The 144,179-nt window shown below is 41.8% G+C and overlaps 4 protein-coding genes across 9 annotated transcripts in view; all 4 read right to left on the bottom strand.

The window, feature by feature from the left end:
- Positions 1-14,508, bottom strand: part of crocc2 (ciliary rootlet coiled-coil, rootletin family member 2) — a 115,386-nt gene extending 100,878 nt beyond the window's left edge. The window contains exons 1-3 of the mRNA XM_060919775.1: positions 14,441-14,508; positions 12,515-12,662; positions 12,287-12,402 (exon numbers count right to left, since the gene is read on the bottom strand). Of these exons, the coding sequence (XP_060775758.1) occupies positions 12,287-12,402; positions 12,515-12,662; positions 14,441-14,497 (321 nt within the window). The 5' untranslated portion in view covers positions 14,498-14,508. The remainder of the gene's footprint in view (positions 1-12,286; positions 12,403-12,514; positions 12,663-14,440) is intronic.
- Positions 14,509-29,787: 15,279 nt separating this feature from the next.
- On the bottom strand, positions 29,788-43,968 carry klhl30 (kelch-like family member 30). 3 transcript variants are annotated; one of them, XM_060919783.1, is made up of 10 exons: positions 43,853-43,968; positions 41,960-42,242; positions 41,705-41,830; positions 39,449-40,305; positions 37,094-37,283; positions 36,889-36,975; positions 36,209-36,364; positions 35,815-36,003; positions 32,822-32,967; positions 29,788-30,171 (listed from the first exon to the last, which is right to left on the bottom strand). In XM_060919783.1, exons 4-10 carry the CDS (start codon positions 40,220-40,222, stop codon positions 29,926-29,928), a joined length of 1,788 nt encoding a protein of 595 aa, XP_060775766.1. In that variant the 5' UTR covers positions 40,223-40,305; positions 41,705-41,830; positions 41,960-42,242; positions 43,853-43,968; the 3' UTR covers positions 29,788-29,925. The 3 variants fall into 3 exon arrangements, with proteins under 3 accessions (XP_060775766.1, XP_060775767.1, XP_060775765.1); XM_060919784.1 differs by lacking the exon at positions 41,705-41,830; XM_060919782.1 differs by lacking the exons at positions 41,705-41,830; positions 41,960-42,242.
- An 11,654-nt stretch (positions 43,969-55,622) lies between these two features.
- espnla (espin like a) lies at positions 55,623-102,588 on the bottom strand. Its single transcript, XM_060919781.1, has 10 exons — positions 102,295-102,588; positions 96,429-96,619; positions 87,319-87,505; positions 85,865-86,047; positions 85,611-85,742; positions 62,318-62,461; positions 61,494-61,638; positions 61,150-61,283; positions 57,683-57,847; positions 55,623-57,186 (listed from the first exon to the last, which is right to left on the bottom strand). Exons 1-10 carry the CDS (start codon positions 102,586-102,588, stop codon positions 55,714-55,716), a joined length of 3,048 nt encoding a protein of 1,015 aa, XP_060775764.1. The 3' UTR covers positions 55,623-55,713.
- Positions 102,589-103,065: 477 nt separating this feature from the next.
- Positions 103,066-133,431, bottom strand: scly (selenocysteine lyase). Of its 4 annotated transcripts, none has more exons than XM_060919786.1 (13): positions 133,342-133,431; positions 132,927-133,036; positions 118,592-118,701; positions 118,409-118,509; positions 114,586-114,772; positions 110,344-110,471; positions 109,838-109,993; positions 109,435-109,541; positions 109,262-109,298; positions 106,814-106,897; positions 106,586-106,688; positions 106,101-106,176; positions 103,066-103,769 (listed from the first exon to the last, which is right to left on the bottom strand). In XM_060919786.1, exons 2-13 carry the CDS (start codon positions 133,031-133,033, stop codon positions 103,616-103,618), a joined length of 1,350 nt encoding a protein of 449 aa, XP_060775769.1. In that variant the 5' UTR covers positions 133,034-133,036; positions 133,342-133,431; the 3' UTR covers positions 103,066-103,615. The 4 variants fall into 4 exon arrangements, with proteins under 4 accessions (XP_060775769.1, XP_060775768.1, XP_060775771.1 ...); XM_060919785.1 differs by lacking the exons at positions 132,927-133,036; positions 133,342-133,431 and adding exons at positions 121,900-122,126; positions 126,188-126,406; XM_060919788.1 differs by lacking the exons at positions 132,927-133,036; positions 133,342-133,431 and adding an exon at positions 126,188-126,406.
- Positions 133,432-144,179: the final 10,748 nt, after the last annotated feature.

The raw sequence follows: 144,179 nt of genomic DNA, 5'->3' as shown, positions 1-144,179 counted from the left end.
CGAACCCGGACCTTCTTGCTGTGAGGCGACAGCGCTAACCACTACACCACCATGCCGCCCTTCAGGGTTTCATCATGTTAATTTTGTTTTTGAACTCCTTGAAGGGTGAGGCAGGAGAGGCTGAGGAGGAAAATGAGCATCAGGCAAGTTCAAGTCAGAGAGAGGAAGTGAATCCAGATTCAGAGGAGGTCGAGCAAATAGATCTTGTTTGAGAAACATTTATATTTGTCTGTATTGCCAGATTTCACTAGGATTTCGACCTAAGCTAGTTGTAACTACACTAATTAAATAAAGCACCACACCATTATGTTGTCTCCTGTTCAGTGCATCATACTGAAATAAACAGCTTTATTTGGAATATAACCTAATTAATTGATGGAGATATTTGCAAACATCTTTCTTCATAAACATAGCCCCAGCCTTTAATGAACTGATTTAGACTTATTTTGTTAATATAAATAAGATATCCTGAAGACTTAGGAGAGAAATAGCAGGGTAGAAAAAGAAAGTGATCCAGATAACAGATTCTGATAAATGTTCTTCAAATAATGAATAATTGACAAAGCCTATGTAGGAGCAATAAAAAAAAATTTCGGCACGCGCGCACTACTGAACACACTCCTGGGGCTAAGCCCCCCCATCTCTTAATCCTAGTGACGTCCATGAGTGTGAATAAAGCCATGATCTTGAAAATGAGTTGCTGGATTTCAGTCTTGATCTTGAATTTGTACTGAACTTGAACATGACTTGGTTTCTACCCCCTTAAGACTCAGTTTCTAAGACTCAGTTTTGACTTGATCTCAAAGTTCTGGTCTTGCACTCGAAAGTGTTGGTCTTGATTACAGACCTCCCAATGCACACACATCAGTCAAAGATAGATGTTTTCACTAAGATGAGTCTATGACAGACTGCAGAGATTTATAAAGGGACAATCCCTGAAGGAAACTCCCTCTTGCCTCCTTGCTGTATCTGGCCTCACACACAACATATGAGTTCCTGTGACGAGAGAAAAAAGAGCCCCATGTACACCAGGAGAGGCACAATTTCTCAGTGATTTGGCCTCTTTCATTTCAGTGCATTTCCATGGGAGCTTTTCACGTCTTCCCTGAATTAGTTAAATACCATTAAAATTTTCCAAAGTGTGACATTTTAAACAATATAATAAACACTTAATTCCAGAATGAGATTAAAAAAATGGGTGACTCCGAAACCAGGAATGAAAATATAAGGTTGTAGTTCCTAGTGGTACATTCTAGCTGTATTATGCTGCTCTACAGACACACAGAACATCACAAATGAAGTTTCCCCGGGAGACAATGTCCATGAAAATGGCAGTCCCAGGAGCTTCATGTAAGGGGAAAGCATGTAAGAGTCTAAGCTTAGATGACCTACCACATACTGAAACGTTAGCATCAGTCATGCTACTAAAAGACGGCATTCACCTTAGTATGTTTCTCTAGGGCTTTGTTTGCTGAAGTGTGTTAACATAAGTGCATGCGTGCACTGCCAAGATGCCATAAGTTGATGTGAAAATGCTGTTAAACAGGGTGGAAGCATGGTCAAGACACACATTTTTGTCAAAGCCTGCATTGTTGCAATTCAGCCACGTGACTCTAAACATCCATAATGCCACAATGTAGGGTCTCCTGTGTAAGTATAAAGTCTGTACTCAACGTCCCTACAATGGATAAAGTTGAAGAAGAAAAACATGTCTGCATACTCAAAGTCAGTGACACAGTAAAAAAAAAAATTATATACCAATAAATAAATAAAATAAACAGTCTATTTATACCAGCCAAACTATTTAAATTTTATTTATAGCACAGACCCTAAAATAAACTCCAGTAGCAATGTGCAGCATTACCATTCATTAAAAGCTTAGGCAGCAAAAAGCAGCCACTGTTATCACAAATGGCAGCTTTGTGGCCTGTGAAAAATGAGCTGTTTCTTCCACAGTCTCAAGAGAGGTGACTGATGACCTTCTCTCACTCGCCTCCAGAATGACATCCCGAGTGTGAGGGAAGCAAAAGGGAGCCAGGCAGATGCAAGATTCCCAAAGAATGAGTGTGTATGAGAGAGTGAAAGGCTGTTAAGAGAGTCTTTATGAATGTCAAAAATAAGGATTCACTAAGGCACATGTAACTTGTGTCCAACATTCATATGCAATATTCATGTTGTGTCAGTCAACATCATACACATTCACAGGATATCATTAAAGGAATGTTAAAGTATAAAACATTATAACTAAAAAATAAGCTACTGTTATAAATGCTGTTTACATGCTACTGAATATACTGTACCGTATGTGGACGACTTTACAGCAAAATATTTGAAAAATTCAAGCTGAAATGTTGAATCTGTTTTGACTTTAATGAGGACCAACATTTTAAAATACAGTGGCGAACTGTTACTATTAGAGCTAGGACGTCAGCTCAGCCAAAACTTAGCCAGACACACCAAAAAAGCAACAGGGCAAAGAATTTTGCAAGGGATTAGTGGCAAGCTGCCAGGTAGCTCCGTTATGTATAGTTGACAATGTTGATTTTAAAAATAACTAAGTAAATTACATAGGGAAATGAATACTTAAGTATGAGTGAAAAATACTGTGGCGAACGTGTGTGCATGGAAGAAGAGTCTGGAGACAGAAATCCTAGTTTCTTGGTTGTTAGCCTGTGCTACTTGCTCTCGATAGCACTGGGTTGACTGCTTTATTAGAATTCGCTAACACTATTGATGAACGCAACACCGGCTGGGAGGTTACTTCACTGCTGCGCTAATGGCGCCAGCTCACGGTGCCAGCTCACGGTGCCAGCTCATGGTTAAGCTAGCATTGGCCTTCGAGAAGGCCTAGGGTGGTAAATATTTGGTCCCTCCCACTATAAATCAAAATCTGATTGGTTAATTCATCTGTCACTTCCTACATAAACATACACTACCATGGCCTTTTGTCCTGGCAATGAAGTCCTAACCCTGCAATAACCTGACGACTTGTCCAGGGTGTACCCCGCCTCTCACCCATAGCCAGCTGGGATAGGCTCCAGCTTGCCTGCGACCCTATAGAACAGAATAAGTGGCTACAGATAATGGATGGATGGATGAAGTCCTAACCAATGAGTGAGCCAGCTCTATAACTCTTTTCAGCCTAGAGACAACAAACAAATAAATCTCACTGGATAACTCAATTTTAGTCTTTTCAGGACAGTAACCCTTTCATTTCTGAAGCAAATTTGATAGAAAATGAGGCCAAATTATAATTAGAAGAGAATAATTGTAATGAAATTTTGAAAGAATGAAAGCAATTGAAGAATTAAAGAAATTAAATATAACATTTGAAATGCTGATATGTTTGGGCCTTCTCTGAACACCTAGAAGGCCCTGACAGGTCCCCTCTGTTAAAACATGATTTTAAAATCACAGCGGTCTGAACATATTAAACGTAAATGAAATGTAAAGGTCCTGCTGAATTTGTTTTCACCTTTGCCATATCGAAGCCAAATGTGTTCAAACAGAAGTAAACACATTTTGTTGAGTGTGACCCAGTTTTATTTTTTCACAGGGCCATTTACTGCTCATTTTGTTTATAAAAACCTCCAAATGGGCTTCCCCACTTTGGAAAGAGTGAAATGTTTGCTGTGCACATATTCCATTTCAAAGCCACGAGGCTCTCCATCACTCCCTCATTCTGACAGAGAAGCTCTGTAACTGGTTTCCTTGATCACTGCTTCATGCACATGGCACACACATCACCAGCACTTAATAGTGAAAAAGCAAAGGACAGTAAAGACAAAATCCATGTGGCCTCTTTTTCTTTTCATATTATTAATGAGAGGGTTTCTCCATTCTCATACCCATAACTGAACAGGGAGTCAGAAAGCTTGATTATATTTAATCATTACAGGCCTGAGATCATCCCAGAGATTGCAGCAGATGAGTGGCAGAATGAAGCCACTGTTTTCACAGGGTCAACCTCGTAAAAGACATAAACAAGAGATAAACATTCTCAACGGAATTAACCTAAATAACGAGAGAATAAACGGGCCTTTTAGATGACACTGCTAGCACTGTGTATCACATCTATGATTTACCTACAGCAAACTGACACGCATGTGTAATATAATGCAAGTACTGTTTTAACACATGTTTAACATATTTGTATAAAGTGTTGCAGTCATCATGTATATTAAAGCTGGACATTCAAATATTGTTTATTGCTCAGAATGCCCAAAAGGATCCAGATCAGGCACACAGGGCCATACCGGTACAGTGGTGTTTGAAAGTTTGTGAACCCTTTAAAATTTTCTATATTTCTGCATAAATATGACCTAAAACATCATCAGATTTTCACACAAGTCCTAAAAGTAGATAAAGAGAACCCAGTTAAACAAATGAGACAAAAATATTATGCTTGGTCATTTATTTATTGAGGAAAATGATCCAATATTATGTATCTTTGAGTGGCAAAAGTATGTAAACCTTTGCTTTCAGTATCTGGTGTGACCCCCTTGTGCAGCAATAACTGCCATTAAACGTTTCCGGTAACTGTTGATCAGTCCTGCACACCGGCTTGGAGGAAGTTTAGCCTGTTCCTCCATACAGAACATCTTCAACTCTGGGATGTTGGTGGGTTTCCTCACATGAACTGCTCGCTTCAGGTCCTTCCACAACAATTCGATTGGATTAAGGTCAGGACTTTGACTTGGCCATTCCAAAACATTAACTTTGTTCTTTTTTAACCATTCTTTGGTAGAATGACTTGTGTGCTTAGGGTCATTGTCTTGCTGCATGACCCACCTTCTCTTGAGATTCAGTTCATGGACAGATGTCCTGACATTTTCCTTTAGAATTCGCTGGTATAATTCACAATTCATTGTTCCATCAATGATGGCAAGGCATCCTGGCCCAGATGCAGCAAAAAAGGCCCAAACCATAATACTATCACAACCATGTTTCACAGATGGGATAAGGTTCTTATGCTGGAATGCAATGTTTTCCTTTCTCCAAACATAACACTTCTCATTTAAACCAAATAGTTCTATTTTGGTCTCATCCGTCCACAAAACATTTTTCCAATAGCCTTCTGGCTTGTCCACATGATCTTTAGCAAACTGCAGATGAGCAGCAATGTTCTTTTTGGAGAGCAGTGGCTTTCTCCTTGTAACCCTGCCAAGTACACCATTGTTGTTCAGTGTTTTCCTGATGGTGGACTCATGAACATTAACATTAGCCAATGTGAGAGAGGCCTTCAGTTGCTTAGAAGTTACCCTGGGATCCTTTGTGACCTTACCGACTATTACACGCCTTGTTCTTGGAGTGATCTTTGTTGGTCGACCACTCCTGGGGAGGGTAACAATGGTCTTGAATTTCCTCCACTTGTACACAATCTGTCTGACTGAGGATTGGTGGAGTCCAAATTCTTTAGAGATGGTTCTGTAACCTTTTCCAGCCTGATGAGCATCAACAACGCTTTTTCTGAGGTCCTCAGAAATCTCCTTTGTTTGTGCCATGATACACTTCCACAAACATGTGTTGTGAAGATCAGACTTTGATAGATCCCTGTTCTTTAAGTAAAACAGGGTGCCCACTCACACCTGACTGTCATCCCACTGATTGAAAACAACTGACTAATTTCACCTTCAAATTAACTGCTAATCCTAGAGGTTCACATACTTTTGCCACTCACAGATATGTAATATTGGATCATTTTCCTCAATAAATAAATGACCAAGTATAATATTTTTTGTATCATTTGTTTAACTGGGTTCTCTTTGTCTACTTTTAGGACTTGTGTAAAAATCTGATGATGTTTTAGGTCATATTTATGCAGAAATATCAAAAATTCTAAAGGGTTCACAAACTTTCAAGCATCACCGTATATAATCACACTCAAAGTTTAAGGAAATACTTCATACTAAAATATTTTTGCAATTGCCAAATTTGTTGAATATTCCCAAAGTGTGATGACTCCTTGGGCCCCCTTCAGGCACCAGTCTGCCAGTGCACGGGTAGGTCTGGGCCTGACTGATTAGGCTAGATCATTAAGTACACCTGTGTAGGTGGTACGGCCTATAAGGTGGGGTCTCTCTCCCTCTCTGGTAGGCACTTTTATTCTTTGTGTGGGCACTCTTTGTTGTCCTCCTGTTTTCTGGCTTTTTGCTCTTTTTCTCCCCCTTCTCTTTTTCTTTGCCTCAACATTTACCATATACTGACACAAACATACATCCACTCAGGCACGACCATCACTACATTTATACCCTAGACACTTTTGAGTTGTTATATTTTGTATTGGTTAATAAATGTATTTTTGTTTCAACTCTAAACCCTTGTGTTGCGTCCCCCTTCTTATGTTGCGGTGTGTGAACAAGCCCATGCCGTAACAAAAGTCCCACACTGATCAATACCAAACTAAACAGGAAACTTGATATCTATTAATTTACAGTGCCCTCCATGATTATTGACTTCCTTTATAAAGATTAGTAAAAAAGGTTAGAAAAAATCTACCTTTTGGTGAAGTCGCTTCATCTCACACTGAAATGAGAAAAATCCAAATTTTATTTGAAATAAATTTATTCAGAGAAAAACAAATCTCTCATCAAGAAATTATTTTCAACAAAAACACGTGCCACTATCCCCCCCCCCCGAAAATTATACTGAACACAATGTTACTGAAACATGTTTCCCCATTTAAACTATACATTGTTGAGTTGACTGGAGTGTGTAGGAACTTTCAAGCTGTAATCCATGACTTCCTGATTAACTGGGGTACAAATATGAGGTGACACAGAGGCCAAACTCCCTTAGTCATCCATCAACATGGGAAAGATAAGAGAGAACACGCAAACCAAATGAGGGAGAAGTGTGTTGACCTTCATAAGTCAGGGAATGGTTATAAAAATAGCGACTCACCTGAAAATGTCCATTTCTACTGTTAGGGCAATTAAAAAAAAGTGGACACCAACTGGAACTGTTACAAACTTGCCTGGAAGAGGACCCAAGTTTATTTTGCCCCCACATACAGTGAGGAGGAGGGTAAGAGAGGAAAAAAAAACCAACCAATCACCAAGGATCACTGTTGGTGAATTTGAAGAAAACGTAAAATAGTAAAATTTTGGGGTTTCCAAGTCTCCAAAGCCACTATCAGATGCCATCTCCATGCCAATAGATTATTTGGAAGTTATGTCATAAAAAAGCCTGTTCTGTCAGTTAACCACAAACGTAGGCATCTGATGTTTGCAAAACGCTTCTATAACTTTGACTGGAACCGCGTTCTATGGTCTGATGTAACAAAAATGGAGCTTATTTGGCAATAAACACTCAAGGTGGGTTTGATGTAAAAAGATGGATGGCTATAATGAAAAGAACCTGATCCCAACTGTAAAATATGGTGGAAGTTCTGTGATGTCAGGCCTCTGCCAGGAATCTAAAACTGGGTCATCACTGTATCTTCCCGCAGGACAATGATCCAAAAAATGTCAAAATCAACACAAAAATGGTTAACTGACTACAGAATCAAACTCCGGCCATGGCCGTCCCAGTCCCCTGACCTGAACCCCATTGAAAACATGTGGGGCAAGCTGAAGAGGAGAGAGCACAAGAGAGGGCCGAGGACCCTGGATGATCTGGAGAAATTGTGTAAAGAGGAATGGTCTCAGATGTCCTGCTCTGTATCTCCAACCTTATAAAATGTTATAGGAGAGACTCAGTGCTGTTTTACTGGCAAAGGGAGAGTGTACAAAGTATTAAATGCTGGGGTGCCAATAATAGTGGCACATGTGTTTTTGTTGAAAATAATTATTTCTTGATGAGGGATTTGTTTTTCTCTGAATAAATTTATTTCAATTCAAGGTTGGGTTTTCTCATTTTTTTCAGTGTGAGATGAAGCGAGGGCGGCACGGTGGTGTAGTGGTTAGCGCTGTCGCCTCACAGCAAGAAGGTCCGGGTTCGAGCCCCGTGGCCGGTAAGGGCCTTTCTGTGTGGAGTTTGCATGTTCTCCCCGTGTCCGCGTGGGTTTCCTCCGGGTGCTCCGGTTTCCCCCACAGTCCAAAGACATGCAGGTTAGGTTAACTGGTGACTCTAAATTGACCGTAGGTGTGAATGTGAGTGTGAATGGTTGTCTGTGCCTATGTGTCAGCCCTGTGATGACCTGGCGACTTGTCCAGGGTGTACCCTGCCTTTCGCCCGTAGTCAGCTGGGATAGGCTCCAGCTTGCCTGCGACCCTGTAGAAGGATAAAGCGGCTAGAGATAATGAGATGAGATGAGATGAAGCGACTTCCCCAAAAGGTGGATTTTTCCCTCACCCTTTTTACTAATCTTTATAAAGGGTGCTAATAATCATGAAGGGCACTGTATGTATTTCTTTGAATTCTGTTGAATAGCTGATTCTGTTTGGTCAAACAGTGTTGATTAACTTTGTATAATCACAGGGTTACATTAAAACACTCATTCTAATACGTTATTGTTTCTATAGCAACAACTTATGTAGGGACTTGTATGACAGATTTTCCACATAAAAGGATTTAAATGTGTGTAATTGTTGATATTAATAGATGCTTATATAGTAGTCTTTTTATATAGTATTCTGTGAGGAGACATTTATAAAGCATCCAGAGTTCTAACTAGACCAAAATATCAGCGTAGTGGCACCAGTCATAACGGCTGGGGGTTTGGAGGCCGCCTAAGGCGGCCTCCAAAAGCTCACGGGTTCTACATGCTTGGAGATGCATTCTAGTGCATTTCCTGGCACTTGCAGGCCTCCATGAAAGTCACTCGTTTTTTGATAAAATTAATGAGATTTTTTTTTGCCAAAAATTGCTGTGATTGTTTTTGATTGAAGATTTATTATAATTCGTATTCAACTAAATTAGTGACATTTATGGAATAAGAATAGAATAAGAATAAAACAACCAGTTGATGTTGACCAAGTGTCAGCTTAATTTTCAGCTTCAGCCATTCAATTGCAATACATGTCTATCCAGATCTAACTCATATCATACTGTCCGTTACTCTGATGGTTTCAATGCACGATGTTGCGTCATAAAAAAAAAAAAATTGCCGGGGACCAGCACATATTATGTGCATGGCGTGTAAGCGCCTCTTAACACGGCTGGCACTTGACCGCGAACACAGCATAAGGAAGGAGGTAAACCGGACTAGCATGATCAGTGACAATCTCCACACAGAACTACTCGGGCAGCTATGTACTGGGCACTTACGTGGACGGGGAGTGGAGTATGTCCGAGTGTAGAACATTCGCATGGTGGCATGCTATCACCGCCGCGTGAGGATAACAAGAGAAAATTAAACAAAAGACCACATTTTCAAGATTGACAAGTATTTTTATTAGTGTAATGGCTACTTTTACATGCGTGTCAGCGATATTGTGGGTGTAGCGGTAGCAAAACATTGCGTATCGGCCCAATATGCTGAAAAGGCCTAGGTAGAACCCTGAGCATCTTTGGAAGTAGTCTCCAGTGTCAGTGCTTTGTAATGGTTAGAAGCTGAATAGTGAAGACATTCTACTAGGTTTTCTTTAAGGCTTCGGGATGGAGTGCCTGCGCTTTCTGGGCTTTCTCTGTCACATGGCAAGCTAGTTTTTTTTCTGTCTTATTCACTTCAAAAGAGGAAATAAACAGAGACTGGTGAGGGAAGAACTATTGTAGAAGGGAAAAACTATAATGTAAGTGAAAACAGGAAGTAAGTTGTCTCACGGACATTCTTCAACATTAAATGTAACTATAGACTGATAAAATTACTTAATTAATAAGTAAATACACTGTTAATAGGTGAAAAATTGGTGTGGTATAAGACATCACAGTGGCCTGTTTTTAATTATTTTCCTATAATAGCATCATCATATTTTATTACTTAAAAAGAGTTTAAAGGGGTGGCACGGTGGTGTAGTGGTTAGCGCTGTCGCCTCACAGCAAGAAGGTCCTGGGTTCGAGCCCAGCAGCCGGCGAGGGCCTTTCTGTGTGGAGTTTGCATGTTCTCCCCGTGTCCGCATGGGTTTCCTCCGGCTGCTCCGGTTTCCCCCACAGTCCAAAGACATGCAGGTTAGGTTAACTGGTGACTCTAAATTGACCGTAGGTGTGAATGTGAGTGTGAATGGTTGTCTGTGTCTATGTGTCAGCCCTGTGATGACCTGGCAACTTGTCCAGGGTGTACCCCGCCTTTCGCCCGTAGTCAGCTGGGATAGGCTCCAGCTCGCCTGCGACCCTGTAGAACAGGATAAAGCGGCTAGAGATAATGAGATGAGATGAATTAATGGATGGATGGATGGAGTTTAAAGGGATTCATTTAACTGAAAAGATGATTGACATAAGGAAAAAATTATTCAGATTCCATAAGAAAATCTTGTTTGATTCCAAAGTGGCTCTTCGGACAGGTACAAATAGCATTTGTTATGGATTAGTCTCATACAGAAAGCCATTTTCAGCCTGACAACATAGAAGAAGAGAACGTATACCTCTGGCACTGGTTTTCTTTATTACCTCTGCCAAGGAGGTTATGTTTTCGGTAGCGTTGGTTTGTTTGTTTGTTGGTTTGTCTGTTAGCAACATTATGGAAAAAGTAATGAATGGATTGCTCTGAAATTTTTTTTCCAGAGGTGTGACTGGACACAAGTAACAATCCATTAAATTTTGGCAGTGATCCGGATCACCTTCTGGATCCCGGATTTTTTTAAAGGATTCATTTTTTCCTCATTGAAATGAATGGGCGCGCGACGCAAAAAACAGATTTTTCCTTCTGTAGGCCAAACCGTAAGGTGTAAAGTCATGCAACTTGGTACACTGATAGAGGAGTGGATCCTGATTGATTTCATCAAGTTTCATGTTGGTACGTCTCACGCTGTAGCGCCACCAACTGATCACATTCTTACATGCGTTCATGCACATAACTTTTGATCCGTATGTCCGATTTTCATAAGTCTGGTGCCGTTGGAATCCTTGGAGCTAGACGATTCCAACGCACCCTATGACGTCATTCTCCGCCTAATTAGATTTTCTGCCATTTTGCATTTTGTCCAAAGTGAAGGTAGAGTGACCCTGGCCGCACGTTTTGTCTGATCATCATGAAACTTGGCACACATTATCTCCATTCCATGCCTAATGAATGATATTCGTTTCGCTCTCATACGTCAAAGCGTTCGCCCGTGGCAGCCAATCAAAATCGATGGCAAAGCCACCAAACAGGAAGTGAGCTCATATCACGGAAACACTATGACGTATCAAGACAATATTTATTAGTGGCATGACTGTGGACACCATCCAAACTACCCTCATCAAATATGGTGTCATTTGGTCACTAGGGAGCGTCACAATTAGCAAAAACGTATTTTGGCTCATATCTCAGAAACACTTTGACGTACCAAGACCATATTTGTTGAGATGACTTTGGGCACCAGTTCATGTACCCTCATCAAATTTGGTATCATTTGGCCACTAGGGGGCGCCACAATGAGCAAAAACGTGTTTTGGGTCATATCTCTTTACGGATTTAGAATTACAGTACATCTACATTTTCATGTTAGTGATGCTCTGGCATGTCCCTGCAAAGAACCTTGCCAGCCTGTCATCTCCGTATGAGAATCCACCTTGTGTCTTGGCCAAACTTTCGCATGTTGACACAAAACTTGTGTGGGCATGCGGCCGCCTCTCTTGCCGGGTCACCATGGCAGCGCACCTGAGCAAGCACACTTTCACATTTTCTCCGGAAATGCATTCTAGTTATTATTATTACCTTCGCCAAGGAGGCTATGTTTTTGGTAGCGTTAGTTTGTTTGTTGGTTGGTTGGTTGGTTTGTCTGTTAGCAACATTACGGAAAAAGTAATGAACGGATTGCTCTGAAATTTTTTCCAGAGGTGTGACTGGGCACAAGTAACAATCCATTAAATTTTGGCGGTGATCTGGATCACCTTCTGGATCCCGGATTTTTTTAAAGGATTCTTGGCGGAGGTCTGCGCTCTCCGAGTGCTTTTCTAGTTTGTTTGCTTGTTGGTTGTTTTGTCTGTTAGCAACATTACGGAAAAAGTAATGAACTGATTGCTCTGAAATTTTTTCCAGAGGTGTGACTGGGCACAAGTAACAATCCTTTAAATTTTGGCGGTGATCCGGATCACCTTCTGGATCCCGGATTTTTTTAAAGGATTCTTGGCGGAGGTCTGCGCTCTCTGAACACTTTTCTAGTTTATGTTGTAACATGCTTACAGTAGTTTAGCTTCTTCTAAGTCAGAGCAAGTGAATGCACTGATTGAACATGTACATGAGGATGTGTGTACATGTTCCTACCCTGCTGGTTAAAACAGCTTGCTTGCTGAGCAGCTGGTCTCTGTCCATACGAGTCTGTGAAAGCAGATCCTTTAGACGCCGGTTCTCTTCCAGTACACTGTTCTCACCACCAGCACCTGAAATTAGGAGTGGATCACAGGAAAGGTCAAGATATACTGTACATGCTTACTCCATACTGCTCTGTAATTTACTTTGCTGCTATGTAACAGGTAAGGTAATTGAGTGTACCTGAAGGCCCATCGGCCAGGTTTCGGGTAATGATCTGCCGTATGAGGGCAGGAACTGGTGTGGAAAAGGAATCCACATCATCGCTTTGTACAGTAAGGGCCTTCTCCTCAGTGCTGCTGTCTGGGTTGAGCAGGGATTCCTCTAGTTTCTGTAACAGCACCGTTAACAAGACAGACATACGCTGATATCAGCATTGAGGAGCAAACATCTTTCTAGACCAATAATAATCATAAAACATATGCATTTACATTATAGACACTGAGGTATTGGAATAGGTTGAGATGTATATATGTAGTAGATCTCCAGGAGGAACATAAGGCTTAGGTTAATATCGGTGTGATCAGTAATTAATCAGTAGTCATTTTAAAAATGCCATAGTTAACTAGTAGTTTGACACATTACTACTAAAGAAGAAGAACTTTATTTATCACACATACACTTAAGCACACAATCAAAGTCCTCTCTGCATTTAACCCAGTGAACACATGCCACACGCACACACACATGAGCAATGAGCACACAAACATACCCAGAGCAGTGGGCAGCCATGCTACAGTGCCCAGAGAACAGTCAGGGGTTAGGTGCCTCGCTCAAGGGCACTTCAGCCCAAGGCTGCCCCATGTTAGCCTAACCTGCATGTCTTTGGACTGTGGGGGAAACCAGAGCACCCGGAAGAAACCCACGCAGACACGGGGAGAACATGCAAACTCCACACAGAAAGGCCCTCATCAGCCACTGGGCTCGAACCCAGGACCTTCTTGCTGTGAGGTGACAGTGCTAACCACTACACCACCATCCTGCCCAAGACTCAATTAATAACTGCATAGATAATAGTGAACTCCTACTAACATACTGACTAATTAACTAGTAGTTTTTCATAGTTAATAGGAAAAATAGAAGTTTTAATAAAGAACTACTCATTTGTTATTGCTTAGTTCCTGCATAGTTACCTATAAATTGTTGGATAGTGTTGTAATGTTACCTACCTGAGATACCTCAGAAAAACTGTGGTTGATAATATTGCATGCAAAACATAGTTTCTTCATTTAAGATTTCTATTTACATGTATACCTTAAGGTTTCTGTTTCCACTTACAGAAGGAATCAAGCTCTGCCCCTTTTCCTTAAAAGGCAACTAGCAAGACAACTTACAAGACGGACATGGCGAGGTCAGTTGGAAGGAAGGGGAAGGTTCTCCGTGTTTTTCATGAAAGCACAATTCATCTCACTGGCACAGTACCAAACAGCTCTTGAGGTGCATGGGTGTGGCGCTGATCTACGTTTTTATAGCCCTCGGCCTCTTGTCTATTATATAGCTAGAGTTACGATGGGGGGGCGCTAGTCCTCTGGTAACCATGTGAGTTTGACTCCCTACTTGCAACTGTACTTAGTCTTTAAAAATTACAAACTGATTTTTAACTCACAAAGTGTTTCATTAACTACTAATCATAATCTAGCAATATATCCATCCATCATCTGTAGCCACTTTATCCTGTTCTACAGGGTTGCAGGAGCCTATCCCAGCTGATTATGGGTGAGAGGCAGGGTACACCCTGGACAAGTCACCAGGTCATCACAGGGCTGACACATAGACACAAACAACCATTTACACCTACAATCAATTTAGAGCCACCAATTAGCCTAACCTGTATGCCTTTGGGGGAAACCAGAGCAAATCCATGCAGACATGGGGAGAATATGCAAACTCCACACAGAAAGGCCCTCGTTGGCCACTGGGCTTGAACCCAGGACCTTCTTGCTGTAAGGCGACAGTGCTAACCACTATACCACCATGCCACTCTCTAACAATGTATATTTTTTATAATTAGCTTTTAGAATTTACATCCAGCACACATAGTTTCTTGCATTTCTAACATTTTCAAAATAAAAAGATTTAATGTACTACATTTGTAGTACAATTGCTTACCACTAGGCAGTACCATAAATGTAATGGATACAATTCTTCCAAAAGACATTCCCTCATTTGGTGCTTCGTTGATGGTGGTGGAGAATGTTGTTATGAAAGACATTGCTCAAAAATCTCTCATGAGTGTTCTACTGAGCTGGGATCTGGTGATTGTGCAGCTCATAGCATATGATTTAAATCATTTTCAACTTTAACAAACTGTTCAGTGAGCCCTTTGTGGCCTGTGGATGGGGTGGGTTCATTCTGGAAGAGATCACGCCTATTGGGACAGAAATTTTTCATCATAGGATAAAGAAAATCATACAAAGCATCTATACAAAGAATACCTTTGTATTGATTTGCAGTAACTTTTCACTCTCAGGGGAGTATGGCAAAAAAAAAAAAATCCGCTTGACAACATAACAGACCACCAGTTTTCCTTTAATTTGCCATATGTGCGAATGGGAAGGTGAAAAATAAACCGATGTTAGATATACACACACTGACCACTTTATTAGGAACAACTGCACATTCATGCAGTTATCTAATCAGCCAATCATGTAGCAGCAGTGCAATGCAAAAAAAAAAAAAAATCATGTAGTTACAAGTCAGAGTTTCAGTTAATATTCACATCGAACATCAGAAAGAAGAAAAAGTGTGATCTCTGTGACTTTGATCATGGCATGGTTGTTGGTGCCAAATGGGCTGTTTTGAGTATTTCATAAACTGCTGACCTCCTGAGATTTTCACACACAACAGTCTCTAAATTTTCTCTAAAAGCAAGAATGGACAAAAATTCCAATTGCAAAACTGTAACAGTTGATATCTTTAAATCCCATATGATTAAAAAGTGCTATTAAAAGGAAAGGTGATATAATACAATGGAAATAATGGCTCTGTCCCAAATTTTTTTGAGTGATATTGCAGGCATCAAATGTTAACTTCATTTATATTTCATCTCATCTCATTATCTCAAGCCGCTTTATCCTTCTACAGGGTCGCAGGCAAGCTGGAGCCCATCCCAGCTGACTACGGGCGAAAGGCGGGGTACACCCTGGACAAGTCGCCAGGTCATCACAGGGCTGACACATAGACACAGACAACCATTCACACTCACATTCACACCTACGGTCAATTTAGAGTCACCAGTTAACCTAACCTGCATGTCTTTGGACTGTGGGGGAAACCGGAGCACCCGGAGGAAACCCACGCAGACACGGGGAGAACATGCAAACTCCACACAGAAAGGCCCTCGCCGGCCCCGGGGCTCGAACCCAGGACCTTCTTGCTGTGAGGCGACAGCGCTAACCACTACACCACCGTGCCGCCCTCATTTATATTTACAAAATGCAATTAATGTTGGTCAATAAAACTACTGAAAATCCTTTCTTTGTGCTTTTGTCAGTTAAATAAGCCCCTCATTTCACCAGGTATGATCTGGAAAAATCGCACGCGACCATGATCGCAGCTATGTTTTCCCGTAGTCGCAGGCAAAATCTGTGCGATCTAAACCCATTATTTTCTGTGTACACTCTATGTTCGATGTTATGTCGTTCGACCTTCGATGTGTACGCTCTACCTGCGTCCTATACGCTCTGTAGACGCTTTACATACGCTCTACTTGCGTCTATCCACTTGATCTGATATGATCTTAACACGACCAAGGCTAGTTCTGTTCGACCAATCTGCGACATAGCCTCGATCTCTCGGCGATCTATCCTCGCAAGTGCACGACCTTGGCCGACCAAGGCTCAATCTTGGCCGATCTAGCTACGTACGAGTTGCAACGTACCCTCGATCAATACAATTTAGCCTGCGATATAAACGTTCTAGCCTCGCTCTGTATGCTCAATTCTCGATCTTTTCTAGACAGATTCTCGCCTGAGCTACGCGCAAATTTGTCACGGTCGCCCGGATTTGCGAGCGACCCACTGTGACCGTATAAAAAGGCCCGGCGATCGGTGGCCGACCATCAGTTTTTGACCAGCCTCCGAAGGGACAACATAGACCCAATCGCTCTGCATCATGCTATTGCGCCCTATTTATATGACGTTCAGTAGGCATAGCTTAATCGGATTAGGCGAAGATAGGTCGCAACTTAAGTGATGGTCAAGCTTTATTGGTTGAAGCAGGTCGCACCTTAATCCTCTTTATGCGCCCTATTTATGCGCCCTATTTATATGACATTCAGTACGTGTAGCTTTAATAGGATTAGGCGAAGATAGGTCGCAACTTAAGCGATGGTCGATCTTTATTGGTTGAAGTAGGTCGCACCTTAATCCTCTTTAGAATCCAATCATGCCCATGGGAAGAATAGGGAGCGTACGGGTCTAGGGAAGGTCTGGGACAGGTTGCACAGAGCGAGGCTTGATCGCAAAAGAGTGAAGCTAGATCGCACGGATCGAGTGAGTGTCAAGGACGGGCCGAGCAGCACAACCATGTGCGCAATCAGTTCTCGCTCGAGAAGACTGAGCATCGCTCATCCCCGTTCTAGCCTCGATTGTCTCTCGACCAATGCCTCCTTTCCTCGACCTTGTTCGCTCTTTTGATGCTCTCTGTGCGAATTTTAGGTCGAGGCTCAGTTTTCTGACATGTCAAAAAACCGAGCTACGATCTCTTTGTCGGGGAGACCATTCCTCGACCACATGCAACCATGGAAGACCAAGACGTGACCAACCCTCGGTCAACCGTCGACTGCGTACGACCTGCGGTGACCAAGCCACGCTCTCAGATCGCAGCTCGGTCTTCCGGGAAGATTTCTCGGTGAAATGACCCCCTAAAGCTGCATCTGAATTAACAAATCAAAGATTTTGTTTTTATAGCATTTTGGAAAATATCCCAACTTTTCTGGAAATGAGGTTCACAGAAACTCAAATCATTCTTTACAACCAGAAAAGCATCCCAGCATGCACCTTGAGATAGCCAGGCTACAACAGCAGAAGGCTCAATCAGGTTATTAGTTCGCCAGCTATGGAGTCCACCGGGGGTGAGGTACTGTTTTCGGTTCAGTTTCTTTGTTTTTTTCTTCGCAACATTACGGGAGAGGCGGCACGTTGGTGTAGTGGTTAGCGCTGTCGCCTCACAGCAAGAAGGTCTGGGTTCGAGCCCTGTGGCCGGCGAGGGCCTTTCTGTGTGGAGTTTGCATGTTCTCCCCGTGTCCGCGTGGGTTTCCTCCGGGTGCTCCGGTTTCCCCCACAGTCCAATGACATGCAGGTTAGGTTAACTGGTGACTCTAAATTGACCGTAGGTGTGAATGTGAGTGTGAATGGTTGTCTGTGTCTAATGCCGCTTTTCCACTACCAACGCGGCTGAGTTGGGCTGAGCCGTGCCGTGCTGAGTTGGGCTGAGTGGGGCTGTTGGAGTTGCATTTCGACTACAACCGCGCTGAACCGTGCTGGCTGGAAGTGGGTGGACACATTGGGTGGAGTTAGCGAAAGTGGGTGGATGTCACGTGATGTCGTTAGGCGGTGCAAACAGTGACATCAGTGACCTTTTAAGCGGTAGTCTCACGATCCGGATAGTAAACAATAAACATGGAGGACATGGAGTCGTTAGTGTTGCTGGTCTTGGTGCTGTGGTTTGTTGTCACCGACAACGCCAACAGATACTGGCAAGAGCGTGTAGATGAGGCGAGGTGCATAAGGCTTCAGAAATTCTCGTAATTCATAATTCTTCTTCTTCTGGGTTTATGGTGTTTACAGATCCCAGCATGCTCGCGGGGCGTGTGTGGGCGTGTGAGGACACTCCTCCTCACCAATCAGTGCACAGGGGAGTGTCTCCTCACGCCCCTAGCCCCACTCGGCTCGGTTTGGCTCGCTTCAGCCCCACTCCAAAACCGTGCGAGTTTTGGGTGCTAAGCAGGGCTGAAGCGAGCTGAGTCGTGCTGTTCTGAGGTAGTCGAAACGCGAGCCGTGTCGGGCTGAAGTGAGCTGAAGCGAGCTGAAAAAGGGTAGTGGAAAAGGGCCATATGTGTCAGCCATGTGATGACCTGGCGACTTGTCCAGGGTGTACCCCGCCTTTCGCCCGTAGTCAGCTGGGATAGGCTCCAGCTTGCCTGCGACCCTGTAGAACAGGATAAAGCGGCTAGAGATAATGAGATGAGATGAGACATTACGGGAAAACTACTGGACCAATCTTCATGAAACTTTCAGGATAGATGGGCATTGGTCTCAAATAGAACCGACAACATTCTGAGGGTCATCCGGTCAAGGTCACGGTGATCAAAAAGGTTTAAAAAAAAAAGCTGTGAATTCAGACTGCAGGAGCGCTGCCTCGGAAAGACTCCTCCAACAAACACGTTGACTGGATCACTACCTGCCTCATTTACATATACTGTGCTGTCATTGGATGGTTTCTTGGTTTGTTTACATATGCAAAGAAAGGGGGTATGCCCATGCCCACTTTTAAACCCCATTGATAAAATCTTCCCCACTTTGTTGATTTATTATTATTACCTCGCCCGCTACAGACTAGACTAAAGAAATCGCTTTCAGACATGTTTGTGCTTATTACAGAGGGAAAGTGCGGTCCACTGAGCTCTAGCACCAGGCCATTTCCAGGAAATAAGAGTTTGGGTCATGGCAACAGCGTGTGTATGTCAGCCTCGGTTTGGAGGTTTCAGTTTCGAAAACTGTAAGAGTAGAATAATATAAAGTACAGACAGTTGGTATATTTTCCTTCTGTGATTTCTAAATTGTTCATTTTTGGATTACGCTTCATTTTTGTGGCTACTGCCTCATAAAGTATATATATATATATATATATATATATATATATATATATATATATATATATATATATATATATATACTGTATGGACATGGGATCAGAAAACAATTTTATTTATAAACAGTAGCCACATGTACCGGTACCCATGTGGTACCTATTTTTTTTCGCGATATCTTCCTTCATATTCATCATAAGTGCCACCAGGTGAGGTTTGTTTTGCCTGGCAACACTTGTTATGACTTTACTTTTGTTTTCAGAATAATAATAATAACTAGTTTAGCTCATGCTAATCTTACACTGGGCCTGGGACCAGCATTAATTATGCACTGCCTTGTACAAACCTAGTGGCTGGGTATTTTTACCTAGTCTGCATGTCTTTGAACAGTGGGGGTTCAAACCCATAGGGGACCCATGCAAACTGCACACAGAAAGGCCCCCATCGGCCATGGGGTTCAAACCCAGAACCTTCTTACTGTGAGGCAACAGTGTTAACTGCTACACCACCATATGTCCTTTCCTGTCAACCAAGAACAGGAATCATGATTGTTTCTGTAACTACATGAATGTGCAGGTGTACGGGTGTTCCTAGTAAAGTGACCATTGTATAGTGGACTACTGTTGTACCTTTAAATTGACATTTTATTTATTCATTTGGGGTAAAAGTGCTTCAGTTCAATAAGTTTCTATCTATCTATCTATCTATCTATCTATCTATCTATCTATCTATCTATCTATCTATCTATCTATCTACAGTTAAGGTCAAAATTATTAGCCCCCTTTGTGAAATCAGACATAACCCTTTGTTTATCCATGAAAATGACAATTTCCAAAAATGTGTATAGTTTATATGATTCCAAAAGAGAAAAGACAGAATGGCTACTAAGTTTGATGATGATATTTTATTCATGCTCTGACTTGTAACAAGAAAACAGAAAAATGACATGGTCAAAATTATTAGCCCCCTGACAATCAGTAGTCAATAGTGTACCCTTTCTGTGTCACAACTGACATCAACCTCTTTGGATAGTCCTTTACAAGGCTGGCACATGTCTCTGTAGGTATTTTGGCATATTCCTCCTTGGCAAAGAGCTCCAGCTGGTCCAAATTGCAAGGTTTTTAGGCATTGACTTTTGTTTTGAGCATGTGCCATAGATTCTCAATGGGATTGAGGTCTGGGCTCTGTGCAGGCCACTCCAGGACCTTGATTTTGGTGTCCTTTAGGAAGTTTTGGACCACTTTCGATGTGTGCTTTGGGTCATTATCATGCTGAAAGACCCAGCGGCAACCTAAGCCTAGACTAAGAGCAGATGTCTTGATGTTATCCCTCAAAATGTCAACATAATCTTCCTTTTTCATGATCCCATGCACCCAAACAAGGCTCCCTGTGCCTGAGGCAGCAAAACAGCCCCATAATATGATGCTCCCACCACCATGTTTCACTATGGGAACTGTATTTTTGGGGTTGTAGGCCTTGCCCTTCTTTCGCCAAACAAAGGCAACATCCATGTGCCCAAACAACTCCAGTTTAGTCTCATCAGACCAAAGAACAGACTTCCAAAACTCATCTTTAACTTTCAAATGTGCATGGGCAAAGTTCAGTCTGGCTTTGAGATGCTGCTTTTGGAGTAATGGGGTTTTTCTTGGGTGATGACCTCGGAGCCCTCCACGATGATAAGCCCTCGCTACTGTCTTCCTCGAGACCTCAACCCCAGAAGACACAAGGTCAGCAACAGTCATTTTGGTGGATGTGCGGGGATTCTTGCCAACATCCCTGATGATTTTTCTCTCTTGGGATTGAGATAATTTGCATTTTCGTCCACACCCAGGTTTGTTACGCACGAAATGGAACTCCTTGTACTTTGCAATGATGCATTGCACAGCTGTTCTAGAGACTGTGAAGTGTCTAGAAATGATAGTATAGCTTTCCCTCTTGGTATGGGCCTCAACTATTTTCTTTCTAAGGTCCAGAGTGATTTCTTTTGTCTTCAGCATGGCTTTAAATGCAGACCCCTCTCAGAAAGTCAAGTCAAGTCAAGTCAACTTTATTGTCAAATATGCTATACATGCTCAACATACAGCACAGATGAAATTTCAGTCCTCTCTGACCCACGGTGCAAACAGACAATGCAATAAATAAAAATAGAATACAACCCCGATTCCAAAAAAGTTGGGACAAAGTACAAATTGTAAATAAAAATGGAATGCAATAATTTACAAATCTCAAAAACTGATATTGTATTCACAATAGAACATAGACAACATATCAAATGTCGAAAGCGAGACATTTTGAAATTTCATGCCAAATATTGGCTCATTTGAAATTTCATGACAGCAACACATCTCAAAAAAGTTGGGACAGGGGCAATAAGAGGCTGGAAAAGTTAAAGGTACAAAAAAGGAACAGCTGGAGGACCAAATTGCAACTCATTAGGTCAATTGGCAATAGGTCATTAACATGACTGGCTATAAAAAGAGCATCTTGGAGTGGCAGCGGCTCTCAGAAGTAAAGATGGGAAGAGGATCACCAATCCCCCTAATTCTGCGCTGACAAATAGTGGAGCAATATCAGAAAGGAGTTCGACAGTGTAAAATTGCAAAGAGTTTGAACATATCATCATCTACAGTGCATAATATCATCAAAAGATTCAGAGAATCTGGAAGAATCTCTGTGCGTAAGGGTCAAGGCCAGAAAACCATACTGGGTGCCCGTGATCTTTGGGCCCTTAGACGGCACTGCATCACATACAGGCATGCTTCTGTATTGGAAATCACAAAATGGGCTCAGGAATATTTTCAGAGAGCATTATCTGTGAACACAATTCACCATGCCATCCGCCGTTGCCAGCTAAAACTCTATAGTTCAAAGAAGAAGCCGTATCTAAACATGATCCAGAAGTGCAGACGTCTTCTCTGGGCCAAGGCTCATTTAAAATGGACTGTGGCAAAGTGGAAAACTGTTCTGTGGTCAGACGAATCAAAATTTGAAGTTCTTTATGGGAATCAGGGACGCCGTGTCATTCGGACTAAAGAGGAGAAGGACGACCCAAGTTGTTATCGGCGCTCAGTTCAAAAGCCTGCATCTCTGATGGTATGGGGTTGCATTAGTGCATGTGGCATGGGCAGCTTATACATCCGGAAAGACACCATCAATGCTGAAAGGTATATCCAGGTTCTAGAGCAACATATGCTCCCATCCAGATGACGTCTCTTTCAGGAAAGACCTTGCATTTTCCAACATGACAATGCCAAACCACATACTGCATCAATTGCAGCATCATGGCTGCATAGAAGAAGGGTCCGGGTATTGAACTGGCCAGCCTGCAGTCCAGATCTTTCACCCATAGAAAACATTTGGCGCATCATAAAACGGAAGATACGACAAAAAAGACCTAAGACAGTTGAGGAACTAGAATCCTGCATTAGACAAGAATGGGTTAACATTCCTATCCCTAAACTTGAGCAACTTGCCTCCTCAGTCCCCAGACGTTTAGAGACTGTTGTAAAGAGAAAAGGGGATGTCTCACAGTGGTAAACATGGCCTTGTCCCAACTTTTTTGAGATGTGTTGTTGTCATGAAATTTAAAATCACCTAATTTTTCTCTTTAAATGATACATTTTCTCACTTTAAACATTTGATATGTCATCTATGTTCTATTCTGAATAAAATAGGGAATTTTGAAACTTCCACATCATTGCATTCCGTTTTTATTTACAATTTGTACTTTGTCCCAACTTTTTTGGAATTGGGGTTGTAATTGAAATAAACAATATAAACAGTATAAACACTAGATAAGAAATAGACATAGACTAAACACTAATATGTATACACACACACACACACACACACACACACACACGCATATATACACACACATACACACATACTGTATAAATTGGAGCAAAAGGACATAAAATAAACAGTCAAGGGCACTTGAGGTATAGCAGGTAAACATGGAATAAGCAGTATAAACAATAAACTAATAGCTGTTAAGGTGAGGTAGTGAGGAATAGTGCAAATGAGTGAGGTAAAGTGAAATGTGCAGTCCCTGAGTTCAGTGTGCGAATGAATGTTGAGAGTATGTGTGTGTGTGTGTGTGTGTGTGTGTGTGTGTGTGTGTGTGTGTGTGTGTGTGTGTGGTGTGTGTGTTGGGGGGGGGGGAACTGTGAGGGTGACATGATGTCAAATGCTGAAGGGGGGGCAGGGCGGTGTACGGGCAGAATCTGTGGCAGGGGGCAGAGGGGGGAGGAGGGGCAGAACAGGGAGGGAGTTGAGCCTCCTGACCGCCTGGTGAAATAAACTGTCCTTGAGCCTGCTGGTTTTGGCCCGGAGACTCCGCAGTCTCCTCCCCGACGGCAGCAGGCTGAAGAAGCTGTGAGATGGGTGGGTGGGGTCACCTGCAATCCTGATGGCGTTGCGGGTGAGGTGGGAGTTATAGATATTCATAAGAGAAGGGAGAGAGACACCAATGATCCTCTCAGCTGCTCTCATGATGCGCTGCAGAATCTTGCAGCAGGACACGGTGCAGGCACCGTACCACACGGTGATGCAGCTGGTCAATATGTTCTCGATGGTGCCTCTGTAGAATGTGTGCATGATGGGGGCCGGGGCTCTTGCTCTCCTCAGTTTGCGGAGGAAGTACAGACGCTGTTAGGCTTTTTTGGCCAGTGATGTGGTGTTGTTGCTCCAGGACAGGTCTTCAGAGATGTGCACACCCAGAAACTTGGTGCTGCTCACCCTCTCCACTGCAGCACCGTCGGTAGTTAGTGGAGCATGCTGGGTGTGCGCTCTCCTGAAGTCCACAACAATCTTCTTCATCTTCTCCACGTTCAGGCGGAGATTGTTGTCCTTGCACCACATAGCCAAGCGGCTCACCTCACTCCTGTAGATCGTCTCATCGCCATTGTTGATGAGACCCACCACAGTCGTGTCGTCCACAAACTTAATGAAAAGGTTGGAGCTGGATGTTGGTGTGCAGTCATGGGTCAGCAGAGTGAAGAGAAGGGGGCTCAGCACACATCCTTGGGGGGCCCCCGTGTTCAATGTGATGGTGCTGGAGGAGTTGCTGCCGACCTGTACAGCCTGTGGTCTCCCCATCAGGGAGTCCAGCAGCCAGTTGCACAGGGAGGTGTTGAGTCCCAGCTGGTCCAGTTTATGAATGAGCTGCTGAGGAATGATTGTGTTGAATGCTGAGCTAAAGTCTATGAACAGCATTCTGACGTATGAGTCTTTTGTCTCCAGGTGGGTGAGGGCTGAGTGGAGGGCAGTGGAGATGGCGTCATCGGTCGAACGGTTGGACGGATATGCAAACTGGAAAGGGTCCAGGGCGGGGAGGAGGGCAGACTTGATATGGCGCATGACTAGCCACTGGAAGCACTTCATGAGGATGGGAGTGAGTGCGACCGGGCGGTAGTCATTGAAGCAGGAGGGAGACGGCTTCTTCGGGACCGGGATGATGGTGGTGGCTTTGAGGCACGTGGGGACAACAGCCTAGCTCAACGAGATGTTGAAGATGTCTGTAAAGACATCTGTGAGCTCCTCGGCACAGTCTCTCAGGACACGACCAGGAATGTTATCAGGACCCAGGGCTTTCCGTGCTTTTGTCATCCTGAGAGCTCTCCTCAGGCTGTCTGGGGACAGCATCAACACCTGGTCACCGGGAGGTGGAGGGGTCTTCTGTGCCGTGGTGCTGTTGTCTGCCTCAAAGCGAGCGAAGAAGTCATTCAACTGATTCAGCAGAGAATCAACTGTGTTCAACTGCCTCTAGGCCTGTTCCTTTGAGTCCCTTAAATGCTGATTGGATGTTCAGGTGTTGTCTGGGAGCTAACTGACTGCACAGGTGTGGCTTGAAGGCTGACAGGCTGGTTGTGTGTGTTTTAAAAGCAAGAAAATTGTATGGGGGCTACTAATTTTGACCACCCCATTTTTCACTATATTTGAGATTCAGGAAAAAGAAAGCACAACTTTATTCATCACACACTTGTGAAATTTCCTCTCTGCATTTAACCCATCTGAAGCAGTGAACACACACATGCACATACCCAGAGCAGTGGGCAGCCATGCTAACAGCGCCTGGGGAGCAGTTGGGAGTTAGGTGCCTCGCTCAAGGGCACCTCAGCCCAAGGCCGTCCCATATTAACCTAACTGCATGTCTTTGGATTGTGGGGGAAACCAGAGCACCCAGAGGAAACCCACGCAGACAACATGCAAACTCCACACAGAAAGGCCCTCGTCAGCCGCTGAGTTTGAACTCAGAATCTTCTTGCTGTGAGGCAACCGTGCTAACCACTTACACCACCGTGCTGCCCAACAAAGTAACAATCTTAATTGTGGGTGGCACGGTGGTGTAAGTGGTTAGCACGGTCGCCTCACAGCAAGAAAGTTCTGGGTTTGAACCCAGCGGCTGGCGAGGGCCTTTCTGCGTGGAGTTTGCATGTTCTCCCTGTGTCTGTGTGGGTTTGCTCCGGGTGCTCCGGTTTCCCCCACAGTTCAAAGACATGTGGTTCGGTTAATATGGGATGGCCTTGGGCTGAGGTGCCCTTGAGCAAGGCACTGAACTCCTGACTGCTCCCCGGGCGCTGTTAGCATGGCTGCCCACTGCTCTGGGTATGTGTGTGTGCTCATTGCTCACGTGTGTGTTCACTGCTTCAGATGGGTTAAATGCAGACAGGGAATTTCACAAGTGTGTGATGAATAAAGTTGTGCTTTCTTTCTTTAAGGATACTTAAATATCAATCTTACATTCCAAAATGGGGTGGCACGGTGGTGTAGTGGTTAGCGCTGTCGCCTCACAGCAAGAAGGTCTGGGTTCGAGCCCTGTGGCCGGCGAGGGCCTTTCTGTGCGGAGTTTGCATGTTCTTCCCGTGTCCGTGTGGGTTTCCTCCGGGTGCTCCGGTTTCCCCCACAGTCCAAAGACATGCAGGTTAGGTTAACTGGTGACTCTAAATTGACCGTAGGTGTGAATGTGAGTGTGAATGGTTGTCTGTGTCTATATGTCAGCCCTGTGATGACCTGGTGACTTGTCCAGGGTGTACCCCGCCTTTCGCCCGTAGTCAGCTGGGATAGGCTCCAGCTTGCCTGCGACCCTATAGAACAAGATAAAGCGGCTAGAGATAATGAGATGAGATGAGACATTCCAAAATGCACCAGGTACTACGGAATAACACTGTGAATGGTTGATATTTTAAAATTACATCAGTGTTACAAATTTTGGGGAGAATTTTATAGTAATGTTCCAAAATTTCATGGGGCCTAATAATTTTGACCTTAACTCTGTCTATCTATCTATCTATCTATCTATGGCTGTGTGTGAAGTGCATTGTAAACTTCAGCAGTACTGCTTCACTGTAGTTGACCTTTCATTCAGCTTCACTTTGGTTAAAAATCGCCAGCCTCGTTAATATTAGACCCAGCTCTCTTCTCTTGCAAGATCACAGCGTCACTCATTTAAAACAAGCACTGGTGCAAAAACCTACCTGCGATTATATGCTCAAGAATGCACTCAGGAAAAGCACGCACCTGAATAACAGCCGCCAGTCCGGCCGACTGCATCCCTTCACCATTCATGTGGAGAATCACCTTCGGACGGAGTTAAGCAAATGCACAAGAGTTTTATTATTATTATTATTATTATTATTGCAATCTGTCCATGCAGCGCCGCGCAGTCTTTAATGCACTAGCAGCTCTGGGAGAAAGTCGTTCTGTCCTTAAATGTGTCCAAACAAACTAGTACAGGTGCAAAATAAACATTAGCAATCAAATAAATATAAAAGTTGCCCACGATAAACGACCAAAGGCTTTAAAAACTTTTCGGAAGCAACTGCAATCACAGCCGAGCTCGAGGCGGAGCTCTCCGGTTGGCATGGAAACAGGACGCTCCCGGGCAGTTGCTAGGATACTCAGACTCTAGGTTTCGTTTTCCGTGGTTACAAAGACGCCATGCAGCGGGTTCACTCGTGTCCACGTCTGTATTCACTTCGATTCAGGTTAATAATCGTCAAAAGGTTTCAATGAACTGAAATTATTTCTGAGGAAGATTAAAAATAATAAAGACCAAGCCTCAACTGAACCTTAAATATATAATCATAGGTTTATGAAAGGAAAAAAAAAACCTTCTGCATTTATTTGCAGTACTATACATATATATTATGACTAACTACATAAAAGTACATGTAGTGCAACATATCTATTGTATATATAGTAAGTGCATTATATAGAGTTTCTGTAGAGCAAATAAAATAATGCAATAAAACATTTTCTACATCTATCACTTTCTATATATAAACGGTGGTGTAGTGGTTAGTACAGTCGCTTCATAGCAAGAAGGTTCTGGGTTCGAACCCAGTGGCCGGCGTGGGCCTTTCTGTGATGAGTTTGCATGTTGTGCCTGTGTGGGTTTCCCCCAAAGACATGCGGTTAGATTAATATGGGACGGCCTTGGGCTGAGGTGCCCTTGAGCGAGGCACCTAACTCCTAACTGCTCCCCGGGCGCTGTTAGCATGGCTGCCCACTGCTCTGGATATGTGTGTGTTCACTGCTTCAGATGGGTTAAATGCAGAGAGGAAATTTCACAAGTGTGTGATGAATAAAATTGTGCTTTCTTTCTTATATAGAGCAATAAACACCACTAAACCAAACAAGACAATATTTGAAATACATCAGGTGTCTTAAGAACTTTTTCGAAGTACAAGTTTTTCTAAGCAGATGGAAAATCTGGAGACTGTTACACTGGATTCTATTTTGCACGTAAGCCCTGACAGCCAGCGCTCACATTTTGTCTAAAAAAAAGTTTATGTTCTTTGTTTTATCTCTTGGGGTGGCATAGTGGTGTAGTGGTTAGCACTGTTGCCTCACAGCAAGAAGGTCCTGGGTTCAAGCCCTGTAGCCGATGGGGGCCTTTCTGTTTGGAGTTTGCATGTTCTCTCCGTGTCTGTGTGGGTTTCCTCCGGGTGCTCTGGTTTCCCCCACAGTCCAAAGACATGCAGGTTAGGCTAATTGGTGGCTTTAAATTGACTGTAGATGTGTATGCTTGTTTATCTCTATGTGTCAACCCTGAGATGACCTGGCGACTTGTCCAGAGTGTACCCTGCCTCTTGCCCATAGTCAGTTGGGATAGGCTCCAGCTTGCCTGTGACCCTGCACAGGATAAGCGGTTACGGATAATGGATGGATGGTTTAGCTCTCTGTTACACATAACAGTATTCTTGCTGAAAAATCCAGTAACTAGCTGATAAAACACTGGCCAGCTGGTCAAACTAGTAGATCATCTTTACCAGCTGGTAAGTGATTTTCCAGCATCCTTATTCAAAAACAGTTCCCTTTCTACTATCACTTACTAGCTGACAAATATGATCTAACAATTTTGTACAAGCATGGTGGTGCAGTGGTTAGCACTGTTGCCTCATTACATTACAGACATTTAGCAGACACTCTTATCCAGAGCAACATACAACATACCTAGAGCAGCCTGCGGGTTAGGTGCCTTGCTCAAGGGCATGCCAACCATTCCTGCTAGTCCAGGGAATCAAACCAGTAACCTTCTGGTCCCAAATCTGCATCTCTAATCATTAGGCCATGGCTTCCCCCATGGCTGGTGGTGGATGAAGTGTGCTCAAGCTATCTGCAGGCAGGCTTGTAACCCAGCAAGAAGGTTCATGAGGTTTGAACCTCATGGCCGATGGGGGGGTTTTCTGTGTGGAGTTTGCATGCGTTCCCCATGTCTGTGTGGGTTTTCTCCTGTGGATTTGGTTAACTGGCTACTCTAAATTGTCCATAGGTGTTAACGGTTTGTCTGGTGAAGCTGTGACAGGCCTAGCAAGCTGGTGGTAGATGAAGTGTGCTCAAGCTAGCTGCTGCCAGCCTGTTACAAGGCCTACAGGCATCGAAGTGAATGAATTTGACCAGCTTAGCTTGTGTTTTGGCAGATCAAGCAGAATTTTACAGCAATTTTCAGATTGGACTGCAATAAGTCCAAGAATAACCAATAAGGTATACTTTTATAACTCAGGGACTTCTATGCTGCTAGTGGTGGTAATGCCTTATGACACACCACACACAAGGACATGTATTTAATAGCCTGTGTTGTATTTATTACATTGTCTGTACTGTTTGTATTTACCGTTTTGTCCTCATTTTTGTATTTACTGTATTGTCTATTGTGCACTACCACTCTGCCTCCCTCAGTTTCTGCACTACATGTTGCTGGTTGGATATATTGCTGTCTTTAATTTCTGTAATGTTGCACCAAAGTCTTGGGGAACATGATTTCCTCCTACTGTATTCTTGTATATGGCTAGAATGACAAACTATCTAATCTCTCTAAGAGCAAACGCTTACATAGTTTATATTTCGGATAACTGCAACAAGAATTTTCCCAAACGTACAATAAGATCAGGCCATTAAACATCCTCAATGAACTGTGACTTCTGTTTGTATAGTGCCTCAGAGACATTTTTGCCTTTGAATACTATTAAATGATATTGCTGTAGGTTCTAGTCTCTGAGCCTATTTTGTGAAATCATGGAGATTAAGCTGTATATTTTCCAACTTTCCCAATGGTCAGTGTTGTAACAATGCCACAAACAAACACTTACAACATGACTTTTCTACTTTATTTCCTTGAAGGTGAACTCTTCTACTGAAATATGTTTTAATAATGAAAAAAAAAAACTGAGTAAAAATGTCCACTTCATATATCTGAGATTCTAGTCCTAGTCAGCTTAGCTGAGCTTAGCTCATTAGTTGAGCTTATAACTGAACAGCTTCATGTCACTGCCTTGCATTATGTCTCTTCAGGAAAGAGCTCGGGCCATTGGGACGTGTCTATGAAGATAGAACAGCAGCCACTGTAGTACCACAGCCTGGGAAGGAAACACTCTACCCTCCAGGAGTTGGACGCTCGGTTGTACACCTCCACTTCTACACCATAATCTCCCTCCATTCCTTTCCAGTGCCCCCCAGTTACGTAGAGCTGCTGTCCCAAAACCACCATGCCTCCGTTCTCATGGAGTTTGTGCAGGAACTGAACCTGAGGAAGACCAAGACATTACATTGAGATTTTAGATAAGGATTCTCAGCTGTTTATTAAATCATTTGGAACAAGCTGGGGAAGAAACATTTTTGAATGTTCAGAATAATGTTGAACAGAATAACTTTTGGGTAAATTAATTTAATCATTTGATAGATTTTTTTTTAAAAGTCATTTTCATTGGGACAGAAAACAGTCAGCAGTCTTCTTGGAAAAGAACTACAGTACCTGGTGTGGAAGGAAAGTTAGATCATAACCACACAAGTATGGCTTGATGCCTTGTGTCCAGTGTTCAGAAGCTTTTTTTGAACAGGGGGCTCCCGATTGAGATAGAAACATCTCCCACCCTTCCTGCCCCACTGAGGATGTTGCTCTACCTCTTTGCTTCACAGAAGTCGTCGCTGAGGATGTCCTGCTTTCCCTCTGCCCCATGGAGGATGTCACTCCATCCCCCTGTTCTGCCTTGGACAACACTATGCCTCACAGCTCCAATTCAGACACTGCTCCACCTTCCTAATCTGCTGAGGATGGTTCTCCACCTCCTTGCTCTGCTGAGGACGTCATTCCTCCCCCTGCTTCACATTGTATGTCGCTCCCCCCTCTTGCTACACAGAGTACGTCACTAACCTCCCAGCTTCACAGAGAATGTTGCTCCCCCCTCTGGCTTCACAGAGGACGTTGCTCCCCCTCTGGCTCAGCAATGGACTTCTATGGTTTTAAATTAGTTTCACACGCATGCATAAGATCCGGAAGTTGAAAACCACTCATAAGGGACATTTCTGGTCCGCATACACAAATGTCTGCATACATGTGGTCTTGCAAGCACAGGACTATGACGAGCACTCATTTGACCCTCCCTACACACTTGCAACTTTTGAACGCTCATTCACTCATCAAGACCTTGGAGGTGGGGAGAGTGGGTGAAGGCTCTGCTCCTTTGTTTGGTCACTTTTAATGTCATACATAGCAAAGTCATATGGAACAGCACGTAATTGTCTCAAAATTCAACTTGATGAGTGAGCAAATGTTGAGCAAATGCAAGTGTATAGGGAGGGTCGAGGGAGTGCTCATCACGGCCCCATGCATGCGAGACTGCATTTGTGCATGTGGGGTAGAAATGTGCCCTCACCAGGATGGTTTTCCATTCGCAGGTATTGTTCTGAGTGCTTGCATCACGTGCACACGTATGCACGGCTTTTGAGACTAATTTAACACCATACACTTCACTCCTCCCTCAGGCTCTACCTTGGACTTCTCTCCTCCTGCTGGCTTTTTCATGGCCATCATTCCATTTCACAGTGGTGTAGTGGTTACAAACTGGCATCAATGTCTGCTGCAGTGGCTGACCAGGAGATAGGTTTGTTTAACCCCGCTCTTAAGTGATACCACGGGTCACCTTGCATGATGGCCATTGGCTCCCAAAGAGCTCATCCACCCTTTGACACATCTTGTTTTTAGTCCTACTGGGTGACATCCCACCCTCCTCACCAGTATACGCTGGTGGGGGAGCCAGTTTAGACGCCGACCACCCGTCCATGTGGCAGGTTGTACTGGGTTACAATGTTACCAGTAGCAAGGTCCACCAGGGCCCTGACCTGACATTATGGTTGGCACTGTTGCCTCACAGCAAGAAGGTTCTGGGTTTGAGCCCAGCAGCCAACAGAGGCCTTTCTTTGTGGAGTTTGCATGTTCTCCCCGTGTTTGCATGGGTTTCCTCCAGGTGCTCCGGTTTCCCCCACAGTTCAAAGACGTGGTTAGGTTAACATGGGGCAGTGTTGGGCTGAAGTGCCCTTAAGCAAGGCACCTAACCCTCAACTGCTCCCTGGGTGCTGTAGCATAGCTGCCTACTGCTCTGGGTAAGTGCTCATTGTGCACTTGTGTGTGTGTGCATGTGTATGTTCACGGCTTCAGATGGGTTAAATGCAGAGGATGAATTTCACTGTGCTTGAGTGTGCATGTGACAAACTACTTCTTCTAAAGAACTCTGTCCTGAATGTCACACCACCCCTCAACTGTGCAGAAGAGGTTGTTCTGCCACCCTGCCTCACTGGTGACATCACTCACTCTCACTCCTCAGATGGGAATGTTGCTCTGCATACTGGCATCACTATGTTTGTCATTACCCCAGTCAACCTTGCCATGGTGTTTGCACTAACTAGTGGTCCAGGACCCATCAAAACAACAGTAAGCACGTCAGGAGCCATGCCTCAAAGGAGGGGTTCTGTCAGGACTACGTTACCCATCATCCCCTTCACTTAGTCACATGCCTCACCTCACCAATGAGACCCACCCTCACCTGTGTCTCATTGTTTCTGGCATACTATTTATGTTCTGTGAGCTCTGTGTGTCTTTGGTTAGCTTTTGTCTATTGTTTGTCATGTGTCATCCATGCTAAAGTTGATTTTGAATTCAAGTTCATTCTTGTGGTTTTGTTTTGGTTAAGTGTTTGTGTTTCAGTTTATTTCATTAAAAATATGCACCTGCATCTGTTTTCAACTACATTCATGACATCCTTTCATTCAGTAGTACAGAATTGTAAAAGCTAACGTACCATAAGCCAATGTCCATTTGTAGTGATACTGTTGTTAAAATGGAATATTCCATTGCGCATTGCCAATGTTTTAGAAATTGTTCACATATAAAAACTCACCTTCTGCCACATGTTAGCATCTGGGTCATACAGATACACCTTTTTGGTGTTGTCTGCTATTAGATAGATAACCCCATCCATAGAAACAGAACAGGGAGAGGATAAGTACTTTGGGATAAATGGAGAGCAGATGATACTCCAACCATCTGAAAAAAAAAGAAATACCAAAATAAAATCACATTAAAGCCAGTTTTAGACTGTGTGATTACAGAGGTTTTTTTTTTAAATAAATTATTACATCATACTGTTAGAGGTGAGAATAACTGCCTGTTGATTAGCATGTTTTAATTATGTTTCACCATTGCCATTATCTTATTTGAAGCTGCCCAATGAGTTTTGCATAATCATAGTCTATCTTCCTTGATGGCTTTTAGATGAGTCTTGTACCAGCAGTAAGGCTCTGACATAATTAGATATAATTAGAATTTTGTCATTAGCTGATTTTGGTTGCAATGGAACTAAATCAGCCACAAGTGAGCACATCACTTTATCTAATCTAAGACCACAAATTGCAATTCATCACCAAAGAATTCTCTTAAAATGTGCAATTTCAATTGGGTGACAACCATACAGTGTAAACCCAGCATAGTCATAGTAGTGTATATATGTTGATTGTAAGGTTGTAAGGAAATCTAGGTGATGGGATGCAGGAGATAAGAACATACTGTGACTTACAAAGAGTAGCAAAGGGCTATATAGGATTTTTACAAACCCAATTCCAAAAAAGTTGGGACGCTGTGTAAACTGTAAATAAAAACAGAATGCGATGATTTGCAAATCATGGAAACCCTATACAGTATTTCATTGAAAACAGTACAAAGACAATATATCTAATGTTGAAACTGATTTTTTTAAAAACATATGCTCATTTTGATGTCAGCAACATCTTTCAGAAAAATTGGGACGGGGCATGTTTACCACTGTGTTGCATCACCTCTACTTTTAACAACACTCTCTAAACATTTGAGAACTGAGGAGACCAATTGCTGTAGCTTTGAAAAGTCTCCTTTGTTGTATTTTGCGCTTCAAAATGTACCAAATGTTTTAAATGGGAGGCAGGTCTGGACTGCAGGCAGGCCAGTTTAGCACCCGGACTCTTACTACAGAGCCATGCACTATTAATATGTGCAGAAAACAGTTCGGCATTGTCTTGCTGAAAGAAGGAAGGCCTTCCCTGAAAAAGATTTTGTGGATGGCACCATATTGCTCTGAAATATGTATATTTCATTCAGCATTAATGATGCCTTCCCAGATGTACAAGCTACCCATGTCATGTGCACTAATGCACCTTCATACCATCACAGATGCTTGCTTTTGAACTGCGCACTGATAACAAGCCGGATGGTCCCTCTCCGCTTTAGCCTGGAGGATGGGATGTCCATGATTTCTCAAAAAGAATTTCTACTTTTGATTTGTCAGACGGGTGGCACGGTGGTGTAGTGGTTAGTGCTGTCACCTCACAGCAAGAAGGTCCGGGTTCGAGCCCCGTGGCTGACAAGGACCTTTCTGTGCTGAGTTTGCATGTTCTCCCCGTGGCCGCGTGGGTTTCCTCCGGGTGCTCTGGTTTCCCCCACAGTCCACAGACATGCAGGTTAGGCTAATTGGTGGCTCTAAATTGACTGTAGGTGTGAGTGTGAATGGTTGTCTGTGTCTACGTGTCAGCCCTGTGATGACCTGGCGACTTGTCCAGGGTGTACCCCGCCTTTCGCCTGTAGTCAGCTGGGATAGGCTCCAGCTTGCCTGTGACCCTGCAGGATTAGTGGCTACAGATAATGAGATGAGATTTGTCAGACCTCGGGACAATTTTCCACTTCACCTCAGTCCATCATAAAAGAGCTCAAGCCCAGAGAAGGTGGGGGTGTTTCTGGATATGGTTTCTCTCTGTTTTTAACTTGCATTTATGGATGCAGTAATTAACTATTTTCAAAGACAATGGTTTTCTGAAGTGTTCCTGAGCCCATACAGTGATTTCCACTACAGACACATGTCTGCTTTTAATGCAGTATCTCCTGAGGGCCTGAAGATCACAGGCATTCAATGTCAGTGTTCAGCCTTGTCTCTTGCATACAGAGATTTCTCCAGATTCTCTGAATCTTTTAATGATATTATGTACCATAGATAATGTGATCCCGAAATTCTTTGCAATTTTACATTGAGGAATGTTATTCTTAAATTGTTGCACTGTTTGCCCACACAGTCTTTCACAGAGCAGTGAACCCCTCCCCATCTTTACTTCTGAGAGACTCAGCCTCTCTGGAATTGTCTTTTTATACCCAGTCATATTACTGACCTGTTGCCAATTAACCAAATTAGTTTTTTTTTTCACATTACACAACTTTTTCAGTCTTTTGTTGCCCCTGTCCCAACTTTTCTGAAAAGTGTTGCTGATATCAAATTCAAAATGAACATATATATTTTTCAAAAAACAGTAAAATTTCTCAGTTTCAACATTTGATATGTTGTCTTTGTACTATTTCCAATGGATGATTGGCATCATCGCTAGTGATGGACAGCCACAGACGACTATTTCCAATGAAATATAGGGTTTTCATGATTTGCAAATCTTCACATTCTGTTTTTATTTATGTTTTACACAGTGTCCCAACTTTTTTGGAATTGGGGTTGTAATACGAATGTACTGGTACTGATATTATCAGTATCAGGCCAATACTAACCTTAACTGTTATATTTGTCTTGAATGAATTGATGATTTGATATATTGTATTTTGACATGATTTGACAATTTGACATATTTTTGACTTGATTCACTGATGTATTTTATACCATTAACACATGTAATGTTGACTAACACAACACAGATCATATGGTACTGATCCAGTATTGGTATCAGGCAATACTCAGAGCTCTGGTATTGACTTATTAGATATCTATTTATTGTATTGTCCATTACTTATGACATGCTGATTCTTGTGCTAGTCTGTTTCTGTGGTTGTTGAAACTATAAACAGTTTATGTTCCTTGGTGACTCCTACCTATGACAGGGTTGTAGCACTGCAGAGTCAGGGCATTATATTTGACAGCGCAAGAACCAATGACATACAGCTTCCCCACACATGCAGTGGCTGTGAAGTTGGTCACATATTTCAGTGCAGGAGCTGTCAGAGCCCAGCTGTCACTATATGGGTCATAGTGTTCTACTTCTACAATGTCCATCATAGTGCCTATAAACAAAACAAAACACTATTAAAACACTCTGTGATAATCAAATAGATAGAAACTATTGCTCTGTGCCATAAGTAAGTCAATTATAAAAAACAATATTACTTCTGTGCCCCTAAGGAAGAAAAAAAGGTGCAGATTTTTGACAAAAGTTAGCTTTCCCATGCAGTCTGCAACTGATACTCATTATTTCCATTATTTTCTTACCTCCAATGACATAAATCTCTCCATTTAGTGCTGCAGAGGAGTGGTTAGTCCTGGGCCTCAACATTGGCGCTACTGTAACCCACCTCCCTTCACGAGTGATATACTTCCAGGTCTCTGTGGTTGACCAGGTATTGGACTGGGAACCTCTCGAACCTCCTGGGAAAGAGAAAACCTATAAGTCATGAAGAGACTATAATTTTTTTTCCAAGTGTACTGGATACCTCTTGGGAAATAATGCTGGCTTTGTATTGGCAGTTTATTAAAATTCCAAAGAGTTAAAACAAAGACTGCTATAAAAAAAAGGAGGAACATGAGTAGTATAGGCTATTTGCAGGTGGAAGAGACTTTAAAATATCTTGCTAAGTCTTCGAAAAGTTAGGTGTTCCATTAGCAAGCGTGTTTAGTAACCCTCATAATTCTTAAGTGGTTCCAGTTCTTATGAGAGTCTCAGAGAGATTTTCTTTATAGTCACAGGATATTCTTCTTTATCCTCTTCAAATCCTTCATGGAGATGATGTTCCATTCATATAATGCAGCACTCAAATATGAGCAGGGAAACTATACCTTTGCTTGATCTTTTTTCCAAAAGGTCCAGTTTCCCTCTCAATGCTATTCCGTTCCCCTTTCTTTCACAATACAGCAGAAAATAAATTGTAATTTTATTGTTAATTGCTGTTTACCTGTAACATACACATCATTGTTTAAAGAGACAGTGGAATAACCCCACTTGTTGTAGTTGGGAAAATCAGGTAGCTGATGCCATTGCTCTATGAAAAGAACAGACAATATATAGAATTTTTTTAATTACTGATGACATGCAGTAATTAGTAAGATGTTTCTTGACATCAAGAAGTGTAAGCGAGTCAGAGGTAAGACGGTCCTTACGAAGCTTTGTATTGTAGAAAGCACAGTTCCTGGGATGAATCCTGATCTCTTGCTCACCATCTTCCTCCTCGTCTTCTACATCAGAGTCATCAAGCGAGCGACCACCCATCACAAACAACACTTCTTGCAGGTTGTGAGGGGCATTTCGGAAAGGACTCTGCACTGCCTCACTTGGTTTTATATTAATTTTCTGAAACACAGGACTCCACACTTTTAGCTTTAACAAAACACACAGAAACTGCCCATGCAGTATTTTATGGCCCTTTTCCACTGCATAGTACTGCATCAACTTGACTCGACTCGCCTTTTTTATTTTTCTGTTGGGTCAAAGTTGCGGCTAGTACCCAGTAATCAGTACATTTTTTTGTATCACCTCCATCAAGGTTCCAAGAGAGCTGAGGCAATACCAAAAGGTGACGTGAAAACATTGTGGACTACTGATTGGTCAAAAAGAATCATGTCACTGCATCATCATTGTGTGAGACGGGACGTTCTGAACAAACCCTACATTTTTAAATGGTGTTATATTTAATTATTATACTTCACTGATTATATGTGTCTTTTCACTTTTAGGGAAAGCCATGGCCAAATGGTTAGAGAAACAGCTTTGGGACCAAGTCACTGGTTCGATTCCCTGAACCAGCAGAACTGGCTCAAGTGCCCTTGAGCAAGGCACCTAACCCCCAACTGCTTTGGCAAGAGTGGTGCTATACCTTGTGTCTGATTAGCCAGAGAAAAATGTGTGATTATCAGTTTGGGCAAGAACCTGGCCATAACTAAATTTTCACTACTCATGCACACATTTGTGTGTGTGCAGGCAAAATGGTGCTATGGCAAGCTGAAGTTGCCACAATTCGTGCCCTTTCTAATGTGTCTTGTTAAACACAAACAAAAAACATGGCGTAAAAAAGGTGCATCCAAACTGTCAAGATGTAATGGTAACAGCATAAAACATGCCATCAGGTTACAAGCAGCAAGCAAGCAAAAACAAATAAGTAAATAATTTGAAAAAGAAAAGAAAAAAAGCAGCTGTGCTATATATGGAGTAATGGTTAAAGCATTGGACTATCACTTGGAGAACCTGGGTTTGCATCCCTGCTTGGCATGCTTTATTTGGGAAATGTTTTGCTACACGTCTCATCTCATCTCATTATCTCTAGCCGCTTTATTCTGTTCTACAGGGTCGCAGGCAAGCTGGAGCCTATCCCAGCTGACTACGGGCGAAAGGCGGGGTACACCCTGGACAAGTCACCAGGTCATCACAGGGCTGACACATAGACACAGACAACCATTCACACTCACATTCACACCTACGGTCAATTTAGAGTCACCAGTTAGCCTAACCTGCATGTCTTTGGACTATGGGGGAAACCGGAGCACCCGGAGGAAACCCACACAGACACGGGGAGAACATGCAAACTCCGCACAGAAAGGCCCTCGCCGGCCACGGGCTCGAACCCGGACCTTCTTGCATAACTTGTTTAAAATTATCCACCTTGTACTGATGTTTTACCGAACAATCTGTTGGTTAAAAAAAGGTTAAGGGTTATGTTATGAGCTGATTGGGGTTTTGTAATAAATCAAACATGGCTTGACATTCCTCGGACTGAAGCAGGATTTGTCTATTTTACTAAAAGTTAGGGTCTCGAATGGTTTCTTATGAAGGTAGGGGCCTTCAGTCTGAGGCTTGCTTTAATATACTTACTGACTCCAGAGATCAAAGACAGAATGCACATACATTCATTGGTTTTACCAACAGAGGGTTAGGCAAAATATCAGTACAGGCTAGCTAAATTTAAATGAGTTACCTGCAGCAAAACTTTCCCCAAATAAAACATGCCAAGTGGGGACACAAACTTGTATTCTCCAAGCGAAAGCCCCATGCACAAACCATTACACCATATGTAGTATGGCTTTTATTTTATTTTATTGCTGCTTGTAAACAGATGGTACTTTTTATGCCTTTAACATTATGTCCTGACAGTTTGGATTCAGCTTTTTTACACCATTCTTGCTTGTTTGTTTAACAAAATGTGTTAGAAAATGTTACGCATTGTGACAACTTGAGCTTGATATAACACCGTTTCACATGCACATACACAAATGTGTGTGAGTAATAGTGTTATTTATTATTAATAATAAAGATGTTTCTGTGAGTGTTGCACTGAAGATGATGCCACTGCAATTTTATGCGGTGTCACTATGACGATCAGCTGTAGTGGAAAACAAAATGCTGATACCAAAAGCGAGTAGAGTCAAGTCGAGTCATGTCGAGTTGAGCCAGGACCATGCAGTGGAAAAGGGCCATTAGACGAGGTGTGCTTGACATTGATTACACACAAAGAGATAACCAACCTCTCTGGAAACAACCTCAAGGACTTCTTTGCATTCTGGGAAATCCTGAACTAGAGGGTCTTTCAACAGGATTTCTAAAAGGTAGGATTCAGGCAGAAGAGGTAGTCTCGCCAGTCTCAATAACTCTGGTAGGTAACAGATTCGGCTTTCTCTGCAATGCCTGACCCATGCAAGTGCTGCCTCAGCTCGAGCACAGTCATTCCGCACCTGTAGATCCTCATCCTTCAGACAGGCCACTAGCTTATCCTTTTCCAGGAGCAGAAACTCCTCATGCTTCTGCAATGCTTCAAAGTTCTCCAAAATAAATGCTTTGGCTTTGGCAACCACCTCAGGACAACCATGGATCTCTCCAAACTCTTGTATGCCAAGACAGTTACTAGCATCTATTTGGTGCTGCAGGTATCGACTACAGACAGCCCGCACTGTCTGGAATTGAAGCTGACTTGAGGTGCATATAAGGCCCTCCACATTTCCTTGATTGATGGTGAGTTTTCCAGTGTAAGCAAAGTCCAGTAGTGTGGCAAGCACATCAGGATCCACATCATGAAGCTCTATCCGTGTAGCTATGCTCTCCACAAAGTCACCTGAGAACATGGAGTGGAAGTAGAGGCTACAGAGAGCCAGGATGCCCCGGTGACAGGGAAAGTCCCGCCCACCAGCACTTAAGGTAACATCCACGAGATTAGGGTGGGAACAAAGAGAACGCAGTCCCTCCAACATGCTCTGTGAGTGAGAGGACAGGCAAAAGTCCAGGTCATCCATATTACGCACCATGATGACACTTTTTGATCCAGTGACCAATGGTCCAGTGGTCTTAATGGGTTACAACCCAACCAACTTTTCTGTGAAATAGTTATCTGCACAGGAAGAGATGAGACTTGTCTTAGACTTAAGCATTAACAGCCATCATAATCCAGCATTAAACTAGTGTAGTAATATTAACTTTTAAAAGGTGTTTTGACCAGTGAAAATGGTCTAGTAAATGATCCAGTAAAGATAACCAAATAAAGGAATGAAGATAGATAGATAGATAGATAGATAGATAGATAGATAGATAGATAGATAGATAGATAGATAGATAGATAGATAGATAGATAGATAGATAGATAGATATAGATAGCTTTATTCATCCTGAATGAAATTAAGTAAGTCATGATGATGGGTAAAGACAATGGTCAAATAATTAACAATTCATAATCCTGAATTTATTAAGGGTAGAAAGCAGGAAATGCTACTGCTTATAGGATGTCCTGCAATATAGATTACATTCTCATTTCTTTATCTACTGGTAACCTATTTGTAAAGGAAACATTTTGACAGTGCAGAATCAGATTCAAAAAGCAAACATAGCTGCAAGCAGCATTCTGCAGGGTCCAAGCATTCTTTGCAAACATAACCCTCAGTGGCCAGTCCTTGCCAAGCTAAACAGAACAATAAAAAGACTATGGGTTAACATACTTTTCAAGTTTTTGACAATACCTCAATCATGTGAGATGCCTGATGAAAACCGAATGGCAGCCATGTTTTTGAAGGATCCCAGTCACAATTAAATAAATCTACTTACAGATTAGTAGAGCAATTGAGCCCACCAAATTTTGGCTCAGACTTCAGGTTGCTGAAAAATGTCTATTGGTGGGTTGCATCCAATGTCACATCTGCCTCATCAGATATGCAAGACATGAAGTGGTGGTCAACTAAGCTCACTGTTCACAAAGCATTACCATCACTGGGGTACCTTGCTAGTCGTTAAAATGCCCTACGCTTGCGTTGTTTTGGTCTGCTTGAATCAAACCATGAAACTGATAAAAGTTTCTTTTGGGTTCCCCGTGAAGTGATAAAAAAGGGTGAAAAAGCAAAGGAATTTCCCAAAAAGTGATGAGAAAGTTGGCTTTTGAACCTTTCACTGTGATGTAAGGGAGTGGAGTCGAAGAACGCTTGAGTTTGCAGTGATCACTTTGTGAAAGGTTTGTAAATTCCTCTGATTTATTTTGTTTGGATTTACAAATGACTTTTCTCACCATTTTCCATCATTTCATGATGTCTTGAAGTTCAGGAGATGCTCGAGTCCTCAGATGCATTTTTGTTTACTGTTTGATCATGGTTGTCATATTGTAAACTAACGCATATGTTTCCACTTTATTTATCAGGATCTCCTAGCAATCTTTCCAAGGACAATGATGTAGATTGAGCTCCTACACTGAATTAGATAGATAAGATAATCGAGATGACCTACATAAAAACAAAAGCAGAGCTCACGAGTTAACAGTATGAAACTGCTTCCCCAGCCATGCAGTTACAGTGAGCTGTGATAACTTCTACGTCCTGTTTCACCAATACCCAGGTCTTTAAAGGGGTTTCTGTGGATCTTTGTGAATGATTTACCTGGAAGAGAAGAGCAGGGAGGATTAAGAATCAAGCAGCTGTAGTTTGTTTATACCCGATACTAAAACTTATAGAGTACTAGCAATCATTGTAAAGCCCCCCCAAAAAAACCCCAAAATTCCCACTTACCTGGGCATAAACAATACAGGATTTATCTTGTTGTGTCTTGGTCCCCAGATCTTTAATCATCCACATATTAAAAGCTGTATGCCTCCATGCTCTTCCAAGTTTTTATCTGTTTGGCCATGTAGAACAATGTCTGCAGCACCAGGTAGTTTGAGATGTCGGGGGACCTCAACAGATGGATAATTTTCCAACTCAGGAAAAATCCTTCTTTGTTAACATGTAAGGATCTATCCCATCACAAAGAGCAATTTTCTGAAGGTATCTTGACCATGAATTGGCCTCTAAACTGCGAAAATAGTTGGAGATGGTTTCACTAGCTCTTCACATAACGGCAGTCAAATCGGTTTGCCTGACCACCACTTCATTCACAGGAAGTAAACTCACAAGCAAAAGTCATGTGACTGAATACAACCTATTTGAGCATATTTTCATGCCCTATTAGTGACCATGCCCTGCCTCAGACCTCCTCAGAACCTTGTACTGAAAAGTCCTTTCAAGTGTTATGAAACTCGATACAACCGGTCTTGAGATACAATTCTTTGAATAAACCAAGCTCTGCTGAGTTTGGCATGTAGCAGCCATATTATTTGCAAATCTTATTGAGCTTCAAAATCTGCTGTATAATTTGACATCAAGTTTCTTCACAAAAACAGATTTTGCAAAGTATGCACATTAGCAAAAAAATGTTAAGTGAGTGGGGCTTAATGGTACAAATTAATGGAAAGCAATCAGAGTAAATAATAATTGTCTTCTTTATCCATCCATTCATTATTTGTACTGCTTATCCATCAGGGTCATGGTGGAAGTTGCAGCCAATCCCAGATGACTTCAGGCAAAAGGCAGGGTAAACTCTGGGCAGATCGCCAAGCTATTGCAGGGTTAACACAAACATCCATTCACACCTATAGGCAATTTAGAGTATCCAACTGACGTAATCCTCATGTCTTTGGACTGTGGGAGGAAATTGAAGCACCTGGAGGAAACCCATGCAGGCATGGGGAGAACATGCAAACTCTGCAGAGAAAGGCAGAAAGGCTTTAGAGTTCTCAAAATATTGGCCAAAACATACAATGTTGCACTTTAGCACCACCATCAGGGCAGTTGGGCCATTTTTCCTTATCCTGAGTAGAGGGAAGAAGCATTATCTAGTGGCCAAGTTTCGTTCCTCTACAACATCTTTGGATGGGAGAAAAAAAAGAATAAGAATAACCCAAGCAAAAACAACAGGGTTACAGCACTTCATGCTTGGACCCCTAATCACAATAGACAGAAGACACTCAAGTAGAAATTCAAGTGCAATGTGTCCCAAAACTTATAGGGCAGTGATTGAAACAGTCAGCAATTTTATTATTATAAATTATGACTAATTATTTCAAATATGAATTAGTTTCTGTCTGATGATTGTTGGTTACTAATAATTTTATATTTTGTGACCAGTTAGAACTGTGGAGAACTACCAACAGCACTCAAATGGACAATGTGCCTTTATTTTACATAAACAAAGAACAAGATGTACCACAATTTTGAGGAGCAAGCAACCTGTTTATTTTATATTTTTTTTTTTTTTGCACCTATAAAACATTTTTACCCTGAAATCAGTTGTTTGAAGATTGCCCTAATGAGTCATAATTTGCATCTTTTCATTATCCAAACCAAATTGTCTCCTTATGTGATACTCTAAATGTGTTCATTGCTATAATCTGCATGGTTAAGTGTCAAATGGACATTTAACAGTTGAATGTTGATTGTTTACTCTGTATGTTACGGTATTTGTTTACTCGGTAGCAGCTAACAGCTAGCATGAAGTTCAGAAACTGACACTAACTAGCTCTGTTAACATCTGTAGAAGTAATACTTAGATAAAATCATATATTAAAATCAAAAGTATAACCTTACCTCCTGGCTGGAGGAAAGCAGAAATCTCACATTGCTTAAAATACCAGTCTAAAAGAATCAAGATATTTGTTGCTGCTTGTTGAAGTCAGGGCCACAGAACACTTTTGTCAACTCATCGCATGCTTGCCTTCCACTGTACTATTTTTAGTTCTGTGGTAAGGCTCTAAATTCAGATACCAAATTCTCTGAGATGAACTGTCACCTGTTCTTAAAGAGAAACAAACACATGAGCGTGCACACACACACCTCTTACTATGCTTGTGAGGATTTTACATTGATATTTAAGTAAGGAAGGAATGGCAGTATGGTGGTGCAGTGGTTAGCACTGTTGCCTCACAGCAAGAAGAATCTGGGCTGGAACCTTGCAGCTGACTAGTGCCTTTCTGTGAGTGGAGTTTCCATATTCTCCCTGTGCCTGTGTGGGTTTCCTCCCACAGTCCAAAATCATGCGCATTCGATCAACTGGCTCATCTAAATTGCCCGTAAGTGTGAATGGTTGTTCACATAGACATCCTAATACATAGACGGAGAGTTGGCTGTTCTGACGCAAGAAATACGGTCGCCATCTTGGAGTGGTGAGAAAGCACGAGATATCAAGGTACCGTCTATTAGTCTAGGGCAGGGGTGTCAAACCTGATCCATAAAGGGCCTTGTGGCTGCAGGTTTTCATTCCAGCCATGCAGCAGCACACCTGACTTGGCTCATTCAATCAACTGAACTGTCTTCACACAGTCAAATACTTGCAGCCACACCCACCCTTGATTAAAGGGTGGGTGTGTCAGTTGATTGAATAAGCCAAATCAGGGTGCTGCTGCATGGCTGGAATGAAAACCTGCAGCCACACGGCCCTTTATGGATCAGGTTTGACACCCCTGGTCTAGGGGGATTCAGTTTGCCCCTTTATCCATTAAAGAAATTAAATTTGGAGTGTTTTTAAATAATAACAAAATTGAATATGGTATTAATAATGTACTACTTTTAGGTAAACATTTTATTCACAAATGTCGTTTTATTTAAAACTAAACCTTATGTTACACACTGGAAGAATGACCTCAAGCTTTTTGCCAAATCTTTAAAGTTAGTTGAAAATAAGGATGTTGGTTATTTTATATCTTTTTTGGATGACTTTGATTTCCTCGATTAACATATGTAAAGATAGTTAAGTAACCCCTTTCTTGTTCATATTTTTTACTTTATTGCTATGTGTGTGTTTTACTATTTTGATGTTTTGGATCTGTATATATATGGTGCTCTATTTGTTTGTATTTTGAATGTTTTGGGAAATAATAATAAAAAAAAGTACCGTCTATTACTGCACGACTGAAGAAGAAGACAAGAGACAAGCTGCCAGGCTGGTGCTCAGCGTACTCCTGCTCAAACGAGCGAACCGTTTCAAACAGAAGCAGGGGGATTACTTTTCATAAGTAAGATTTAACATTACCGTACTATTTGTTGTTTTTTTTAAATAGTATACTACCAGAGCTGAGAAGGAGCCAAGAGACTTAAATCGTCATCAGGTAGTGGTTTCACGAGTGATGTTTTAATGTTGTATGCTAATATTATATATATTGTTATTAAATGTTTATTCATATACTACCTTTTTTATTTATTTACTAGTTTATTTATTTACTACATTGTTATATTTTTATGTTTGACATTAATTTGTTATAAATAAATGTTTTGATATGCTTTAAAACAAGACAAAAAATGTTTGTGGTCAATATATGGTCATCACACATTGTCCTACATACCAAACAAAGTGCCCCATTCAACCTGAATACATCAGCTTTGCTGAAGGGGGGTCAGATTGTGTTGAAGGATGTAAAAGGCTCTTATAAATTCACTGACTAGATTAATTTCCCCTTTGATATGTTCTTAACAATCTATTTAAAGAAAACATACACACATTTGAATCATTATAATGGATTTAGATTGTTAAAACCGCATTTTATTTGCAACAGATTGGTGGTTGTAGCCGATAGAAAAACGTTAAGCTGTTTATATCTAATGTATTTCGTATTACACTGAGTGCAGCGGATCACCACTCCAAGATGGCGGCCCCGCGTCTCGTCAGTGCTTTTAGAATTTACATTGGATGCTCCGTCTATGTATTAGGATGTCTATGGTTGTTCATCTCTGTGTTAGACCTGCGATAGACTGGCGACCTTCCCAGGATGAACCCTGCCTCCCACCCAGAGTTAGCTGGGATTGGCTCCAGCATTCCCTGTGACTCTGAAGGATAAGTGGAATTGATAATCTCATCTCATCTCATTATCTCTAGCCGCTTTATCCTGTTCTACAGGGTTGCAGGCAAGCTGGAGCCTATCCCAGCTGACTACGGGCGAAAGGCGGGGTACACCCTGGACAAGTCGCCAGGTCATCACAGGGCTGACACAGAGACACAGACAACCATTCACACTCACATTCACACCTACGGTCAATTTAGAGTCACCAGTTAACCTAACCTGCATGTCTTTGGACTGTGGGGGAAACTGGAGGAAACCCACGCGGACACGGGGAGAACATGCAAACTCCGCACAGAAAGGCCCTCGCCGGCCACGGGGCTCGAACCCAGACCTTCTTGCTGTGAGGCGACAGCGCTAACCACTACACCACCGTGACACCGGAATTGATAATAATAATAATAATTTGTAAGGATGCACAACTCACTCTCTCACACACAAACAAACATGCATAAACTGGAGTGGCTCAGTTAATTGAATCATTATTTCTTCATTGTTTCTGCACTGAACAGTTTTCCATCCTCCCAACACTCATGATGCAGTAGAGAAAATCAGAGTAGAAAACCCAATTTACAGTCATCATATGAGTAAATGAGTTAGCCCTATGGCTTATTTACTCAAGTAAGAGCCTGTAAGTGAGCATGTATTCAGGTGAGAGCCTGGACACCCTTCCCCCAACTCAACCTCCACCCCTCCCAAAAATAGAATCAACAAGCCTTTGATGAAAAAGTGTTAAATCTTAGACTTTTTTTTTCCAAAACATTTTTTTCACTGTACACAATGACATACTTGTTGGTGGTTTATGATTTTGTGATTTCTAAGCGCAATAAACTCAGAGCCATAAACGCAGGTAAACCAGGCAAATGTTTGGGGCCCCCAAAACATATTTGGGAAAAGGGGCCTCCAATTGCCACTCATATTAGCACATTTTGCAATGACGACTATAAACCCCCTGAAACGGTCTCAAAAATAAATAAATAAAACAAACCAATGCTAAGTGGGTCTAACTGCTGTATGATAGCTGGATGCTGTTAGTTAGGATAGTCCGCTAACTACCTGTAATATATACAGTGTTAGGTGTCACTGTCAGCGCAATGAAACTAAATATAAAAACTTAATCTGTATATTTACAGATACTGCGAGTTGTTATACGTTTGCTTTATTTATTTAAAATGATCATTTTGGAGAAAGTTAAGTTGGTTTGATTGTGCAGTAGCTTGTGGACCCTTGTTTTCTGCTTTCAGCGCTATTTCCATTAATCATCTCAAAGCTGTGCCCCTAAAATCTGTGTGCAGCTAGAGTAACCATGCCTTCAGGAAAAGCGGCTGGCTTAACCACAGTATAACACAATACTTAGAGCAGAAAATACCAATCTCGACAGGCCAACATGCTGGCACATATTCTCAAAAAAGAAAAGGCCCCGTTTCAAGGACACGTCATGGTCAGTGTTAATTTTGCCAATGAAAATTATTATAAGTATTTGTTGACAACCTTTTATTTCATGACTAAATTGTAATGACAATGTAAATGAAAAAAATATGACAAATCTCTGTTCATTATGCTCTGATGAGTAAAGACGAAATAAAACAGCTGGCTCTTTTTGGGCAGACAACCTAATTAGGCATTCATTTTTTATATGATGCATGAAAGAATATGATGCATCTTTGGTTTCCCTTGGCTACATCCAGGGAAGGTTGTAACAAGCGTAATGCAAAAAAATGTCTCAGAGAACAAAAATCTTCAAGCAAAAAAACTTTACTAATCCAATATTGACAGTTATATATTGCAGTTGGTTAATAAGATTTTCTATCAGAAAACTGTCATGTGAAAAAATAAGTACATCCCAAGGAAATTGTAGACTTTTCTCAACATATTTAAACAAACATTTCACCCTTTTGATACAATGCCTACAGATAAAGGTGAGATACTTGAACAAAACATGGAAAATTAGCTCTTTCAATCATTTATTCAACAAAAATATCAATAGATGTAATCTTCTGTGGAAAAAGTACACCCTTGGCTTCAGAAGACAGTACTGCCCCTATTAATAGAAATAACTTCTTGTAGGTGTTTTGCATAATTGTCCACCAATCTCTGACATCGGCTTGCTGAAATTTTTGAGCACTCTTCCATGCAAAGTTCCTTCAGTTGACAAGATGTTCGAGGGTTCTCTTGCATGTACTGTCTTTTTCAAATCTCCTCACAACCTTTCAATGGGGTTCAAATCTGGGTTTTGACAAGGCCATTCCATAACCCTCCATTTCTTCTTTTTTGGTGGATTTGTTAGTGTACTTAGGATCATTACCTTGTTGAAAGGTCCAGCTCTGGTTCAACTTCAACTTTTGAGCACCATCTTCAAGCCCTCTTTGATAGGATTCAGAATTCATAGTTGAATCAATGAATGCAAACTTACCAGTCCCTGAGGCAGCAAAGCAACCCAAAACCATAACATTTCCACCACCGTGCTTCACAGTTGGTACTGTATGAGGTTCTTCTCCTGAAAAGCAGTCTTTGGTGTGCACCACACGTGTACTCTTACTGTGGCCAAACAGCTCAACCTTTGATTCACATTTAACATTCCTTTTGGACAGCAAAGACTTTTTCCTGGTATGCCTCCCATGCAGGTCAAATTTGTCCAATCCCTTTCTGATAGTACAGTGGTGCTTAAAAGTATGTAAACCTTTTAGAATTTTCTATATCTCTGCATAAATATGACATAAAACATCATCAGATTTTTACACAAGTCTTAAGAGTAGATAAAGAGAACCCAGTTAAAAAAATGAGGCAAAAATATTATACTTGGTCAGTTATTTATTGAGGAAAATGATCCAATATTACATTTCTGTGAGTGGCAAAAGTATGTGAACCTCTAGGATTAGCAGTTAATTTGAAGGTGAAATTAGAATCAGGTGTTTTCAATCAATGGGATAACAATCAGATGTGAGTGGGCACCCTGTTTTATTTAAAGAACAGGGATCTATCAAAGTCTGATCTTCACAACACATGTTTGTGGAAGTGTATCATGGCATGAACAAAGGAGATTTCTGAGGACCTCAGAAAAAGCGTTGTAATGCTCATCAGGCTGGAAAAGGTTACAAAACCATCTCTAAAGAGTTTGACTCCCCCAATCCACAGACAGGCAGATTGTGTACAAATGGAGGAAAATCAAGACCATTGTCACCCTCCCCAGGAGTGGTCGATCAACAAAGATCACTCCAAGAGCAAGGCATGTAAGAGTCGGCGAGGTCACAAAGGACCCCAGGGGAACTTCTAAGCAACTGAAGGTCTCTCTCACATTGGTTAATGTTAATGTTCATGAGTCCGCCATCAGAAAAACATGGAACAATGGTGTGCATGGCAGGGTTGCAAGGAGAAAGCCACTGCTCTCCAAAAAGAACACTGCTGCTTGTCTGCAGTTTGCTAAAGATCACATGGACATGGTGGTGGTAGTATCATGGTTTGGGCCTGTTTTGCTGCATCTGGGCCAGGACGGCTTGCCATCATCGCTGGAACAATAAATTCTGAATTATACCAGTGAACTCTAAGGGAAAATGTCAGGACATCTGTCCATGAACTGAATCTCAAAAGAAGGTGGGTCATGCAGCAAGACAATGACCCTAAACACACAAGTCGTTCTACCAAAGAATGGTTAAAGAAGAATAAAGTTAATGTTTTGGAATGGCCAAGTCAAAGTCCTGACCTTAATCCAATCGAAATGTTGTGGAAGGACCTGAAGCGAGCAGTTCATGTGAGGAAACCTACCAACATCCCAGAGCTGACGCTGTTCTGTATGGAGGAACGGGCTAAAATTCCTCCAAGCCGGTGTGCAGGACTGATCAACAGTTACCAGAAGTTGCAGTTATTGCTGCACAAGGGGGTCACACCAGATACTGAAAGCAAACTTTCACATACTTTTGCCACTCACAGATATGTAGTATTGGATCATTTTCCTCAATAAATAAATGACCAAGTATAATATTTTTGTCTCATTTGTTTAACTGGATTCTCTTTATCTACTTTTAGGACTTATGTGAAAATCTGATGATGTTTTAGGTCATATTTATGCAGGAATATAGAAAATTATAAAGGGTTCACAAACTTTCAAGCACCACTGTAGATGTATGCACTTTCACACCAACAGTTGTAAGAGTTACCTGCAGAGCCAGTGATGAAATTTTGGGGTTCTTGGAGACTTCTTTTAGCACCAGAGAGTCTGCTCTTGGGCTGAATTTGCTGGGGCAGACAGTCCTGGACAAATTAGCAGTTGTTTGAAATCTATGCCACTTGTAGATGATTTTTCCTTTCAGTGGAATGATTCATTTCGAATAGTTTAGAGATCTTTTTAAATCCCTTGCTAGGTTCATAGGCATCTACAACCTTTTTTTCTGAGGTCCTTAGAGAGTTCTTTGGATCTTGGCATGATGACACCACACACTTCAATCGCAAAGAGAACACCAGACCCCAGATGTCAGGTTTAAATAAGACGGGTTCCACCTGCAGGAGGTTTTAATCAATGGCTCCTAATCTGGAACACCTGATTCTAATTTTACGGACTTGAAAGTGTGCGAAATCTGTGTCCTTACATTTTTTACTGATTTTTTTTATTTAAACTATGAAAATGACTACAAAATGTCAATTTTATGGGTTGTTTGGTAGAGTACTGTATATTACTTTTATCTGTAGGCATTGTATCAAAGAGAGTGTAACATTTGCTTGTTTAAATATGTTGAGAAAAGTAGACAATTTCCATGGGATGTACTTACTTTTTCACAAGACTGTATGTTACTCCTAACCTGACAGCTTTATTTCTCTTAATACAATTCCCACATCTATGAGCACTAAATGGAATGTACCATTACAATATCAGACAGAGGGATATTTTATACAAGCAAAAACAATGATGCAAGAGGGTAACTCTTAACTGCAACAGCAATATAACTAAGTATCAGGACCAAACCTTTAATAAATTCCTAACTGAAAAGTAAAAGCAAACATATACTGAACACCATCAGTCTCTTATAATGGTTCCTACAGTACGGTTAGTCAGGAACACATTCTGACTAAAAACATAGTTCAAGCTATGCTTAATTCTCAAGGGAATATTTACAGTCAGGAGAAATATCCTTCAGCAAAATCCATTACAGTATCATGAAACTGTCTGAGAAACTAAAATTAAAATGGAGTTCCACGTACTAAATCTTGACTTAAGCAAAATAAACAAAAAAAAGACTAAAATGTGACTAAAACCAATTACAATTTATAGGAAGCAACAGTATAAGGTTTGTAAGTATAGTCTCACTGCTGAGGCTGAACGCTGAGGCTGGAAATGGATGGTGAGTGGGGCCCAGCTTGGGGGGATTGGGGGAGCAGGGTGGGGGGATGCCCCCCCGAGTCTAGGATAACCACTGAATTCAGCTACTGGCAAAATGTGCAAATGATCTATAATTCTTCATTAGCATGTTAAAGCTTTAATGCTTCAAACATGTCAGGGTCAGATTTAAGTAGGTGCTGGGTTTGGCTACACCCCTCCCAAATTTTCCCAATGCCAATCCAATGCTCACCTCAAGATATTTTTAAAGATTTTTCCCATCTTATCAAATACATTAATTAAATTACACGTGTCATATTCGAGTCTTGCTGGCCAAATACAGCTCACTCCTTTGTTTCTTTCAGCCCATTGTTAACTGAGAAAAAAAATGTTGAAACGTCTTGCCGTATTTATTAGTCTACATTATATGTACAATTAGCACCATAATGCAGTGACTGCCACTTTACACCATGCAAGAGCTCACATCTCTTGCTTTTGCTGCTTAAAATCAGTGCTTTGTCTACTGTGTTTGATGCACGTCACACTCACATTTAAACAGGAATTACTTTTGGTGTGATGAGGAAATATACAAAATAAAATCATGATTTTTTTTTAGATCATTTTTAAGTATTTAAATAATCTACCATGAAACAATACTACAATATAAATAATGTTGACATAAAATATCTTGACAGTTCCACTGAAAATACTTAAAATATCATGTTAAAATGGGGGGAAATTATACCTTACATCTTATAAATCCTGATCTAGCTTTCGTTTCTTTTCCTCTTACTGCAGCAGACATCCAGCAGGCTATTTCACCACTTCTCACCTCAATATCACAATGATTATATAGTGTTGCTATCTGGCTGGTAGCTTTCAAATCGAAATGAGAAATTGCATGAACATGAGAATTGTTTATTGCTGTTTCTCACCAGAGCAGTTGGTAGCCAATAAAATCAGTTAAACAAAGGAACACATTAATTTAAAAAAAGAAAAAATATCAGTATAATAACTGTTATGCGACTTGTCCAGGGTGTACCCCGCCTTTCGCCCGTAGTCAGCTGGGATAGGCTCCAGCTTGCCTGCGACCCTGTAGAAGGATAAAGCGGCTAGAGATAATGAGATGAGATGAGATAACTGTTATCACCAAATTGTGTAGACATTTAAATAGTTATTGTTATCTCTCCTTTTTCCTAGAAATGTCCTATTCTAAATTGTGAGCCTACTTTATTGGAGTTAATTAATAGAGTATGTTAAATAAGTTGAAAAATGAACAGTATTAGAGGATGGCCTTTTGAGGTCTCACAAAAATGCTGAGCTGGCCTGGATAGAATTTGGGTCCAACACCCCTGGCTTAGCTGTATATGGCCTAAAAAAGTTGCATTTCACTGGTAGGCATGACTGTAAAATATTAGCCTGGGCCCGCCCATCCTAAGCGTGACGCAACATGAGGGCCTGTTGCAAGCTTAGTCTGGCCAGGCAAGCTATCTACAGCTCTTCCAAGCTCCCGAAAAATCGGGAACCAATCAACTTTGAGCATCTCCAACGGCCCTGGGTAGAGGCATGTTCAAGGCAGTGATGTAGTAGAACTGCGACCGGAAGCCATAGATTGTTTACAGAATCTGTGCCGGAAGCGCTTCATTCACTAGAAACATTATGAACATGAAGCAAGTTCTCATTGAAAAAGGAGCAAAGAGCAGCCCTGGAGGTATTTATTGAAAGGAAGGACGTTTTCGCCTTGCTCCCGACCGGCTTCGGTAAGAGTTTAATCTACCAGTTAGCCCCGTCGCGTCACATACATCAGAGGAAAGAGTGATGTGATTGGTTTAAGCTTCGTCACAGCCTTTTCTGGCTTCGACCAGTAGCAAACTGAGGCATTTCAGGGAGGCAGGTCAACCACGGGCTCTGGGAAACGGTTGGGCTTAATATCTTGGCCAGACCAATAGCTCGTAGAGCTTTGCAGTCGCGTTAGCCAGACTAGTAAAATATGCCCATCAGACATTTGGATTACACCCTTAAAACCAGATGGCCTTTCAATTTCATAAAATCGGTGAAATTTAGTTCCCTCTGAAATTTGGTCATTGTGACATGATTATTTCTGTAATATCTCAAAAAAACAACAACAACTCAACAACAACAGGCCATTCTGTGGCTGGGAAGTTATTTAATTTGAAAGGATTCCCTAGCAAATAATGTGCACGAAATCGCTCACTTCATGAAGCCAAGCAGACAGAGGAGGTCCGTGTGCGCATGCGCAGGTTTACCTTGACCGTGCACTGACAGTTACATCATTCTGTCCCTAAACGAACAGCTGATCACACCGAGGTGCTCGCTGACCACAGATATTTATTAGTTTGGTCCTGCGTTTCCTTTCCTTCACAACATAACGCCTTTTCTTCTCGCTTTCCATTACTGTAGCCAGTCTTTCACATTTCATTCGCACACTCACATCCTCAATTTTTCTCTCCTGTTTCAAATTTGTATCCCACAATGCCTTACACGAACAGGGAAAGCCCACCACGTGATGCATGACGTAGTATATTGAATTTGTCAGGGTGCAGGCACTTACAGATGTATAGGGGAGAGCGGGGAAAGCAAACTGGAACCAAAGCCAAAATGCAAGACTAGAATCAAGGTCATGGGACAGGCAAGGGTTGAGCGATCGGTAGACAGGGCAATGCAGACAGGGCTAGAGAATAACGAGAAAGATACGAGAGCGAGGGTCAAGAACACAATAAAGCAGGCAGTAGAATAAAGACTCGGTATGACAGGAATGAACACTGAACAATACTTCGCATCAAGTGAGAGTGCTTATATAGCAGGGGCTGATGAACCAGGAAACGAGTGACAGGTGTATTTAATAAGCAGGTGATAGAGGGCGCTGTGGTTCGTGGGTGTTGTAGTTCTGAGCGGCCATGTTTGTAGTTGGGTTCAGACTGTGCTCTTGACAGCATCACTGACAGATTTGGGTCATGGTGAAGCAGGAAAAAATAGTGGAGAATTTAGGGCCATGTGGCCCTAAATTCATTAATTGTTCTATTTTAAAAAAAACTAATAAAATTGGAAGTCTGTGATTCGAATTCAGTAGTTTTTAGTCCACTAAACAAAAATAATTGGGTGTCAGGGAAAATTATTTTTATGACCTAAACTTGAAAAATCTGAAAGGCAGTCTGCCTTTAATCAAGATGGGTTAACTGTGGCCCTGAAACACAACCATGTTCAAAATAATTTAGGGGTTTTATGAATACTTATACAACTAGAACTTGTGTTTTTTGTAGAAAAAAAAAGCAAACTGAATATTTATATGGTAAAACCATAATTTGGGAAATTAGATTTTTTGGTAATAAACTGCAGTCTGTTCATGCATTTTAAGGAGTTAAGAGCAGTCATGTGTTATTGATCTAGTAAACTGATTTTTTTTGGTCTAGCTCACTGACATGTAATCCCATGTAATACAGAATGTTAAATAAAATGAGTTTGACCAGGGTTTAGATAATCTGCTTATTCTCGAAGTTGACACATCTGAGGCAACATCTTGACTCTAATACTATGCAGAATTTTTTGATGATGTACGTGTACAATACAATGAAGCAACACTTTAAAAGGGGCATAAAGAAAAGAACAAAGCAAATTTAAACACGACATAGAAAAGTCCTTATAAATTATCAAATGGTTTATTACAATTCTGCACCTTATTCCACTGTGAAAGCTGTCAGTGCAAAACATGTTTGCAAAGTTATTTTAAATTTGTTCTAATGTCCACAGCAAACCTGAAGAAAGATTCAGATTAATATTGATTTTTTACAAAGAATTCCACACCATTGTTTAAAAAAGGACTTTAGTCAAAAAAAAACCCAACCCAAAATATCAACAAGGCATTTCAGATGTTCACAGAAAAAAAAAAACCTGGCTAGTAAATACAATAGACATACTATATATGTATCAAAAAGAAATGGGTGGTACACTCACAAGTGGGGCAACTATCTTACATCATTGGGAAAACATGAGTTCAAATCCCAGTGATGCAAAACTCTCCATGACTCTGAGGTGTACAGAGCATAACTGGCCTCGCTCTTTGAGTTAAAGAGTTGACCTTCATTACTCCCCTGCTGATCACAAAACTGCGAGCCAATTGTGTGTATCTGGTCATTTACTTATTTACTTACTTACATACAGACTTACTCTCTCTCACTCACACACACACAGAGCAGGCAAGCAGGCAAGTAGCTGTCATGGGATTTAACTACATGAGTGGGAAATGGTTACAACAAAAATTGGTGAAAATTTTTTTTCCCAATATTTCTCTTTTACTCAAAGTCAAAAATCTCAGCCTCTTTTTCTTTCCAAAAGGCAAAACTCCTATCAATGTACTTGCAGATGTCATCGTTGGTCAAGCTGGTAAAGTCTGCACTTCTCAACAAGGTATCATTCTCATCAGGGGTTGGAGTCTGGATAATCACTTTGGGCACTGGCCTCATCTCTGCTTGTGGGCTCTTCTCCAAGCTTATCTCCTGTGGAGGCACCTCACTAAAGAACTTAATCTTAATATCCTCAAACCCATCCTTCCATTCCCTATTTCCAGCCTCAATGTCTTGGATGACAGCCTTGTGGAAATCCCGCACTGTCTCCCAACTATAATGACCCAAATGGTCAAACACCTCGAAGCACAGCAGGTGCCTCATCTTCCTCTCATCAGCTGAAAGATCCTGCTCAAGGATGTGGAAGTAACCTAGCATGAAAAGATCAAGTGTCAGAGAGTCATATTCAAAAGGTGCTCCATTCATTCGGGGCAAGAACTGCTCGGGTGAGTAAAGGGCCTGCTGACGATTAAGCCTCCGGATTTGCCGTGATGGAACAATTGAGATCATGCTTCTCCAGTTGCCAATCATTTTGTTGATGGCACTTCTCTGCTTGAAGAACTGTCCCAAAGAGCCATGTTCTATCATCTTTTTTGGTGAGATATCCAAACTGGCCTTGCGGTGAATCTGGCTTCTATCTGGCATCTCAGCACTGTCTAGGCTGAGCTTCCTCTGGGCATTTTTGATAGTTACAGCATAAGCAGACTTCTTCCAGTGACCCAGGAACAGAACCACAATACGCTCTTTGCGTAAGCTAGTGCTCTCCATAACATTGTTGAATTCATCACAGTCATTGCCTGAATCATTTTGCTCCACCTCTACTGGCTCATCATTCTGTAAGGGTCTTACTGATGCACTTTCATGTTCTTCTTCCTCTTGCACACACAATTCTGTACTCTCTAAATCCTCAGAAACTGGAGGACCTTTATTCTCAAAGTTGGACTTCAGATTGCTCACAGATACTCCAAATTCATGAATCTCATTTTCGATTTCCGCCCTCCGTCCCCGGGCTGAATTTTGGCTCTCAACGTTTTGAGAGAAGACAGTCACAAGTTCAGAGTTCGGCATTTTAGAAGTAGACTCATCAGTCAAGTTACTCATAAGTAGGGACATGCTCATGACTATGCCAGATATGCGATTACACCACACAGGCAGTTTCACCTGTGTGTTAGGGTTTCTGTACTGAGTATTGACTGTAATGTTGACAATGGGTGCTGGAAGAATGTTCCGGAGTTCCTCTACGAGGCGAGCCAGCTCCATTTCATAGCCCTTGCAGTTTTTTTGCATTGAGACACTTTGGATCTGCTTCTCCAGGTAGATGAGATCATCTTCAGTTAGCATCTCTCCAAATGGACCCAGTATGGCGTTGTGTGCTTGAGAGTACCTCCAGCTGTCCATCTTTGCATACCTGTTCCCATTCTCCTGTTTAGGACATACAATACAAAATGGGCATTCTCAATCCAAAAGTTCCTACAAGATAACTCACATCACACACACACACATTATCTCTAGCCGCTTTATCCTTCTACAGGGTCGCAGGCAAGCTGGAGCCTATCCCAGCTGACTACGGGCGAAAGGCGGGGTACACCCTGGACAAGTCGCCAGGTCATCACAGGGCTGACACATAGACACAGACAACCATTCACACTCACATTCACACCTACGGTCAATTTAGAGTCACCAGTTAACCTAACCTGCATGTCTTTGGACTGTGGGGGAAACCGGAGCACCCGGAGGAAACCCACGCGGACACGGGGAGAACATGCAAACTCCACACAGAAAGGCCCTCGCCGGCCCCGGGGCTCGAACCCAGGACCTTCTTGCTGTGAGGCGACAGCGCTAACCACTACACCACCGTGCCGCCCAAGATAACTCAACTCAACAAATTTCTACAACAGCTTAACACATTAGTATGTACCTTCCTTCTCTGGGCTTCATCATCCAGCAGTCTAGCCTGCAGCTGCCTCACCATCACTTGTCTCTTCCATTCAGCTATAGGCATGCCCTTCTCATCATGAGTTGGCACCAGGTAGTCAATATCAGATAGGTTAGCTTCCTCTGTGGGTAACACCACCATCTTATTCTAAAAAGAGACAACAAAATACAGCACACTTATTATCTTATTTGTATCAGCATACTGTGTCTTGCAAAAGTAAGACACGGTATTTTACCCTGTTTTGTTGAATTACAAGCTGGAATTAAAATTTATTTTTTTGGGGGGTAGCACCATTTGATTTTCACAACATGCCTACAACTTTAAAGGTGAAAATTGTTGTTTTATTGTGAGACAAACAATAATTAAGATGAAAAAACAGAAATATGGGGTGTGCATAGGTGTTCACCCCCCAAAGTCAATACTTTATAGAGCCACCTTTTGCTGCAATTACAGCTGCAACTCTCTTGGGGTATGCCTCTATTAGCTTAGCACATCTAACCACTGGGATTTTTGCCCATTCCTCAAGGCAAAACTACTCCAGCTCCTTCAAGTTAGATGGGTTGCATTGGTGTACAGCAATCTTCAAGTTATGCCACAAATTCTCAATTGAATTGAGATCTGGGCTTTGACTAGACCATTCCAAGGCATTTAAATGTTTCCCTTTAAACCACTCCAGTGTAGCTTTAGCAGTATGTTTAGGGTCATTGTCCTGCTGGAACATGAACCTTTGTCCCAGTCTCAAACCTCTGGCTGACTCCAACAGGTCTTCCTCCAGAATTGCCCTGTATTTAGTGCCATCCATCTTTCCTTCAACCCTGACCAGCTTTCCTGTCCCTGCAGATGAAAAATATCCCCACAGCATGATGCTGCCACCACCATGCTTCACTGTAAGAATGGTGTTCTCAGGGTGTTGGGTTTGCACCATGTGTTTGGCGAGTCTGCCACATGCTGTTCGGCAAACTCCAAATGTGTTTTCTTAAGCAATTACTTTTTTCTGGCCACTCTTCCATAAATCCTTACTCTGTGGCATGTACATCTTAAAGTGGTCCTATGGACAGATTCTCCCATCTCCGCTGTGGATCTTTGCAGCTCCTTCAGTGTTATCTTTGGTGTTTTTGTTGCATCTCTGATTAATGCCCTCCTTGTCTGGTCTGTAAGTTTTGGTGGATGGCCTTCTCTTGTCAGGTTTGTAGTGGTGCCATATTCTTTCCATTTTGTTATAATGGAATGAATGGTGCTCCCTGGGATATTCAAAGTTTAGGATTTTTTTTACAACCCAACCCTGATCTATACTTCTCCACAACTTTTGTCTCTGACCTGTTTGGAGCGCTCCTTGGTTCTCATGTTGCTTGCTTAGTAGTGTTGCAGAGTCAGGGTCCTTCCAGAACAGGTTGATTTATACAGACATCATGTGACAGGTCATGTGACACTTTGATTGCACACAGGTGGATCTTAATCAACTAATTATGTGACTTATGAAGTGAATTGGTTGGACCAGCTCTGATTTAGGGGTTTCATATGAAAGGGGGTGAATACTTATGCACACTCCAGATTTCTGTTTTTTTTTTCATCTTAATTATTGTTTGTGTCACAAGAAAACAACAATTTGCACCTTTAAAGTTGTAGGCGGGCGGCACGGTGGTGTAGTGGTTAGCACTGTCGCCTCACAGCAAGAAGGTCCGGGTTTGAGCCCCGTGGCCAGCGAGGGCCTTTCTGTGCGGAGTTTGCATGTTCTCCCCGTGTCCGCGTGGGTTTCCTCCGGGTGCTCCGGTTTCCCCCACAGTCCAAAGACATGCAGGTTAGGTTAACTGGTGACTCTAAATTGACCGTAGGTGTGAATGTGAGTGTGAATGGTTGTCCGTGTCTATGTGTCAGCCCTGTGATGACCTGGCGACTTGTCCAGGGTGTACCCCACCTTTCGCCCGTAGTCAGCTGGGATAGGCTTCAGCTTGCCTGCGACCCTGTAGAAGGATAAAGTGGCTAGAGATGATGAGATGAGATGAAGTTGTAGGCATGTTGTGTAAATCAAATGGTGCTAACCTTCCAAAAATCAATTTTAATCCCAGCTTGTAATGCAACAAAACAGGGCAAACACAAAGGGGATGAATACTTTTGCAAGACACTGTATATTGTTTTATTCTATCCACATTCACTGGATATGAGCAATTGCATGCTCTGATTGGTTACTCTACTACTAGGTTATCAGCTCATATACCATGATTAGAGAAAAACAAAATGGTGGAGCATGTTGCTGAACCAACTGAAGACGAAATAAAAGCTCTACTCGAAAACAAAACCCCAAAAATTGTTCTCAAGTATTTAAAAGAAACAGAAATAGTGAAGAGAATATAACACACACACCCCATCTCCTGTTCCACACTCCAGCCTAGTCAGTGGCAGTAATGCACCTTTAAGTTGGTTTGCCAACTGCCAAAAAAACCTTAAACAAGAAGAAAAAAACCCCCAAGAATACACACAAGCAACAAACGATGGAATGAAAGTATCTGATGGTAAGAACATATCTTTTTATTTTTTATTTTTCAAGAATTATCATAGCAGGCAGGGTCGCACGCAAGAACAGGATAAAGCGGCTAGAGATAATAAGATGAGATGAGATTATCATCGCATTTTTCACAAATTGCTACTGTCATTTCACTGGCTTGTTTACATTCTAAGCGGAACTGATTTTGTCGGACATTTTATATGAAGTTTTTATTTATTGAATTTGCAAAAAATAAAAATGTTCTTTTTCTGCAGCACGGTGGTGTAGTGGTTGGCACTGTCACCTCACAGCAAGAAGGTCCTGGGTTCGAGCCCAGCAGCCGACGGGGGCCTTTCTGTGTGGAGTTTGCATGTTCTCCCCGTGTCTGCGTGGGTTTCCTCCGGGTGCTCCGGTTTCCCCCACAGTCCAAATACTGTACATGCAGGTTAGGCTAATTGGTGGCTCTAAATTGACCGTAGGTGTGAATGTAAGTGAATGGTTGTTTGTGGCTACGTGTTAGCCCTGTGATGACCTGGCAACTTGTCCAGGGTGTACCCCGCCTTTCGCCCGTAGTCAGCTGGGATAGGCTCCAGCTTACCTGCGACCCTGCAGGATAAGCGGCTACAGATAATGGATGGATGGATGCTCTGTTTCTCAAAATCCAGTGAATGTGGATATAATAAAACAGTTATTCCACTCAATCCTGTTGTGCATGGCTTATAGCCAACTCAGCACTATGCGCCTTGTCAGCTATCAGCTCATGTATGACTCAATTTTGTGGAATCACTGTTAAATAATCTTGATGCATATTTCGTTTATATTTTGGGAATTGTAGCTAATCAGTTGCATTTTTCAACCAAAACTCATTCAACCCACAGGTAAACCCAAAAGTGCTTACAGTTTTTAGTCAAAAAGCAAGCAATTTCTATACACCATTATTTAAAAAAAAACACCTGAATGTACATACAGCAGGAGTCAATCGCTCTGACAATCCAGATTTTCTCAAAGAGGTGATTGATTTCATATCTCCCAGTTTCATCGTTCCCAAAAGCTTTCTCCCTTTCTCTGGAACTGGTTTACTGGAGTTTAAGTTCTTCATCACTGCAATGACATGAACATTATTTTTGCTTCTCATATGTTTCCGCTCCTGCTCTGATCATATTTACACAGCCTGATTAGCATTACTCACTATGGTGGAATTAAGTCATTAAGTGAAATTAAGGGAGGAAGAGTCAATAATGATGTCAGTCCCCATAAGCAACTTTCAGAGGTAAAAAGGGGGGAAAGTCAGGCTCAGTGAGGCTCTCTCACCAGTGCTGGCTATTTGGCTGTGCAGAACACTGCTGGCCAAGGTCTTCTTTGAGGATAGAAGACGAGGGAAAGGGGAAGAAAGAAAAGCGGGAGCAGGTGATCGAGCCCGGTGACAAGCTTCGGGGATATCTTTCGTCTCTGTCTGCTGGAGGAAGACAACAACAATAATAATAATAATAATAATAATAATAATAATAATAATGTAGCCATTAGCTATAAATATGTGCAATGGATCATTTAACACTATCCTGACCACTATCTGCCAAACACTAAATCCCTGACATTTAAGGTTTTATGAGGAATAACATGTTAAAGCATAACCATCATCCATTTTTACCCCATAACAGGGCCAATATCAGATAAGCTGCTGGGTGAGGGAAGAAGTGTGGCAATTTGACTGAAATATTATCAGCTTTCCAATTTTAGAAGGGGTTTAACCTCCATTTAATAACAATCTAAATAATAGTTTATAGGTTTGGGATAGCAATTCCTTAAATGTAGGAACCTGATATACAGTATGTGCTTCCTTTTCAAGAATCTTTATAACAACATCATAATCACAAGCTCATGAAGCCATCATCATTATGCTCAGTGTTCCAGCTATTGATTCACTGTTTGGTAATGCTACTGGGAATCTAAAAATTAAGACTGGATTTTTTTTTAAACTGTATTATAAAATCATGTTTAGAACTTTTAGAGTTCAAGCTGAACATGATATTACTGAAAACAATAAAGCCAATGCCAACTTTCTGAGAATGGAAAGAAATGGGACATACTTCCACATATTCTAAAAGTGACAGATCTGAAGTATTCATGAAATTAACCTTAAGGCTGTCCATGTCTCGCTGGGTTTCACTGATATGTCTGTAGTAATCTCCTGAACTGGGCTTCCGTGATACCACTGGTCTCTCCTTCAGCTGCCCTTCCAAGGAATCACTCTCCTTTAGAAGCTGAACAGCACCATGAGGCTTAACAAAAACAAAAACACAATTATCTATTTTATAGAGTTATATCCAAGTTGTAAAACATTCATCATTAGGCCAGTAACAAAACACTCCAAAACACTAACCTTCATGCTGGTCTATAATATTAACTGGAATATAAGGCAGAGTGGTTATCCTTCTGTTACAATTGACTAACAAGAACACACAGGATCAAAAAAGTGAATACCATGCTGCTTATATTTTGAGTGATGTACGCAGGTCTGGGCTGAACTTGGGAGGGCTGACCTGATTATATGTATAATTAAAACCTGTCCTTGTTTATAATGATTTCTTTTTTATTTTAGCATTCATAAATGTTATATATTTTTTAAAAAATATATATAATTAAAGCCCTGTGATGACCTGGCGACTTGTCCAGGGTGTACCCCGCCTTTCGCCCGTAGTCAGCTGGGATAGGCTCCAGCTTGCCTGCGACCCTGTAGAACAGGATAAAGCGGCTAGAGATAATGAGATGAGATGAGATGAGATGAGATATATAATAAAGGTAGTGTTGCTACCTCACAGCTCCAGGTTCGATTCTGAGCAGGTTACTGTCTGTATGGAGTGTCACATGTTCTCCCTGCATCTGGGTTGGTTTTCTCCATGCTGTTCAGTTTCCTCCCACCTCACAAAAACATGCAAGCAGGGAGACTGGCTACTCTACATTGCCCCTAGGTGAGAGTACATTGTGCCCTGAGATGAAGATGGACTGCATACAGTCCAGGGTGTATTTCCACCTCACTCTCATTATTCCCAGGATTGGCTCCAGATCCACTGGAACCCTGACCAGGATCAAGCAGTTACTGAAGATGAATGAACATATCTCTAGTTCTATAATGTGTTGTCTATGTATGTATAGGCTTTTAGTTCCTGAGGGCTGTAAATTATTGGCTTTGATGGATGCTGATATTTTTTATATTTTATTGAAGGAAAGGAGAGTTAAGCTTATACAATAAATAAGTAGCTCAGACAACTGTTTCATCAAGCTGTAATACTCGAGTCCAATACAAGCTTAAAAAAACTGTAGGTTTCTGAACGCAGTGTGTGTATGCATTGAGCCATTTAATGCATATACACACAATTTATACGTGCAGACAGGCATGTGTTTGTCAGAACCTGCTAGTGCGGATTCATACCAGTTTCTCCTTCAACAATGGACACAAAAGCTACTTGAGGAAAAGCTCCCCCTTGTGGAGAATTATCAACCTGCTAAATATGAAGTTACAAGCCAGGAACATAAGGTGCGCTTCATCAAAAAATATTTGTGAAATAACAATTAAAGAGTTAAAATCAATCCACTGATTGATTACACAATATCCTGATAAATCCAGTGCGGAATGGATTAAATGTGTTTCCTCAAGAAGCACTTACTGTAAATCCCACACTTACTATGCTTGTGAGGACATTCCATTGGCATAAAATATTAATGCAGCTAATTAATGTTATACTTCCACCAAACTCTAAACATAAATGCAACTTCAGTAACCTCAAGGATCCTTTTGGCTCTTTTTGTTTGTTTTATTTTAAAAAAAAAGTGTCACCATTTTTGTTAAAAAAAAGAAAGAAAAAGCAGTTGACCTTCTAGGGACCAGCCAAATGCTAGAAGTGTTAGATACCTATATATATATATATATATATATATATATATATATATATATATATATATTTGGTCCTCAGTAAGAAATAAAAACATGCTTATTCTCTCTCTCTCACACACACACACACACACACACACACACACACACACACACACACACACACACACACACACACACACAACATCAAAGCAAATGCTGATATGCAGTAATACACTGTTGTTGCTCATCTCTATGTGGCGGTTCTCCTTGTATCCTCTCACGTGGGCCTTTGATGTCCAAAGATCACAAAATACTCCGTGACACTGCACGGATGCAGCTGAGGACAGACTTCCCAGAAGTCATGCAATTCATAAATAGATAAACAGCGGGTGGGGTGAGAGGGGGAACATGGGTTATGAAGAGTAGAGACAAAGAAATAAAACATTATCCCATCCGTTCTTTCAGCGACCTTTTCACATCAGTTCAACGTCCTCACTCACACTCATCTGCTCCTACAAGTGGCTTTAATCAAAGCCAATGGACAGCGTGGTGCATTTGGTTCCCATTAGCCAACACACTCATCTGCAGCTAGAGCAGATTGAACACTAAATCCCTGCAGCCCTCATATTCTCCTCTCTACCTTGCAGGCCACACAGGGACTGATAAGAAATTACGAGGATGAGGGAGGCAGTAAATACTCCGCATGTGGCCTTGCCAGTGATGCACAAGATGTTTACAGTGGGATCATTAGTGATAGTGTTATAGTATTTTGGAGGCCCTGAAAGGGAACACAAGTTTATACAAAGTTGAACCAAAGTATAACACATTGGTGTATGGGGTGGGAGATATGGCAACATGAGAGTGATATGATAAATTAGATTTTACTTCTTAACATATCACAGGTCCTGTCAGTACTAACCTGTATAATTAAAGCTAAATGACAAATAGCAATAAAAATGGTGTGATTCATATTTTAAAATGAAATAGAGCAGTGCATGTATACTGAGATCATGAAATTTGAGAATGAGAGAGTGTGCTGCTGTCTGGCTTAATTTTTATGATCATTTTATTTGTTTTCTTTCTTGTTTTATCCACATTATTAGGAACACCTGTACATTTGTGCAGTTATCTAATCAGCCAATCACATGGCAGCGGCACAATGAAATAAATAAACAAATAAATAAATAAATTCAGATCAAAGGCTTCAGTTAACATTCACATCAATCATCAGAATTAAAAAAAAAAAAGGTGATCTCAGTGACTTTGGGGCATGGATGTGGGTACCAGAAGGGCTGGTTAGAGAATTTCATAAACTGCTGATATCCTGGGATTTTCACACACAACAGTTTCTAGAGTTTACACAGAATGGTGCCAAAAACAAACATTGATTGAGCAATAGCTCTGTGGATGGAAACGCCTTGTTGATAACAGAGGTCAGAGGAAAATGGTCAGATTGGTTTGAGCTGCCAGGAAGGATATACGGTAGTAAATCTGGGGGGGGGGGGGGGGGGGGGGACGGGACTCTTTACAACTGTGGTGAGCAGAAAAGCATCTCAGCATGCACAAAACATCAAATCTTGAGTTGGATGTGCTACAACAGCAGAAACCTGTCAAATGATTCTCCTCTGATTTCTATCATCAGCCAGGTGTCTCAGCCAGCAGACCCTCCACTCACAGGATGTTTTTTTGCACCATTATGTGTAAACTCTAGAGACTGTTCCATGTGAAAATCTCAGGAGATTAGTAGTTTTTGAAATACTCAAAAAAGCCCATCTGATACCAATATCCATGCCACGGTTTAAGTTGCACAGATCACATTTTTTTTTCACTCTGATGTGTTATGTGAACATTAACTTAAGCTCTTGACCTCAGAGCATTTTTTAAGGATTTTCCACTAGGAGACCAACTGGTCTGGGCAATACAATCACAGGCCCCAGAGTCCATGCGGCTGCACCGCTGCAGCATATTCTGTGATGAAAAATGGTTCACCAATCACCATACAGACAAACACACTACAGTGACTACACAGCTATCAAGAGCAATTACCAAGCACAAATGTTATGTCAAAGACACTCAAAGTTACACAGTAATGACATCGGATTCTGACATCAGCCATCTCAGTAACCAAATTTTAGTTTTGTTTTTCTTAACCAACATGATCGTGTGTGTATATCTTATAACATAGATCTTCGTTTTCCTTGTTAAATGTATACTTACATGGCACTGTACTTGGTTAATTAATTGCAACTGATTGAACCAAATGAGCGGGCGGCACGGTGGTGTAGTGGTTAGCGCTGTCGCCTCACAGCAAGAAGGTCCTGGGTTCGAGCCCCGGGGCCGGCGAGGGCCTTTCTGTGCGGAGTTTGCATGTTCTCCCCGTGTCCGCGTGGGTTTCCTCCGGGTGCTCCGGTTTCCCCCACAGTCCAAAGACATGCAGGTTAAGTTAACTGGTGACTCTAAATTGACCGTAGGTGTGAATGAGAGTGTGAATGGTTGTCTGTGTCTATGTGTCAGCCCTGTGATGACCTGGCGACTTGTCCAGGGTGTACCCCGCCTTTCGCCCGTAGTCAGCTGGGATAGGCTCCAGCTTGCCTGCGACCCTGTAGAAGGATAAAGCGGCTAGAGATAATGAGATGAGATGAGATGAGATGAACCAAATGATAAGACATAACTTGGTTTAAAATTTGGTCTCCCAGTGAAGCTGGTTTGGCATTGACTAGGAGACCAAATCTGGCCACTGGGAGACCATTTGGTCTCCCAGTAACTATGTTAAAAATGCTCTGCTTGATCTGTATCTGCATGATGCATGCATTGTGCTGCTGCCACATAATTGACTGACTGGATATCTGCCTGAATGTGCAGGTGTTCCTAATAAAGTGGAGGGTAAGTATATATATATATAAAATTGTCAAGTGGAAGGAATTGACAAGTGCAGGGCAAGGGAAGTTTATTGATACAGCTTGAACTCAGACCAACATCACAGGCAATATCATAAAAAGGAAACAGGCAATGGTCAGGCAATAAACAAACAACATGAAGTCGACTTGGCAATAAATCAATGAACCAACAAAATCCAGCACAGATGCAAAAGCATTGCCTCCATAAGCTATTCTTTTTTGAGGTCTCCCCCTAGGTCTTGGACCTAGGCGATCAGGGTTGCAAGCATAATACTGGGTCAAGAGTATTGTGGGTTGGAATCCAGCACCTCTCCTCTGGCCCGTATCCCCCATTTGATCAGGTATTGTTATTTTGCATTCATTCTGGCAGGAGTTGAGGATTTCCTTGACAACTCCTTGACTGGTGCTCCTTTGACGGAGAAAGGTCCTGGTGGAAGGTTACTTCAGCAAGGGGGCCTGGGGTGACCGATTCTAACCTGGATATGTGAAAAGATGGAGCTAAGCAGCAGTGGTGTTGGAGGTTGAGGTTGTAGGTCACCTCATTGAGTCATTGAATAACCTTGAATGTAATAATTTTCTACGGTGCCATCCTGAGGCATTGTAATACATCTGATTTCATATCACAACATGAAATTAATTAATTAATTAATTAATTAATTAATTAATTAATTTCCTATTATCCCTGTGTCTGGTGCTTCTGGTCCTTACTTCTACTCCAGAGTGAACAATGCTCACTTTCACATTCACTAGTTGCAAACTGACTCATTCAGTTCACTGTTCACCAAAAATATGAGCAAGTTCAATGAATGGTGCTCATTTAGCATGTTCATGCACAGCACTGCCTGGGGGTAAGGATAAATGCCCTTATTGGAGAGCCACACCTGACCGCACAGTTTGTAGTGGGGAGGTCCTCTTCAAAGCCCTTGGGTGCTGTGTTCCAGGTATTGGTGTGCTGTTTCACACATCTGCTTGCTTAGCCAGAACCAGTCACTCATTGACAGATATCACAGAACCATTGGAGGTTGACAGCCTAGAATGCATTTGAAAGGTGTGATTTTTGTGGCTGAATGCCAAGGGAGTTTTGGGCATACTCTGCCCAAGGAAGGAACTGTGCCCAGTCTTCCTGATTGTTGGCACAGAACATTCTCAGGAATATCTTTATTTCTTGGGTTGCCCTTTGGACTTGGCCATTGGCTTGGGGATGATATCCAGAAGTCAGTCTGGCAGACACTCCCAGTTTCTCCGTGAATCCCCTCCATACTTGATGTGAGTTGGGTTCCCCTGTCACTCACAATATCCTCCAGGATGCCAAAGTATCTGAGCATGTGGTTGAATAAAAGTTCTGCAATCTTAAAGCCAGAGGGGAGCTCAGGTAAGGGAGCAGCCAAAAGGATTTTGAGAAGTGATCCACTATGACCCTGATGACTGTGTTACATTGTGCTGGAGGGAGGTCTGTGACAAAGTCAATGGCTATGTGAGACTGTGGAAACATGAAATTTGTATTTCTCCCACCAGATGGTTTTCCAGTAACCTTGTGAGAACCCTTCAGACATGGTGAATGGGTTTCTTGTGACTGGGAGACTTGGTCAAGATGTCATTTATATATACGGTATCATATGATGATCTTCCTGAACATGGCACGGAGTACATCGGTGATAAGGCATTGAAATAGTGCAGGTGCTGAAGATAGCCCACATGGCATTGTGCAATACTCAAAGTGACCAGAGGTGGTGCTAAAGGAAGTCTTTCATTCATGACACTCTTAAATCTGGATTAGATAGCTCGGTGAACACTTTGGCATCTCACAGCTGTACTAGTGCAGAGGGGACCAGAGGCAGAGGATATCTCTATTTGCCTGGGACTTGGTTTAGCACTCATTAATTGATGCATAGCTGCAGATTGGATCGTTTCTTTTCAATGAAAAAGAAACCTGTCAATACTGGTGAGGTTGATGGGTGGATGTATCTTTATTTAAGAGGCTTCTGGATATACTTGTCCATACCTTGGGACTCTTTGGCAGGCAAGGGTTAGATACAGTGGTGCTTTAAAGTTTGTGAACCCTTTAGGATTTTCTATATTTCTGCATAAATATGATCTAAAACATCATCGGATTTTCACACAAGTCCTAAAAATAAACAAAGAGAACCCAGTTAAACAAACAAGACAAAAATATTATACTTGGTCATTTATTTATTGAGGAAAATGATCCAATGTTACATATCTGTGAGTGGCAAAAGTATGTAAACCTCTAAGATTCGCAGTTAATTTGAAGGTGAAATTAGAGTCAGCTGTTTTCAATCAATGAGATGACAATCAGGTGTGAGTGGGCACCCTGTTTTATTTAAAGAACAGGGATCTATCAAAGTCTGATCTTCACAACACGTTTGTGGAAGTGTATCATGGCATGAACAAAGGAGATTTCTGAGGACCTCAGAAAAAGCGTTGTTGATGCTCATCGAGCTGGAAAAGGTTACAAAACCATCTCTAAAGAGTTTGGAGTCTACCAATCCACAGTCAGACAGATTGTGTACAAATGGAGGAAATTCAAGACCATTGTTACCCTCCCCAGGAGTGGTCGACCAACAAAGATCACTCCAAGAGCAAGGCATGTAATAGTTGGTGAGGTCACAAAGGACCCCAGGGGAACTTCTAAGCAACTGAAGGCCTCTCTCACATTGGCTAATGTTAATGTTCATGAGTCCACCATCAGGGGAACACTGAACAACAATGGTGTGCATGGCAGGGTTGCAAGGAGAAAGCCATTGCTCTCCAAAAAGAGCATTACTGCTTGTCAACAGTTTCCTAAAGATCACGTGGACAAGCCAGAAGTCTATTGGAAAAATGTTTTGTGGACGGATGAGACCAAAATAGAAATTTTTGGTTTACATGAGAAGCGTTCTGTTTGGAGAAAGGAAAACACTGCATTCCAGCATAAGAACCTTATCCCATCTGTGAAACATGGTGGTGGTAGTATCATGGTTTGGGCCTGTTTTGCTGCATCTGGGCCAGGACGGCTTGCCATCATTGATGGAACAATGAATTTCTGAATTATACCAACAAATTCTAAAGGAAAATGTCAGAACATCTGTCCATGAACTGAATCTCAAGAGAAGGTGGGTCATACAGCAAGACAACAACCCTAAGGACACAAGTTGTTCTACCAAAGAATGGTTAAAGAAGAATAAAGTTAATGTTTTGGAATGGCCAAGTCAAAGTCCTGACCTTAATCCAATCGAAATGTTGTGGAAGGACCTGAAGCGAGCAGTTCATGTGAGGAAACCCACCAACATCCCAGACTTGAAGCTGTTCTGTATGGAGGAATGGGGCCGGTGTGCAGGACTGATCAACAGTTACCAGAAACTTTTAGTTGCAGTTATTACTGCACAAGGGGGCCACACCAGACACTGAAAGCAAAGGTTCACATAATTTTGGCACTCATGGATATGTAATATTGGATCATTTTCCTCAATAAATAAATGACCAAGCATAATATTTTTGTCTCATTTGTTTAACTGGGTTCTCTTTATCTACTTTTAGGACTTGTGTGAAAATCTGATGATGTTTTAGGTCATATTTATGCAGAAATATAGAAAATTCTAAAGGGTTCACAAACTTTCAAGCACCACTGTAAGGGGAGATGGAATGTAGAGGCAGTGGGAGAGACAGTGGGATGACTAATTTTCACTCAGTCAATGACATTTGGGGATTGTGTGCATGCATCCATGAAATCCCAAGACTATGGGGAACTTGGCTTTGATGGTGAGGAGGAGAGAGATTTGTTCCTGTTGGAGAGCACTCACTTGGAGTGTGAATGATAAAAATGTAGATAAAAATAGATAGAAATTTGGATGGACTCATTGTGAAGGAGTGAGGCATAGGGGGCTCACCCATGAACTGGCTGTGGAGCCTTGACTGGTGGTCTGGAGGGGCATTGTGCCACTTGTTACTTTGGGCTGCCAGAGTAATAACACAAGCTTTCCTTATGACACTTATGGTGCTACATGGGTGCGAGTCTGAATGGGCTCAATAACTTACAGCTCAAGATTGGTTTTTGCTTCGATGTGGACCTTGATTCTTCAATAAGAAATCCAGACAACTTGATAGGTTGAATTGCGGGACATCTGGTCATCCTGACATGCCAGCTCAGTGAGTATATCAGTGTTCAATCCCTGACGATACATGGCCTTGAATGGTGACTCATTCCAGTTGCTGCCCACAGGTAAGGTGCAGAAAGTTTGTGCAAATTCCGTGGTGCTTAGGTTACCCTGCTTTAGAGTGAGGAGTCTCTCTCTAATCTCAGGACCCTCTGGTAAGTGATCGAACACATGCTTGAATAATTGGAAGAAACGATCAAAAGAGAAAAGTTTGTTCTCCTTGGTTCCCGATGACAGTTGCCCACATCAGTGCTTTGTCTGTCAGTACGTTGATGAAACAAGTGATTTTAGTTTGCTCAGACAGTTCTTCTTGGCATGAAAAATACAGTACAATGAGTCTTGCAGGATGAAGCCAAATTTAACACTTGGCAGGATCACCTGCATATTTGTCAGGAAATGCAATTTGTGGAGGAGGAGCAGATAGAGAGAGTGTCGCTGAAGGAGCCAGAGCAGAAATCATGGTGGTGTGGAACTGTGTTAGCTGAGCATGAATTATGGCCATCTATGGCTGTTGTTCTCCAACTAGGTGGCCCTGGGCCACCACAGCATGACACCAGTGATTACTCATTCCATCCATTTTGGTGGTGAAGTATTCTGTCAGGCAGCAGGGATGGATACTAGTGCAGAGTAAGGAAGCTTTATTGATAAACCTTGAATTCAGATCCAAATCAACATAGAAAATTGTAAACAGGAAACAGGCAATGGTTAGGCAATCAACAAACAATATGAAATAGACTAGGCAATAATCAATGAACCAACAAACCAGAAACAAGATCAAAAACCAGGTAACAGTAGGGTAAAATGCAAGGCTTGGTATAGACTGGTAGTTAGGGCACAGAACCTCCACTTTGCAAAGAGTCAGTAATTGCCCACAGATGTGCGATGTGCACAGTGACGGGTGAATGTGAACGTGACAGTCTTTGTGGTGGTTGAGTGTTGTTTTTGCTGGCCATATTTGTAAGCCATGTGGCATTCTGCAGAATGAAATTTAATACTGAATCTCACATTGATGTTACAATGGTCCACAAGGTTTGATATCTTCATCATATTTTTGACATATCAGCCAGATGAGCAATGATTATATGAATGCACAAATTTAATTAATTTATGTATTTTTCTAAAAGTTTTATGAGTAATATTCATAGCCATAGAAATCTATGCAGATAGAGTTTACAGAGAAATATTTGAGAAAAATCATGATCCTTAACATGGGAAAATAAGGTCAATATGAGAAAACTAGAAACACAGCAACAGAAAATTTGGGAGTGACAGATGTAGCTTACAATTTCAACAGATACAACTGCATGCCTTTATAAAGATCATGGAGTTGCCATGTTTATTGTGGTCTTCGCCAGACCACAATGGAAATAAGTGTTATACACTTTCTTGTGTTATCCATGTATTTTAATGTACACTATATTTACTGTATGTATTTTGTGCATTATTTTACTAAATAAAATCAATCAACCTACTATATTCACCTTGCTACTGCAGCTGACACACTTATACCAGCTTTACCCTGTCAGTGTCACTGCTGCAGTAAAAATGGTCCATCAACCAAATAATATATTAGTAATATATAATATGAATGGGCAAACCTACAACTAATAAACATGACAAACAAGAGTCAAACAAGAGTCAGATCTACACCTATTCTCTCCCTGTGTAGGTGGTCAGAGTCTGGACCTGGTGTCTTCACACAGGATGTACATAACTTTGCTTTAAGACTTGATAGCTTTAGGAACACCCACCTATGTTAACATATAACCAAACTATACAATATTAAATGCTGTTTACATATTGACTCAGAAGAACTGGTGCATCTGAAAGTGAATGTAAGAGGAGTTGAAATGCTATGAAAAGCCTGATCTAAATTCTCGCGCTGTAAACACACTGGTCATGTTAACCTCATAAAACAGACCTGGTCTATGAGGTGTGTAGATGGCACAGGCACATTTTTCCATATCATCATTACCCACATTCCCACTTGTTATATTTACACTTCCTGTATTCAAGATGGCCGTTTTTTCCCTGTATGACTCTCACACACAAACATACCAGACCAACAACAGTCCACATGCATTAGTTTCAGGCTGAACATTGCCAGAAGGCTATGATGACACAAGTTTCAGTTACTGTAACTAAAGTAACACAAGACACTTTAAGTACAGCTGGCATTGACAGCTACGACTTCTTTCTTTGTTCTTGATTAGCTACTAGTAATTGTTCTATTGTAAAAAATATTTACAATTAGTTTTAGCACAATTTTAACAAACAATAAAAGTTATCTTCCCCCCAAAAAAGATACTGATATGAGAACAGAAGCAACATTGTTGTGAACAGAAGGTGATAAATTGGACTAAGCTACAGATAAAAGATGCAAATTCCAAATGATTTAAAGATAACTCAACAACCCCTAAAAAACAATATTTAGTAAACAATCAATTTCTTCTGTAAAAATATGATCTGAAAACAGTTAACAGGCAACAGTTACTTACCAAATTACTCTCAAAGTGCAAGTTATCCACAGAGCTATGACTGACAACTCGCTACACATACTCTACAGCTCAAAACCAGTCTCTACTTCACACCATCAACAGCATCACAATCACTAGCAAGATGGTACTGCATCCAATAAGCAATTCACTCTGATCAGAGAATGTCCTCAATAATTAACACAGTGGATTGGATGGCCAGGAGTGATTCTAATGTAGGATTAAACCAACAGCCACATGCAAACAAACAGTGACTCGACGGAAAAGTAGCAATGGAAGTCCGTTTAATCAAGTGAAGAGCAAATAGACATTGAATCTGCTTTTCCCCCCTCACAATCCTTGGCAGCTCTGGCCACATGTGGCATAGGCAAATCATTACTAGTGGAAATAATCGGTAATGTATGTGCTTATCTTGGAAGAACACTCAGTACGTTTACATGCACATCCAAATCGAGCTGCTGTCGGTAATCGAGCAAAGGGTCCCAGCAGGGGTGCCAGAGAAATCCAATCCTACATGCACACAAGGAAATCGAGCTATTGTGTGAGGTACATTGTGCACCCGAGCCACAGGTGGCGCTACACGCCCCATCGTGTTGGTACACTTCCGGTTGTCGTCATGAAGAAGAGCTATTCAAGAGTGTAAACAAAGTTATCAGTTCCGTGTTCTCCATTGCGCGTTTTTCTCCTGTCCATGAATTTTAATATATTCAACTCCTTAAGCTGAATGAGCATGAACTCTGTCTCCTCATTGCTCCAGAAGTGCACGTTTCTGCTCGCCATTTTCTCTTCTTCGTTTGTTCCTCCTGACCTCTTCTGCTGCTGTTGTCATGCCGACTGAGGCTGTCGTGTTTCCCGCTTGTGGTCTCGTCACTCCCAGAAGGGGCAGTGCTGAAGTAAGTAGCTCGACTACGTAGCTCGATAGGGTATACATGCACTAAGTAGCTCGGCAAAAATCGCATAATCTAGGTCGTGTAGCTCGATTACGAGAAATTAAGTTTGGTTCAATTTCAGCCTAGCTAAGGTGTTTCCATGGCATTTAGAACTTCGATTTCAGTCGAGCAATGGCAGAAATTCGATTTTCTCTATGTGCATGTAAACGCACTGACTGGTTCGAAAAGTCCTTTTTAGCCACTTGGACCTGACAAAACTGTTGAAAAGTCTATTAAGCCAATCAGGTACTCTGACACTGCCAATTTATTCAGTGTTGCAGTCAAGACTAAATGAGTTACAGCGTGAAACATCATCTGACATGAGGATAAAAGGACCACCAAACCTTTTCTCTCAGAAAAAAAGGTTCCATTTTTCACTCTTAAGGGTTCTTTGGTTTGTACTTCTTGGGTAATTCTTAATGGTTTAGTGCTACATCAACAGTACTTCATAGGGTTTTCCTTTCAGACAGGTTTACAATTAGAACCAATTTAGGAAGCAAAGATTCCTTAATTATCCAAATAACCCTTGAAGAACCCCCTTTTTTAAGAGCATAAAACAAAAACAAAACAAAAAAACCCCTTCATAGAAATAACAAGATGGTCACATTTTCTTCTTCTTCCTCTTTTTCTTTATTGAACAATTGCATTTCAGAGTGTGGTGAAGAACTGGCATGGCACTCCACTTAAATCCTAATTAGAGGCAACATAATGGACCTCTTGGCATGGCTGTCTATCCTATTGTGCCCATTTCCGACTGGCCTTCCTGGTTCAGTTATCACAGATCAGTAACAGGCAATTGCACTTTTTAAACAACCTGTTGCTGAACCAGAGAAAGGATCTGTAGGAAAATACATGGTTACTGAATTGATCAGTGGTGTGTAATGCAAGAACAGGCCATTCAGAACCTTGATAATGAATGATCTACCGAGGTGATTTTGAGTTCACCTCCACAGTTCAGTGGTTCTACTGTATACAAGACCAACAACATCGACCTCGCTGTCTCAGTGAAATAACAGGAGGAAGCATATCATCTACCATTGAGCTGTCCAGACCATTACCCTGCAGAGTTTAATACAAGCACACCTGGCTCTTATATCCTTCCACAAGGCCTTCATTATCTGGAACAAGCATTTTAGGGCAGCAGATCTCCAAAAAAGAGTACGAAGACTCATGATACAGTGTCACTGTCATGCTTTACAAACCAGCATGTCTTTAATTTCACTTTGTTAATGGGACTCATGTCAACACACAGCTGTTCCAGGAAGAATATTTGGCCCAGTTGTGGTAAACTTGATTTAACACATCAATATCAGAGCACTAAAGAGTGAAACAATGCATGTTCTTGTAACAGGACTGTAGGCTTGATAAGAAACACGTTTGACGATTCTGCTTTGATAATTAAGACCATGTTAAAGGCAGAAGACAGCCATTATCACCCTCTAGTGGATAAGCTACATCGTACTCACTATGGACACTGCAAACTGAGATCTGGATTCTGTTCAGGTCGGAGATCATTACACATTAGATATGCCTCATATTTTATAAATCACTGAAACACAAAATAAAGAAAATAGCACCCTATTCAGTGCTTCAGGGTGCTAGTCATTTTCCCAATTCGCTTATACGTCACCACCAGCTGGACACAGACATAATCTTGGGTGGGTCAGCCATACAAAAGATGCTCCACAAAAGAACAGTTCCTTGCCAGTAGAAGAAAGCTAAGGAATAAGCAAGTGGTAGTGACACAATACTCATTTTTCCTGAAAATATTTTCTTCCGCTTGCTGCACACGATCAGGAAGTTATATTTCAAGAAAAATATCAGCATATCATACTCTTTCATTAATATAACACAAATGGTATTCAAATATCTCTAACAGGTTGCCATTTTACCAGTAAACCTCTAATCACTATTTGGAATCTTGAGCCAATACTTTTACAAGGCCTGATTTTTGCTGTTCTCTCACTCGCTAATGCTGTATGAACAAGCCCAATGCTGAATATTACTGTAGCTGGTCCCTTCCATTCCAGACCTAGTGGGAAATGAGGAAGGCACAGATTTGTTTTGAAACTAAAACCTATGCCCTGGTTGTTGGATGTCAATTATTTAAAAAAAAAATGCTCCAGCACTCAGAGTGGTGGGCTACATTCAGGAATGGTGACCTCTTTGGGATGAAACCAAAACATGAGGAAATGCCTAGCACGCAACTCCCTGGACAACATCCCAAACAATCCATTACAGGCACATGAGGATATGAGAAAGCCTGACCCAATCATGTCAAGGAGGAACAAAACCATAAAAACCACAAGGCAATCTGCAAATATGTAATACAGCATGGAATACATCTGAATATATATTTCTTTTTTAGGGAATTATGAAACTTGGTGCTTTGGACCACGAAGGATTGGAACATAAACAAACAAGAACATGACCACATTGTGTAAAATATGGCCGCAAACCTGAGACAATTCAACAGACACATCATAAAATACGTTTGCACAAGTCATTGTAGCCACATGAGCCAGTTCTTACTGAAGTGAATCTGGTCAAGTTGACATTCTCTCATGTAGCTTTAACATTTTTGCTCTTTTTTTCCTCATTTGTCATATTTTGCTTTGACTCTCAAATCAAGCAAATTAGCATATTCCTGTGAGAAACGAGTCTTTCCACTTAGTTCTTAGCTACAGGTGCAAATTACAGTTATGCAGCCTACTCTGGACAGACACATCTCATTGTTTATTTTTAATATATAATTTAATTCAAGTGAATAACCTGAAGAATTAATAGATAAATACTCATTACCATGTTTCATACAGAAAGGTGTGATGGCCCTCGAACACAAAAATGTGATTGGTCAAAATGTAAAACATGTCTTCCCCAGTGCCTGTTTTTAAAGCCATTCTTCTTCTTCAGTTGTCTCCATTAGAACTTTAGTACTTATATCTGGGGAACACAGTTCATCATCTCATTCTCTCATTATCTCTAGCCGCTTTATCCTGTTCTACAGGGTCGCAGGCAAGCTGGAGCCTATCCCAGCTGACTACGGGAGAAAGGCGGGGTACACCCTGGACAAGTCGCCAGGTCACCACAGGGCTGACACATAGACACAGACAACCATTCACACTCACATTCACACCTACGGTCAATTTAGAGTCACCAGTTAACCTAACCTGCATGTCTTTGGACTGTGGGGGAAACCGGAGCACCCGGAGGAAACCCACGCGGACACGAGGAGAACATGCAAACTCCGCACAGAAAGGCCCTCGCCGGCCACGGGGCTCGAACCGGGACCTTCTTGCTGTGAGGCGACAGCGCTAACCACTACACCACCGGGGAACACAATTCTTGCACAAAATGTAGCTCAGGTTCATTCTGCAGAGATGCTCCACACATGGAATGAAATTCAGAGAAGCTTAAACTTGATTTTCTTATTAAGTCAGTGTTATGTAGATTTAACAGTTATTCCATGAAATTGAGTCGCGCATGAGCTGATAGCTAACGAGGTGCGTAGCACCAACTTGGCTATAAGCCATTTACAAAAAAATTGAGTGGAATAACTGTTTTATTCTATCCACATTCACTGGATTTTGAGAAACAGAGCATTTTTATTTTTTGCAAATTCTCATCATTCTCATCTCATTATCTGTAGCCGCTTTATCCTGTTCTACAGGGTCGCAGGCAAGCTGGAGCCTATCCCAGCTGACTACGGGCGAAAGACAGGGTACACCCTGGACAAGTACAAAATGTTCAACAAAATTACTTCCACTTAGAATGTAAACAAACCGGCGAAATGACAGTAACAATTTGTGAAAAATGCGATAATAATTCTTGAAAAATTTTATAAAAAAGGGTGGCACGGTGGTGTAGTGGTTAGCGCTGTCGCCTCACAGCAAGCGGGTCCGGGTTCGATCCCCGTGGCCGGCGAGGGCCTTTCTGTGCGGAGTTTGCATGTTCTCCCCGTGTCCGCGTGGGTTTCCTCCGGGTGCTCCGGTTTCCCCCACAGTCCAAAGACATGCAGGTTAGGTTAACTGGTGACTCTAAATTGACCGTAGGTGTGAATGTGAGTGTGAATGGTTGTCTGTGTCTATGTGTCAGCCCTGTGATGACCTGGCGACTTGTCCAGGGTGTACCCCGCCTTTCGCCCGTAGTCAGCTGGGATAGGCTCCAGCTTGCCTGCGACCCTGTAGGACAGGATAAAGCGGCTAGAGATGATGAGATGAGAATTTTATAAAAAAAAAAAAAAGCGTTCTTATCATCAAATATTTTTATTCCATATTTTGTTGCTTTTTTGGGGGTGGGGGGTTTGCTTTCGAATAGAGTTTTTATTTCGTCCTCAGTTGGTTCTACAACATGCTCCGTCATTTTGTTTTTCTCTACTCATGGTATATGAGCTGATAGCCTAGTAGTAGAGTAGCCAATCAGAGCATGCAATTGCTCAGATCCAGTGAATGTGGATAGAATAATGATGATTATAGTTGTGTCAGATTGTGAATGCTTTATTGAAAGGACTGGTTAACGGTTATCCACAACTTTGCAGTTATCCTACACTGAGCCGAGACAGGTTTTAAGTCTGATGTTTGCTTCTTTAGTTTTGCACTGGAGCCATGATGTGAATGTAATTAACAAATAATGAAAGTCTGTTTACCTAAAATAATTTCCCTGAAGTTAGATAATCTCATTTGTAAATGATGACATTTGAGGTAGAATTTAGAGGTAGAAAGTAGAAATTTGTGTAAATATACTTTTACATTTTTTTACATATTTTTTACATATTTTTTATTGTATATGTTTTACATATTTTTACATATTTTACATATTTATCTTGGTTTGTGACTTTCTTACCACTTTACCATTTGCATTATTGTAAAAAATGTGGGGAAAATGCTTTCCAAGATAAAAGAGCACTTGAACTGCTGTGCCAATGATTTCCCCCCTGCATCGTTAAATCAAGGAGTGTTAAGGTAAAGAAAAGATTTAAAAAAATAAAAAACAAGTCAGGTGCACATCTAAGACTACAAACATCCTGCTCTCTAACCCTGGTCTGGATCAGATTTCTGCTTCCAAGAAGTGGAACAGTAAAAAATCTGAAACTGAGCTGCATGGATCCCGTAACCGGTTTTACCTGAGCCAGGCCAGTGGAGAGAAGGTAACTGATACACTCACAGAGTGTAAAGAGTGCATACAGCAGCATCAGGTGCCTCTGCACCCCCACCCCGGTGCTAATCAACTCCCTATTGTTCAAAGAGGATGGATTATTTCTGGAGTTAGAGAGCACCTCAGCCTTCTATCACGATATGAGCAACAGATTCTTCATTTACGGTACTCATTCACATCCTGTCAGGAGCATGCTCAAATTGACTGATGCAATCTTCCAATTTGATTTTAAACATATAGACTTACAGTAGTTTGCATGAAACTTATTATCTTGGACAGGAATTCATAACAAGCAGTAAATATTTTCAGAATTCATTTCATAATTTGCATGAATTAAACCCCATGCTTTATATTTTGTACCCTGTAATAATTTGTATTGCTTTTGCTTCTTTATTACTTTCAACAATGTAACTTCCTGCACACATAAAATAATATACAGTGGATATCAAAAGTGTACACACCCCATTAAAATGATAGGTTTTTCTGATGTAAAAAAAAAACGAGACCACAATAAATAATTTCAAAACTTTTCCCACCTTTAATGTGATCTATAACCTCATCTCATCTCATTATCTCTAGCCGCTTTATCCTGTTCCACAGGGTCGCAGGCAAGCTGGAGCCTATCCCAGCTGACTACGGGCGAAAGGTGGGGTACACCCTGGACAAGTCGCCAGGTCATCACAGGGCTGACACAGACAACCATTCACACCTACAGTCAATTTAGAGTCACCAGTTAACCTAACCTGCATGTCTTTGGACTGTGGGGGAAACCGGAGCACCCGGAGGAAACCCACACGGACACGGGGAGAACATGCAAACTCCGCACAGAAAGGCCCTCGCCGGTCACGGGGCTCGAACCCGCACCTTCTCGCTGTGAGGTGACAGCGCTAACCACTACACCACCGTGCCGCCCCAACCTATAACCTGTACAATTCAATTGAAAAACAAACAAATCTGTTCAGGGGGAAAACATAAAAAATAAAGTACAATAAGCTGGTTGCATAAGTGTGCACACTCTTAAACTAATACTTTGCTGAAGCACCTTTTGATTTAATTACAGCATTCAGTCTTTTTGGGTTCACACCTGCCATCAATTAAAACGACTCTTATTAACCCCAAATAAAGTTCAGACATTTACTCCGTTGCATCCTCCAGAAAAAGCCAGGGTTCACAGAGAGCTTACAAAGCATCAAAGGGATCTCATTGTTGAAAGGTATCAGTCAGGAGAAGGGTACAAAACAAAGTTCCACGGCATTAGATATATCATGGCGCACAGTGAAGACAGTCATCAAGATGTAGAGAAAATATGGGACAACAGTGACATTACCAAGAACTGGATGTCCCTCCAAAATTGATGAAAAGACAAGACAAAAACTGGTCAGGGAGGCTGCCAAGAGGCCTACAGCAACACTGAAGGAGCTACAGGAATTTCTGGCAAGTACTGGTTGTGTACTACATGTGACAACAATCTCCTGTATTCTCCATACGTCTGGACTATGAGGTAGGGTCAAAGAAAAACATCCAGGCCCGGCTAAATTTTGCAAAAAACCCCAAAAACCATCAACTCTCCCAAAAGCATGTGGGAAAATGTATTATGGTCTGATGAAGCCAAGGTTGAACGTTTTGGCCACAATTCCAAAAAGGTATGTTTGGCGTAGAAACAACATTGCGCATCACTAAAAGAACACCATACCCACGGTGAAGCATGGTGGTGGCAGCATCATGTTTTGGGGTTGTTTTTCTTCAGCTGGAACAGGGGCTTTAGTCAAGGTGAGGGAATTATGAACAGTTCTAAATACCAGTCAATTTTGGCCCAAAACCTTCAAGTGTCTGCTAGAAAGATGAAGAGGAATTTCATCTTTCAGTATGACAATGACCCCCAAAAAGTTTTGGAACAGCCCAGCCAGAGCTCAGACCTAAATAAAATTGAAAGTCTGTGGGTGACCTGAAGAGAGCTGTGCACAAGAGATGCCCTCGCAATCTGACAGATTTGGAGCGCTTTTGCAAGGAAGAGTGGGCAAATATTGCCAAGTCTAGATGTGGCAGGCTGATAGACTCCGACGCAAAAAGACTGAATGCTGTAATTATATCAAAAGGTACTTCAACAAAGTATTAGTTTAAGGGTGTGCACACTTATGCAAGCAGCTTATTATACATTTTTTATGTTTTTCCCCCTAACAGATTTGTTTGTTTTTCAATTGAATTGTACAGGTTATAAGTCACATTAAAAGGTGGGAAAAGTTTTGAAATTATTTATCGTGGTCTCATTCTTTTTTTTTTACATCAGAAAAACCTATCATTTTAATGGGGTGTGTATACTTTTTATATCCACTGTATCATTAACCATAATTCTTTAGACTAATAAGAGTTTAAAATAAAAAAAAGAAAAATGTGAATTGGTGTCAATATATTGCACGATGGGTACAATACAGTACATACTACTGTTCAAAACTTTGGAATAACCTGTTATACTTTATTGAACACTATTATTCAAAAATGTGTTATTCAAAATGTATACAGTAAGTACATAATAAAATGCATAATATACTAAATATAAAACATATAAAATTATTCAAAACATATACATAAAAAGCATATTAAGCATATAAATATAATATACCCTCGCAATGTGTTTGAACATCTGGAACTTCTTATATTTTAATCATTATTATTGCCACAGACCAAACAAAATGACACATAACAGCAGTTAATTAAGGAAAGATAAATCTTTGTGGGACTAATTAACTGGCTGCTCTCACATCCTGATGGGACTATAAATGAGGGCTTTATTAAAGATTGGTGTACTTGGAGGGTCAACACAGAAAATAGGGTCGCACCTGGAGAGTCAACAAGCCTATAGATAAAAGACTCATAGACAGTACTAGTATTAACTGTAAAATATATAGTGTGTACTGAATATGTAGTATGCCACAAGTGTCTAATTAAAACAATCGAGATTGTGCCCACTTTGTGTTAGATATAGACTGTTTTTTTAAAAAATTAATTCATTCCTTGATCCACTTAAACCTTTTCCTTGGTTAGATTTTTTATTTTAGAGGACTAGCTAGTTGCATTGATTCCAGATTAGGTATATATATATATATATATATATATATATATATATATATATATATATATATATATATATATATATATATATATATAAAAGGAATACGTTACACAGTATGCATATTGTTACATGATCACTCAAAATGGCACAGCTGTGAGATAGAAATCAAAATACATCTGCACGTATACCTGCTGCATACCCTGTTGCTTTCTGAGGATGTGGACTCTATTATTTTACTATCGAGTTCAGTAGGCGTGGCCTGTCCAACTTCATTACCACTGTTCACAGCTTTAAAAATTCCTGACTCCAATTGCTAACCATTTGCTTAAGATACAAAATGATAGGGCTTAAGAGTCCTGAAGAGTCCTTGGAAGCCACCAAGGATCATTTAGAGCTCTAGCGTGAAAGCTTCTTTCAAAAGCTCTGGACTACTCACTAAGACTCTAAAATCTCTCTTCAGTCTGCCTCCACTCTCAGACTGGGCTTTGGTGCAAGCAGATGTGTCAATCAAAACAAGCAGGATGACTGAGTACAGGCTTTGGGGTCAGAATACAGGCGCAACTTAATATGGGGCTTATGATTTCCATGCAGCTTGCAGGCGACGTGAAACAATTCCACATGGCAGCATAAGTACCTGGCATGATTACTGATTTTTTTTTTGCCTAGTTTTAATGTCGGTTGAGTTTTTTTTGGATGACTGTCATTGTGATCTCTAAAGGTAAATTGCTGTTTTGAAGTTCAGAAAGGCTGATGCAGGCTGCCTTTTGACTCAAAAATAAAGCTGCACTCACATTTTTAGCATTATGGCCATGAGGAGCATAACGTCAAGCCTGACAGTAGGTTAAGCCAATAATAACACGCCAAGGAAAATGTAAATAATCTGCAAAACAATATCTAATAACTGATTTAGAAAATGATGTACTGGGCTGTGTTTCGTATGTCTGTAGTAATAACACATTAATCAATAATAAAGGCAGAATAGTTCCAAACGGGGAACAGCACGGATTAAGTTGCACTACATAGACTGTAACATGCAAATGTGGAAATATAAGGAGGGATGAATGAGCAAGAAAGAGTGAGAGCATGAATACAGATACAAAGGCATTTTAAAAAATGAGGCATCTTTACTTAACAATCCTCATCATTCATTCATTCATTCATTCATTCATTCATTCAGTAACTGCTGTATCCTGGTGAGGTTTGTGGTAGATCTCGAGCCTATCCTGGGAACATTAGGAATGAGGCGGAAATACACCTTGGATAGAATGCCAGTCCATCACAAAGCACACACTTTATTTACATCTAGTAGCAATTTAGCATAGCCCGATGGTCGCCTAGGTTTTTGGTACCTGGGGGAAAACCAGAGAACCCAGAAGAATCCCATATGGACATGAAAAGAACATGCACAGGAACTCCTCACTGACAGTAATCCAAGCTCAGGATGAAACCAGGGACCGTGAATTTGTGAGCGAGCAATGCCACAATCTGCTCCACCAAGCCACCCATTTCCCAACATTTGAAACATTATTGCATATGAAAAAGGCCTCAATAATGCTAAAAGCATTAATCACTTGGAGGGGTGATCAAAACGGCTCTCCATTTCTAAAACCAGAAAGCCAAGGACGTAGTAGCTCATCTGGCCTGCCATCAAAACAACCTTGACTACCCAAACATCAAACAGAAATGAAATGTGACAATGTGAGTGAGGACCAACCTCCACAACAAAGTGTGGAACAGGAAAATCAACAAAGGACTAAATTTTTTTCCCCAAGGGAAGATCTACCCAAAACATCGATTAGAACTGAATTCGCATGATAAATGAGAGGAGGTACAATTCTTATCAGAAGAAAATTTGTTAAGTTGACCTAATTACTAATTTGTTAGCAAAAAATTTACAATACAATGACCAAGTTTTGTGCAGAAGGTCGAGTTCTTTCAAATAAAACAATCAGAACTGAAATCCATTGAGAACTGAGGGAGGAGATATGATTTAACTGAAAATAAACAAAGTTGTAAACAAATTGTTTACAACAGGAAAACAAACAAACAAACAAACAAACAAACAAACCACCAAGTTTTGTTCATCATGGGAAGATCTACCCATAACATCGATCAGAACTGAAATTGGGTGAGAACTGCAAGAGGAGATACAATTATAATGAGAAATCCCAAAATTTGTGTAGTTGACCTAATTAGCAATTTGTTAGCAAAAATTTGACAATACAATGACCAAGTGTCGTGCAGAAGGACAAGTTCTTTCAAACAAAACAATCAGAACTGAAATCCATTGAGAATAGAGGTAGGAGACACGATTTAACTAACAATAAACAAAGTTGGAAACAAATTGTTTACAACAGGAAAATTAAACAAACAAATGACCAAGTTTTGTTCATCATGGGAATATATACCCAAAATATCGATCAGAACTGGAATCGGATGAGAAATGAGAGAGGAGATACAATTCTAGTGAGAGGCCTCGAAAATTCTTTCATTTGGCCTAATTACTAACTCGTTAGCAAAAAATTTGACAAAACAACAACCAAGTTTTGTGCAGAGTGATGACTTCTTTCAAAGAAAACAATCAGAACTGAAATCTGTGGAGAACTGATGGAGGAGATACGATTTAACTGAATTGTGGACGACGGATGCCATGCCATGGCAATAGCTCATCGGCCTTATGGCCAAATGAGCAAATTAGATGTCTGAGTATAATCATCATACTAAAAAAGTTATTTTTTTCTAGGTATGTGTACTGACTGTAACAACAGATTCTACTTTAACTGAAAGATCTGAGCTGTTCGGAATGACTTTGTAGACAAGAGGGTTTTTTTTATTTGTTTATTTTTTTAAATCCTTACGTCCATCTCCACAGAGCGCAGGTATCTGGCACACTCATAGTGGCCGTTATATTCAGCCAGATCTGCTGCTGTGAAGCCATCTACATCTCTCTGTGAAGGGCTGACCCCATGGTTCAGAAGTATCCTGCAGCACTGAAGAGACCATTATTCATCAGTAATGCTGATTTAGGATACGATTTCTGACACTGACAAGTGAGCTCTGAGCTTCTCAGGATGCCTTTACCATCTCTAAAGACACAAAATCTGGGCCATACCTCCATCTCTCCATTCTCCGCTGCATCATGTAAAGGAGTGCCACCCCAGTCGTCTTTGATGACCTTTGATCCAGTGCGCAGCAGCCTCTCCAGGATGCGACAATGCCCCCCACTGGCGGCAAAATGCAAGGCAGTGGCCCCCTCATTATCCTGACTGGACAGGCTGATGTCTGTGAATGAGGCCTGCAAACAGCAAGCATAAGTTCGGTACAGTTTAAGTGGAACAATATACTCAAATGACAATATCATGAAATACAAATCCAAGAGCATGGTGTTTCACATATGTATTAAAACGCTACCAAAGTGGCTGGGGGCCATATTTCTGGATTGAGTGCACAAGCAATATGTTCAGCTAGAATGGTCAAGGAAAGCAAAATTGTATGTGGGGCAAGCAACTATGGAGAAGACTCCATGCCAGATGGAAAATCAGCATACTTTTTTTTTTGGTGGTATGAGGACAATGTGCCACACTGAAAAGCAAAACCTTCTTTCCATTGCTCTTACATCACTTGATCCTCTAATGAAAAACAATTTGATGTATTGTTTTTAAGGATTACATGTTGATTCCATGACAGAAGTGAATGTGAATTGCATTTCACTTTCACAGAGTGTTGCTGTTGTGCCTAACTGGAATGCAATCATTGTCCAATCACAGCACTAAGCCATACTCACACTGATCAGTACCTGAAGTAAACTAAACTAGATAGAGACTGTGACTAAAGTCACAGTAATTTGCTCTAGCTTTTACAAACCAGGACGTCTGGTCACCAGACCCTATAGATCCGGAACAGTAAGAGATAGAGAATGACACTTAGTGAGGAAAAGTTGTGCCCTGTCGCCCTGAACAAAATAAAAAAAGGGTTGAAAAAATCATGAAAATTGACAGTTATAAGTGATTGAAAAAAAATCCCATTTTTCACGGATCATTCCTGATCAGTGATCCAGATCACCACCAAAAGTCATAGCAACATAATTCAACCTAGAGGTATTCTTCATGTGAAATTTGGTAATTGGTTGAAAACTGAGGGAAAAAGTGTCCTAAAAATGTTAGAAGAACAAGAAGATAGAAAGATCCTGAGTGACAGTAACAATTTGCGCCAACATTGCTAGCACAAATTAATAATATTACATTTTACCTTTCCATTTCAATTTAATTCAAATTCTATACAGATGATAGCAAATTTCCATATCTTACAGAACTATAAAACATATTCAAATATTAGTGAGACTGGCCCTGACTAAGTGGACATTGGCAATTAGCATGAAACCAAAGGGGAGACAACATCGCTGAAAAATGTTTCTGGCTTACACAAATCATATATTTTTTTCATAATGACATATCTAGTCTTAAAAAAAGAAGAAGTCTACTATTAAAGTAAGTGAAAAGGCTCAAAAACAAACTAGGGACCCAAGGGTTTATAAAAATTCCAAAACATTTGTGCAAAAGCACCTACCAGCCAGACAACAAGAGCATGGTGACCCATATGAGCAGCTGCATGCAGAGGTGTCATGCCATCCTGGGCTCTAAGATGCACATCAGCCCCACAGTCCTTCACTAGATACTCCACCACATGTAGGTGGCCCTCCTGACAGGCCAGGTACAGTGGCGTGGCTCCCATGAAAGTCTGACGGTTTGCACATCTGTGAGAATGCAAATTAGCATGTCAATATAAAGAACAACATAATCTTAGAGAGCCCATGCCACATTGTGCTCTGCTTTTTTTTAAAGCAGGGGTTCTCAACCTTTTCTGCTTTGGGGCCCATTAAAAAAGATCCCCAATTATTTTGGCTCATCTATTAGAATCTAATAATCTACTGTACAGAGTATTAGGATGATTCTTAGACTACGGGCACTTTTATGTCCTTTGATCATATTTTATGAAAGAAAGAAAAAAAAAGGAAATTTCACACTTTTATTGTTATCTTTACAATGAGAGTGTTTTAGGAAATTTGTACTGGTAGTGTATGATGACTTTTTCACCTTTTTCAACATCATTATATATGCAAATGTTGCTGTTTTGTGGTTGTCCCACACCCAGACTTTTGATCTTCAATGATAAAAATTAATTGTAAAAAAATGTTTTTTCTAATGTTTTAAAATGTCACTGAATAAAGTATCAGTAAATTAATCAAAACATAATTGGGGTATTCGAGGTCATTCAACTGTTTATGTGTTTTTTTTAACCAAATGTAGTTGTCCCACACTATTGCTGCAATTTCCACCACAACACTGTAATGTCCCTTTAAAAGGTTTGTATGAAAGATTGTTTGGGTAGTTTCTGTGGAGATGAACAGTGACACCAGAGAACATGTCTGATATGGAGGGAATTTTGACTTCATCCATCAACTTTTGAAGAAAAGCCAAGGTAAATATAGCTTGAAATGAAAATATTTTTATTGTATGTAATTTCCAAACATGCCGTAACGTCAACTGAGTTTGTAAATAAGTTGTTTTTTAACGTACATAGATGTATTTTGCATGCACAAAATGCTAGATACCACTTCTTAGCTAATATGTTAGTGTAGATTTTTCCTCAAAAAACTGTAGGATTGTAATTTCCACCACCGTAATTTCCACCACATTGCATTCTTGGGTGGAAATTACAATGGTGTGGTGGAAATTACATTTATGCATACAGGCGAAATTCTTAGATCCCCATACACTGCCTTTGCTCTCTCACACACTCATCTCATGCTCTCCCCACACATTCAGCCTATGCACACACTTCACACACTCAGTCTACTCTCCCCATCACATCCTGTCCATGCTCTCCCACATCCACATCACTGAATGCTCTCTCACACCACAGACACGCATAGACCCCAACTACCTCATGCCCCTTCACATTACCCCACTCATAGCTCACTTCTCACTGACACACACAAAGTTCATGGTGCCCATCGCATCCAGTATAGTCCATGTTGTCCCACACACTCCATCTCCCTTTCACAGAGAGCCCATGTCCAGGCCAACCACCACGGCAGTGTACCCTCACACACACACACACACACACACACACAACGGCATAAGGAAATTAAGATGGCAGTAAAGAAAGAATGGCAAGGAATCTGCAAAATTTGGCCTTGAATTACATTCTCTCTCTCTCTCTCTCTCTCTCTCTCTCTCTCTCTCTCTCTCACACACACACACACAAACAGACACACACACACACGCTCCTCGCTTAGCTCAGAAAACTGTGAGTAATCAGAATGTTTCAATATCTCATCCAAATGTCTTCAGGTTTACTTGATTGCAAGTTCACATGATGGCTGTGTTGTGACGTTTTCTTTCTTTATTGTGAATACTGTTCCCAGCCCAATGACTTGTGTTCTCATCGTGACAACTCCAGCCGCCGCCTTATTTTGTTTGTTTGTTTGTTTGTTTGTTTGTTTTTAGTGCTCCTGATTAACCATTCACATGCCAACAATGGTCATGCTCTCTTGGCCAACAATGGTCATGCTCTCAGGACAAACCTCCCTCTCTCTCTGTGTTCAGAATACTTTTCATGATACTGTCAAAACTACTGTTTGTGAACGGTTTCAAAATACTGTTCATGTTGTATGCAATATATGATATGAAATGTATATGAAGTTGTCTTTTTAAAAAGAAAGGTTCAAACATACTAAATGAATTTGTTGAATGGAATTGGGTGCTTCATAAAGTTTTAAAATAAAAGTTTTGTTTTTCTATGGGGTCCATTTATAGTAATTTCCACAGCAACCAGTAATTTCCACTACGCCTAGTAATTTCCACCACCCCATTTCTTTTTAAACAAATAGTTACAAAACTCTAATCACTCATTAAAAACATCTGCATAATTTATGAGGTAATGTTCCACTTCAAGTAAAAACACAAGTAGTTACTACTTGAAGTGTATCTAACCATTCCAATGTTATATCTCAGGTTGTGGTGGACGTAAGATTCGTGTTTGGTCCTCATCACAATTAATTTTCCTAATCCATAAATTCATGGGAATTACAATATAGGCATAAACTGCTAAAACTATATATGAAATTGGTCTTCCAGTGAAAAGAAATGATGTGTATCATACTATTTTAAAATAAATGACAAATATTTACATGTGATGGAAATTACATTTGTGCAAGGGGAGTCGGGAAATCTGTTAAAAATCACCAACTTGTCTTAGAATATCAGTGTGTTCTCTTATGAACCATCAAACTAGACTAGTTGTGTTTACCTATCCCAGTGTGACAATTTATATTTTCACACTTTTTTCCCCTTCAAGTTCACAAGGCCAATAGTGCCCATAGTTAAAGAATCATCCATTAACGGAATGCAACATCACTCCCTGTTACAGATGGGAGCCCAGGAATTAAATAAATGCAGTAAAAACAAACTGTTTTTAGTTGTAGGTACTGCATTTAAAACTGTAAGGATGTGCCAGAAGCCAACATAAAACCATGCATGCAGGACATTCTCAGTCAAAAGGGATTAATGATCCAAAAGTGGAGTCTGGTCCATTAACACAAGAACTTATTTCCATACTTGTGTTCAGCAAACAAGCAACTTATTAAAACCAAGAAGTCCACTCAAAAGAAGTGGATATAGAAACCACTCAATGAGATCGATCCCTACACACTAACAAAGAAGGATTTTTCCTATGAGTTGGAAAATTATCCATCCATTGAGTTCCCTGACATCTCAAACTCCTTGGTGCTACAGACAATGTTCTGCACGGACACACAGATGAAAATCTGGAAGAACATGGAGGCATACAACTTTTTATATGTGGCTGGGATAAAGATCTGATGATCAGGACACTACAAGATAGACGGCGGTAGACGGATCTAAGTGCAGGAAGAGTGTTTATTAGCAGGCATAATATTTACAAAAGCAAAACAGAAAGCAGATTATTTAAACAGTATTATAAACAGGGCGGCACAGTGGTGTAGTGGTTAGTGCTGTCGCCTCACAGCAAGAAGGTCCGGGTTCGAGCCCCGTGGCCGGCGAGGGCCTTTCTGTGCGGAGTTTGCATGTTCTCCCTGTGTCCGCATGGGTTTCCTCCGGGTGCTCCGGTTTCCCCCACAGTCCAAAGACATGCAGGTTAGGTTAACTGGTGACTCTAAATTGACCGTAGGTGTGAATGTGTGTGTGAATGGTTGTCTGTGTCTGTGTCAGCCCTGTGATGACCTGGCGACTTGTCCAGGGTGTACCCCGCCTTTCGCCCGTAGTCAGCTGGGATAGGCTCCAGCTTGCCTGCGACCCTGTAGAACAGGATAAAGCAGCTAGAGATAATGAGATGAGTATTATAAACACGGCTAGAAACAAACGTGACAGTGATCATGCTTCGCAAAGCCTCTGTTACCCCTTTTCCACCAAATCAGTTCCAGGGCTGGTTCGGGGCCAGTGCTGGTGCTGGTTCACAACTCGTTCAACTCACAAGCCAGCTGAGAACCAGTTTGCTTTTCCATAGCTCGTGGTGCTAAGCGGAGCCACGTCATTACGTCGCTGTATACGTCAGTTACATCGCTACGTTTGCTTAAACCTTGGCGCGAATATCGAAGCAAAAACAACGTGGAAGAAGCAGCAGCAACAACAACAATAATAATAATGGATGACTTAGCGTTTGTACAGCTGTGGCTTCTCGTCGCTTAAAAATGGCAATCTTTCGCGGTCTTGTTATTGTTGTTGGTCTTAACAACTCCACCCCCCCTGCTGACATAAGCGGTTCTTTCCTCTGGCCCAGCAGAGAGTTGGTGCTAGCCTGGAACCGGTTTTTCTGGCCCCAGAGCCAGTTCTTTGTCAGTGGAAACAGAAAACCCGGTTCCAAACTAAGCACTGGCCCCGAACCAGCCCTGGAACTGCTTTGGTGGAAAAGGGGCATGTGAAAACAGCTTCCATATCTGTGCGTGCTGATTGTGCTCAAATCAGTATCAGGTGTTTCCCATAACAACTGGGTCCCAAGCGCGCACACAACCAACGCACTCCATGAGTGCACGCGGCCGCTCGAGCTGCACCAGGCTCAAGTACGCAAAGGTGTGACAGTCAAGTGCTCATCTACTGTGTGACCACAACTTTTAGCTCATGTGTATATCGCCACCAAAATACCTAATTTTCATAGATAACCCATCGCAAAGCATCACAAGCTGTAGTGTGATTGTAGCTTAATGAGGCGGATGTGATGTCTGATGCAACCCAGCAGTTGTACCCTACTATGAGTAAAAAATTAACTTCAACCTGAAAAAAAATTTGCGGCCCACTAGATGGCGCTTTGCGGCCCGCTAATGGGCCGCAGCCCAGTAGTTCAGAAATGCTGGGCATGTTCTTTTACCTAACACAAAATCTTTTGGACATATTCCATACTGTATGCTTTCCTCTAAATGATCTGAGTACCATTTTATTGTAAATCAATCATCACAAGCTTACAGAAGTCAAGTTTCTTGTAGCCACAAATTAACATATTAAGACCACAAGTGGGGTTTCTCGAGATCTATTTTGTAGCCACAAAGTACTTAACTTGTGGTAACTATTATATTTTAAAGTGAGACAGAGAGAAAGGAATTGAATTAGACCATTGCGGCCACAGAAACTTAAGCATGGAGATCACTGATAATATTACACTTTTGTCTTGGAATGACGCATAAACACATACTGGAGTCACTGATATTGCTATACAGATATGATTAGCTCATGTCCCCTTAAGCAGCTTGCCAATGCAAAAGAAGGTTTTTCCTCCATTCCCACTACATAGTTAAACGGAGGTGTGGATTAAGTATGACTTTCCCACAACATGTTAAATCGTGGGTTCAATTCAACAATTCATGGGTTGGTATCTTACTGCAACAACATAATAATTAGTGCGCACAAGACACTTAGTTTGTGGCCTTGAAATATTACATTGTGTCCTCAATATATGAATTTGTGTCCATGCCTTATTAAAAAAAAACCTACCATGTAACCTCAGCAGCTCCACACAAGTCTAATATCAAAATTCCACTATTTAAGAAAGCTGAGTTCACCTTCTGAGTGTGGCTCACCTCGGTGTTTCTTCCTTACATCTAAAGGATGTCTTTCCTTGCTTATATCCCCCCTAACTTGCTTATTAGGGGTGCAGACCCAAAATTCTCTAAAGCTGCTTTGTGACAATGACTGATGTTAAAATCACCATACAAATAAAGTTAAATTGAATTAAACAGAGTAATAAAATTAACCTTAACTTGAAATAACAATTTAGCATAGAATAATATAGGAAAGTCAAGTCAGAAAAGATATTTCCTTAATTTGTTAAACAATGAGATCAGATGGAAAGATTTTCCTACAGAGCCAAAGATTCCAGTAATCTCACATGGTTTTCAGCAGATATTTCAACAAAGTCACACATTGCACTCAAATCTGCCAAGATAACAATCTTCACGCTTATCTACAACTCATCAAAAACAGAGCTCTAAATATGAACTCAAACTCTGAATATGAATTTCTCATCCAAAGCTAAACACTTCTCATTGTTTCTGTGCTGTGAAGTGATATAATTATTATAGGGGACATGCTGTTTTATAGATCTCTGCTCATTCTGCAAGAGAAACTCTTAGTCTATAATCATCTGAAAATATTTTAATTAGGAATTTGGTGCATGTTAATGCTTATATCACTACTGAATTCGCTTTTCCTATTGGTCAGAAGGTGTTAAATAATTTTCTGACAGTAGTTTGAGTTGCAAGGCAACTCTGGTTTATTTCAATGTGCTTGTTCTAATACATTATCATTTGTATCATAATATCTATAGACGGGGCTTCACATAAACACCTAAACTTGGGGGGGGGGGGGGGGGGGGAATGTGTTAATAAGATGTTCATGTACCTTGTTAATCATTTTAGAAATAGAAATATGGACATCAGTATTTTATCTTTTGCTTTTATCCAGAAATTTCATATCTACAATGTTTGTACTGTATGCTATATTTTTTAAAAAGGTTCCCTTCACATTACATTACATTACATTATATTACATGGCATTGAACAGATGCTCTTATCCAGAGTGATGTACAACAAGTGCAGAAGTCAGGTACACAAAGTGCTGAACTTCTAGGCAAAAAAGCTCCAGAGTCAACTAAACAAGTGACAGCAATACATAGTGTAATATTCTGTTAAAGTACCGATACTCAAACAGCCAAGGAAACAAACCAACCATACAACTAAGAGACCTCAAAACAGCTAACCCCAGGATAGACAGTACACAACCTGGGTTGGTCTAGAACGAAACACAGTTACACAGTGGGCAGGGAAGAAGGAGAGATGTGCAGCCTGAAGAGGTAAGTCTTCAGTCTGTGCTTGAAGGTGGTCAGGGAATCAGCAGTTCTGACCTCAATGGGAAGGTCATTCCATCAATGGGGAACCAGGACAAACAGCAGTCTTGAGCAGGCTGGGCAGGAGCAGAGAGGAGGAGGGGCCAGGTGACCAGTAGTAGCGGAGCGTAGGGATCTGGCTAGTGTGTAGGGGCGGATCAGATTCTGGAGGTATGCTGGCCCTAACCCCTTGAGAGCCTGGTAAGCTGGCACCAATGTCTTAAATTTGATGCAAGCTGTGCATTTGATGTGAGTAGTTCACTGGAACTAAAGGACCAAAAGATGTTCCAGAATGACAATACCAATGTGCAAAAAGTGAGGTCCAAAAAGACATGGTTTGCCAAGGTTGGTGAGGAACAACTTGAATGCCCGGCACAGAGCGCTGACCTCGATTCCACTGAACACCTTTGAGATGAATTTCTTGCCTGACATTAGTGTCCAACCTCAGTAATGTCCTTGTTCCCACAGCCACATTTCAAAATTTAGTGTAAAGCCCTCCCAGAAGAGTGAAGGCTATTAGTGCAGCAAACAGGGGACCAACTTTGGAATGGGATGTTCAACAACTATATATGGGTATGAAGGTCACGTGTCCACATACTTTTGGTCCTATAGTGTATCTCAGGTGTACGTTTAGTATGAATTACATAAGAATTGGAAACAAATCTAAAAGCTAAGTAAAACATACTGTACAACAATGCCATCTATTTTTCATCTAAAATTTGTGAGTTACAACATATTTCCACACCAGATCTAAATGTAGATTGAACAACACTTGCACACATGCATAAAATTCCTCTACATAGAGGCTATTGTTTTTCCTCTTTTCCCCACATATGGTTGATTTCCTTTACTCTCTACTCAGCCCTTTTACAGTTTCATTCAAACATTCTCCTCTTTTTTCTCTACTGCCACATCACATGCCTGTTCAACTTGTGTGGCCAGCAAAACGATCAGATTTTCTGAACCTAAACATGACATCACCACTTCACACTGAGACTTAAATAAAGCAGACAGAAAATGCTTTTCCAACCATGCAATGACTCCTTCAATGGGACTATAGCAATGCACCAATAATTATACGCTGCCAAATAAACTTCTCCATTAATCCCAATGGGTTGGTGGTAAATTAATGCAATCTCGAGTGTTTGGTTATATCCAACCACATCCTGAGGTTAAAAAGCTTCAAGTTGCCACTCAGAAGGCTACACTACCTTTATTTCTGCTCATCATTTTGTGTGATTTTTTTCCTATGTGAAATCATATTATTATTAACACATACTGTATCTTGAGAAACGTATACAAACAAAAGCTATAATTGCTATATGCTCTGCAGTATATTTTCCTATCGATATCACTTTACAACAGCTTTGCCTCATTATATAAAGCCATAATAATGAGAATGGATTATATCGCCAGTCTCTAGTGTGTGCTGGACTGTAAAAATAGTAAGCAATTAGCTGATAACCATCATTTATTATACATCTGCTATATTTCAGTTGTTGATTATTATTTTTTGACTCTCAGTGCAAATAGGATAATTTCTCACAGTCAAGGGCCATGAACACAACAGTTTGCCATTTCTACACAAACAAGAAGACACATTTTCACCTTTATTTGTGCTTACCCATCCATTACAGTCTCACTTTTTGCTATAAACACCCTGCTAAACATTTTCTCACTGCTTTGCAGTGGTTTAAAGCTGAGATATATGGGGAAATGGTGAAAATAAACCATTATTGAAAAATGGTATATGAAATAATATCTGGAGATTCCATTTAGGGGTGAATGCTTATACAAGCAATGATTGTCTGCTTTTTTTTTCCATTAATCTTTGTGTTACAATTAAAAAAAGAAAATTCTGCATCTTCAAATGTTAGACATCTTTGTAAGTCAAATGATAAAGATCCCAATTAAAGCAATTACATTTCCAGTTCTAATGCCACAAAATGGAAAAGTCCAAGGGGTAAATACTTTTTCCCCTAAAAGGGTTAGGGTTCTACTTACAACCTCTCCTCCAAAGGGACAAGGTGGAAAATGGAAAGTATACTTCAAATTATACCCATTGTTCTCTGGGGAGTATATATTAGTAGAGCTTATACTTAATTATGACAGGTCTATTTCAAATGTGTGCATGTGTATGTGAGCAGGATATATATATATATATATATATATATTATATATATATATATATATATATATACACACACACACCATATGTGTGTGTGTGTGTGTGTGTGTGTGTTTTATAGTCAGTCTCTTACCCTGGTGCTTGACCTATCAAAAGTTTCAGACAGGTAAGTTCGCCCCTGGCAGCAGCAAAGTGAGCAGGGACAGCACCGCAGTCAGTTTCCTCCTCTGCTCTGCCGCCGGAGGCCAGCAGCCAACCAACAACCTCCACCCTCCCAAACCGTGCAGCGAGATGGAGTGCAGTGGTCCCTGCATCATCCTGCTCCTGAAAAAGACAATCCAGAACCATAGAATTAAATGTATAAAAACTGAATAACAAACAGAGACACACAAGGATATTTAGAGTTTTATGGCCAGGCATAGAAGAACAAAAATGCAAGGAAGAAAATTTTGTGCTGTGATCTTTTAGAAACATGTTGTCTTTAGTAAGCAAACAGAAAAACTATCAACAGCCATACTGCAGTGTGTTAGAGGGACTGTATCATGAAAATTCAGATTTTTCTTTACTTTTTGAAATAATAATGAAAAACATTGTTTCTTTCATCTTCAGGAACTGATTTGTCCTTGTCATGGTTGCTCTGGATCTGGCACCTATCCCAGGAACAGTGGTCACGAGGCCGGAATACACCCTGAATGGGATGCCAGTCCATCACAGGGCACGATGCTCACACACACACATACATATCCATAGGGGCAATTTAACTACTTGCATACTTGCATGTTTTTGGGGAGAAAATCCACTCAAACAGTTATCCAAGTTCAGGCTCAAACCAGAGACCCTGGAGCTATGAGGAAGAAAAGCTACCCACTGTGCCACCATACCATCCCCCATGTTCCATATATGAACAATAAACTGAAGGATTTTCATTTTTCATGGGTGTGTGATGTCACAACCATGGACATACTGTATTTGCATATTCAATGAGCAGCACAGTCCTTTGCTATAATCTGTAATTGCACTTCTTTGAAGTAAAAAATGGCAAAATGTGTGTTTCCTTGTTACTGGGAAACAAAAAAAAGTACCCTTACATGGCCATCCAAAAGAGTCAGAAAAAGGCTTTGTGGTGCCTGAAACATATTTTTGTTTTTCTTTGACAAAAGAAAAGGTTATTAGCCTGAGCTTAAGTTTGTTTTGCATATTTTACTCTTGACTACCTTTTCACTGATACGACACAGTGCTGGCTTTGCCAAAACATTAATCCTGAAGAATGAGTCAATTCCAACAGCAAACTCCCAACCCATAAGTAGTCGACTTCATTCTGACACTGAGCTGGTCTTCATATACACCATTAAAATTAGGTAGCGTTTTTTTCCGTGTAATTTCTTTTCTAATCCCATACACTGTAAAAAATACAACTTAAAATTGTCTGCCTCACAAGGATTTTTGCCTTCAGCTACAGCAAAATCGTTACTTGCATTGTAAACTAGGCCAAGAACATTACTTCAACTAAGTTTTGAAAGTTTTATGTAAAAAGTTGACCTAAATGCATTATCTAAATTGTCCCAATTGAGAAACTGTAGTTGAACCCTAGTTGAGGCCAGGTCAACTATTTCGCGCATGCTCACTTTGGAGTTTTACGTTGTACGGGGTCTACGAGGCATTCCTTTCAGGGAAATTCCGTTTCGGTTGGAAATTTTTCTCCTACCTCCATTTTAATTTTGAACTACGCAGTGGTCGATTACAATCTACAAGTGCAGCTTCACATCTTACGCACCCAACAGCCTGCATCATTTGTGCCAAATTGTGCTGTGTACTATTGTTCGTAATGACGTGCAGTTTGCAATTTGTCAACCTTTTGAATATGTATGTGTTTTAATAGATTCACTCTTTATGTTCATTGTATGCATATTATACACCATTGTACAGTATGCCATTTGTAGCATTTTAATTGGCTGGTACTGAATTGTTTGCACATTTCGTTTGTCAAATTAGCTTCAGGCTTAAAATAAGTGAATGTGTGACTTAACAAAAAAAGCACTGCCACTACAGTTTTATAGCAGTTTTGCTACCATCATGTTAAAATAAACATGCTATTTGAACTGGATTGTTATTTGTTTTATTGTGGGATAAAAAGAAAATTGAACTCAAATTTTGAAGTTTTTACTTGGATGAAAGATTAGTGGCCTTAAAGTTGAATTCTTATCATGTAAAACTGAAAAAATTAAGTTTGTGTGAATATGAAGGCTAAGTTATCTGAGACCAAAAGTATAAGTTGGCACAACTTTCTTCAAAACTTAAAAATCTTAGTTGTCACATAAATTCAAAATCCTGTGCAGTAAGTTGCCTTGAATTTTTAAGTTGGCATAACTTTTTTTTTTACGGTGTAGTCATCACATCATTAAAGATAATATTTATGTCATATCTACATTTCAACAGCTTTGAACTAGCTAATGGTGCTAGAGATGGATAAATATCTAACTTTTGTAGCATTAGCCTAGCTTAGTATATTACTTGGTGGGGGTAATACATGTCATTTCATATGTGAAGAGCATAGATTATTTACATAATCGGTCTTCAAGACAATAACAAAAACATTCTGTTTATTTTGAAGAGATAAAGAGAGGTTGGATGTCATGTTGGCGTCTGATTCTAGTGAGTGTTCAGTGCTAATATACACTTCTGCAAACCAGATCTCTAAATTGGCCCAGCATCACACTCACTACTCCAGCAGTGTAATTAAATTAGGGAAGTCATCTTTATTTAAGTGGGCAGAGGAAATGTTTATTAATTATTCAAGCCTCATACCATGTTGACTGTGTGTTGGCATGCATGGCCTGAGAAAATAAAAGCTCTCATTCACATCTCTTTGACAAACCTCAGCAAGACCACCAGCTTGGAATAATGTTATCGCTTTAGTGAATGATAACAAGGCACTTAAAACGTGTACTTTAATCCAAAGCAGCTGGCTATAAATTTGATCAAGAGGTTGTTGAGGTTAAAAGAACTGCTTTGCATTAGTGGGAGAAAGGGCTGTGGGGTCTCAGAGGGGCCACATGGGCTGCACAGTCCTCCAATAAACAACGAGCCCCTTTGGCCCCCATCTGCTCCTGATTAGACCAGTCATGCAACACTACTACACAAAGAGCAAACGGAAAAAGTGCGGATGATGTAACCTCACCATCCGCACTGCCCTGCAGCTGATTATGCATTGGCTTATATTTATAACAGGTGGAATAGTGCTGTTGCTGTTTAACACATGGGCTCACCATCACCTGAGAGAGAGTGAGTGCATCAGGCAAGAATTTACTTTCAAACTACACAAAACATGCTTTCAGACATGGAAATCTAGCATACAAACACATCAAGAAACTTATCACCATTTAATGCTGAACTCATTAATTGTACACTATATGGCCTATAAGTTTGTGGACACTTGAAAATCATACTCAGTTGTGCTTTTTGAACATCACATTCCAGTTTTAGTCTCCCTTTGCTGTTATAATAACCTTGACTTTTCTGGGAAGGCTTTTGGAGTGTAGCATTTGTATTCATTCTTTTGGAGTGGGGGATTTGTATTCATTCAGCCACAAGAGCATGAGTAAGGTCAGTTAGTGTTAGTGTTGGGCCTGGAGGCCTGGGACACAGTCAGCATTCAATTCATCTCAGAAGTGTTCAGTGGGGTTGAGAGTCAGGGATCTGTGCCAGACACTCAAATTCTTCCACACCAGTTTTGCCAAACCATGTCTTCATGGGCCTCACTTTGTGCACAGTGGCACTGTCATGCTGGAACATATTTGGGTTCCTTAGTTCCAGTAAAGGGAAAGTAGAATTCTACAGCATGGAAAGACATTCTAGACTATTGTGCGCTTCCAACTTTGTACCGGTAGCAACAGTTTGTGGAAGAACCACATATGGAGATTCTTTGTGAGGTGCTCACATACTTTTGGGAATATAGTGCATCAAATAGGAATGTGATGTCAGTACAATTTCATAAGGATACTTTAAATAACTTATGCTATCAACCAAAAAGATGTGCGTCACTTAAAATTTTAAAAACAGAACAGTCTGCTCATTAAATAAGAAAAAAAATAAATTTCTCTAAAGTAGGCTGTTTGGGGTCCCATTGATATTGCATTTAAAAATATGTATATAAAATAAAGGTTAAATACATTTTAAACCCAGGAAATGTGTCCTTCACAACAACATATGTGCATGTTTCAGATAAATAACTAAAAACATTAAAAATAAGTGTGCTTTGAGAGCACAATATCCCCCACTGGCAACCATATCTATGCTATACGTGTAAGTGCTTAATACACCCTCATGAAATTGCCGAAGTACAAGTTTGGTAATCAAGGGCCATAACTCTGGTGAAACGTGACCGAATTGAACAAAATTGTAATATGCGCGTTACCGACATACAGCAAAGCCTTTTGCAAAGTTTCAGAAAATTCCTGCAAAAATTGTGAGAGGAGTTCATTTCAGAAGACGAGCACACTTTCATGAAATTGTCAAAGTACAAGTTTGGTAATCAAGAGCCCTAACTCTGAAAAAATTTGACCGAATTGAATTAAATTGCAATATGCGTATTACCAACATATACAGTAACAAAGCCTTTTGCCAAGTTGCATGAAATTCCTCCAAGAATTGTGAGAGGAGTTCATTTCAGAAAACAAGCACACCCTCATGAAATTGGCAAAGTACAAGTTTGGTAATCAAGGGCCATAACTCTGGTAAAACGTGACTGAATTGAACGAAATTACATTATGTGCATTACCAACATGTAACAAAGAATCCTGTTAAGTTTTGTGAAATTCCTCCAAAAACTGTGAGAGGAGTTGATTTCAGAATGTGAGTACCCTACCCGGGAGAGATGGACAGGCAGACAGACAGACATTGCCACGACATAATCCCTTTTCGGGCCTTTCGGCCAGCAGGGGATAAAAACCTAAGCATCTGAAGCAATTCATCTCATCTCATTATCTCTAGCCGCTTTATCCTTCTACAGGGTCGCAGGCAAGCTGGAGCCTATCCCAGCTGACTATGGGTGAAAGGCGGGGTACACCCTGGACAAGTCGCCAGGTCATCACAGGGCTGACACATAGACACAGACAACCATTCACACTCACACCTACGGTCAATTTAGAGTCACCAGTTAACCTAACCTGCATGTCTTTGGACTGTGGGGGAAACCGGAGCACCCGGAGGAAACCCACGCGGACACGGGGAGAACATGCAAACTCCACACAGAAAGGCCCTCGCCGGCCCCAGGGCTCGAACCCAGGACCTTCTTGCTGTGAGGCAACAGCGCTAACCACTACACCACCGTGCCGCCCGTGTTTTTTTTTTTCTTTATTTTTATTAATTAAAAGGCACTTCATGTCTTAATGATGGCTGTCATTTCTCTTTAGTCGAGTGGTTTCTTGACATAATATGGATTACTATAGTTGTGGAATAGGGCTATTTACTGTATTTTTATTATTTACTATTTGATCTCAAACACATTAAAAAGGCAAGAAATTGCACTAATTAACTTTTGACGAGGCACCTGTTAATTAAAAGCATTCCAGGTGACTACCTCATGAAGCTGGTTAAGATAATGCCAATAGTGTGCAAAGCGTCAAGGTCAACGGTGGCTACTTTGAAGAATTTAAAATTTGAACCATTTTGCTTTCAACACTTTTTTGTTTACCACATAATTCCATACACGTCCCATGTGTTTTCATAGTTTGGACGTTTTCAGTCTTATTCTACAATGTAGAAAATAATCAAAATTCTGTACAGAAAAACTTATGAATGAGCAGTTCAAACTTTTGACTGTACATTAGATAAAAGACTAATAATGATAGTATCAGCTGTAAGACAGATAATGGTTTTCTCTGCTGGATCTGATGCATTTGAATATAGAAGATTAGAAACTGAAGGAGTGTAGGTCCTTGAGACTAGAGATGAGAGCCTCTCTTTTGTCATTCGCACGGTTGTAAGAACCCTAAACTCACCTGCACACTGCATCCTGCATTCTGCACCAGCCACTGCAGCGCTTGTGTATGGCCTGTAGCAGCTGCATCATGGACAGGCATAGCGCCGTTCAGAGCTCTTCCATTTGCCAGCAGCCCTGCTTCAGTCACCAGAAAGCGCAGGCAGTGGAGCTGGCCACAACGTGCCGCATGGTGAACTGGTCCTGCCCCCTGGGCATCAACAATGACTGCTGTCAAATCCTCAGCTGTGAGCAGCTGCTTTAGAGTATCTAGATCCCCAACACGAGCAGCAGCGATGGCCTTATGGAGCACCATCTCCCTTCCACACTGCCCATCTGAGTCCAGACTAGACACTCTGTAATGAAGCCCAGCTAAACCTGACCACACACACACACAGAGCAAGCTGACACCACAGTGACAGCCAGCTGGCAGGCAGGAGAGTGTGTGTGTCAATGGCGGAGAGGTGCAGGTCAGGCTCAGTGAGCTGCTAAGTTAATGAAAGAAGCCCAGCTATGGCACAAAAGTGCAGCTTCTCATGGACCAGCGGTCACTTTCGTGCCCAGACTGATACATGCCACCACACACCACAGGGCAGTGTCCATGGAAACATGAGTACAGATATCTGAAGGCATATGAAGGGTTAACAATGATCCGCAGAGCGTTCATTGCCACTTGAGCTTCATTTTTAAGGCTTGTGTTAAATATTCATGCTCCTCTGAATAGCTCAAGCTGTGTAGTCTACAAAGAGAACATGGGATTAGAAACTGGTACAGTTTGGTTGAATCTTGTGATCTTTAATGATGACAGAACACAGTTCAACATCAGGTTTAAAAAAAAAAGCCAAACAAGAGTACCACCTGCTTGCTACATGATGATATTCCAGCTTCATTTATGCACAGTCAGTGCAATGCACTACAGATATTTCGACTTTAATACAACATGCAAGCTCAAGCTATCTCTGAACTGCTTCCATAAAACCCACTGTGTATACATTGAGTATATATTAACTAAATGAATAAATAACTTAAAACATTCAGCCCTGTAACAGTACTTTAGATAACTAGTGCATTTAGATGAATAACTTGTCATTGTACATAACTGGTCATTGTATATTATATCTTTATAGTGCACTAAAGAAAGGGGAATCTCAATTCCATAAAATTAACCATTTTATAATAAAATAAAATCTAATTCACATTCGAACCGTGTTATTTTAAGTCATACTTTGTCACCTCTTACCCCTTTCCCTGCCTTGATCATTACCTTAAGCTAATGGTACCAATGCATGAGTTTCTATTGTTCAACATTCCCACCACAAGGGGTGCTCTAGGAAAAATGAACTCTAGTTTATTTGCTCCAGTTGCTCCACTGTGTCCCGGAGGTCCTCTACCACGATGTCCACATCCTCCCGTGATGTCCTTCGACCCACGCTTATCCTCAGAGCATTTATTGCTACATGGTACGGGATCCCACAGTTCAGCAGAATATGCGAAGGCCTGAAAAACATGTACATGTGTGACCCCAGAATTTTTAAATTTTTTTAAAATTTAACCACACACATTTTAAGGTTCAACATTCAGTACATCTAGTTTTTCTCTTTTTTTATCTGGTGGGTTTGAGAATGTTAAACATACAAACATATGCACACAATATACACCGACCATACCAGTCAAAAATTTGGACACACCCATTCATTCATAGGTTTTTCTGTATTTTGACTAATTTTTTACATTGTAGAACAATAATGAAGACTATGAAATAATATATGGGAAACAAAAAAGCATGAAAAAATATGTTTCATATTTTAGATTCTTCAAAAGTAGCCAGCGTTTCCCTTGATGACGCTTTGCACACTATTAGCATTATCTTAACCAGCTTCATGAGGTAGTCACCTGGAATGCTTTTCAATTAAAAGGTGTGCCTCGTCAAAAGTTAATTAGTGCAATTTCTTGCCTTCTTAATGTGTTTGAGATCAAATAGTAAATAATAAAAATACAGTAAATAGCCCTGTTCCACAACTGTAGTAATCCATACTATGTCAAGAACCGCTCAACTAAGTAAAGAGAAACGACATCCATCATTACTTTAAGACATGACACATCTTTTAATTAATAAAAATAAAGAAAATCATCGAATTAGAAGGTGTGTCCAAACTTTTGACTGGTACTGTATATAGATATAAAGTTTTGAAAACCGCAGACCTTCCTGAACTGAAATTCTCTACGTTTCTCTTTTGCATGTGTTTTGCAGACATAAAGTACCTTTTAGCATTTTAAAATCTTGTTTCTCCAAAAGTAAAGAGAGAAAATTGCTCTGGAAGGTTCCATTCCACTGCAGTGCAGGAGCATCATAGACATTTTGACAGATGGACAGAAAATTTTTCGACTGACACCTGGCTCTAATTGTCAGCACCACCTCCAATAACCCCCTATATCATTTAAAAAGTTGGCACCCTTTCTCTCGGTCATGCCCTGGAATGCTAAAGGCATCACGGTATTTTGGACATTATGACGAATGGGTCACCAGTTCACACTATAATTAACAGTTATTCCATGAAATTGAGTTGTACATGAGCTAACAGTCGACGAGACACATAGTGCCGAGTCAGCTATAAGCCATGTACGATGAGATTGAGTGGAATAACTGTTTTATTCTATCCACATTCACTGGATTTTGAAAAACAGAGCATTTTTATTTTTAGCAAATTCGATAAATAAAAACTTCATACAAAACGTCCGACAAATAATTTCCGTTTAGAATGTAAACAAACCAGCAAAATGACAGTAGCATTTTCTGAAAATGCTATAATAATAATTCTTGAAAAATAAAAAAAGATATGTTCTTACCATCAAATACTTTTATTCCATGTTTTGTTGCCTTTTTTTTTTGCATTTTGTTTTTCTCTACTCATGGTATATGAGCTGATATCCTAGTAGTAGAGTAGTCAATCAGAGCACGCGATTGCTTATATCCAGTGAATGTGGATAGAATAAAAAGAATTATGTTTGTTCAGAACCATAGTTTTACTTGGCTGATACTGTAGTTAATACTGGAAGTGAATTTTCATTTTGATGGAACATTTGAGTGGATTTATGGCATAAAGCTTGTACTACGTCTTTTAAGATAACACAATTAATATAAATAATTTTATGATAGGGGGGCGGCACGGTGGTGTAGTGGTTAGCGCTGTCGCCTCACAGCAAGAAGGTCCTGGGTTCGAGCCCCGGGGCCGGCGAGGGCCTTTCTGTGTGGAGTTTGCATGTTCTCCCCGTGTCCGCGTGGGTTTCCTCCGGGTGCTCCGGTTTCCCCCACAGTCCAAAGACATGCAGGTTAGGTTAACTGGTGATTCTAAATTGACCGTAGGTGTGAATGTGAGTGTGAATGGTTGTCTGTGTCTATGTGTCAGCCCTGTGATGACCTGGCGACTTGTCCAGGGTGTACCCCGCCTTTCGCCCGTAGTCAGCTGGGATAGGCTCCAGCTTGCCTGCGACCCTGTAGAAGGATAAAGCGGCTAGAGATAATGAGATGAGATGAATTTTATGATAGCTGTACATACTTGGTGTGTTCGACAGAGCTCAAGGAGTGTGCATGTGCTTCTAGTATACACAAGCCAACTCAGATTGTTATCGGTTAGACAATTTTGCACTAAATTACTTTCGTCACTACGAGTAACCTTACTCATTAGTTCAAGAGATTATCTCTGTGATTAAAGCTTTAACATGGTGCTATATAACTTATTACTATTTCATTATTTCAGTTATAGACAGAAGTCAGATGGTACATGCTGTGATACAGTAGACTGAAGTGTCTGCAGGTTAGAGACTCACTGATCTCCGTGGTCTGAGTGACAGGCAGCGCCCACGCTGGCCAGTAATCTCCTACATGTGGACAGCACTCTTCGGCCTACGACACAGCCAGGGACAAATCAATTATTCAATGCAGCTATTTTGTTTTACAAATGGCCAAGGTCAGAACCTGAGTCAGTGCATGTGACATGAAAATCTTACACTTCATTAATGGGTCATCTTTTATGGATGTATTTTATGGATGTATTTTATGGATTAATATGCAAGTGCCCAAACTTCATATGCAACATATCAGTAGAGGAAGCTGATGTTGTAAAGTTCCAAAAAAAGAAACTGCAAGTCAATTAAACCTGTGTGGACAAAGAAGAACGTCCTGAAATTCCATTAAATGTATACATTTGTTGTTTACTGCTCAGGAATGGGGTTTTAGCTGCAAAATGGTGGAATGAGAGTGAATGCAACAGAATATAATTATTGAAAGCAGAAATGTGAGGATAGATATTCACCATGCAGTCCTTGTCCCAAAATAGACACATTGCACGTGTTGGGCAGTGTGTCTGTTCCATGGAAATGACTGTTAAAACGAAGCTTCTCTTTTCCAAACACAGTCTAGATAGAAAGAATAGGGTAATCGATATCAACAAAAATATTTCAATACTACTCACTACAACATAAAATCAAGGAAAACAAACTACAAAATAAAGACTGTGAATTAACGGGCTATTAGGACTGACCAGCAGCCTCTGCTCCAGGTAAAGTCTGATATCCAGCAGATGAGATTCGTCTTTCACCAGGTTTGCCATCACCAATTCTGCAGCCTTTACCAAAAAAAAAAAAAAAAGAGAGAGATGCACAGTCATTCCAAAACACTGACTGATACCTATTTTGAGCGGTAATGCATTAAGGAATATAGATATATCTACAGTGGTGCTTGAAAGTTTGTGAACCTTTTAGAATTTTCTATATTTCTGCATAAATAGGACCTAAAACAGCAGATTTTCACACAAGTCCTAAAAGTAGATAAAGAGAACCCAGTTAAACAAATGAGACAAAAATATTGTGATAACCTGTTGTGTTCTGTTATCTGTTGAGTTTCTTATGTTGTTATATGCCTTTTAGGGGAACTGGGGGGTGGAGTTTAGGTGTGGGTGCGCGAGAGTGAGCGCGGGGGTTGAGACAGGAAGTTGAGTTGGCGCTGTTTATGGGCTGTTAGGAAGCGCGAGTTGTGGCTAAAACAGCAACTCCTTGTTAAATACTTGTTAATAAAAATAAAGGACGCAGTGTGTGTTAAGAAGTGTCCCTAGCGTTCTTACAATATTATACTTGGTCATTTATTTATTGAGGAAAATGATTCAATATTACATATCTGTGAGTGGCAAAAGTATGTGAACCTTTGCTTTCAGTATCTGGTGTGACCCCCTTGTGCAGCAATAACTGCAACTAAACATTTCCGGTAACTGTTGATCAGTCCTGCACACCGGCTTAGAGGAATTTTAGCCCATTCCTCTGTACAGAACAGCTTCAACTCTGGGATGTTGGTGGGTTTCCTCACATGAACTGCTCGCTTCAGGTTCTTCCACAACATTTCGATTGGATTAAGGTCAGGACTTTGGCTTGGCCATTCCAAAACATTAACTTTATTCTTCTTTAACCATTCTTTGGTAGAACGACTTGTGTGCTTAGGGTCATTGTCTTGCTGCATGACCCACCTTCTCTTGAGATTCAGTTCATGGACAGATGTTCTGACATTTTCCTTGAGAATTCGCTGGTATAATTCAGAATTCATTGTTCCATCAATGATGGCAAGCCGTCCTGGCCCAGATGCAGCAAAACAGGCCCAAACCATGAAACTACCACCATCATGTTTCACAGATGGGATAAGGTTCTTATGCTGGAATGCAGTGTTTTCCTTTCTCCAAACATAATGCTTCTCATTTAAACCAAAAAGTTCTATTTTGGTCTCATCCATCCACAGAACATTTTTCCAATAGCCTTCTGGCTTGTCTACGTGATCTTTAGCAAACTGCAGATGAGCAGCAATGTTCTTTTTGGAGAGCAGTGGCTTTCTCCTTGCGACCTTGCCATGTACACCATTGTTGTTCAGTGTTCTCCTGATGGTGGACTCATGAACATTAGCCAATGTGAGAGAGGCCTTCAGTTGCTTAGACGGTACCCTGGGGTCCTTTGTGACCTCGCCGATTATTACACGCCTTGCTCTTGGAATGATCTTTGTTGGTCGACCACTCCTGGGGAGGGTAACAATGGTCTTGAATTTCCTCCATTTGTACACAATCTGTCTGACTGTGGATTGGTGGAGTCCAAACTCTTTAGAGATGGTTTTGTAACCTTTTCCAGCTTGATGAGCATCAACAACGCTTTTTCTGAGGTCCTCAGAAATCTCCTTTGTTCGTGCCATGATACACTTCCACAAACGTGTTGTGAAGATCAGACTGATAGATGCCCGTTTTTTAAATAAAACAGGGTGCCCACTCACACCTGATTGTCATCCCATTGACTGAAAACGCCTGACTCTAATCCATCCATCCATTATCTGTAGCCACTGATCCTGTCCTACAGGGTTGCAGGCAAGCTGGAGCCTGTCCCAGCTGACTATGGGCGAGAGGTGGGGTACACCCTGGACAAGTCGCCAGGTCATCGCAGGGCTAACACATAGACACAGACAACCATTCATGCTCACAGTCACACCTATGGTCAATTTAGAGCCACCAATTAGCCTAACCTGCATGCCTTTGGACTGTGGGGGAAACCGGAGCACCCGGAGGAAACCCATGCGGACAGCATGCAAACTCCACACAGAAAGGCCCTCGCCGGCCTCGAACCCAGGACCTTCTTGCTGTGAGGTGACAGTGCTAACCACTACACCACCGTGCTGCCCCCTGACTCTAATTTCACCTTCAAATTAACTGCTAATCCTAGAGGTTCACATACTTTTGCCACTCACAGATATGTAATACTGGATCATTTTCCTCAATAAATAAATGACCAAGTACAATATTTTTGTCTCATTTGTTTAACTGGGTTCTCTTTATCTACTTTTAGGACTTGTGTGAAAATCTGATGATGTTTTAGGTCATATTTATGCAGAAATATAGAAAATTCTAAAGGGTTCACAAACTTTCAAGCACCACGGTAAAAGAACAGTGCTGAGAGTAACCGCTTACCTTCCCCAGACCAGCAATCATTGCTGTGTTCTCAGTCCTGAAAAAGAAAGTTAGGAACAATATCAATTTCAGAGTCAATGCTTCGGGCTTATTTATTTATTTACTAGTTCAAAGGGTTAGCATTGCCACGCAACACTTGTACCACAATGCCAGCTAATAAAGCCATGCAATACCCTGGTCTAAAGTTGCGCTCCTGTCCTCCGCCAAAGAGCAAAGGGTAAAGAGGGGTCATAGTTCCAGGACCATTTGCAAACAAGGCGCCGATTCGAGGAGCATAAAACTGCAAAGACACAGCGATTATTTCCCAGGATACTGTATTTGTTTCAGAGCATAAGACATTAATATTAAGATATTAAAACCAGTATGGACAAAAATATCATGCTTGCTTGCCATTCACAAATCACAAAACAGTTGCCAACTGGAAAACTCCAAATTACTGGTTGGTTTAATGAAGGCTTTTGTGCTGACATTATTGAAGCTAAATTAAATCTAAACATTATTTTAACTGTACTTGACAAAGCCAGTTGAACATCATTCCTTTGGGGAAAATCAAATGTTGCTGCTGCTGTTATTTACCTTGTGTCCAACTATTGTAATGTAATCCACCCCCATCTCTTGGGCATCCACATGGATCTTCCCGATGGCCTGCGCCGCATCTGTGTGCAGCAGAATTCTAGGAGAAGATGGTGATCTTTTTGCTGCCTTCACCCTCTGACAAATCTCCCTGATTGGCTTTAATCACAACAGAATTTATGTAATTTAAGTTGGTCACTTCCAGCCCTGTTCCCTTGTAGCCATCAGAGCTCTAATTCTCTCAATTTTTTTTCATTATTAAAATTTTTTATTCCATTATTATTTCATTCTTGACTTGATGTAGAAATGAAAGGATATTTATGTTCATTCAATATTTGCCTATATTTCTCTACATCACATAAAAAAACAACCCACAAGTTATGTTGAAATGTGTTATTTAAAACTAAGATACATGTGTATGGAATTATAATTTAACTAAATAAAATTCAACACACTCCTTTCAGATTCTGAACAATCTTTGTGAAATGTTGCTGTGCTCATGCGCTTACCATAATCACACCCGTTTCATTATTGGCCAGCATGACTGACACCAGGCATGTGGAGGGACGCAGTGCTGCCATCACATCCTCCACCTCCACCCGGCCAGTCACTCTGGAAACAGGCAGGAATGTGACATCTACAAGAGAAATCCAGGCAAGCACACCTCAAATGCAATTCTAGTTTATCATTAAATGAAAATGGTCATTCATTATTCATTCATTTTCAGCGATGCTTTATCCTGGTCAGGGTCATGGGGGTCTGGAGCCTATCTGGGCACAAGGCAGGAACACGCCCTGAAAAAGGCACCAGTCTATAGTAGTGCATCATGCACACCCACATTCATAAACTCATTCACACCCAGTGGTGATTTAGAGTCACCAATCCATCTATCAGGGGGCGGCATGGTGGTGTAGTGGTTAGCACTGTTGCCTCACAGCAAGAAGGTTATGGGTTTGACCCCAGTGGCTGACGGGGGCCTTTCTGTGTGGAGTTTGCATGTTCTCCCTGTGTCTGTGTGGGTTTCCACCAGGTGCTCTGGTTTCCCCCGAAGACATGCAGGTTACGTTAATTGGTGGCTCTAAATTGACCGTAGGTGTGAATGTGAGTATGAATGGTTGTTTGTCTCTATGTGTCCGTCCTGCGATGATTTGGCGACTTGTCCAGGGTGCACCCCGCCTCTCACCCATAGTCAGCTGGGATAGACTCCAGCTTGCCTGCGACCCTGCATAGGATAAGCGGTTAGAGATAATAGATGGATGGATGGAATCCATCTATCAGCCCACAGGGACCCCATGAGGACAAGGGGAGAATATGTCAAACCCGGGTCCAGGATAGAGTATACAATGGTGATCTATCAAAAATACTTCCACGTAAAGCCTCACTCACAACCCGTTGTAAGTGTTCTGGATACGCACGGGCCACACGGTTTGGTAGCTCGCAGCCGTGCCGCAGGGTCGTGGTGAACCCGGGGGAAAGTTTGGGGGAGGAGTACGGGCAAAGTACTTGTCAAGTACAGGTTGCACACTTGATTTCCTCGAGGCGTGGGAAAAATTGCACCGTTAGCCCATGGAAAGTGTATATCTGAGGCACGTGATCAGTGCGTGTTCATTGAGTGTGGACGTGCATTTTACCAGTTTCCTGCACTACGACTTCATGCCGCACTTGTGAAGCATGTGTGATGCATGTGATTAGCACGTTACAATCACTCATTACTTGCGTGTGACGCAAGCCAGGAGTGGGTATAAAACCAGCGTGTCTGCAGCATTCTGCATCTGTCTTTCGACTGAAGAAAATTGGATATTTTGTGGGAAAAATTTAAAAATTTTCAGTTTAAAGTTTAGAAAATGGGACCCAAGGAGAAGCGAGCAAAAGTGAAGTAACCCAGCCTGAAACAGAAGAGGGGGAAGAGGAGGAAGAATTTGAGGATGATGGTAGCAGCACCGGCGAGCCCTGCACGGACAGGGAGAAGTATGCCTTCAAGCTGGCAGAAGGCACAGCCAGAGGAATTTTCACAGGTAAATACATGCTTTAAACATTCATTTCAGTATCTATATGCTTATGTAATTAATATTATATATGCTGATTTTCATGTATGTTTCAGCTAACGACACCCAGAAGTGAGGACACTGCAATCCCATCATCACTGTCAGGCCATTGTGCCATGCTCAGTGATAAGGACAAGGACATCCCGACACCCCGTCCTACCACTCAGCAGGAGTAGGAGCAGGACAGCAGCTCGGAGTCAAAGTGTGTTTCAGTGCTCAAACTGTTGGGCTATTTCGTTGGGATTTTTTACAATGTAATAAAATGCGTTATTCCCTTACACTCACGTTTTATTATTTGACGTTTGCATGGTAAATTAAACATATACTCAAATAAAAACAGCAAATGAGGTGGTCTTCTTCCTTTCTACAATGGTACACGCTACACGATCGGTTCCTTGGTTCCTCCCCAATATATACAGGGAGTGCAGAATTATTAGGCAAGTTGTATTTTTGAGGATTAGTTTTATTATTGAAAAACAACTATGTTCTTGATGAACCCAAAAGACTCATAAATATCAAAGCTGAGTATTTTTGGAAGTTGGAGTAGGGCTTTCTTAGTTTTAGCTATCTTAGGAGGATATCTGTGTGTGCAGGTGACTATAACTGTGCATAATTATTAGGCAACTTAACAAAAAACAAACATGTATCCATTTCACTCATTTATTTTCACCAGGGAAACCAATATAACAACTCAACATTCACTAATATACATTGCTGGCATTCAAAAACAAAACAAAAAAAAAACAAATCAGTGACTAATATAGCCGCCTTTCTTTACAAGGACACTCAAAAGCCTGCCATCCATGGATTCGGTCAGTGTTTTGATCTGTTTGCGATCAACATTGCGTGCAGCAGCAACCACAGCCTCCCAGACACTGTTCAGAGATGTGTACTGTTTCCCCTCCTTGTAGATCTCACATTTGATGAGGGACCACAGGTTTTCTATGGGGTTCAGATCAGGTGAACAAGGAGGCCACGTCATTAATCTTTCTTCCTTTAGACCCTTTCTGGCCAGCCATGCTGTGGAGTACTTGGATGCGTGTGATGGAGCATTGTCCTGCATGAAAATCATGTTTTTCTTGAAGGATGCTGACTTCTTCCTGTACCACTGCTTGAAGAAGGTGTCTTCCAAAAACTGACAATAGGACTGGGAGTTGAGCTTGACGCCATCCTCAACCCGAAAAGGTCCCACAAGCTCATCTTTGATGATACCAGCCCATACCAGTACCCCACCTCCACCTTGCTGGCGTCTGAGTCGGACTGGAGCTCTCTGCCCTTTGCTGATCCAGCCACGAGCCCATCCATCTGGCCCATCAAGACTCACTCTCATTTCATCTGTCCATAAGACCTTAGAAAAATCAGTCTTGTGATACTTCTTGGCCCAGTCTTGACGTTTCATCTTGTGTGTCATGTTCAGTGGTGGTCGTTTTTCAGCCTTTGTTACCTTGGCCGTGTCCCTGAGTATTGCACACCTTGTGCTTTTTGACACTCCAGTGATGTTGCAGCTCTGAAATATGGCAAAACTGGTGGCGAGTGGCATCTTGGCAGCTTCACGCTTGACTTTCCTCAGTTCACGGGCAGTTAGTTTGCGGCTTTTTTTTTCAACGCGCTTCTTGCGACCCTGTTGACTATTTTGAATGAAGCGCTTGACTGTTCGATGGTCACGCTTCAAAAGCTGGGCAATTTTAAGAGTGCTCCATCCCTTTGCAATATATGTCACTATTTTTGACTTTTCTGAGTCTGTCAAATCCCTCTTCTGACCCATTTTGCCAAAGGAAAGGAAGTTGCCTAATAATTTTGCACACCTGATATAGGGTGTTGATGTCATTAGACCACACCCCTTTTCATTACAGAGATGCACATCACCTGGTATGCTTAATTGGTAGGAGGCTTTCAAGCCTATGCAGCTTGGAGTAGGCCAACATGCATAGAGAGGGTAATGTGGTCAACATACTCATTTGCCTAATAATTCTGCACTCCCTGTATACCCAGAGTCTTGCCCCTCGTGTCGCATGCAGGTCACGTGCGCTGCATGCAGGTCGCGTGTGCACACCACACATAGGGGTAGAAAGTGAGATGTACTTCTGTCTTGCACACCGGACAAATAGCAAGTGTGGAATACTTGTGTAGTACTTCTGAGGCACGTCACTCATACAATGACCATGCGTCACTCATGCGTCTTACTGTCATCGCAAAAAGCCCCTACTAGCCGCGCTGCTGACTTGGTTCAGGTGTACGGGTCCCGTACGTAGTGTATGCGTTCTTGATTTGTCACAAGACCAGTAGAATTTGCATGTGCAGGACTGTGGGTGGTAAAAGAGAGCAACTGGACTTGCTTGTCCAACTCAAGCAAGTCCAGTTGCTCTTTTTTACCACCCACAGTTTACTATGACCTGGATGACTGAGAATCTTCACAGACATGTGCAGGACCAAAAGTCTCCACGGGCAGTCTGCGACCTTCTACGGCACTGAACACACACAAGTGTTGCGCAAGTCTCAAGCATGGTTTTGCCAATTTTTTTTTTTACTGTAGACTGCTCGTAGCAGCACGTACGGCGGGTTGTGAGTGAGGCTTAAATATTATAATAGTTTACAGCATATTGAATAATAAAAGGACCAATGAGAGGATAGCTTCAACCTTAATAAAAATATCAAGTTTCAGTTATAGAAAGGATGCTGTAGGCCTGGGTTATGTGTCATCATTACCTGCCTTGCCCATTTTTACCAGGTGTTCAGCCACAAGTTTGACAGAGTCATGCTCAACATTGGACGTGATAATGTGAGGAAGGATCTTTTTGCCATTAAGGTGGTAGTTTTCCTCACGTCCACCTTCAGGTGACATACTGCTCTTCCAGTAGTGTTCCATCGCTGAGTGGAACACCATATTATTAGCCTGAAACAATAATCAGGGAATAAAGCAAGGACATGCATGATTAGTTTTAGAAGGCTAAAGTACAGACAGTACCATCTTGGCATCAAAATATATACAGTGGACATTATCAGTCCAAGGCCTGAGATTGGTAAACAGTTTTAACAACAGATAAGAACATTCCAGTTGTTAATTTGGGTGGAAGGGACAAGGTTAAAACCAATCTGAAGGTGAAGTATAAAGTAAAAAAGGAATGATGAGGTGCAAAAGCATTTATTAGCCGATGGACCCATCTTTTAGTCAAGATACTACAGGTGAATATATATGTATCACACATCTCAGGTGCGCACACACACACACACACACACACACACACACACACACACACAGTATATATGTCTGGAATTTTTCCCATTCTTCTTGACAGAATGGGTGTAATTTTTTGAGCCTTCTTGCTCGGACACATTTTTTTTTCAGTTCAGTCCAGAAATTTTCCCATGGATTCAGGTCGGGGCTTTGTGATGGCCACTCCAAATCATTCACTTTGTTGTCTTTAGCAAAAAAGCCATTCTGTTACAACTTTTGAGGTATGCTTACTGTCCTGCTGAAAGATCCAGTTGCAACCAAATTTTAACTTTTTGAGTGATGTCTTGAGGTGTTGCTTCAGTATTTCTAGATATTCCTTCTTCCTCATGAAGTCAAAAAATTTTCTGAAGTGGACCAGTCCTTTCGCAGCAGAACACTCACACAACATGATGCCGCCACCCCCTTGCTTCACACAGTTGGGACTGTGTTCTTTGGATGAAAAACCTCACTCCTTTTCCTCCTTACACAACACTATTGTGGCTTCACGGTTTTCACAGTTCAATTTTTTTATTTCATCTGGCCACCCCCTCACTGCAGCCATCTCTCCTTCTTCCCTCAACACACCTCCCCCCAGTCATCGCAGCAGCCCCCTCCTCCCCCACCTCAACACAGACTCCTCCATGCATTACTGCAGACCAGGTCAGAGGTCAACTGAGGAAGCTTCACCCCAGGAAAGCAGCAGGCCCGGACAAGGTGTGTCCCCGACTACTGAAGACCTGTGCTGCTTAACTGGGTGAACCACTCCAACGCATCTTCAACCTCAGCCTGCAGCTGGGGAGAGTGCCCACCCTCTGGAAGACATCATGCATTGTTCCAGTTCCCAAGAAGAACCGGCCCAGTGAGGTGAACGACTTCTGACCAGTGGCACTCACTTCACATCTGATGAAGACGTTGGAGCGGCTCTTCTTCAGCCTCCTCAGACCCCAGGTGCAACATTCCCAGGACTGTCTGCAGTTTGCGTACCATGCAGGTGTTGGTGTGGAAGACGCCATCCTCTACCTGCTACACTGAGCCCACTCGCATCTGGATAAGGGAAATGGCACAGTGAGGATCCTCTTCTTGGACTTCTCGAGTGCCTTCAACACCATCCAGCCCCTTATGCTTCAGGACAAACTGAACAGGATGCGAGTGGACCCCTGCCTGGTCACCAGGATCTCCAGCTACCTCACCGACAGGCCGCAGTACGTCAGGCTGAAAGACATCACATCTGACACTGTGATTAGCAGCACCGGAGCACCCCAGGGCATGGTGCTGGCCCCTCTTCTCTTCACCCTGTACACCGTGGACTTCTGCTACAATTCGGAGCTGTGTCACATTCAGAAGTTTGCCGATGACACAGCCATTGTGGGGTGCATCAGGGACGACAGAGAGGAGGAGTATAGGAGCCTGGTGAGGGACTTTGCTGTTTGGTGCAACAGGAACCATCTGCAGCTCAACGCCTCGAAGACCAAGGAGCTGGTCATTGACTTTGGGAGGTCCAGACCAAGGTCACGACCAGTTCTGATTGAGGGAGTCGAGGTGGAGGCTGTGGATTCCTACAAGTACCTCGGGCTGTGGCTGGACAGCAAGCTGGACTGGACTTGCAACACCAACCACTTGTACAGGAAGGGACAGAGCAGGCTATACTTCCCAAGGAGGCTGCAGTCCTTTAACATCTGCAGGAAACTCCTGTGGATGTTCTATCAGTCCGTGGTCGCCAGTGTCCCGTTTTACACCGTGGTGTGGTGTGCTGGGGTGCCCCCCCAGCACACTCGAGAAGTCCAAGAAGGACACATCCAGGCTGGACAAACTGATCAGGCGGGCCGGCTCTGTGGTCAGCATGAAGCTGGACTCTCTGGTGATGGTGGCAGAGAAAAGGACTATGGATAAACTACTGAACATCATGCATGATGTCAGTCACCCTCTGCACACCGTCATCAGCAACCAGAGGAGCCTGTTCAGTGACAGAATGCTCCTTCCCAAGTGCAGGACGAACAGATTTAAAAACTCCTTTGTCCCTCACGCCATCAGACTGTACAACTCCTCTCTGGGGGGAACAGGAGGACAGAGGACGGGAAGGAGCAGTAGCCTAGCCTGACAAAAAGCAATACTGGACAATGTGCAATATAAATGTACAATATAATGTGCAATACCTCTCCTGCTGGACTTTTTTTCCCCATATCTTATTCTTTTTTAAAATTTGTATATGTAAATACTTAATTTAATTTATCTAGAAGTTTTTCTCTATTTTCTACTCTCTGTTTATCCTGTAAAGATGCTGCTGGAATTTTAATTTCCCTGAGGGAACCCTCCCAAAGGGATCAATAAAGTTATAATCTAATCTAATCTAATCTAATCTAATCTAATCTAATCTAATCTAATCTAATCTAATCTAATCTAATCTAATCTAATCTAATCTAATCTAATCTAATCAAAACACTCTTCAAAACACTCTTCAAAAGACTAGTGGATCCTATGCAAACTTCATTCTGGCTTTATCTTTATCCTGGTCTTGAAGTATGGGGTTCTTCCTTCTTTTCAGGCCATGGTGATGGAGGATTCTCTTAACGGTAGACGTATACACTTTGGTACCTGATGCCATCAGTTCCTTTGTTGTTGTCTTGGGGTTCAGTTGATCCTTTTGGATCAAAGTCCTTTCATCCCTGGGAGTTAATTTGGGCCTCCTTCCTCAACAAAGTAGTATCTGTGTGGCCCCAAGCATTATTATTATTATTATTTTATTTTATTTTACATATGATTGTAAGTATGCTTGTGGTACCTTCATTTTGGAAACTGCTCATAAAAAGGAACTGGACTTGTAATGATCTACAATTTTTCTGAGGTCTTGGCTGAGATGCTTGGATTTTTCCATGGTATTGGGCAAAAAACCCATAGGTGTACTCCCTTTAACTCCTAACGATGACAGTAGGCTAATCAGAAGCTTCTACAAGGGATTACACCAATGTCTGGAATCTTCTAGTCTGTTCAAAAAGAAAGTCAACTTGATAAACTTTGACTGACAGGAATTCTGATATAGTGAATTAAAGCTGAACTAAATCTGTCTGTAAACGACTGCTTTACGTTACCTCTGATGTGAACAAAGTAGCTGCTCTAACCGAGTTGCCAAAAGAAATGTATAGTACCATGAAATGTGCGGAGTTGTAAAGAACTGAGATTGAGTATCCTACATAACTATATCTATAATATTTTATGCACACAAGAATAACAAATAATAAAAAAAATTCACAACATTTGGCTTTAAAAAGCTTCTGAAGTTTCCCATAAACCAAAAGTTACACTGCAGCAAGTTCTCACCTCAGTGCCACCTGATGTAAATATGATGTCTGTTGCCTTTCCACCAACCATCCTGGCTACACTCTCTCGTGACTGGTTAATGATGTCTTTGGCTTTCAGGCCTGGAATAAGACAGCAGAATATAAGTAAATTTGATATCTGAGTATCAGAGATGCACTGTATGAGAGCAGGCTAAGAACATACCTGACAGGTACATGCTGCTGGGGTTTCCCCAAGCTTCAGTTAAAGCCTCAGTGACCACGCTGACCACCTCAGGATCAACTGGAGTAGTGGCATTGTAGTCCATATAGATTCTGATTGAAAGGGAAAAATGTTTATCTCAACAGTTGTGTTCTACCACGCCTGATCCAACATCTGAATAATCAGCTCAAGACAAAGCAATAATAATAACAACTATTTATATAGCAGTTTTCATCCATTTGAAATACAGTCTAAAGTGCTTGTGTGACATGAAAATAGAAAAAATAAAAGGTTGTCAAATATAAAATAAGCGAATAATAATTTAAAAAAAGTAAAAGTGGAAACTTTATCGATTTCTATTTTATGACTTCTACATTATAGAGTCGGTACAAAATCATTTTAGAGTTCCAAACGTTTGTTTTCGAGCACAATAATGTTACAGGAAAAAAAAAATGTTTGTATCTGAGCAGCATATGACATAAGAGAGCACTTTTCAGATTAAAAAAGAAAACATAATGAAGGCTGCTGGGTTTTGGTGCAAAATTAAGAAGTGTGACAGTCAAAGTGTCCAGAAGAACTGTGACTGGTTCTGCAAGATGCTCAGTAAAACCTACAGCTCATTTCACTATAACTGCACTCACTGTACCTGAGACTAATATTTTTTTAAGCAAAGTGTCGTCTCACACCAAATATTGACTTTGTTTCATTTATTATGGCTTACTGCTGTTTATAGTTTTTTTTAATGTTGAAACATTTTATTTCATTACTTTTAAGCCATTTTTGATCTATAGCATTTCTTTACATGTACCTAAGACTTTTGCACAGTATTGTGTGTGTGTAACACACACACACACACACACACACACACACAGTTGAAAAATAAGTACATCCCATGGCAATTGTAGACTTTTCTCAACATATTTAAACAAGCAAACATTTCACTCTCTTTGATACAGTGCCTACAGATAAAGGTAATATACTCCAACAAACACACAAAATTGACATTTTGTTGTCATTTTCATTATTTAAATTTAAAAAAAAAATCAGTGAAAAAAAAGGAAGGACACCCCGGAAGAAGCAAGTACACGCTTACATTTAATCACACTTTCAAGGTCCATAAAATTAGAATCAGGTGTTCCAGATTAGGAGCCATTGATTAAAACCTCCTGCAGGTGGAACACGTCTTATTTAAACCTGACATCTGGGGTCTGGTGTTCTCTTTGCTATTGAAGTGCGGGGTGTCATTATGCCAAGACCTAAAGAACTCTCTAAGGACCTCAGAAAAAAAGGTTGTGGATGCCTATGAACCTAGCAAGGGATTTAAATAGATCTCCAAATTATTATAAATAAATCATTCCACTGTAAGGAAAATAATCTACAGGTGGCATAGATTTCAAACAACTGCCAATTTGTCCAGGACTGGCTGCCCCAGCAAATTCAGTCTAAGAACAAGAGGTTTGATGCAAAAAGAAGTCTCCAAGAACCCCAAAATTTCATCACTGGATCTGCAGGTAACTTGTGTGACTGTTGGCGTGAAAGTGCATACATCTACAATCAGAAAAGGACTGGACAAATTTGGCCTGCATGGGAGGCACGTCAGAGAAAAGCCTTTGCTGTCCAAAAGGAATGTTAAAGCAAGACTACAGTTTGCCAATGAACATTTCGGCAAAGATCAGGCCTTTCGGAATAACGTGCTCTGGACAGACGAATCAAAGGTCGAGTTGTTTGGCCACAGTAAGAGTATATACGGTATGTGTGGCACAGACCAAAGACAACTTTTCAGGAGGAGAACCTCATACCAACTGTGAAGCACGGTGGTGGAAATACTATGGTTTGAGGTTGCTTCATTGCCTCAGGGACTGGGAAGCTTGAGTTCACTGATTCAACTATGAATTCTGTATCATATCAAAAAGTGCTTGAGGATAACATGATATCATCTGTTCAAAAGTTGAACCGGAGGTGAACCTTTCAACAAGATAATGATCCTAAGCACATGAGCAAATCCACTAAGATTTGGTTCAAAAAGAAGAAATGGAGGGTTATGGAATGGCCTCATCAAAGCTCAGATGTGAACCCCATTGAAATGTTGTGTGTGTGTGTGTGTGTGTGGGGGGGGGGGGTTTGAAAAGGGCAGTACATGCAAGAAAACCCTCAAACATCTTGTCAACTGAAGGAATTTTGCATGGAAGAGTGCTCAAAAATTTCAGCAAGCCGATATCAGAGACTGGTGGACAATTATGCAAAATGCCTACAAGAAGTTACTTCTGTTAAAGGGGGCAGTACTATCTTCTGAAGCCAAGGGTGTACTTACTTTCTCCACAGAAGAATAATCTATTCATATTTTTGTTGAATAAATGATTGAAAGGGCTAATTTTCCTCATTTTGTTCATCACCTTTATCTGTAGGCTCTGTATCAAAACGGTGAGATGTTTGCTTGTTTAAATATGTTGAGAAAAATCTACAATTTCCATGGGACGTACTTATTTTTTCGTGTGCGTGTGTAGAGAGAGCATGATGGATGATTTTGGGCAATGTGGTCCTGGTCTTTGGTGCATAGAAAAATCTATTTTTAAAACACTTACTGTATGTTAATGTCATCAGCAGTTCATTATAGTAATGATATCCTCCTGTCATACTGATAATTTTGTTTTAAATTTTGATACTTATTAATAATTTTTCATGACTAGGGGAAAATAAAAAAAATATATATATGCATTAGAGAGAAGGGGAATGAAAGGAGCAAGACGAAGTGCATGTGTGTGAATGAGGGGGAGGACAGTAGAATGGTTCAGCTACAAGTAATAGAGGTGGCCAAAGCAGAGGAATTCAAATATCTGGTGTCAACTGTACAAAGTAATGGTGAGTGCGGAAGAGATGTGAAGAAGAGAGTGCAAGCAGGTTGGAATGGATGGAGGAGAGTGTCAGGAGTGATTTGTGACTGAAGGCTGCCAGTAAGAGTGAAAGGGAAAGTGTACAAGACAGTAGTAAGATCAGCTATGTTGTATGGTTTGGAGACAGTGGCACTGACAAACAAGAGTGCTCTGAGCGCACAATATCCCCTGCTGGCAACTATGCCATAACTCTGGTAAAATGCGACTGAATTGAACGAAATTGCAATTAGATTAGATTAGATTAGATTAGATAAAACTTTATTGATCCCTTTGGGAGGGTTCTCTCAAGGAAATTAAAATTCCAGCAGCATCATTACAGGATAAACAGAGAATAGAAAATAGAGAAAACTTCTAGATAAATTAAGTGTTTACACAAATATAAAAAAAATGAAAAAATGTGTATTATAATACGTGTATTACCTACATATAGCAAAGAATCCTGCCAAGTTCCATGAAATTCCCCCAAAAATTGTGAGAGGAGGTGATTTCAGAAAGTGAGCACCCTTCCCAGGACGGACGGATGGACATCGCCACGACATAATCCCCCTTCGGGCCTTTCGGCCAGCAGGGGATGAAAACTTTCTGCCAAATTACATGAAATTCCTCCAAAAATTGTGAGGGAAGTTGATTTCAGAAAGCAAGCACACCTTGATAAAATTGCCAAAGTACAAGTTTGTTAATAATCAAGGGCATAACTCTGGTAAAGTTTGCCCAAATTAAATGAAATTTCACAATATGCGTATATAACAAAGCCTTTTGCCAAGTTTGGTGAAATTCCTCGACAAATTGTGAGAGGAGTTGATTTCAGAAGAACATACACCCTCATGAAATTGTCACAAGTACAAGTTATTTAATCAAGGGTCAAAACTCTGGTAAAATTTTCACAAACGAAATTAAATCACAATATGCGCATTACTGTCATATAACGAGGCCTTTCGCCAAGCTTTGAGAAATTCGTCCAAAAAATGAGAGAGGAGTTGATGACAGAAGGCAAGCACACCTTCATGAAATTGTGAAAGTACAAGGTTGTTAATCAAGGGCCACAACTCTGGTAAAATGCGACCGAACATAACAAAATTGCAATATGCGTAATACCGACATACAACAATGCCTTTTGCCAAGTTTGGTGAAATTCCTCCACAAATTGTGAGAGGAATTGATTTCAGAAGGAAAATACACTCTCCTGAAATTATCAAAGTATAATTTTGTTAATCAAGGGCTGTAACTCTGGTAAAATATGACCGAATTTAGGGCAATTCCATGTAAATGTCAACCTCACCATGCAAAAATAAAGTAACATGTAATACATCAAAACCACTCCCAGAGATATCACCTAGGCCTGTATTTTACAGATATGAATAAGTTGAACCAATTTGTAACCAACCTAATATGTCACTGTCAGTCTTTCTTTCTTATAATGTAAAACCCAAGCTAAAATCAACTTTGATCATGTACAATTCTATATTATTGCCACAAGCCACAGAAATGTATGCTAAAATCCACAAAACAGCAAAACAATAGCCATCCTAAATATTATTTAAGAACTTTGATAGTTTTAGCTGATATTTAGAGAGTTTTTCAAAGGGTTATGGTGGTTAAATTGCTGATTTTCTAAACATATGCCATGTCTATTTCAGACGCGTCACATCCATAACGGAATTTCGTCACATCCATAACGCTGACTTTTCCTTCTGAAACTCTGCATGAAATACAAAATATTTTAAACAAAGATTTTTTTAATATTCACCTTGGACCCCTCTATCAAATGGATATCTCCATTTCGACATTAGGTTTACAATTTCACAGAGTTTGATAAAAATGTACAGTCACCCAAGAAAAGTGATACTTTTTCTGTCACATCCATAACGCATCTTTTATTGGCATTTTCTGGCATGCCCTAGATGTACTATGGGAATTGTTCTTGTTCTATCACTTCTCCAGTATGGTACAGCCTTAAAATATGCAACACCTGTTTAAATACTGGGAGACAATAAAACATGCACTGGGTCATTTGTTGCCATTTTGAGTTCAAGTGTCACGTCCATAACGCTGGAATTGCTCTTAACAAAATTACAATATGCGTACTATTGACATATAACAAAGAATCCTGCCAAGTTTCATGAAATTCTGGCCTTTTGGCCAGCGGAGGATACGAAGACAGGAGGCTGAACTAGAGGTATTGGAGTTGAAGATGCTGAGTTTTTCATCGGGAGTGACAAAGTTGGACTGGATTAGAAACGAGAATATTAGCGGGATAACACGTGTAGGACAGCTTGGAGACAAAGTAAGAGAGGTGAGATTGAGGTTTTTTTTTTTTAAGAACTTTATTCATCACATGCTTGTGAAATTCCTCTCTGCATTTAACCCATCTGAAGCAGTGAACACACACATGCACACACCCAGAGCAGTGGGGAGCCAGGTGCCTTACTCAAGGGCACCTCAACCCAAGGCCGTCCCATATTAACCTAATCGCATGTCTTTGAACTGTGGGAGAAACCCCGGAACAAACCCACGCAGACACGGGGAGAACATGCAAACTCCACACAGAAAGGCTCCTGCCTTTCGAGCCACCCAGAACCTTCTTGCTGTGAGGCAACCGTGCTAACCACCTACACCATCATACCGCCCACAACACATACAGAAGAGAGACTCAGGGTATGTTGAGAAAAGAATGCCAGAGAGAAGGAAAAGAGGAAGACCAAAAAGATGAGATTTATGGATGTGGTGAAGGAGGACATGAGGACGGTTGGTACTACAGAAAAAGATACAGAGGACAAGAGGAGACGGAGGGACATTATCCGCTGTCGCAACCCCTAATGGGAACAGCCAAAAGAAGATGATGATCCTCATTATTTTGGTGGAAGAAGTGTAGGTCCAGTGACTATAAAACAGCTGCAATGAAGAACCTCATGCACACCTCAGATCTATCAAAGCAAACCCAATTGTGAAAGTGCTGCGTTTTAGCGTATCAGGCCCAATACGCTTACTCTGCCTGCCGATACGCTTAGACTACGTTCAGACTGCACCCTGAAATGACCCATATCCGATTTTTTTGCCAATATGCGACCTGTATCCGATTTATTATTGACAATCTGAACTACACAGATCCGATTTTTTCACATGCAACCCAGGCCGCTTGGATACGTGGTCCCAAATCCGATGCATATCTGATATTTTCACATGCGACTGCAGTCTGACCGGACAGGTCGCATTCATGCGACCTACACGTCATCAACAAGAGACAAACGTCACTATTCTGCGTTACCTAATCCCGCCTCTTTGGTGGAAAACAACAACATTTATACAGTTTTCAGAATTTAAATAGACTTTTATAGAATTGATCAAGCTAATGGTGGATTTGGTAGGGACCTGGATGTTGATCTGTTAGCCTGATTAAATAAAACAGTTTCTATAACTGATTTATAACTTAAACCATCCTGTATTACAAGATAAGATTGTTCTGGAAATTTCCAGTAATTTGACACCTTTGGTCTCATTAGTCTGCTGCCCACATTAATCAGATTATTGTGCGAGTTCCGCCACAAAAACCACATCGCCAGGTCTCGCCTCATCTCCATAGCAAACTGCACTGGTGTTTATGCACCTTGAGCCAGCGCTGAGAGAAGTTGCAGAATTCAGCTGGCTATAAACAATCTAAAATCTCATCTCATCTCATTATCTCTAGCCGCTTTATCCTGTTCTACAGGGTCGCAGGCAAGCTGGAGCCTATCCCAGCTGACTACGGGCGAAAAGCGGGGTACACCCTGGACAAGTCGCCAGGTCATCACAGGGCTGACACATAGACACAGACAACCATTCACACTCACATTCACACCTACGGTCAATTTAGAGTCACCAGTTAACCTAACCTGCATGTCTTTGGACTGTGGGGGAAACCGGAGTACCCGGAGGAAACCCACGCGGACACGGGGAGAACATGCAAACTCCGCACAGAAAGGCCCTCGCCGGCCACGGGGCTCGAACCCGGACCTTCTTGCTGTGAGGCGACAGCGCTAACCACTACACCACCGTGCCGCCACAATCTAAAATATTTATAAAAATGTAGAAAAAGTTTATTAATATGACGAAATAAATATGTGCAAATTATTAAGCCTGAATTAAGAGTTTGGTAATACAGCAGCCGTATCCCAAATGACTGCCTACTGAAGCTCGAGTGCACTATATAGAGTTTAAAAATCCATTACTTCCTAGTAACATGTAGTGCACTTGTATAGAAATTAGAGAGACATTTAGGAGTCAACCCTCGTAACCAGGCTACACGTTTTCATTTCAGTTCAGAAACAAAAACACACACGAGACCTCACACTAACACTAACCAGATAATTAAACAAACAAACAAAAAAGAAAATCATTAAACATGAAGAGTGCGCTTTTTTTTTTTTTGTTTACGTATTACGTAGATGTGCTTATTACGTGTCAATTTGCGCATGCGGGACACTTTCGGGTCGTTTTCCGTTCATATTGGAGATCGCATACAAGTCTCATATAATTGGCAATGTGAACGGCCTAAGAAAAAAATCGGATTTCACAACAAATCGGATATGGGTCGTTTCAGGTTGCAGTCTGAACGTAGTGCTAGTCGCTTTAGTTAAAATCCGATACGCTTAGATTTATACCGATACGTTAAATTTCCTACCCACAAGTAACGAGATACATAGGAGAGCAAATAACAGATCCATTTACATACTGATTGATATTTGTGTTAAACAAGCGCTCTTTTTTTCCCCAGTGTTTGTGTTGATTCTGTCAAAGTAATATGTCCGCGTGGCATGATGTAAACAAACTAATCTGTTGGCTGTGTCAAGATCACGTGTTCAAACCGTCCAATAAAAACATCGAAAGAAAACGTCAGACATCCCGGAAGTTTCCGATTCATTATAAGCGATCTCATTGGCTGCCGATGTTGTCCCCCACCAGACGGGCAAAGCCGAATGATTTTAATAAGCTAGGAGAAGACTCGCTGAACAATTTGATCCACATCAGCATGGATGACAGCGAGATGGACTACGAGAGCGTTGCCCAACATTGGGCCAAGCAAAAGCCAAGGAGAATTTCTACGCTTTAAAGGAGTAGAAAACTTTAATTCATTAGTTTGGGTTTTCAGAAAGATTATGTACATAAACACTCTCACGACGTGAAGTTGTCCAAATGTGTCAAATACAGCATAATTTCAAATAATAATCATAGGCATTTTTGGCAGTGTGATGTCACTGGGATCCATTTAACAAAAGAAGGCTCCGGATTATTCTTTTGTTAAAGGCTCACAGTGACATCACACTGCCAAATATGCTCATCATCTCATCTCATTATCTCTAGCCGCTTTATCCTTCTACAGGGTCGCAGGCAAGCTGGAGCCTATCCCAGCTGACTACGGGCGAAAGGCGGGGTACACCCTGGACAAGTCGCCAGGTCATCACAGGGCTGACACATAGACACAGACAACCATTCACACTCACATTCACACCTACGGTCAATTTAGAGCCACCAGTTAACCTAACCTGCATGTCTTTGGACTGTGGGGGAAACCGGAGCACCCGGAGGAAACCCACGCGGACACGGGGAGAACATGCAAACTCCGCACAGAAAGGCCCTCGCCGACCCCAGGGCTCGAACCCAGGACCTTCTTGCTGTGAGGCGACAGCGCTAACCACTACACTACCGTGCCGCCGATGCTCATCATTATTATTCAAAATTATGCTACATTTGACTAACAAATTCCCTTCATGAAATGTGTTTAAAAGTACATAATCTTTCTGCAAACTTAAACTGTAGAAATTCAGTTTTCTTTTCCTTTAAATATATATGTTTTAATCTTAATCTAGTCCATTTAATAAAGTGCCAAAATTTAAACTTTATAATATGCAGTCGCCTTACTTTTCTTTTCAGTGCATCTTAGTTCTACATATATTATGGTAATTGCATCCAAAACATTCTAAATCATTACAGTTACACTACCGTTCAAAAGTTTGGGGTCACCCAGACAATTTTGTGTTTTCCATGAAAAGTCACACTTTTATTTACCACCATAAGTTGTAAAATGAATAGAAAATATAGTCAAGACATTTTTCTGGCCATTTTGAGCATTTAATCGACCCCACAAATGTGATGCTCCAGAAACTCAATCTGCTCAAAGGAAGGTCAGTTTTATAGCTTCTCTAAAGAGCTCAACTGTTTTCAGCTGTGCTAACATGATTGTACAAGGGTTTTCTAATCATCCATTAGCCTTCTGAGGCAATGAGCAAACACATTGTACCATTAGAACACTGGAGTGAGAGTTGCTGGAAATGGGCCTCTATGGAGATATTGCACCAAAAACCAGACATTTGCAGCTAGAATAGTCATTTACCACATTAGCAATGCATAGAGTGGATTTCTGACTAGTTTAAAGTGAGCTTCATTGAAAAGAACAGTGCTTTTCTTTCAAAAATAAGGACATTTCAAAGTGACCCCAAACTTTTGAATGGTAGTGCATAGTAATACAGTGTGGCAGCGGGGGCATGGTCAAGTGTCGGTCTGTGACTGGAGGGTGGAGTCACTGCACCTGATGTTGGTTAATCTGTGTTTGTGTGTCTTCCCCAGTGACTGCGCCCTATATAAGGAGGAAGAGAGCAGAGGAAGGAGTCTCCCTCCCAACCACAACGCATGTGTAGAGTGTGAGTGAGTGAAAGCTGAAAAGCTAAATTAAGTGTAATAAAAAGTTTCTTTGTGGAACTTAATCCTGGCCTGCTGTCTTTCTGTGCTCCACCCATACGAACTGCTACAGTGGTGCCGAAACCCGGGAGATTCGAGCACAGGAAGAACAGCCCCATGGAGTCCTCTCCCTTCGCGGACCTGGTCCACGCCCTTGCCACGGCCCAGCAGAGCCAGCACCAGGCGCTAGTCACCCTCCGAAAGGAGCAGGAGCACCGGTTCGAGGCCCTGATGCTGGTGCAGCAGGAAGACCGACAGGCATTCCGGCACCTCCTCGCGTCGGCGGGGGCCACCACCTCCACGGGCCCTTCTCCCCTCACCCTCACTAAGATGGGCCCGCATGACGACCCCAAGGCCTTCCTCACGCTCTTCGAGCAGGCAGCAGAGGCCTCAGGCTGGCCGGTGAAACAGCGCGCGGCGCGCCTCCTCCCCCTGCTAATGGGCGAGGTACAGCTGGCCGCGCTACAGCTCCCCACCCATCGCCGGCTGGTCTATGCGGATCTTCGCCGGGCCGTCCTCCAGCGGGTGGGCCACACCCCTGAACAACAGCGACAGTGCTTCCGCGCTCTGCGTCTGGAGGAAGTCGGCCGGCCGTTCGCGTTTGGCCAGTAGCTCTGGGACGCCTACTGGCGGTGGCTGAGGGCCAACAACCGCGACGCCGAGGGGATCATCGATCGGGTGGTACTGGAGCAGTTCATCGCCCACCTACCAGAGGGAACCGCGGAGTGGGTCCAGTGCCACCGCCCGGCGTTGCTGGATCAGGCCATCGAGTTGGCGGAGGACCATTTGGCGGCTGTTCCGACGGCAGGACAGCGGACATCCTCTTCTTCCCTCTTCTCTCTCTCTCTCTCTCCCCCTCTCTCCTCCTGTGTCTCGTCCTCGCCCCGTTCCCCCACCGCGGGGGCCGGCCCCACCCCAGCCGGCCCGTCGCACCCGCGGTGCCCTCCCGTTTTCCCCTTCTGTGTCTGCCCCCCCCCAGGTGAGTGAGCCCCAGAGCGCCGGTGCAGAGAGGAAGCCCGGGCCGGTTTGCTGGCGCTGCGGGGAGCCGGGCCACCTCCAACAGCAGTGCTCGGCGATGGAAGTGGGCACGGTGGTCCGGATCCCCGATGCGCCAGGAGCCACCCTCGATCGGGCCGGAGCATATCGCATACCAGTGAGTATCCAAGGGGATACATATAAGGCTTTGGTAGACTCTGGCTGTAATCAGACCTCAATTCATCAAAGCCTGGTGCAAGATGAGGCATTGGGGGGAACACAGGTGGTGAAGGTGTTGTGTGTGCACGGGGATGTTCACAGCTACCCTTTAGTGTCAGTCCACATTCTTTTCCGGGGGGAAAAATTTAGAGTAAAGGCGGCAGTTAATCCTTGCCTCACCCACTCGATAATTTTGGGGACTGATTGGCCGGGATTCGGGGAGTTAATGAGCCATCTAGTGAAGAGTGGGTCCTGCCGTAATTCAGCAGGGGGAGGTCCTGGTGTCGCTTTGGCGGGAGCAGCTGTCACAGAGCCGTCTACGTCATCTCCGCGTCAGAGTGAGGAGCAGCAGGCTCCTCCTCCCTCTCTCGGGGAATCCCTTGGGGATTTCCCGTTAGAGCAATCGCGAGACGAGTCTCTGCGGCATGCGTTTGACCAAGCGAGAGTAATCGATGGTCAAACGCTCCAGCCAAACGCCACCCCATCCTTCCCCTATTTTTCTATTATGAAGAATAGGTTATACCGAGTGACGCAGGACACTCAGACTAAAGAGCAAGTCACGCAGCTTTTGATTCCAAAGAGCCGCCGGGAATTGGTATTCCAGGCGGCTCACTTTAATCCCATGGCTGGACACTTAGGGCAGGATAAGACACTAGCCCGACTAATGGCCCGGTTCTATTGGCCAGGGATTCGCGGCGATGGGATGGATCTCGTCAGGCCATTAGATCGGTCAACACAAGGGTACCGCTTTATTTTAGTTCTGGTGGACTATGCAACACGATACCCGGAAGCAGTGCCTTTTCGCAATATCTCAGCACGCAGTATTACGGAAGCGCTCTTCTGCATCATCTCCCGAGTAGGAATCCCGAAAGAGATTCTGACTGACCAAGGCACCTTGTTTATGTCACATACACTGAACGAACTGTATGGGTTATTAGGTATTAAGCTGATCCGCACCAGCGTTTATCACCCACAAACAGACGGTTTAGTTGAACGGTTTAATCGCACCCTCAAAAATATAATTAAATTCGTGAGGACGCACATAATTGGGATAAATGGCTCGAACCCTTATTTGCAGTGCGAGAGGTCCCCCAAGCCTCCACAGTGTTCTCCCTGTTCAAATTGTTATATGGGCGTAAGCCGCACGGCATTCTAGATGTGCTGCGAGAAAATTGGGAGGAGGGACCTTCGCCCAGTAAAAATCAAATTCAATACATTATGGACCTGCGCGCAAAACTCCACACACTCACACACCTAACCCAGGAGAATTTGTGGCAGGCCCAAGAACGGCAAACCCGCCTGTACAGCAGGGGTACGCGCCTTAGGGAGTTTGCACCGGGAGATAAAGTTCTCATACTGTTGCCCACATCGAGCTCCAAATTAATCGCCAAGTGGCAAGGACCCTTTGAGGTCACACGGCGAATCAGGGACGTCAACTATGAGGTGAGGCGAACGGACAGGGGTGGGGCACTACAGGTTTACCACCTCAATCTGCTCAAACTCTGGAACAAGGAGGTCCCCGTGGCATTGGCGTCGGTGGTTCCAGAGAAGGCGGAGCTGGGGCCGGAGGTTCAAAAGGGAACATTGGCATCGCGTACCTCTCCGGTCCCCTGTGGAGACTACCTCTCCCCGACCCAACTCACGGAGGTCACCCAGTTGCAGACCGAGTTTTCGGACGTGTTCTCGCCCCTGCCCGGTCGCACTGACCCCATAGAGCACCACATTGAGACGCCCCCGGGGGTGGTAGTGTGCAGCCACCCTTACAGGCTACCCGAACACAAGAAAAAAGTGGTTCGGGAAGAACTCGAGGCCATGCTCGAAATGGGCATCGTCGAGGAGTCCCACAGCGACTGGAGCAGCCCGGTGGTCTTGGTACCCAAGACCGACGGGTCGGTCCAGTTCTGTGTAGACCAGGGGTGTCAAACCTGATCCATAAAGGGCCGTGTGGCTGCAGGTTTTCATTCCAGCCATGCAGCAGCACCCTGATTTGGCTTATTCAATCAACTGACACACCCACCCTTTAATCAAGGGTGGGTGTGGCTGCAAGTATTTGACTGTGTGAAGACAGTTCAGTTGATTGAATGAGCCAAGTCAGGTGTGCTGCTGCATGGCTGGAATGAAAACCTGCAGCCACAAGGCCCTTTATGGATCAGGTTTGACACCCCTGGTGTAGACTATAGAAAAGTCAACGTGGTGTCTAAATTCGACGCGTACCCAATGCCTCGTATTGATGATTTGCACGATCGACTAGGCATGGCTCGCTTTTACTCGACACTGGATTTGACAAAGGGTTATTGGCAGATCCCCTTGACTCCATTATCCCGAGAAAAAAACGGCCTTTTCCACACCGTTTGGCTTACACCAATTTGTCACACTACCTTTTGGGCTGTTTGGGGCGCCAGCTACGTTCCAGCGACTGATGGATAGGGTCCTCCGCCCCCACGCCACCTATGCGGCCGCATACCTAGACAATATTATTTATAGTAATGACTGGCCGCGGCACCTACAACACCTGAGGGCCGTCCTTAGGTCGCTGAGGTGGGCGGGTCTCACAGCCAACCCGAAGACGTGTGCGATTGGGTGGGTGGAAGTACGGTATCTGGGCTTCCACTTGGGCAACGGGCAGGTGCGTCCCCAAATTAACAAGACAGCAGCAATTGTGGCCTGCCCGAGGCCCAAGACCAAAAAGGGGGCGAGACAGTTCCTGGGGCTGGCTGGCTACTATCGTAGGTTTATACCTAATTATTTGGACGTCACCAGCCTGCTGACTGATCTGACTAAAAAGGGGGCACCAGATCCGGTCCAGTGGACGGAGCAATGCCAGCGGGCTTTCTCTGAGGTGAAGGCTGCACTGTGCGGGGGTCCACTGTTACACTCCCCTGACTTTTCTCTCCCCTTTATGTTGCAGACGGACGCGTCGGACAGAGGGCTGCTTTCAATAATCAATTTTTAAACAACATGCCACAATTTAAAAATATAAAGTGTTAAAATATACCCCCCCCCCCCAACACCACCATCATGTATATTGGACAGTAGGCTAATGGGCCAAAAGAACCTGTTATTTCACAGTTTGTGACCCTGCCAACAATCAGCCAGATCAGAGGCAAGAGTATGGGCAAAATTGATGTGTTTTTTCTTTTAAAATCTGGAAATATCGTAACCGACCAGCCTCCCCTGTTTGAAAGACTACCAGCCGCCACTGTACCTAAGTAATCTATAACAAAACAGTTTAACTTGCATGTTGAACTTTAAGGTGAAATTTCAAATGTGAAATCATTGAAACACTGATAAAATCTATCCTATAATCATGTATCTAAAACCTCTCAGAGACCCTGAAAATGCACCTGAGATCATCTATTTTCAAAAAATTTTCCGGGGGAGCATGCCCCCGGACCCCCCTAGTTTCGCTTTGCACCTTTGGCGCTTACTTTCACACCATTGGCACTCAATTGTCTGTGTATTATCATGCCAGAATTTAGGGCTTTAATTTGTTTCTGGGTAAAAAACACAGAGCAGTATTCCAGAGATAGGCTGTCTCTCACCTGTTCATGGCAGGACTATCCACTTGCTCCACATGGTCCAGATCCACCGCTGCTTTGTCCTGTGGACTCTGAGCCAGAGGATTTGAGGAGCCAGCCTTCTCACACATTGTCTAATTTAGAATAACGTGCGTGTGACACTTTTTAGCACAGATATGATCCGACATACCAAAGACAAGGCATTATTATAAAAAACCGAGCATGTTAGTAGACATTACTAACCTACTACCTAACCTACTGATCAGCTAGTCACATTATTTCATTGGTTCATCCATCTTCAGTAACTGTTTCCTCTACAGTGAATGTACACTTCCACTGGTACCATTTTGACAGACACGTGTCTCACCTTAACCATCCAGTGCGTGCGCCTTATTTTACACTCAATTAATAATAATACTGCTTAAGTAATTTCACTTACTCGAAAACGTGTCGCTTGTTAGTTTTTTTTTTTTTTTTTTTTGTCGCTTGTTAGTGATTTACCGGCATCCTCTTTGATGACAGACGGACCCTAAACAGGAAGTACATCAACCCAGGCTCCTCCCACTGGGGGGCGCTTGCGTCACCACTGGTGCCGGTGTGGGATACAAGGTTTATGATCAATCTTTTGCTATCCAAACACTTCAGAATAATTTCCTTTGAATTTGTTGTTCTTAACATAGATCACATGTATGCATTTGGGTTTTTTTTTTTTCATGTAGAAAAGATGTAGAATTTCAGATGTACACAGGATTTGGTTAAATTTAGAAACTGCAACATTTAAGTTACATTTATATCACCAGTCCAAATGTTTGATTGGACTGGAAAAGACTTCCATTTCAGTATCAAGCCTGTTTGTAGCATTAAATTGCATACTTTTTAAACAAACAAACAAACAAACCTTGCAGGATCAGTTAAGAAGTCAATATTTTATTGTCTGCTACTGTTTTGTCATTAGGGTACTCTCTCCTTTCCCTCCTGGATTTTGTACTACAGAACATCACCTTTGCTGTAAATATGTTCTTTTTAATAAAATAGATTAGCACACACACACAGCAAAAAGGTTTATGATCAAACTGTCAGGCAGAAGTGCGGATTTACAGGACTTCATTTATCAATGTTTATATTATTTTGTTTATTTTATTACTGTGACTTTATCATAAATGCCTCCACTTTCATCCTAAAGACACTGTATTTATTTCATAATTTAAAAAATGCGTCCATCATTAATTTATATGAAGAACTGTACTTCTTGGTAAGACAGCTAGATTAGTGAACTTATTTTATTAGGGCAGGTTATAAAAAATAAACATAATTACATAATTATCATTTCTGATAAATGAAATGAGAATTGTAGGGGTGACTACATATTTAAATCTGTTGTGTGTTTTTGTTATTCTTGTTACCTGAGGTCATTTATGGTTATTTGGTTATACTTGGTGAGGAATTGTTAATCAGGCCCTGAAAGATGAAAACCTCCCAAGAATGCAACACACTTTTTCTGAATGTATTCCAGGTATCAAATTTCAAAAGAGAAAGGTAAGATGTATAACACAGTAGTGAGACCAGCTGTGATGTATGGATTGGAGACCGTACCCTTAACGAAGAGACAGGAGGCAAAGTTGGAGGTGGCGGAGTTGAGGATGTTAAGGTTTGCGATGGGAGTGATGAGGTTGGACAGGATAAGGAACGAGCACATCAAAGGGACAGCACATGTGGAGAGCTTGGGAATGAAGCTAAGAGAGATGAGACTGAGATGGTATGGGCCCATCCTGAGAAGAGATGCAGAGCATGTTGGAAGGAGAATGTTGAGGATGGAGCTGCCAGGCACACAAAAACGAGGAAGGCCAAAGAGGAGATACATGGATGTGGTGAGAGAGGGCATGAAAGTGGCAGGTGTGGTAGAGAAGGATGCAGAAGACAGGGAGCAATGGAGATGAAAGATCTGCTGTGGCGACCCCTAATCGGGAGCAGCCAAAAGAAGAAGAAGGAGATTCCAGGCACCAAATTCTAACCTGGATTATATTTACAAATAGTGGTTAGCACTGTTGCCTCACAGCAAGAAGGTGCTGGGTTCGAACCTCATGGCCGACATGAGCCTTTCTGTGTGGAGTTTGCATGTTCTCCCTGTGTCTGTATGGGTTTCCTCCTGGTGCTCCAGTTTCCCCCACAGTCCAACGACATGCAGATTAGGTAAAATACCCAGCCACTGGGGCTGGACAAGACAGTGCATACTTAGCGCTGGTCCCAAGCCTGGATAGACTGGGGAAGGTTGTGTCAGGAAGGGCATCCGGTGTAAAAAAAAAAATCTATGCCAAATCAATTATGCGGAACAGATCCACTGTGGCAACCCCAAACGTATAGGAGCAGCCGAAAGAAGAAGAGAATTAAGTTGGTCAGTAAAACTATTGAAAATCTTTTCTTTGTACTTTTGCCAGATAAATAAAGGTTCACTTGAATTAACAAATCACAGATTTTTGTTTTTTATTGCATTTTGGAAAATATCCCAAGTTTTCTGGAAATGGGGTTTGTTTATATATATATATATATATATATATATATATATATATATACACACGAACAACCTCGATTCCAAAAAAGTTGGGACAAAGTACAAATTGTAAATAAAAACGGAATGCAATGATGTGGAAGTTTCAAAATTCCATATTTTATTCAGAATAGAACATAGATGACATACCAAATGTTTAAAGTGAGAAAATGTATCATTTAAAGAGAAAAATTAGGTGATTTTAAATTTCATGACAACAACACATCTCAAAAAAGTTGGGACAAGGCCACGTTAACCACTGTGAGACATCCCCTTTTCTCTTTACAGCAGTCTGTAAACATCTGGGGACTGAGGAGACAAGTTGCTCAAGTTTAAGGATAGGAATGTTAACCCATTCTTGTCTAATGTAGGATTCTAGTCGCTCAACTGTCTTAGGTCTTTTTTGTCATATCTTCTGTTTTATGATGTGCCAAATGTTTTCTATGGGTGAAAGATCTGGACTGCAGGCTGGCCAGTTCAGTACCCGGACCCTTCTTCTACGCAGCCATGATGCTGTAATTGATGGTTTGGCATTGTCATGTTGGAAAATGCAAGGTCTTCCCTGAAAGAGACGTCGTCTGGATGGGAGCATATGTTGCTCTAGAACCTGGATATACCTTTCAGCATTGATGGTGTCTTTCCAGATGTATAAGCTGCCCATGCCACACGCACTAATGCAACCCCATACCATCAGAGATGCAGGCTTCTGAACTGAGCGCTGATAACAACTTGGGTTGTCCTTCTCCTCTTTAGTCCAAATGACACGGCGTCCCTGATTTCCATGAAGAACTTCAAATTTTGATTCGTCTGACCACAGAACAGTTTTCCACTTTGCCACAGTTCATTTTAAATGAGCCTTGGCCCAGAGAAGACGTCTGCACTTCTGGATCATGTTTAGATACGGCTTCTTCTTTGAACTATAGAGTTTTAGCTGGCAACGGCGGATGGCACGGTGAATTGTGTTCACAGATAATGTTCTCTGGAAATATTCCTGAGCCCATTTTGTGATTTCTATTACAGAAGCATGCCTGTATGTGATGCAGTGCCGTCTAAGGGCCCGAAGATCACAGGCACCCAGTATGGTTTTCCGGCCTTGACCCTTACGCACAGAGATTCTTCCAGATTCTCTGAATCTTTTGATGATATTATGCACTGTAGATGATGATATGTTCAAACTCTTTGCAATTTTACACTGTCGAACTCCTTTCTGATATTGTTCCACTATTTGTCAGCGCAGAATTAGGGGGATTGGTGATCCTCTTCCCATCTTTACTTCTGAGAGCCGCTGCCACTCCAAGATAGTCTGGCTAACGCAACTTCAAAGCTCTGCATCACACTTACGATGGGCGGGCCCAGGCTAACTCCAAGATGCTCTTTTTATACCTAGTCATGTTAATGACCTATTGCCAATTGACCTGATGAGTTGCAATTTGGTCCTCCAGCTGTTCCTTTTTTGTACCTTTAACTTTTCCAGCCTCTTATTGCCCCGTCCCAACTTTTTTGAGATGTGTTGCTGTCATGAAATTTCAAATGAGCCAATATTTGGCATGAAATTTCAAAATGTCTCACTTTCGACATTTGATATGTTGTCTATGTTCTATTGTGAATACAATATCAGTTTTTGAGATTTGTAAATTACTGCATTCCGTTTTTATTTACAATTTGTACTTTGTCCCAACTTTTTTGGAATCGGGGTTGTATATACAACTCCGATTCCAAAAAAGTTGGGACAAAGTCCAATTTGTAAATTAAAACGGAATGCAGCTAGAGACAATGAGATGAGATGAGATATGTCATCACTGTCGGGTCAAAACCTGCTATGTGACATTTTTCCTTTTTTACAGGAGACGTAAAAAACTAAATAAAACTCTGAAATAAGCTGAGAAGCCAGTAAAAGTTTACTTGTTCTATCATTAGCTTGGTCAGTTAAATATTCATCAAAATAGCTAATTGTAGCATTATATTAGCGTAAATTGCAAAAAAAAAATCATCCTTGAGAACACATAAGAGGTTCTGCATGTCAGATATTTGCACATATAAGGTTTTGACTGTTTCAAAGATTCACATAGGAGGTTTTGATCCCAGTTTTACTTCAAGATACTTGTACATAAGAGTTTTTAAGCTGTCTATAAATTGATTATTTCAATCATTTTAATTTTCTTTTTTATTGATTCTTTCAATTAATAAGTTAAATAAATCTCATTAAAGGCAGAAAAATCAAAACCAACATTGTGATTCGACCATGGTGGGTAAAAACTGAGCTAAAGCCTTCTTCTGCTAGTGTGACGGTGTAATGATGAATTACACTGCTAGGCCTACTAAAGTTGTGATTTCTCATTCTATTAGGCCTCTGTTTCCAGAAAAAATAGGACTACATGTATGAGCAAAAAAAGGATTTAGCTGAGTTGGCACTAGCTAAAATATTGAATTGACCACAAAAAAATAGGCTTCAATGCGTAGTAACGAAGATAACTGGTTTAATTGATTAATCAATAAAAACGCAAAAATAGCCTTAAAATAACAGTTTCAGGAATGATAAGAAAATAATACAAGCAATGAACAATGTTAACATTCAACAACCTGTGGTCGCATGATTAAAATGTTGAATTTCACTATATATTAGAACAGATCTACGACCAAAGTCTATTCATGAGAAAGCAAGTCATAAAAACCATGGTAGTCTGGGTGAATCACTTCTTTCAGAGACTGAAGGTGTTGAAACTTCTTTCTTGTGATTTTGAATGGGCTTGCCTAGAGGTCTTGCACCTCATCATGGTTTGGTCTGCCTCTGCACTGTGGTAGTAGTTCCCAATCTGATTTAACATCAAGCTTGTAGAAGACCTCCCCAGAGGAGCTGTACTTGAGTGCATGGATGTCAGTGACCACAGGATCACCGGCACGGCTTCCAGGACAGATTGAACGAAAGTTAGTAGGAACAGATTTGTAGTCACGAAAGAATGTGTAGTCAAGGTTGAACACAAAGTATGGGTTATGAGGACGTGCTTGTCTCATCAATGCAACATAATCACTTGAGGCGAAAATAGGTGGTTTGAAATAGCCTTCTAGGGTCACATGGACATAATCTGCCTCCATCTGTGTGTGCCCTTTCTCTAGGTAGAGCTGCTCGATAGTGATGCCATACTTCTGAGCAGTATCACTAAGGGCACTGGCTAGAACCTTTTTGCGGTTCTGATAACCACAACCATCTGATATCAAGATGAATTTCTTGTACTGATCTGGCTAGCGTTTGATGAAATCTACCACACATGTTGTAAATTCATTTGATGTCACACCACCATTGCCCTCATGCCAAACATACAGTGTGACATGTTGATCGTTTAATACGTATATAGTGAAGTTGTGAACTTGTAGTTTCTGTTTATAGTAGATGGCTGATGCATTCATTTTTGGGGCAAGCAAGACACTCTGAAGATCCATGGTCAATACCATTACTTCATTAAAGGATGTTAATTTTTATCATTATCTTGTGATACTCACCATCAACAGTAGGCCTACTGTAGGGGTTTGGCCATTAGCAGACGAATTGCAATTCAATTCAAATCTGGTTTATTGACAGTCCAGCATCCACTTGAACTGAATGACTGATACCATCCAATCTGTCACTCTATACAAATAATGTATCTGGTTAGAGTTTATAATATCTATAAAATCCTCCCTCGTTTATAATTCAGTCACAAAATGTTAAAATAATTCAAAATTTTGTAAAAAATAATCTAGAAAGAAGACGTATTTTAGACATGCAAAACCTCTCATGTGCAATCTGAGTGACTAAGAGTATTGTGTGCAGAATCTGCTATGTGTGCCACTAGGTACACATAGTTGATATTGCACACAGTTTATTTGGACCCATCACATGAAAGGGATTTGTCATGTGTCGATGTTAATAAAAGGAGGAACCAAACGGTCGTGCTAGTAAAGAGCTGGTTTTTTTATTATCAGCTTGAGTTGCTACAGCTAACTCCCCATAACACAGGTACGTACCCCACAACGTCCTCACGTACACGCCACGTCGTGACGTCACTAAGCGACCTGTAGTTACTTATCACAACATCTCCCTTTTTCCAAAAGAATAAACTCAACAATTAAACCAGATGTACATCACATCAATTAAAGGTAACATGAATATAACAGTCTCACTCTAGGACTTTGGGGTAGACTGCCCGCCGTCCACAACAACGTGGGGTTTATTCTGCCCCCGATAGTTGCTGTTCCTATGATGTGTGAACAGTTTTCCAGAACAGTCTCTGGGTGGTCAATTAGTACCTCCGCATTGCTTTTGTGATCTCAGGCACTTATGTAATTCCAATTCCTATTTATCTTGTCAATTATCTGATCTTACCCAAAACATAACAGTCTGTATATGGAACATAACTTTAACCAAGGAACATGTAATGTTATTTTCCCCATACCTATCTCACCCCACAGAATTACCCAAGAAAACAGGAAACAATGTGAAGGTGAGTGTCATTACGTGTTCAAGTGTCTCTATATCTGAGAGGTACTCTGACCTCACGACCTCTGGATGTCACCTGAACAGCCCTGTGTGGGGATGACTGAGGTGGTGAACGCATCACAGGTGGATCTCTCAGTCTCTGGACAGAAACAGGGTCTCTGTAGCTGGGTCTAGCCACAGAAGGAGGGCTGCCGGGCAGCTGCAGCGGAGGTCCCTCAGGCTGCAGCTGCTGCTGGTCCGGAGGGTCAGCAGGCTCCGGGACTGCCTGCAGGTGTCTTCTATTGCGTCGCAGCACCGCACCGTTGTCTGTCTTCACAATGTAAGAATGAGGCTCAGTGCTCTTGCCAATGACTTTAGCAGACATTCTCCACCCCTTTTCTCCATCCAGTTTCACTCTGACGGCCTGCCCAGATTGAAGTTCAGGAAGTGGCAGGGCAGAGTGTCGGCAGTCATAGAAGAACCGGTAGGCTGATTTGGCCTGAGCATCCTTTTGCTGGATTTGCTGTCTGTTCACAGGAGTAGCATGTAATTTGTCTTCCAGCATAGGAAGTGTGGTCCTGATGTGTCTTCCAGTCATAAGCAAAGCTGGGCTCTCTCCAGTAGCAGCACTAGGGGTGGCTCTGTAGCACATCAGAGCAAGATATGGATCAGGCTGCTTTAAGATGCGCTTAGCAGTCTGCACAGCTCGCTCTACAGCACCATTTGCCTGGGGGTAATGGGGGCTGGTGGTTGTGTGCACAAACCCATAGCTTTGGCAGAAGTCTTGAAACTCACCCGAGGTGAATTGTGTGGCGTTGTCGCTCACCAGTTCCAGCGGGATCCCCCATCTTGCAAACATGCCCTTGAGCCTGGTAATGACCTGGTGGCTGGACGTCGAAGACAAGTGAGCAATTTCGATGTGTCTGGAGTAGTAGTCAGTCACAATGAGATAATTCTGTTTCTCTAACTCACACAAATCAGCAGCAATGCGCTGCCAGGGGCCCCCAGGTAAAGGTGTGGTGAGAAGCGGCTCATGTCTTTGAGTGGGTTTGTTTTCAATGCAAAACTTACATGTTGACACAGTCTTTGTGATCTCTGCACTGATCCGAGGCCACCATACTGACATCCTGGCTCGAACACGACACCTTGTCAGACCTTGGTGTCCCTCATGTAGCTGTTTGAGCACTTCTGATCTAAGTGCAGCAGGGATAACCAGTCTGTCTTGATACAACACCAGTCCATCGGTCTCAGAGAGGTGAGCTCTGGCAGAATAATATCCATGCAGGGATGGAAGCAGCGATGTCTTCGGTGGCCATCTGTTCCTAATGAACTGCACTATCTTCTGCAGCTCCTCGTCCTGTTGTGTGGCTGAGCGGATTTTGTCAAGTTTTTGTGATGAGATGGGTGCATTTTCCACCACTGACTCCACATATGCTTGTACTTCCTGATCTGTGTGTTCATCACCAATGTCAGTCAGTGGGCTCCTGGAAAGAGCATCGGCTATGACGAGGTGCTTCCCCGGGATGTGCTCAGCCACCACATTGAACCTCAGAAGGCGCATTAGGAGTCTTTGGCATCTTGGAGGGACTTTGTCCAAATCATATGTGTTAATGAGGGGCACAAGCGGTTTGTGGTCCGTTTGTAGACGGAAGCATTCCATGCCTTGCACATAGCGAGTGAACCGTTCACATGCCCACACTCCTGCAAGACACTCCTTTTCAATTTGGGAGTATCTCTTCTCTGCATCTGATAGCGTGCGGGAGCAGAATGCCACAGGCTTTAACTCACCCTCATGTTCCTGCAATAACGCTGCTCCTAATCCGTAGCTACTTGCATCAGAACTGATGACGGTGTTATGGTTGACATCATAATAAGCAAGTGCTGGGGCTGACACGAGCATAGTTTTTACCTTCTGGAACACCTCTTCTTGTGCACCGCTCCACACCCACTCACTTTCCTTCCTGAGCAAGGGAGTGATGGGATGCAGCTCAGAGGAGAGGCTGGGCAGGAATTTTCCAACATAGTTGACAAGACCCAGGATCTGTTTGAGTTCTGTAACAGTGGTTGGACTTGGCATTTGTGTGATGGCTTTGACTTTGTCACTGTCAGGTCTCATGCCTTCCGCACTTATGATGTGGCCAAAGTACTGTATTTCTGTTTTGCCAAAATGACACTTGGTCTTGTTCAACTTTAACCTACTGTCCTTTATGGTCTTCAGCACAGCATCAAGACGTGTGTCATGCTCTTTCCTTGTTGCTCCATAAACGAGTATGTCATCCATCACCACGACAACTCCATCATGATCCTTTAACAGCGTCGACATTTGTCTCTGGAAGATTTCCGGAGCCGACGTGATACCGAATGGCAGACGTCGGAAGCAGAATCTCCCCATCGGGGTAATGAAGGTTGTCAGCTTTTGGCTGGCAGCATCCAAGGGGATCTGCCAAAATCCGCAGGAAGCGTCGAGGGTTGAGAACACTTTACCTCCAACCAGCTTGGGAGCAATATCCTCCAACGTTGGCAGGATGAACCTCTCGCGCTTAACTGCCTTGTTTAAGCGCTTTAGATCAATGCACACTCGCACCTGCTCTTTGTTCTTCTTCTCGACTGGAACCATTGGGGCACACCAGTCTGAGGGCCCTGTAACCTCCTCGATTATGCCCAGGGCCAGCATGCGTCTCAGTTCAGCCTCAACTTTAGGCAGGAGGGGAAACGGGATGCGACGTGGTGCAGTCAGTGAGTAGGGCTCACAGTCAGTTTTTAGTTCAATTTTTACAGGGTCACACTTGAGCAAACCTATATCCCCAAATACATCGCTTAACATTACAGTGTCCATGCCATCGACTCTCATGACCAGTCCCATCCTTGTGGCAACACTCCGTCCCAGGAGGTTGTGAGAGTATGGCCCTTTAATTACAGTGACCCAAAATCTGTATTTCTTGCCCTTGTACTCACTTGTTGCCAGAAACTTGCCAATACTCTTTACTTCGCCGCCTGGGCTGGTGATGGGTCTCTTCCTTGCAGAGACAAGCTGAGAGTGGTGTGGCAGCCTCTTAAATGCAGCTCGTGACATCACGGTAATGTCTGCCCCGGTGTCTATTTTAAATTCCACTGTGCTGCCATTGACAGGTAAGTTTACAAGCCACTCGTTTTCTGAATCCGGTTGATCCATTATGTCTGACATTGTTTCACTGACTTCTCCAAGGAAAAACATCTCATCCGTATCAGTGGTGCTGCTGGGCAGTGCAGCTACCTCCTTTAGCATCCTCGTTCGACAAGCTGCCTCAAAATGTCCAATTTTATTGCACCTTCTGCACTTTTTATTCTTGGCTGGGCAGGGATGCATTTTGCCATGTTGCCTGTTACAGCGGGAACAGGTAGGATGATGTTTTGACTCACTGTGTTCCTGTTTTTTCTGCCATTGTCCCTCGTTGCTGCTCCTTCTGCCTCGGAACTGCCGCCTCCCCTGTCTCATGGTGTCCACTGCACACTCCGAGCGCAGGCTCACATTCTGTTGCTTTATTTGTTCGCTCTGGCGCGCTATTTGTATAGCCCTTTCAAGGGAGAGTTCAGGCTCTAGCTGCAACTTCTGCGACACATCATTGTCAGATATGCCAATAACAATTCTGTCTCTGATTTGCTCATCTTTAGTCCGCCCAAACTCACAGTACTGTGCCAGTTCATACAAACTCCTCACAAAAGCCTCGACCGACTCACCGGGCTTTTGCACTCTCTTGTGAAAACATGCTCTTTCATGGATCACATTTCTCTTGGGCACAAAATGGTCGGAGAATTTGGCTATCACCGTGTTGTAGTCCAACTCCGGTCTGCCTCTTTCCGCCTCACCGTCGTCGTCCTCCTCCTCCTCGGCGTCATCGTACACAAAAGAATCATAAATCGCTTCCGCCTTTCTCCCCATGGTGTAGAGAAGCGTGTTCACTTGGACTTCCCCGCTATCTCTGTCCAACTTCGACGCCAGCCGAAAGCGGTCAAAACAGCGGCGCCACATTGGCCACTCCGCCGGGCGAGTGAAGTCAAAAGATTCCGGTGGTCCGAGCTTCGCCATGTCTTACTTCGTGAGCGTGGAGTCGGCCACTTCTGACACCATGTCATGTGTTGATGTTAATAAAAGGAGGAACCAAACGGTCGTGCTGGTAAAGAGCTGTTTTTTTTATTATCAGCTTGAGTTGCTACAGCTAACTCCCCATAACACAGGTACGTACCCCACAACGTCCTCACGTACACGCCACGTCGTGACGTCACTAAGCAACCTGTAGTT

This window comes from Neoarius graeffei, chromosome 4 (assembly GCF_027579695.1).
Source record: "Neoarius graeffei isolate fNeoGra1 chromosome 4, fNeoGra1.pri, whole genome shotgun sequence".
Lineage (NCBI taxonomy): Eukaryota > Metazoa > Chordata > Actinopteri > Siluriformes > Ariidae > Neoarius > Neoarius graeffei.
This window is presented reverse-complemented; position numbering and strand designations above follow the sequence as displayed.

Excerpts from the sequence above, each read along its gene's own strand:
- klhl30 (XM_060919783.1), bottom strand. The coding sequence starts at position 40,222 with ATGGTGCGTAATATGGATGACCTGGACTTTTGCCTGTCCTCTCACTCA. Across the intron at positions 36,976-37,093 it reads TTTCTACAATACAAAGCTTC|AGCAATGGCATCAGCTACCT; the intron begins GTAAGGACCGTC and ends TTCTTTTCATAG. Across the intron at positions 32,968-35,814 it reads GTGCTACAACCCTGTCATAG|ATGGTTGGAGTATCATCTGC; the intron begins GTAGGAGTCACC and ends TTTTTTTTTCAG.
- espnla (XM_060919781.1), bottom strand. The coding sequence starts at position 102,588 with ATGGTGCTCCATAAGGCCATCGCTGCTGCTCGTGTTGGGGATCTAGAT. Across the intron at positions 87,506-96,428 it reads TTGATAGGTCAAGCACCAGG|ATGTGCAAACCGTCAGACTT; the intron begins GTAAGAGACTGA and ends GCATTCTCACAG. Across the intron at positions 61,639-62,317 it reads GAGACATGGACAGCCTTAAG|CAGACAGAGACGAAAGATAT; the intron begins GTTAATTTCATG and ends GTCTTCCTCCAG.
- scly (XM_060919785.1), bottom strand. The coding sequence starts at position 122,018 with ATGTCGTGGCGATGTCCATCCGTCCGTCCTGGGAAGGGTGCTCACTTT. Across the intron at positions 114,773-118,408 it reads TTACATCAGGTGGCACTGAG|GCTAATAATATGGTGTTCCA; the intron begins GTGAGAACTTGC and ends TTATTGTTTCAG. Across the intron at positions 109,994-110,343 it reads ATGAAACGGGTGTGATTATG|CCAATCAGGGAGATTTGTCA; the intron begins GTAAGCGCATGA and ends TTGTGATTAAAG.